Source organism: Pinus tabuliformis, chromosome 4_1, assembly GCF_031772625.1.
Source record: "Pinus tabuliformis cultivar Carrire ecotype Pingquan chromosome 4_1, CPIR1, whole genome shotgun sequence".
Lineage (NCBI taxonomy): Eukaryota > Viridiplantae > Streptophyta > Pinopsida > Pinales > Pinaceae > Pinus > Pinus tabuliformis.
Genome location: NC_142303.1, coordinates 417,542,878 through 417,687,056, shown reverse-complemented (window position 1 = coordinate 417,687,056; position 144,179 = coordinate 417,542,878). Strand labels below are relative to the sequence as shown.

The window sequence follows — 144,179 nt, the reverse complement described above, 5'->3', positions numbered from 1 at the left end:
GGAAAATACGCGAAGAAGATTTCATGGATCTCTGTGTACAGGTAGCAGTCTAATCACTCTTCTTTTTTCAATCGCGAGTTCTTGTTCTCCTACGCCACGAACTTGTAAATCCTCCTATCCAACCAACCTTCAATTTCCTTCTTAGTTGGATTCCAATGATACAACATCATACATCTCTATGCAGATTTCGGTCCCAGAAAAGGAACCATTTGTTGGCTTGAGGGGGTCTAACCCAGGTTCAAAGTTAATTAGCCAAACAAATCCCTATAATAATGGCCCTTTCGACATCAGCCCACGGTGCGCGGATTGAAGTCTCACTCGAAGCAGTATGGGGGGATGTTGGAACAAGGTTCTGAACCCTGGAGATGTCTGAGGGGCCGATTTAGTTCAACTGTGCTTACCTTCATGCAGGTCACTTTTCACACTGTCCTAACCTATGAGACCTTCGCGATCTGTTAGGATTACCTTTCACGTAGCCTTAACTAGGGGCTAAGATGCTTTCTCTCTACTAGGGCAACGATCTGCACTATTTCCCCAAGTTACACCACATATCTTACTTATCTTCTTACAATTGTTATTTAACTTCACGTAAACAGATACCTTGTCTCACCTTTAATTAATAAACACAGTTATATATGTTCGCGCACCATATAGACAACAAAAATGCAATTTATACCCAATATATTTGATACAGAAAACAGGAAATAAATACACAGAATTACTGTAAAACTTTTCTTTATTAATGCTTCAACAATTACAGACTTGACTCGTCCTGTGCACTCAGTTGCAGGGGTCTGCGCACTCAGCTGCAGACTACTAGGCCTTTGAGCACTCAGATGCAAAGCCTTCTCCTACTATATGACCCAAAGACTCGACTCTACACTTCAGACAAGACTCAATTCTTCATCATTCTTTTATTCTCTATTTTCTCTTTACAACTTAGAGCCTCGCTCTATTTATACAATCCCATGCTCCGCGGACCATGGGTAGATCTCTAAAGCCGACATTACATTACAAAATTGAGGGCAGACAAGTCTATGACTCATTTACAACTTCACGCTTCGTGCCCAAAAAATCCAGAGTCTTTACATCGGATTTACACTTTTTAGCCAAAATCTAGGCTTTAAGCCCCAAAACTTCCCTTGGGGGATCCCACACCAAATAGGGCGCAAGCTAGAGGCCACGGGCCCACTGGCACTTCGACCTTGGTTACGTGCAAATTGTTGACAAGGTTAATCCTCTCTGTGGATAGAGACGATCCCTCTAGCCCAATGAGTGGGTCTAGCAACTAAAGTGACAATCAATTAGACATCTTCCTAGGTTATAATTGAAAAGTGGAACAAGAGAGATGGCCTACATTATTCTAATGCTATTCCGGTTTCTCTTGTTGAGGATCTTGAACCGCTTGTGTCACGGACTTGTTCCTGCTTCTCTCAGTGTTTATGTACCTGCACAAGTGATGAAGATACAACAAATCAGGCCAAAACCAATAGAAAATCTAATAACAACCTACTTAATTGATCAAGGAATGTCAAGCTAATAAACACATGAACATGTATATTTTGGGAAGATGAACCAACAGTTGTATATTATTTAAGAAATAAAGGAGAATCTTACAACCATAGCCTTGATGTTGAAAGGATATCCTTGAGTGGTAATCCAAGTCCAAGCCAAGAAACTCTCCAAGCACTCCTTCTCCAAGTCTAATGAATAGCCTTTAGGCACAATCTTAGCATAAGGGTGCAAATAGAGATAGACCAACCATTTGGCAATGGGATAAGAGGAATGTATAAGCTGGGAGAGGAAGTTAGAACTTCTCCAAAGATAGGATTAGGCCCACATATCAAGGAGGTATCTCAGAGGGATGAGACCAAGAGGTCAAATTAGGAGGATTTGACTTCATCTATGTGAAACCACCTCCATCTCGCTACTCTGGAAGCTTCTAGATCATGGAGCTTCTCATTCTCTTTGGGAAAATCACCTTTCTGAGACCATTGCGCATATGGAAGGGAACAGAGCGATGCCATCGCTGGCCAAACATGGTGCAACATGAGACCATTGTTGTTTTAAGCCTCATAAGAGCGATGACTCTCATTTTAGGGTTTAAAGAGCTATTTCTTCAGGGAAAGCTCAAGACATTTTCCAAGCAAAGATAAAGAAGGGATTTGAGTGGTATACATGGATGAGTATACTATATAATGGTCTTGTTTCGGGCACTTCGGGGTATGTCACAAGGAAGTGCAGGAGATGTGACAAAATAATGTGTAACGGATGCCCCCTTAAGCATGAAGGAAGAATGAGGAGTGATGGCTGAGATGCTTTACAAATCAAGGACACATATACATACACATATCTAAGATCAAGACATGAATCCACGGCATGGAAACATCCATCCGGATGATGAAGACAATATGAAAAGATCCATGGCATGGGCACATCCATCTAGATAACAAGGATAATCATAAATATAAAGTCCCATGGTATGGTCACAACCATCTGTATAGTAGAAACATGTGTACAATCATGAATGACTTATAAATCCATGCAACATGAGTCATAACAGGCAAGACTTAGGGTCTTGCACTCTATCCTGACCTGATCAATGTACGAATCCTAACATGTGAATAAACGTGTTGAAGTCGAACACACTAGAAAACGACCTGATTATTGGCCAATGATGTAGATCGTTAATAGGTACGAGATAGACCACCAATAATGAAAATATCTCTCAAGGTACAATAGTACAATCCGTGAATGTGATAATGAAGTTGGAGTTGGACACTTGTGGAGTCATCTGATTGAAAGCCAATGATGAAGACCTATCGTCGGATGTGAAGAACTGGCCATTAGGACATAACAACTATAAGGTACTGAAAGGGAGTTTCTAATTCATTTTCTTGGATAATGAACTTAAGTCCTCAGGAAGCGACTCGTCGAAGGAGGGCAATGATGAATCCCCCATCATCAACACAAAAAAAGGAATAAAGTGGAGTAATTTTCAAGACTATAACAATGACTCAAATGCTATATAGGTAAATAACTCCATATTGGACTTCTCTTGAACATTGATGACATGACTCTGGAGTATGGCAACATTTGACTCGATATAGGACTAAATGTCATGATGACATAATGGAGTAGTCAAATGAGAGGAAAAATGGGTCACTCAAGCCCGGGAGGATAAGTGACTGAGTGAGGATATCCAAAACCCAACACGAGAGTAGAAGAGGGTCATGCTCAAGAGTGACATGTTGCCTATACAAAGAATGTCTCATATTCATTTTTCTCCGCTATTTCTAGCAAATACCCCAATTATTTTTAATCACAAGCTTGAAGGGGGAAACATATGCTTGCCATGTAAGTTCATTCTTCGAATGAATCCATCCTAGTAAGTCTTACGAGCCCTAGCATGGAGAAGCTCGGTCTCATCATGGTGACGAGTCTTTCATCGTAAAGTTTTAACGAGTCTGACATAAGAATAACTCAGTATATTTTTCACATTTAGAGAGTTTGAAAAAGAGACGAAAAAGAAAACTCCATCATGTCCCTTTTCTTAATTTGTCCCTCAAACCCGAAAAGGTAGAAAAAATATCTGAGGGAACCTCTTGATCATGTCGACCAAGGTGTATCTTTTTCATAAATAGTCAATCTTAGCCCGACAAGGGGGTAAATGTATACTGAGGTGACATCAATTCATTTACTTTAACGAGTTCAAAAAACAAGTACTCAATAATATTTTTAGTTTTAGAGAGTCAGAAAAGAGTTGAAATATGACTCCAGGGGGGTTCCTTTTTCGTTTATTTAATGAGCCCAAAAAAGATATAAAATAAAACTCATGAGAATCGGTCAATAATGATCACTGTTCACTTTGAAGGTACCTGTAACTGTACAACCATCATTGATATCAAGAGAAAATATTAAAATATTACGAAAATATCGAAAAAAATGACTTGCAAAACTTATAAATAGGAAAAAGTAATTTTATTTTTTACCATTTTACCAAAGTGAGCTCTGAAAGTGCATTTTGTGCCCTAATTGTATTGATTTTCCAGTGGCCGCTACGGGAGATCCAGGGTACCATTTCAAAAACTGTCTGCAACAAGTAAGAGGCCCATCCCTGCTCTTGCATTTTATCACTTTTTTATGCATTTTAAATGGTGATATTTATTCTATAAGGGAGGATCTCAAATTTTCATGGTGCCAACGACCATTACGGGTATGGTCATTGGACCCGCGATGGTCCTGCTTGAGCCCAAAGGCTCGTGTGATACCATCACATTGTTTGTAAAAATAGGCACAATGGTGCCAAGGCAATTTTTAGGAAAGAAAACTCTCTTTTAAAGAAAAAAATAATGATTTTGATTCATGAAAAATGCATTAATAGGTGTTAAATGATGTTTTGCAGGAGATCATGGTCTTGGAGTGGAAAGAAAGAGGCCATGAGGCTAAAGAATTCCAAGAAGCTCAGGATCCTGAATGAATAAACTCTTTGAGGAATTGCGAGCTGCTAAAATTCTTTAGGACGACAGGGTGAAGGGCTCAGGTGGAATTGCTGCCCTATCTCATGAGTCTCTAGGATGTAGATCGAGAGATCTTCATCATAAAATGCCAAGAACTGGAACTTGAAGAGATGGATATCTACTTCATCACAGGATTTTCCCAACAAGGGGAAGCAGTCCAACTCTTTGGATCTCGCCAAGGAGGTGAAATTATAAGGACTCGAGTCTAAAGGCATTGTCCAGGTGCCGAGATGACCAACGAAGGTAAGGTGACGATATAAACAATCACCAACAACCTCGTCTTGAGAACAATTTTATTCACCATGGCACGTGTATTTGACATGCAAACCTTGCATGAGGCTTCAAAATATTAGTTCCAATATGCTATCGCATGTTTGACCCCCACCATCTTCAACTGGTGTGGAGGCCCTTTGGAAAACATGAAACGAAAACTAACCAAGGGGAAGGATGGAAACCTAAGGAAATTCGGGTCTGGTTCAATACTGGTGACCTTGTTTTTAGAGCGAGTGCCCCTATTATGGTATTAATGGGCAAAGGTACGAAATCCAGCCCCCCAAGATCCGAGACTCATGAGATGGAGTCATCTCATGTTTCGAGGAGGCACAAGTCAATATATGCATTATCCACCACAATTCTTCGCTTGGCTAGAATGCCAACTACTCGTGGTAGATGATTATGATTACGCTGGCACAGATTTTAGGTGGGATCTAGATCTACCTCTGTCACCAGGAGAACAGTGGACTGATGCAGGTAAAAACTTGTTTTATGGATTTTTTCAAGTTTTGTGATTTTTTGTAAAAGTGTAAACTGAGACTCAACTTATGATAAATGTGCAGATGTGGGACTAGAGAGACCACCAGGCATGTCGCCAATAGCACGACGAGATTCTCATCCGATAGTGGGTGCAGACTATGAAGAAGGGTTTGACGCCTTAGCTGAGATGGAGCGCAATTTGGAGGTAATAAATCGAGGAGTTCTAGTTTATGCCACTATTGATGATGTTCCACTGTGTTGGTAGAGGCACACAGTGGGAGTCTTTGTGAGATTATGTCGGCTGTTACGCCGAGTGATTAGAGCGGTCTTGTGCTATCATGAGCACCATGCAGGTTGATAGCCTATATAGTCTTTTACACATTTTGTAGGCTTTGAAAGCCAAGTGTCCCAGAACACTCTATTTTTTGATATTTTTATGTAAACACTCTGACAGACATGATATATATATATATATATATATATATATATATATATATATATATATATATATATATATATATATATATATATGCATGTTTAATTTCCTACTTATGTGTCCATAATATGATCAGTTTTATAAATGACGCAAATGCCTATAAAGGACAAAATTTTCCAGTGCATCTATTAATGTATTTAAATTACGTGGAATATGTTGATATGTAATGGAATCAAAATTTCTTTCCAGCAATCTAACATGTAGATACATACGCAATATTTATGGATTTCTCACTAAGTAATTATTGTTTAACTGTAACACAACGAGCTGTAAATCCAACTTGACAACTAAATCACTAATGCCAAGAGAAACTGCTTTTGACAAGAGTTCAATAAATGCACTATATTCAACAATATTATTGGTTGTTAGACCAAGGAATATACCTTGTAAGTTAATCAGCTCGCCATTAGGGTTATATAGTACCCATGTTGCGGAAGAAAGGTTCTATGTGCTATGACAAACACCATTAGCAAAACCAACGTAATGGCTTGACAACATCTGCAAACCGAGTGGAACACATGGTAAGCAGAAAAACGCATGTCTGCAAAACAAGCAAACATACCAAAAATAAAAAACGCTTTACAAGCTCTTGCAAGGATGAGGACACACACTGTGAGGAGACCTGCAAATCAAGGATGTATATACAAATACATATATGAGATCAAGACATGAATCCACGACATGGACGCAACCATCCGGATGATGAAGGCTATATGAAAATATCCATGTTTTGGGTGCAATCATCCAGATAACAAGGACCATCATAAATATAAAGTTCCATGATCACAACCCTCTGTATAGTAGACACATGTGTACAATCATGAATGACAAATAACTCCATGAATCCCAAGTCATAATAGACAACACTCAGGGTCTTGCACTCCATCCCGACCCGATCAATGTACGAATCCTAACATGCAAATAAATGTGTTGAAGTCGAACATGCTAGAAAACCACCTGATTACCGACCAATGATGTAGACCATTAACAGGTATGAGAGAAACCACTAATAATGACAATAGCTCTCAAGGTACAATAGTACAATCCATGAATGTGATAATGAAGCTGGAGGCGAACACTCGTGGAATCATCCGATTGAAATCCAATGATGAAGACCTGCTGTCGGATGCGAAGAACTGGCCATTAGGGTATGCCAACTCTAAGGTACTGAAAGGGATTTTCTAAGTCATCTTCTTGGATAATGAGCTAAAGTGGATAGGAAGCGACCCGTTAAAGGAGGGAAATGATGAATCCCCCATCATTGACATGAAACAAGGAATAAAGTGGAATAATTTTCAAGACTGTAACAACGACTCAAACAATGTAAAGGTAAATAACTGTAGATTAGACTTCTCTTGAACATTGGCGACATGACTCTGGAGTATGGTAGCATTTGACCTGACATAGGGCTAAAGGTCATGATAACAAAATGGAATAATCAAATGAGAGGCAAAATGGATCACCCAAACCCGAGAGGACAAGTGACTGAGTGAGGATATCCCAAACCCGACACGAGAGCAGAAGAGTGTCATGTTCAAGAGCGACATGCTTCCTACACAAAGAATGCCTCATTTTCATTTTTCCCCGCTATTTCTAGCGAGTACCCCAATTATTTTTAATCACAAGCTTGAAGGGGATAGCATATACTTGCCATGTAAGTTCATTCTTTGAATGAATCCATTCTAGTAAGTTTTATGAACCTTAGGAAGGAGAAGCTTGGTCTCATCATGGTGACGAGTCTTTCATCATAAAGGTTTAACGAGTCTGACGTAAGAATAACTCGATATCTTTTTCACATTTAGAGAGTTTTAAAAAGAGATGAAAAAGAAAACTCCATCATGTCCCTTTTCGTAATTTGTCCCTCGAACCCAAAAAGGTAGAAAACAATATCCCAGGGAATCTATTGACCATGTCAACTAAGGTGTACCTTTTTCACAAATAGTCAATCTCAACCTAAAAAAGGGGTAAACGTATACTGAGGTGATGTTGATTCATTTACTTTAACGAGTTCAAAACGACAAGTACTCAACAATCTTTTCAGTTTTAGAGAGTCAGAAAAGTGTTGAAATATGACTCCAGGGGGGTTCCTTTTTGTTTATTTAATGAGTCTGAAAAAGAGATATAATAAAACTCACAAGAATTAGTCAATAATGATCACTATTCACTTTGGAGGTACCTGTAACTACACACTCATCACTGATGTCAAGAGAAAATATTAAAATGTTAAGGAAATATCAACAAAAATGACTTGCAAAACTTACATATAGGCAAAAGTAATTTTATTTTTTTCCATTTTACCAAAGTGACCTCTGAAAGTGCATTTTGTGCCCTAATTCTCTTGATTTTCCTGTGGCCACTATGGGAGATCCAGGGTATTGTTTCACGAACTGTCTATAACAGGTAAGAGGCCCATCCCTCCTCTTGCATTTTATCACTTTTTTATGCATTTTAAATCGCGATTTTTATGCTACAAGGGATAATTTCAAATTTTTAGGGTGTCGACGACCATCATGGGTATGGTCATCAGACCCACGATGGTAGCACTTGAGCCCAAAGGCTCGGGTGATTCCATTGCATTGTTTGTAAAAATAATCACGATGGCATTGAGGCAGAGTTTTAGGAATTAAAACTCTCTTTTAAAGCAAAAATTATTTATTTTGATCCATAAAAAAGGCATTAATAGGTGTTAAATGATGTTTTGCAGGAGATCATGGTCTTGGATTGGAAAGAAAGAGGCCATGAGGCCGAAGACTTCCAAGCAGCTCAGGATGCTGAATGCATAAATGCTCTGAGGAATTGCGGGCTACTAAAATTCTTTAGGATTACAGGGTTAAAGGCTCAGGTAGAATTGTTGCCCTATCTGATTAGCCTCTGGGATGTAGATCGAGAGATCTTCATCATAAAAGGCCAATAACTGGAACTTGAGAAGATGGATATCTACTTCATCACGGGATTTCCTCTACGAGGGGAAGTTATCCAACTATTTGGATCTCGATAAGGAAATGAAAGTACAAGGACTCTAGTCCAGACGCATTGTCCAGGTGCCGAGATGACCAACGGAGGTAAGGTGAAGATAACAATAATCACCAAAAACCTCATCTTGAGAAAGATTTTGTTCACCATGGTGTGTGCATCCGGCATGCAAGCCTTGAATGAGGCTTCAAAGTCTAAGTTCCAATATGCTATTGCATGTTTGACCCCTACTGTCTTCAACTTGTGTGGAGGCCTTTTGGAAAACATGAAATGACAACTAACCAACCGAAAGCATGGACACCTGAAGTAATTCGAGTTCGGTTCAATATTGGTGACCTTATTTTTAGAGCGATTTCCCCTATTTTGGTATCAGTGGGCAGAGGTACCAAATCTTGCCCCTGCGATCCGAGACTCATGAAATGGAGTCACCCCATTCCTTGAGAAGGCACAGGTCAACATATGCATTATCCACCACAATTATTCGCTTGGATAGAACACCAACTACTCATGGTATATGATTATGCTTACGCTAGCATGGATTTCAGGTGGCATTCAGATCTACCTCTGCCACCAGGAGAACAATTGACCGATGCAGGCAAAAACCTGTTTTTTGGATTTTTTCAAGTTTTATGATTTTTTTGTAAAAGTGTAGACTGAGACTCAATATGTGATAAATGTGCGGATGTGGTACCAGAGATACCACCAGGCATGCCACTAATAGCACAACGAGCTTCTCATTCGATAGTGGGTGCGGACTACGAAGAAGGGCTGACCGCTTAGCTAGGTGGAGCACAATTTGGAGGCAATAACTCGAGGAGTTCTAGATTATGCCACTATTGATGAGGTTCCACTGCGTAGGCAGAGACACATAGTGGGATTCTCTACGAGAATGCATTGGCTATTAGGTCGAGTGATCAGAGCGGTCTCATGTTATCATGAGCATCGTGCACGCTGATAGCCTATCTAGTCTTTTACACATTTTGTAGACTTTGAAAGGCAAGTGTCCCAGAACGCTCTATTTTCTGATATTTTGATGTAAACACTTCGGCAAATGCGATATCTATATATATATATATATATATATATATATATATATATATATATATATATATCTGTTTTATTTCTGACTTATGTGTCCATAATATGATCAGTTTTATAAATGACGCAAATGCCTATAAAGGACAAAATTTGCCAATGCATCTGTTAATGTATTTAAATTACGTAGAATATGTTGATATGTAATGAAATCAAAATTTCTTTCTAGAAATCTAACACATAGATACATACTCAATATTTGTGGACTTATAACCGAGCAATGATTGTTTAACTGTAACACAATGAGTTGTAAGTCCAACTTGACAACTAAATCCCTAATGCCAAGAGAAACTGCTTCTGACAAGAGTTGAATAAATGCACTATATTCAACAATATTATTGGTTGTTCAACCAAGGCAGATACCTTGCAAGTTAATCAGCTTGCCATTAGGGTTATAGAGTACACACGCCGTGGAAGAAAGGTTTTGTGTGCTACGACAAGAACCATCAGCAAAACCAACGCAATGGCTTGGCGACATCTGAACACCGAGTGGAACACAAGGTAAGCATAAAAACACATGTCTACAAAGCAAGAAAACACACCAAAAATAAAAAACACACACTAATGAATTAACAGACTAATGTACAAAAGTTATTACACGAATTTCACACATAATACTTCTTCAGATACAACCCATTATGGGGCTATGACAATGCATTTCCCTCATAATCACATAGATCATAGGCACCTTTTTGTAAGACACATTTGATGATGTAGGTCCCATGCCACAGGGATTCGAACTTTCCTGCCCCTAATTTATCGTTGGCTTGATCGTAAAGAAGGACCAAATCGCCGTCAGCAAAAGTGTGAGAGATATGGTTTGGTCAAAATGAGCTTTGACTCGTTTCTTTTGAGCTTCGATGACCATCAAACAATGCGATGAGTCTCGTCAAGTCTCTTAGGATATAGTAGCCACTCCTCTTTCGGCAAGGTATTCAGAAGAAGTTCGATAACTAGTTTACTTGAGGGGATTTCACATTCAATTTGAAGAGTTGCCTCTAAACCATACAACAGTTGGAATGGAGTTAATCCATTAGCCATCTTAGCAAAATTTTTGTAAGCCCAAAGAGCTGAGAATAGCATCAAATGGCAATCCTTTTTTTCTTCCCAAATGTACACTGAAGCATAGTAATCAAAAATTTATTAACTGCCTCAACTTGGCCATTGGCTTGAGGACAATAAGGAGTTGAGCTATCATATCGAAGGCCCAGCTGAGCAGTGGACTCTGCCATCATGTGCCGATGAAAATGTGATCCATTATTAGTCACAATATCTTGTGGAACACCAAAACGTGATATGCCATGGTTAAAAAGGAACTGAGAAACAGTAATACCGTCAACATTGTATGTAGGCATCTCCTCGGCCCATTTAGTAAAATAGTCAACAATGACGATGATATAACCATTCCCCCTGGCCGAGTGAGGGTTACATGTCATGAACTTAATGCCCCATTTATCAAATGGACCAACGGTAATTACTAGGTGTAGGGATGCAGGTGGGGCATGCTACTTGCGGTTGAAAATATGGCATTCATGGCATTTTTGAACAGCTAGAATTCAATCTTTAAAGATAGAAGGCCATAAGTAATTGGCACGAAGGATTTTATGGGCAGTGGCATATCCAGACATATGAAAACCACAGGCACCAGAGTGGAAATCATTTAAGACCCATTCAACCTCTTCTAGGGTGAGACACCTGTGAAGAATAGAGTCCTCACTGACCTGATACAATGTATCACCAAGGATCCGATAGGGTTGGGATCGATGTCGAATGTAGTGTCGGTCATATCGGGACAATTCAGATTGGAAAGTTTGGGCTTGGAGATAAACGATAATATCACCATACCATGGGTCGAGAGTGATGATTGGAAATAGAGTTTCATCGGGTATTTGCTCAGTAAAATCAATGGAAGTGCTTGTAGACAGAAGAGCACAAATCAACTCAGGAAAGACGAGATATTTCTTTGATTTTGCAATAGTAAATTCCAAATCAAACTCCTGCAGGATACAAATCCATTTGGAGTATTTCCCTCCAATAAATGACGAGTCAATATATAGGTCATGGGGTTGCAATCAGAAATCATTGTGGTTTTCCATAAAAGGATATAGTGTCGAAATCTTTGGACAACATGGACTTCTAGCAAGGCAAGCTTCGACATGGGAATATCGAGACTCAGTATCAAGAAGATTTTGGCTTAAAGAATAAACCATGTGCTCGTTTCCATCGTCTTTGTCTTGAACTAACACCATAGCAATAGTGGTATCAGTTGCAACCAAGTATAGTAAGTAATCACGTCGATAATCGGGGGGATGTAGTAAAGGAACACTTATAAGTGTGTCTTTTAAAGCATTGAAGGATTTCTTGGTAACTTCATCCCAAATAAAAGGGATCCCCTTCTTAGGCAAATGAGTAAAACCATTGGCAAGCTCAACATAATTAGGGACGAATCGACAAATAAAATTAGCCTTTACCTACAGGCTCTGCAATTGTAGTAATGATGTAGGGGGGTTGAATTAACAATGGCCTCAACTTTCAAAGGATCAATCCAAATACCTTTGCGGGACACTACAAAGCCAAAGAGTTGGCCAAAATCAATGAAAAACACACACTTATGTGGATTGAGATGGATATTGTAATGCCAACATCATAAAAATATGGATCTTAAGTGATCCAGATGGTCATGATGCTTAGCAAAATGAGCTGGTAAGTCATCGAGGTATGGCTGAACAATGTGTCGAATGTCATGAAATGCATAAGACATTGCTGATTGAAAGGTAGTGCCAACATTATTTAAACCAAAAGGAAGCTTTTTGTAAGCGAAGTACCCTAGGGACAGATAAAGGTCTTTTTATGTTGATTAGCAGGTGAAATGTTAATCTGGTTATAGCCAGAAAAACAATCCATGAATGAGAAAATCTCACTACCAACGTATTCATCGATGATATGATCCATAAATGTTGTGCGATAATTTTCCTTAGGACATGTGCGATTGATATTGCGGTAATCAACACAGACACGGATCGTGCCTTGATTTTTGGAAACAGGGACGATATTGGACACCCAATCCGTCAATGGAATAGGATAAATAAAACCCACTTTTAAAATCTTCTCCACTTCTGCTTTGATAGCAACACCCTTTCGAGGGTGCACAGGGTGAAGCCCTTGTCGAACAAGATTAGCACCAGGACAAGTCAGAATCTCATGCACCACTATTGCTGGATCGATACCAAGAATTTTCTTGTATGACCAAGCGAAGACGTCTTAAAATTATTTAAAAAGTTGAGTATAAATCTTGATCTCATCTGGAGAACAGGAAACCCCAATGTGAATATTCTTGATAATTCAAGGTTCAATAGAAATGTCAAGAGGCATAGTAGCAATGATTTTCCATATTACCTCTGATGAGACTTCATGCACCAGAACGGGCACCTGAAGTGAAGACACGGGACAATGAGAAACAAATGCTTCAAGACAAGAAGGCAGCTCATCGAGTGTAGGAATAAATGAAGAATGATGATGTAGACCGTTCCATGGAGTTTTGTCCAGAGACATGACCTCAATGATACTCTTGTCGATGGTGAAAGTCTCATTCAAAGGATCTGGATAATCCCAAGAACCAAGCCAAGGAGATGGCACATATGTGTCTAGGTTCATACTAAAAACAATATGACTTTCTGAAGTGGCCATCGAAGCTAGAACAATTTATTTATAATTAAGATCCAATGGACTTGAGGGCATAGCATTGCCAAATGAATCTATCTGATCTGCGGTAGGGATAATCCAAGGATCCGTAGAGGCCGAGATCATATTGATTGAATGAAAATTCAGAGGTGGGAGAGTAAAAGTACCCATTAAAGCAGAGTCTTTGAAGAGCCCTACCCCCACACTCTCATAAGTAATCTCAGTATTTCCCACGTAAGGAACATTGTTGTTTGATGAACCACAAGAAAATAAGGACAATTGATCAATGATGAATATTTTTCCTTCATGAGGAAAACGGAGCACAGGAAGCAAAGAAGACACCACACAAAATATGGCTTGAGCCTAGCTTTGCCCGAGAAGAAGCTTGTAGTTGAGATTTGTGTCTACAACTTCTACTTCTAATTAAACAGTATTTCCTTCTAACATAATCAAAAATCTCGTGAGAATACCATATGGATGTGAACCTTTGCCGTCAAAGGATTCCAAGGTATTCCAAGACTGGTTAAGAGAAGGAGAGCCACTGGATTTCCAACACGAAAAAAACATGATGCAGGTGGAAGCACCTTCATCAATACCAGTTCGATAAATTGTCTTTCCTTTGATAAGAACCTATATTAGAAAAGAAATCTGATGAGGAAGATGAGGCATGTGGCTTTCAAGATTGAAGGTAATTAGACTCGAATCAGAAGGATCAATAGAACCTATAGTAGACAACAATCACTTTCACTGCGTTGGAAAAGATTGGAGAACCTCCAAGGCAAACATCGTCGAAGGTGCCTGAACTAAATCCTCAACAATATTGTAATGTTGCCTAGCTCCAACATTCATATTAAAAGATGATTTCCAAAGAACACCTTTAGGAGGTGGTCGAATTACATAATCATTGTTTGGGCACTTAATATGGAGCGGACTAGAACTAGACGGAGTAGAGGTAGAAGGAATATCGACAACTTCTTTCTCCACCGTTTTCTTAGGCGTGGTTTGATAGTCCTTAGTTTGAGTAGCGATCGAGATAGGTGATGAACCTTGCATCATGAAAACTTGGGAACCAGAGGAAGCAGATGACTAAGGTTGGTCTATCAACTGTTCCTGTTGAGATGGAAAGTGTTCTTTTAAGACAACTGGAGTCCCTTTCAACAAGCGATTAACTTCAGAATGTCGAGGACAATCCTTAGTGTAATGATCCTCCTCACAGATGAGGCAAGGATACTTTGGCTTTCTTTTAGAATCATCATCAACAGATGATTTATGAGTGCCCAGTTTTGGGACACCGACTTTAGCTTTACCTTTGCCCTTGCTCTTACCTTTAGAGGCCTTATCTGCTCCAGTGGACTGAACAACATGTACCTCAGAGGTTTTACCACGACTAGATGATTTCTTCAGGGAATTATTGGAACCAGTGTTCGAGATAGATTTCTGCTTCAAAGAAGCTTTCGTGGAAGTCTGAGACACATAACCAATCACACCATCCAAAGGTGGTACATCAGTAGACTTTGATGCTGTAAGATCCGACAATGGTCTCGGAGCATAAAGAAACATCTCATACAATGTGCCAAATTGCGAATAGACTAAGTCTAGATAATGGGCATGGGTGATAGCTTGCTCTTCAATAACACATCCACTCATAGCTATGTCCTGAGAAATCTTGCTAACAAATGATTTTGTAAACCATTATGTCAACAACTCATCAACAATATCAAACTTGATGAGGCGACGCCGATGTCTCCAACCATGGATATGATTGGAGATGTGGGTCGTAGTGTCCTTCTTAAGGGATGTAAGAAAATGAGTGCCAGTTTCATATCAAACCAGAAATTGGAAATGAGTGAGGAAAGCCATAGCGAGAGAGTTGAAGTCAGCATAGGTACCTCAAGGCAACTCGATATACCATTTAGCATCAACACTTGTGAGCGTTATCTGAAAGAGTTGAAGATGGATAAAATCATCGACATACGAATTAAAGGAGCACCAAAGGTGATATGTCATCACATGGGCTTGTAGATCCTCCTTAGCTTTTCCCTCGAATTTTGTGCAATCTCTCAGAATTTTCGTCAGAACTAGAGGTCAGTAGGGAAAAGGAATAATGGGACAATTAATGAGCCTCGAGACATCAGGCAACTCCAATGTAGCCAATAAAGGAAATTGCATGTTAACGACATGTAGGATCTTTGAGGAGAACCAAACTACGGAGTCCATCCTTGCTGGTAACGATTTTGGCCCCACAATGGAGGATTTTGTCCATACGAAACCTAATTTTGTCCCCATTGAGGGTTACCTTGACCAAAAGGTGGATTCGGTCCAGAGTAGGGTTGATATTGCTCTGCCATAGGCCATTGATAAGAATTGTATGTGGCATATGGGTTATAAGGTTACTGAACCTATTGACCCTAGACATAAGGAGATTGCCCCTGCTGCTGTAGGGGTTGACCTTGAGCTTGCAAAGGCTCACCTTAGTGATACGCATATAAAGCTTGCTACTTCCAAGGTTGACCTTGTTGCTGTAAAGGCTGAATTTGCTGCTGTAAAGGTTGACCTTGCTGCTGCAAAGGTTGGCCTTGCAAGGACAAAGGTTGAGTAGATTGTTTAACAAACTGAGTTTGTGGCTGCAAAGGTTGTTGCGACTGTGGAAAATATTACTCCTGTTGATGTAACAATTTCCCTTGCTGTTGTAATGCTTGGATTTGTTGTTGGAAAGTTTTCCCTTACTGCTGCGAAGGTTTCCCTTGTTGCTGCAAAGGTAATTGGAAAGTTCCTTGGGATATGCCCTGAGGGTATTGATAGTTCTTGAATTGAATCTGACCATATCCACCAGGAATAGTGGATTGACCAGGCTGGACATAAGCTCCTACTTGATGAATGTAATACAGATTAACCAAGGCTTATGAACCATATCAGACATAAGCCTATTGGAATGGAACTTGAGCCATATAAAGCTACTGACATTGGATGTTACCTGACCCAGGTGGACCAATAGGGTTAGGAATACTACCATAATAAGGTTTATTAACTCCAACCATGTGATTTTGTAATCCACTCACATTGGTTTTGCTTGAAATAAGAGGAGTATTTGGATCATCCCCGCTAGGTGGTGGCACACTCTGTCTACTCGATGGAGGGGTAGGAGGACTTATAGAGACTTGACCTGAAATAGTCGCCTGTATCAGAATAATTGGTTGAAACGACGAAACAAGTTGTGACATAATCGTAGGTTGAAGAGGAACTGAGGTGACTGCAGTTTGTATAGAAGTACGAGAGGTCATGTTCAGAATGAACGGACCAGATGTAGGCATAGCATTGGAAGACCAAATGGGGTTTTTATACAATGACAAGGCACTAGAAGTACCCGAAACTAACTGAGCCAAAGTGGTATAACCATGTGGCAACAAGGGTCCACTAATTTTAGGAAAAGTGAGAGACAAGACTCGTCCTGTATAAGGAAAGCCTTTTGGAGGAAACTCATACCCTTGTTCATCATCATTGTGAGGAGTATGGGTAGCAGAAACTTCCGAATGACTTGAAGAAGAGGTTGGGATTTCACCTTCTAACTCCATGGATGGAAACAACTGGTGCTGAAGAACCTAAGATGTATGAGGAGATAACTCCAAAGGAACTCCAGGCTGATTGTTAGGACTGTAAGGACGTTGAGGAGATAGAAACAACTGGTGATGAAGAACCTGAGATGTATGAGGAGATAACTCCAAAGGAACTCCAGGCTGATTGTTAGGATTGTAAGGACGTTGAGGAGATATGACAACAAAATCGAATAATGGATTCAATGGATGAATCACAAACGTTTGTGGACTCTCAGGAGTCTACCGGATTTTAGGGGTCTGAATAGGATTGTCTGGGGTCTCAGGATCAGATTCTTGAGGTGACCAGGAATCCGATGGAGGAGGACGAGAAGATGGGGGTTGAATACTTGGAATAATCCCAAGTTCAAAACCTTGATCTTCAAGTGACTTAGGAAGCTTTGGATGAACTCCTTGGGAGGACCCTTCAGTATCAGACAATGAAGGGGAACTATGAGATGAACTCAATGGTTCAGCCATGATGACTTCCTCTCAAAATAAAAAAAGGAAAGGAGATTCGTTTAGGGCTTGAACAATCATGAAATTAACAGGGAATTACTCAATATTGGTCCAAGTAGCAAATGCTTGGGTTCGACATGTTTATCATGGGTAGTTCTTTTTAGAAACAAAAACTTTGCCTTTTCATATTTTAAGAGTTGATAAAAGGATGAAAAGGTGACTCTGTTGGCATTATGATTCTGGTATGGCTCTATGTTACAGATGTTGTACTTGATGGCAACACCCTCAAGTGGCAATGCTCTGATTAGGCTCTCAAAATGTTGAAAATTAAGAAGTACGCAGGAGAATAGTTCAGAAGATGCGTACACGCAGGTACACCGTGAAGGGACTGCGGCCAGACACGCAGGTCACCCGTTCAAAAGGTGCGTACCCCCAGTTTCACTTACTTCAAGGCAGAGAAGCGCGTTCACGTGGGGTTTCCTATGCTTGGCCCGTGGTATTTAGCCCGCCGCTCTTGATTCTATGGTTTTGGCCCGTGGTATTGTTTTATATTATTATTATTATTGAGCCCCATGTTTTTGGGCCCCTGGTATTGGTTATCTATGGTATTGATCCATGATTTTAGGAGGAGCTTGCCTATATAAAGCAAAGGAGATCACTTGGCTAAGTATCTTTTGCAAATTGAATATCTTAAGATCTGAAATATTGGGTTATTGTTTTTAAAAGCTTGATCTATATGAAAGTGAAGTGGAAAGCGAATCTGTGAAGGGTGATCTCTCGAGCGCATGATCAGATCTGGGCATCCGACTAACTGTAGCACACTGGTGAACTGCCCATTCGGCCCTAATCAGAAGTACGCAGGTGATTAACGGTGCAAGTGCGTGGGTACGTAGAGCAGAAACAGGAGAGCTGCGTGGGTACGCAGAGCAAAAGAAGTAGAACTGCGTGGGTACACAGAGCAGAAGAAGGAGAACTGCGTGGGTACGTGGGTACGTAGAGCGACAAGGTTCAGGTGCGGACGCACAGTAAAAGTACGCGGCGCGATAGTATCTATGAGTGCATGGTTTCAGTAGCAGTACGCGGCGCGATAGCGTCTCTGGGTGCGTACCTACAGTAATAGTACGCATCGCGATTAAATAAGAAGTGCGTGGGTACGCGGTGTAGCAGAAGGCTCTTTGCAGGTATACGCAGAGAAGCAGAAGGTGAAGTGCGTAGCGACGCAGGCCAGAGAAAGAAAAACTGCGCATCTGTCTTAAGATCTTCTGTTGACTGAATTTTTCTGTTGATAAGGTGTTCTGGGTTTAGTTCTGTTATTGTTGATCTGGTTACTGCAGTTGACTGTGTAATTTACATGTACTTGATGATCATTTGATGTTTATGGATCCAGTTTGAAAATTTATGAAAAGAGGTCCTTGTAAGAAAAGAAGTAGGGGGTTGTAGCTCCCTTCCAGGAGAGACTGAAAACGAGAGAGAGTTGTAGCTCTCTGCAGGTTGCAGCCTGCGTACTGGTAAAGGACTGCACCAGTACAAAATCATTGTAAAAGGAGTTTCTAATTTGAAAGAAGATAGAGACATATTGCAGCAGGTGGTTTTCACCCACATTGGGTTTCCACCTTATATCTGGTGTTCTTTGGTGTGACTATCTGTTTTTCTTGTTCATGCTCATTATTTTATGGTACTGATATGCAAAAATAATTCAAAGTGTAAATAAGGAAGATTTGTTAAAAGAACTTGATAATACTGATTCACCCCCCCCTCTCAGTATTATTTCCAACAATTGGTATCAGAGCAGGTTCTTCGGAGAAGCTTGATCGCTTGAAGGAAGATCATTCATCATGAGCAACTACGAGAGGGAAGCGTCAATCAGGCCACCAATTTTTGATGGGACAAACTTCAATTATTGGAAGGTAAGAGTTACTGCCTATCTTCAATCTCTAGGTACAGAAGTTTGGGATATCATAGATACAGGCTACACTTTTCCTTCAGCTACTCCTACAGATACGACCGAAAAGAAGAAATATGAAACAAATGCTAAAGCAGTCAATACTTTGCTGGGATGCTTATCTCAAACAGAATTCATAAAGGTTATGCAATATAAATCCGCAAAAGAAATATGGGACAAGATTGTCTTGAGCTACGAAGGAGATGAACAGGTAAAGCGTGCTAAACTTCAAACCCTCAGGATTCAGTATGAGAATCTCAGGATGTATAATGATGAAAGTGTGGCTAACTATTTTCTTCGGGTAGATGAGATTGTTAATTGCATGAAAAACTTGGGTGAAGAAATAAAAGAGGCTATTGTGGTTGAAAAAGTTCTAAGATCATTGTCCCCCAAGTTTGAATCTAAAGTGTCTGCAATAGAAGAAAAGGAAAATCTACGAATTCTTACTATGTCTCAGCTACACGGAATTCTAACTGCTTATGAAATGAGAAAGGGAGGTCCATCAGACAGAAGAGAAGCGGCTTTCAAGGCTTCAGGCAAAGGAGATTATTATGAAGCAAGTCACGTGCCAGAAGAAGAAGAAGAAGAATCAAATTTTGTCAGAAATCTTCAAAGGGGTTCTGGAATGTTCAGAGGTAAGTTACCTTTTAAATGCTTTGCTTGTGGAAGAGTAGGTCATTATGCTGCAAAATGTCCTTATAAGGATAAAGGAAAGGAACCTGCTAGATGGAACAAGAAACAGAGTGCAAATAAGAAAAGCTACTACACTCATGAAGATAGTGATGGTCTATCAAATAGTGATGAAGATGAATGAGGTAATGACTATAAACTGTTAATGGCATTTGAAGATGATGATTATATGGATGCTATAGATGTGGATAGCCTTTATGAAGAAATTACTAGACTCAAGAGATGTATAGAAGAAAAGAATATGATCATTGATACTCTACAATTTCAAATTGATGAAAAGGAAAAACATCTTGAAAAATTAGAAGGTGAAATTGTTGGTCTTAGAAAAGAGATTGAGAAAACAAAAGCTATTAATCTTAAGTTTGTAAAAGGATCTGAAACTCTGGATGAGATCATCAATATACATCGTTCTCCTCTAAACAAGACAGGTCTGGGTTATAATGGAGAAACTTCTCAAGCATCCACCTCAAAGAGTTATCTTGATGCAGCAAGAAGGAATGAGCAAAAGCACAATGGAGATCACCAGGTAAAGCAGGGACCTATTACAAACAAAGACTATCAGGCAAATCAGGGGCAATCCGTCTTAAGGATGAACAAAAGCTACAACCAGCCATAGGTAAAATCCTCTCAATTTGCTTCCAGAATGAATGACAATAGAAATTACAATCGTTTGGCCGGAAGATTTGATAACCGCAGAAGTTTCTTCAATGGACAATGCTTTTCTTGCCATAATTTTGGTCACAAAGCAGCTCAATGTGTTGCATATAAAACGATCATGACTAGAGAAGCTCAAAAACAAAGAAGTATGACCGGGATTACAAAAAGGACCTATAACAACTTTTCGGTTCTTGAAAATGAAGTTGAATGTTCTATTTGCAATAATTTTGGTCATGAAGATTCTGAATGCAGGAGCAGGTTTCAGCAAACAAAGGAACAAGCCTCAAGCACCAAAACATGGAGAATAAAGGAACCACAAACAGAAAGATGTGGGATAGCATTTTATGCAGAGGGACAAGAAAATCTATGGTACATTGACAGTGGATGTTCGAAGCATATGACAGGTGATAAAGAAAAACTTGAATGATATTCTGCTCTAGAAAAAGGAAAGAAAGTTTCTTTTGGAAATGATACTCCTGCAACTATAAAAGGAAAAGGCACTGCTCAGTTAAAAGAAAAGGTCAAAGCTGGAAATGTTCTGTATGTTGATGGATTGAAGCATAATCTACTAAGTGTCAGCCAGATGTGTGATCAAAGAACCGAGGTGATATTCAGATCAAATGGATGTCTTGTTCGTGATCTTGATATAGGTAAAATAGTGATCAAAGGTAAAAGAACTCCAAACAATCTATACATATTTGAAGAAGGACAACAACAATGCTATCTGAGCAAGGATGATGAGCACTGGTTATGGCACCGGAGGTTGGGGCATCTAAGCTTTTCACAAATAAGGAAAGCATGAAAATATCAGGCAGTTCGTGGTCTTCCAGATATCAAAGTTCCAGACAACACCATATGCAAATCATGTCAGTTTGGAAAGCAAACCAGAACTACCTTTCCGGAGAAGGAAGGATCAGCTAGCATGCCTCTTGAGCTAGTACATACAGATACATGTGGTCCATTCAGGAAAAGGACACCTCGAGGAGAAGAATACTTGATATTATTCATTGACGATTTCTCCAGGTTTGTCTGGTTAGGACTTATGAAGCACAAAGATGAAGCATTTGAAAAATTCAAATCCTTCAAAGCCTTGGCTGAAAATGAATCAGGACACAAAATTAAGTGCCTCAGATCCGAGAGAGGTGGGGAGTTTACCTCAAATGAAATTTTCGATTTCTGTGAAGAACATGGGATAAGAAGAGAATTCTCTACAGCTAGAACTCCTCAGCAAAATGGAGTTGTGGAAAGAATGAATAGAACAGTCCAACAAATGGCTCGTGCTATGCTTGATGAGTCGGGAACTCCCGCAACTTTCTGGGGTGAAGCTGCACATGCTGCGGTTGTTATTCTCAACAAAACAAATGTCCGGATGAACAGCACTCAAACCCCTCATGAGCTCTGGTGTGGTGAGACTCCTTCGGTAAAGCACTTCAAAATCTTTGGGAGCAAATGTTATATTAAGAATACTGATGAGCAACTTGGCAAACTTGAACCTAGAGCAGATGAAGGCATTCTTCTTGGTTATTCTCCACATAGCAAAGCATACAAGTGCTACAATAAAAGACTTGGCAGAATTGTTGACAACATTGATGTAGTGGTTGATGAGAAGGGATACATTCCTAAGCAAGTACATCATGAAGACATCGAAGAAGATGAAGGCTACCCTCAAAGACAGAATGATGAAGAAGAAGAACCTCAAGAAGAACCAGAGGAGCATACAAGAATAGAAGAGAAGACTCCATCCAGATATGTTCAGAAGAATCATCCAGAATCTCAGATTGTGGGGCAGAAAGAAGCAGGTGTACAAACAAGAAGAACAATTGCAGAAGCTTCAAGCTATTTGGCATTACTCTCTTCCACTGAACCACAAAATGTGAAAGAGGCATGCAAAGATGAATGTTGGGTCAAAGCAATGGATGAAGAACTTGAGCAGATCGAAAAGAATAACACTTGGGAGTTGGTTCCTAGACCAAAAGATAAGAATGTTATAGGGACAAAATGGGTCTTCAAAAATAAATTGAATGAAAATGGAGAAGTACTTAGAAACAAGGCCAGACTTGTTTGTAAAGGGTATGCGCAGCAAGAAGGAATAGATTTTGAAGAAACCTTTGCTCCTGTTGCAAGACTTGAGGCCATCCGAATGTTCCTTGCTCTCTCAAGCTTTCAAAACTTTAAAGTATTTCAAATGGACGTGAAATCAGCCTTTCTGAATGGAGACTTGGAAGAAGTATACATTGAGCAGCCAGATGGGTTCATTCTTGGAAATGATCCAAATCTTGTATGCAGATTGAAAAAGGCTCTCTATGGTCTCAAACAAGCTCCAAGGGCTTGGTACTATCGTTTGGACAAATATCTTCATCAACAAGGTTTTTCAAAAGGATCAGCAGATAGCAATCTTTATATAAAAGTTGAAAATGACAAATTGCTAATACTTGTTGTGTATGTAGATGACATTATCTTTGCCAGCAATGAAGAAGATTTGAGTCAAAGCTTTGCCTTGGTGATGCAGAAAGAATTCGAAATGTCCTTGCTAGGAGAACTGACATATTTTCTTGGTTTGCAAATCCAACAAAAAGAAGGAGGGATCTTTTTGTCTCAAACCAAGTATCTCAAACAGATTTTGAAGAAATATGGCATGGAAGATGCAAAACTAGTATGTACACCCATGCTCACAGGATGTAGCCTCAGTGCAAACGATGAATCTGCAGCAATGCATCAACCAAACTACAGATCTATGATTGGAAGTTTACTTTATCTGACAGGTACCCGACCGGACATCATGCATGCAGTTGGAATAGTTGGAAGATTTCAGGCAAATCCGAAGGAGACTCATCTTCAGGCAGTGAAGAGAATTTTCAAATATCTTCAAGGGACTCAAAATTATGGCTTATGGTATCCTAGAGATACAAATCTCACACTTCATATACAGATGAAGATTGGGCCGGAAGCGTGGATGACAGGAAAAGCACAAGTGGTGGTGCGTTCTTTATGGGTTCCAGACTAGTATCTTGGTTCAGCAAGAAACAGATTTCGATTGCCTTGTCTACAGCCGAAGCGGAATATGTTGCTGCTGCATCTTGCTACACTCAACTCCTTTGGATGATGCAGACTTTGCAGGATTTTCAAATCACTTGTACACCACCTATCCCCATCTTATGTGATAACACAAGTGCAATCAGCATCTCAAAGAATCCTGTCATGCATTCAAAAACCAAGCACATACCAATCAAGTATCATTTTCTCCGGGAACAAGTGCTTGAACAGAAGGTCAAGTTGGAGTATGTTCCTTCTAAGGAGCAAGTTGCTGATATACTCACCAAACCATTGCCCAGGGAGACTTTTGAATACCTTAGGAAAAAGCTGGGGGTTGTTGATGCATCATCTTATTGTTGAAACTCTTCTGATTAATGGTTGTACGCATGGTTCATCTGGGGTATATGCGTACATGTGCTGGGTTGCGGATTGGTTGAAGATTGAATGGCACAGGTTCAGGGGGAGCATATAATGCATTGTTGACATTATGGAGGATGTACAGAAGGAGATCATGGATGCTGGTCTGATTATAGCTGCAATATGTCTCTATCTCTTTCATGGTCATTTATGGTGTTTGGTGGATTATGGTTCTTCTTTGCAGATCTGGTTCATATTCAGGGGGAGCATGTTCTTAGGGGGAGCATAACCCTTTGCCCTTGATGTCAAAGGGGGAGAATGAAGCTGAAGATTTTGAGGTTGCCATCAAGTCCAAAGGGGGAGATTGTTGGAATTATGATTCTGGTATGGCTCTATGTTACAGATGTTGTACTTGATGGCAACACCCTCAAGTGGCAATGCTTTGATCAGGCTCTCAAAATGTTGAAAATTAAGAAGTACGCAGGAGAATAGTTCAGAAGATGCGTACACGCAGGTACACTGTGAAGGGACCGCGGCCAGACACGCAGGTCACCCGTTCAGAAGGTGCGTACCCCCAGTTTCACTTACTTCAAGGCAGAGAAGCGCGTTCACGTGGGGTTTCCTATGCTTGGCCCGTGGTATTTAGCCTGCCGCTCTTGATTCTATGGTTTTGGCCCGTGGTATTGTTTTATATTATTATTATTATTGAGCCCCATGTTTTTGGGCCCCTGGTATTGGTTATCTATGGTATTGATCCATGATTTTAGGAGGAGCTTGCCTATATAAAGCAAAGGAGATCACTTGGCTAAGTATCTTTTGCAAATTGAATATCTTAAGATCTGAAATATTGGGTTATTGTTTTTAAAAGCTTGATCTATATGAAAGTGAAGTGGAAAGCGAATCTGTGAGGGGTGATCTCTCGAGCGCATGATCAGATCTGGGCATCCGACTAACTGTAGCACACTGGTGAACTGCCCATTCGGCCCTAATCAGAAGTACGCAGGTGATTAACGGTGCAAGTGCGTGGGTAAGCAGAGCAGAAACAGGAGAGTTGCGTGGGTACACAGAGCAAAAGAAGGAGAACTGCGTGGGTACACAGAGCAGAAGAAGAAGAACTGCATGGGTACGCAGAGCGACAGAGGTTTAGGTGCGAACGCACAGTAAAAGTACGTGGCGTGATAGTATCTATGAGTGCGTGGTTTCAGTAGCAGTACGCGGCGCGATAGCGTCTCTGGGTGCGTACCTACAGTAACAGTACGCAGCGCGATTGAATAAGCAGTGCGTGGGTACACGGTGCAACAGAAGGCTCTCTGCAGGTATACGCAGAGAAGCAGAAGGTGAAGTGCGTAGCGACGCAGGCCAGAGAAAGAAAAACTGCGTATCTGTCTTAAGATCTTCTGTTGACTGAATTTTTCTGTTGATAAGGTGTTTTGGGTTTAGTTCTGTTATTGTTGATCTGGTTACTGCAGTTGACTGTGTAATTTACATGTACTTGATGATCATTTGATGTTTATGGATCCAGTTTAAAAATTTATGAAAAGAGGTCCTTTTAAGAAAAGAAGTAGGGGGTTGTAGCTCCCTTCTAGGAGAGACTGAAAACGAGAGAGAGTTGTAGCTCTCTGCAGGTTGCAGCCTGCGTACTGGTAAAAGACTGCACCAGTACAAAATCATTGTAAAAGGAGTTTCTAATTTGAAAGAAGATAGAGACATATTGCAGCAGGTGGTTTTCACCCACATTGGGTTTCCACCTTATATCTAGTGTTCTTTGGTGTGACTATCTGTTTTTCTTGTTCATGCTCATTATTTTATGGTACTGATATGCAAAAATAATTCAAAGTGTAAATAAGGAAGATTTGTTAAAAGAACTTGATAATACTGATTCACCCCCCCTCTCAGTATTATTTCCAACAGACTCTAGTCACTTTCGATGGTTCAGAGAGCTTGAAATGACAAGTTGCTTGATGATATTTTAAAATTTAAAGAGTCAGAAAAAATCAAAATGACTGCTTAGGTGAATCTAGGTAAAAGGAGTACCAAGTAACCATAAACTGCAATATACACCTCAAAAAATAAATTTACCAAGGACTTGAGGTACGTGTAGGCAATCTCCTCAAATGTTGTGTTTGATGTATTACGTTTACAGTGTGACATACTCAGATTCCTATGGATAAAATTTTGCAACCTATGGGGGTCTCCCTTTATATGCACGATGGTACGAGGAGCAAAATTTCGTGCTAGTGCTGCCTAATTTTGAAGTGAATGACAACTGCTAAGTTTCAAAGATGCTAGAACATGTCTGTAGCCTAGACCATTAAGTATGAATGTTAATGTTTCAAATTATCCTTAGATTGATTGATATATTTTAAATTTGAACTTGGAATTGTGTTTCAATATCAAGGCCTTAACAATGTTACCTACTCCTAAAATGCATACTAGATGATGAAATGAAATCCTTCAATCTGATGAAATCTATCTATGTAGGGAAGAAGATCACTCAAATCATGTATCAAACCAAATGCAAAAGTGCATACACAACAATCTTCAAATGCTAAATGCAACAATATGAAATATAATATTTCATATGATAAGCAAATGCAATTCCAAAACAAACCTTAAAACAAAACTACCTTAAGATATAATGATGAGATTTTCTCTTTTTCAAAATGCAACCAACGTAATCTAGTGAAAAAGTAAAAGAGAATGCAAGCAATCCAAAAAATACAAAAATCTATTTCACATTAATAATTTGAATGCAATCCAAAAATGCTTTGAAAACTATGAAAAGATAAACACTTTCACTTTCATTTTCCAAAACACAAAACTTCAAAGCAAACACTTCCTTTTGATTCAAATGAGACAATCAATTTGTAATCTATTGTTTGTCAAACTGAACTTGAGTGATTTTCACAATATCTACTAATGAAAACAACTTAAGACATGAGAAACAAAAGAGATGTGCAGAGGATGTCTGAACACACAAAAGACTCTTCAAATCAGATAATTGATCTTTGTTCTCCGATGAGAGGACCAACAAGTAGACAAAGGTTTACCTAGAATACCTAGAAACCTTAAAAGGCTAATCAAACTCCAAGCACACTCAAACCAAGTTAATAAGAGATTGCAATCAAAGAACAAAAGAGTGAATGAAGATCACACTGGTAAATCACTGGGAGAAGGAAAACATAACTGAAAATGAGAAGACAAACCCTAAATTTCTTAATATTTTGCAATCATCGCACCTGTTAAGAGGAAAGTAGTGATCATCACTACTGTAATCAACCAACCTATGATATCATCGCGATTGTCAGGGATAAAACTGCCATGGTCAAGAAAAACAAAGAAGAAACTCAAAATTTTCAAGAATAGCTCAAATCAACAACCTTCAAGCATTTACTAGAGAGTGACACTAACTACATACAAGAAATGAAGTCTAAAAATGAATGGTTGATCAAACTCATCAAAAGACAAGGTGAAGACAGGGAAGGAAAGGGTGATAGCATCCCCAATGGAGTCGCCATTTTGTTGACAAGGTTAATCCTCATTGCAGACAGAGAAGATCCCTCTAGCCCAATGGGTGGGTCTAGCAACTGAAGTGACAATGAACCAGACATCTTCCTATGTTATAATTGAAAAGTGAAACGAGGGAGATGGCCTACCTTGTTCTAATGTTATTCCAGTTTCCCTTGTTGAGGATCTTGAAACGATTATGTCACGAACTTGTTTCTACTTCTCTCAGTGTTTATGTACCTGCACAAGTGATCAAGAGACAACAAAGCATGCAAAAGCCAATACAAAATCCAATAAAAACCTATTTAACTAATCAACGAATGTCAAGCTAATAAACAAATGAACATGTATATTTTGGGGAGATGAAATATTAGTTGTATATTATTTAGGAAATAAAGGGGAAGCTTACAACCATAGCCTTGATGTTGAAAGGATCTTCTTGAGTGGTAATCCAAGTCCAAGCCAGAAGCTCTCCAAGAACTCCTTCTCCAAGTCTAATGACTAGCCTTTAGGCACAAGCTTAGCATAAGGTGCAAATAGACATAGACCAACCATTTGGGAATGGGAGAAGAGGAATTTATAGGTTGGGAGTGGGAGTTATGACTTCTCCAAAGATAGGATTAGGCCCACATTTCAAGGAGGTAGCTCACAGGGATGAGACCAAGAGGTCAAATTAGGAGGATTAGACCTCATCTATGTGAAACCACCTCCAGCTCGCCACTCTGGAAGCCTATGGATCATGAAGCTTCTCATCCTCTTTGGGAAATTTACCTTTTTGAGACCATTGCAGGTATGCAAGGGAACAAAGCGATGCCATCGCTGGCCAAACATGGTGCAACAAGCGGCCATTGCTGTTTTAAGCCTCATAAGAGCGGTGACTCTCATTTTAGGGTTTTAAGGGCTATTTTTTTAGGGAAAGCTCCAGACATTTTCCAAGCAAAGATAAATGAGGGATCTGAGTGGTATACATGGATGAGTATATTATATAATGGTCATGTTTCAGGAACTTGGGGGTATGTCACAGGGAAGTGTAAGAGGCGTGAAAATCTACTATGTAGCACAAAGCCATGTGGCCATGGGCTCGGCCACATGCCAACCCCCTGCTTTGATACCTTCGTTGATGGTTCTGGTAATGAATATGGGACCTGGGGCTATGGTTATCTGCCCAACCCATCAGCTTACCACCTCGCTGTTGGTTACATGATATGTCATAACACCTAGGGATGGGGCCATGTGCCTGCCCTGCCTCACTCTATTTCCACTATGCTCATATGATATATAATATAATAGGGGGCTAAGGCCAATTGGGTGAGCTTGCCAACCCGCCCCTCACCCAAACCATAGAACCATATTAATATAAATAAACATGGCCCACTATGTATAAACGAGAAACACGGTTGGAAAAATGGTAAGGATCTTGTTTTGTAATGGTGAGGTCATGGGGTCAAACCCCATCGAGGTAAGTCGACCCATAACAAATATTGGCACAAATTATGAGGGCCATGTGGTGCCCTCCCATTAGGCCATGTGGCGCCTCCCAATTGGTCAACCACAAAACTCACCAACTAATGAAATCTTGCCAAATCACCCTATACGACTTGCCACATGTCAAGACGTGATTGGCATGTCTGAACACCATACCTGCTCAGTCATCCTACTAACGTTATCTCCATGTCATTTTATGTCCTGCCCAATGAGAAACCTAGTCAACCTTGCAAGTTGACTTTTTGGTTGTTTTCCAAAAACTTCAGAACCAGATAACTTTCACATACGGTGTCAGATTGAGGTGATTCAAGCACCATTGGAATCAGAATGATGAGATCTACGATTTGGAACTAGTTTTGAGCAATTTTGAGCACTGTTTTTTGAGCATATTTTTTTATCCCCTTGGATCATTCCTCCCCATTAGAAGCTTTTGGACCACCAAAATTATGTTTTTACACAACAATTAAGTTGGGTTAAAACTCCCTCACTTCCTCATTCTCAATCCACTTGATTTACCTGGATTGGTACCTTTGCGCCCCACTTGAAGATACTCCATAATACCTCTGCATGAAGTCTTGATTCTCGTGTCAAGAATTGAGTCTTCCTAAAACTCATCTAAATATTCAGGAGAAAAATATTCAATAGATGGAATATGAACATTATCTTTATGATCATAAATCATTAGAGGCTCATACAATCTTAAGTTTTCCACATTCATAACAGAATAAATTTGCATGTAAGGTGGAAAATCTAATTGGAAATCTTTATTACCAATCTTCTACAAAATTTTGAAAGGAATTGAGCTTTTTACCTTCACATTGAAGTCTTTCCTTGTTGATATACAACCAAACATGATCTCCCACTTGGAAATCATGATAAGCTCGATGCTTTTGATGCCTTTATTTGTAATTTTCTTTGCTTTTCTCAAGCTGCTGTTGTACTCTTTGATGCACTACCCAAATTTGTTCAATGAAATTCTTGGCTTTGTCCAGATCATTATGTCCATCTATTGCAATATCTTTACCAAAGATAAAATCCTAAGGAGACTTTGGAAAATAAACCAAACAAGATTCAAATGGATATACTTGTGTACATGAGTGCTTGGCATGATTGTAGGCATGTTGGATGTAATGAAAATGCTCATCCCAAATTTTAGGATGCTTACCATAAAATCCATGAAGGAGATGCATTTTTTACAATATGTAATAAATTAAACTCTCAAATTCCCATACAAATCAACTCAGCAACAAGCCAGAATAACATAAAAATGCCAAAGAAAACACTTTTGCATATAAGTGATTTATTCATAGCATCACTTTTACAAAATACCTAGCTGTGGGATTATGAAATATGTGGAATACAAAAGAAATTCAATATTTAACTAGACAAATAGTCCTACCATTTCTTACCCAACTAGGTTAGGGAAGTTTCTTTCTAAATTTCACTTTATTCTAGAGCTGCTTCAAGGATGGGTACAATGTGCTACCACTTTCATCTGACTTTTCTTCCACAGGTGATTTCAAAACCGGTTTTTCCTTCTTTAGACAAAGATGTGGTTGCAGCTTACAACATTTTTTGAACCAATTCCCAATTATATTACAATGAGTACAAACATTTTTGTGAGCATTTCTTGGCAAAAATATCTTTGAACTTGGAAGAGGATATTCCTTCCTGATCTCAATTCTAATCGACACATTCACTTGCTCAACCATTGTTTTCCTTTTTTGGCACTTGGCTACATAATGGTTAGGTGCATGATAAAACGCACAAGGAAACACATTCAACACAATTTTATTCAAATCTCCTTAGAGTCATAGAAGGATTTTGAATAATCAAGACATTTATACCTTTTATGATTGTCCTTTGGATTATGCATCTGCGAGGATAACTTGATTGACGAGGAGAACTTGAATTATTTCTTCTTTTGAACAATCATCTCTCTTTGGATATGTTTTTCCATTACCGTCATCATCATGATATGATACTCCTTTAACTTGCATGATTTATTTCTTCACAAATTTCACACTTGAAGAATTCCATGGTTTTGCAGTTTTGTAGCATTCTCCAACTTCTTCTCGAACATATCCTAATCCTTCATACCGAGGTTTTTTTCTCACCTCAATAGGATTAATGATACCATGACTATGAATTCCAAGACCCTTACTATTGTATCCCATTTTGGTCAACAATTTCATACCAATACCCTTGGTATTTTTCTCAAATGATGAAAAAGAAGCATTATCATTGTTAAGAGAATGAATTAAACATGAAGTATCTTTTACCTCCTTTCTTGCTTGTGACTCTTAGAACTCTTCTTGAAGCTTAGCCATCTCTTCCCTCTTCTCTTTCGTTAAAAAAGTGGTAGATGAAGATTAAAAAAAAACCACTCTTGTGATTTAATATATAAGTAATGTTCTTCAATTGACAAAGGGTACAGACATCAAATATCCCATGACAACAAACTTTTCAAGTCTTGGGAGAAGCTTCGGTACCTAAACATGCCCTAGTTTTCTCTTCAATGACATTCTGCAACATCAGGCGCAACTTCTTCTTCTCATCCCCTATTGCTTCAAGAAATCTTCTTAGTTCCATGTTATCCACTTGAAGAGAGGAATTCATATCTTCCAATTCTAGGAGCTTTGCATGTAGAAATGTTTTTCCCATGCTTGCAATATGGTCAGAACCCACTCTAATACCAGTGATCTGAAATTCAATCATCCTCTGATAGTTTGCAAGTTTTGAAGATTTTAGGTCTTCAAAAGTTAGCTTAGTTCATTGAAATATTGTTCAACTATGAATAGTTAATTTTAAATGGAATTTAAGATGAAATAAAATCATATGAAATCCAACATGGTAAAAATGAAGATGAGAACAACCAAGTGATAACGAAGTTCATCTAGTGTGGACTATGTCTCCACATCCTGCACCAATGGCTAGGTCACTTTATTGATATTAGCAAAGAAAAGAGTACATTAAAAATATTTGAATCATAGAGTAAACCTCCTTATGGAGTGGCATTGTTTCTCCTTCAGAGAACTCTCACTCATAGGTTGACTCCCTTTAGCAAAGAAATGATGGCACCGAAAGAAAAGGAATATCTCATTGAATGTGGCAACTGACCCTCGTACTCATTTTGAGATCAAAAAGCACAAAATTTAATTGCTCCATAATGAAGTGTTGAAATGGTCTTTCTCCACAATCATACTGAGAATAGACTAAAAAATTGGCTACTCTAATGAAGAAACAGATGTTGCAGATGCATCTGGAACACCCAAAAACCCTATGTAGGCTCTTCTTGGGCTCAAAAGGGTTTAAACAAGGCCAAGATAGGCCTCCTTGTTCCTTTCTTTGTTATTTTTCCTGCAAATTCACCAAAACTAGCAAAACTGGCAACACTTTCCTCCTTTGGCGCATTTGTAAGGCGGCAAATTTGCATGGGTGTGGTGGAAATTCCACCGAAAATCAAGAAATTTGTATAACAATTTATTGGGAGGTGTGGCCCCAACTTCCTCATTTGATTTCAATCATATGGAGGTTCATATGGATAGGGGCACGGGCTAGAGGCCACATGCCGGCCGACACTCCGCCCTTGGTCATGTGCAAAGACATGTGGTAGTGGGCTAGGCCACGTAATGAGTATGGGACTTGGGGCCAGGGCTAACTGCCCAGTTCCTCCACTTCCACCTCATCGTTTGTTACATGATATGGCATAAGACCCAGGGATGGGGTCACGTGCCCACCTTGTCCTACTTTGTTTCCACTGCGTTCATATGATATACAATATAACAGAGGGACAGGGTCAGTCAAGCGATCCCATCGACCCGTGCCCCCCAGACCATAGAACCATATTAATATAAATAAAAATGGTCTACTATGTGTAAACGAGCAACACGGTTGGCTAAATGGTAAGGCTCTTGGTTGTTGCGGTTAGGTCATGGGGTCAAACCCCATTGAGGCCATTCAGCCTATAAATATTTTGGCACAAATTCTAAGGGCCATGTGGCACCCTCCCATTGGTCCATTTGGTGCCCCCAATTGATCAACCACAAAACTCACCAACTAATGAAAACTCACCAAATTGGCCTGTACAACCTGCCATGTGTCAACACATAATTGGCCCATCTGACCATCGTACCTATCCAATTAGCTTGATGACATCAACACCACGTCGCTATACATCCTGCCTAGTCAACAACCCAGTGAACCCTGCAAGTTGACTTTTTAATTGTTTGCCAAAAACTTAAAAATGTGATAACTTTCACATACAGTGTCATATTGAGGTGATTCAAGCATTGTTGGAACCATAACGACGAGATCTATGATTTGGAACTAGTTTCAAGAAATTTTGAGCACTTTTATTTTTGAGCATAATTTTTATCCCCTTGGATCAGTAGAGGCAATTTCAATTCCATGGAACACTTGTATCAACAATTCATGATGCCCTAGGACTAACACATTTTTGTGGTATGTAGAATCCCAATATTGAAGTTTAATATTGTATGATTAGTTGAATATACCATGCACGTTTTTTAAATAATCCCTTCATATAATTGACATTAATCCATCTCTTACAACCCTTCAAATAAAAGGTAAATATGAATGCCCAGTTTGTGCCCCTAAGATGAATCTCATTGTTCAAAAAGTTTAGGAAATGAGGTATTTGATGAGTATAGGCACTTCCTCTCTAAGAACCATAGGTGTCATACCACTGAAAAAACATATTTTCATTGGGAAAGAATATAATAGATTAAAACCGCAAAGAATGACACCTCACCTATGGAAGTTGGAATATAACAAAAATCTTCAAGGTACATAATTTGTTTATGTATCATATATGTAATGTCTTGAAATTCTATTTTTATTGAATTTATTTTACCATATTTGATAATTATTATTGCGATTTCTTATATGCTTCATCAAGGCTGTGAAGGTATTAATAATGGGCTTCCATGATGAGTGAAAAATGATCCCACTCAATTAATGAGGTTTCCCTACTATGAGGACCTAACAATAACTCATTTTTTTGATATAGTGCATATCGAGAAGAATATGATAGAAATGTTATGGCGAATCATAAATGGTAGGAGGGATAAAGAAAAAATCATGAAACTTTGTAATGACGTTTAGGAAGCCAATCATGCAATGCAAAGTGGGATTCGATCAAATAGCAATGGATTCTGAAATAAACTTCCATGGTTATTCACAGAGAAGCAAAACAATGATGTAAAAGAGGTCATTCAAAGAATTAAATTTCCCACAAGCTTTTCTTCAAACATAAATAATATCTTAACAAAGAAAGGTGAATTTGGTGGGGTAAAAACACATGATTGGCATACCTTCATTAAGGTAATTATTTTGGTATATATTTCTATATTGGTATATATAAATCTTTATGGTTTTTTTTTATACTTTGGATTAAACAAATAATGATTTATTTTTATTGTTATAGTATGTTCTACCTCTATCTCTCCTAAACGACTTCGACAATAATGTCAAACAAGCTATATATGATCTTGGAAAATACATGAGGTAAGTAGAGATTTATATGTCGAGTGTTTTTTCAATTAATTGTTCAACTTAGTGAGATGTGTCTTATCTATAATGTAATATATTATGTTTTGTTGAAACATGTTATTTGTTTGCATCATTTGCTGATGGTTTTGATTGAAACAAATACATCAAGACGATATAAAGCATTGGAAAAGAGAAATTCCTCGACTAATGTGTGAAATGAAAAAATATCCATCTCCTACATTTTTCAATGCACAATAACTATACCTCATACACCAAGTCGAGGAGATTGAATTGCATGGACCTATACGCATAAGGTTAATGTGGATGGTGGAGACACACTTGAAACCATTGAAGGATTTGGTTAGACAAAAATCACGTCTTGAGGATTCCATGGTGGAGGGATATGTGGAATATTAATCCATGGTGTATATTATCTAGTATCTTCCTATATTAGCAGAAAATATGTGTGTGGACCACATTTGGCATGTGAACTCCATAAAAAATTTGAAGGGAAGCACTTGTTAGGGAAAGGTAGAATGGAGAAAGTGAGAAGTGATTAAATATTTAATGTGGAGATTTATAATACATATAACTTTTCATTTTTGTGTATATCATACTTATTTAATTTTTATTCTTTCATCATGGTATATAGTATTTATTGGTGAATTATGGTTTTCTAATACAATTGGTTGAGAGTGGGATGCACTACATATATACATTGCAAACAATCTTGATTGGATGAAGGTATGGATTGAAAGATGTATACAACATGATGGTAGGTTATCATGGGAAGGGGTGTCTACATTGGATATAGAATCTCATCATAAAGGAGATAACAATCTTATGTAGAGGGAAATTTATTTATCATATGGTTTAAAAGATAATATGGCAAGCACGCATTTTCACCCTTCAATATTTTATTAAGTTATTTTATAAATTATTAATGTGAACGCAAGTGTCTGTATGTGTATTTTTAGATACTTTCCAAGTTATATTAATATTATTATTAATTGACAATGTCTTTTTTATGTGTTTGGCATATTGTAGTTGAAACACCATAAGGCTATGTGGTACAATGGCCGTAAATTTTGCATCAAAATGTTGGCCAAAAAGAGGAAAAATTATGATTGTGGGATAACTACAATATTCTAAGTCACTAATGTTTCCTCTAATAGTGACAGAGGCCCAGAAGTCTCTAAAAATCAATACTATGAGTATTTGGATGACATACTTAAGTCTGACTTTAAATCTTTTGAATTAGGTTTCTTTGAAATCAAATGGTATAGGATAAAAGTGAATGAACGTGATCCTGATAGAACTGTTATTCAACATGATAAAAAAATTACCATGGTTAATACAAGGTCATTTGAGTCAGGAACAAATGGTTATGTTCTTCCATGCTAATGCAAACATCTATTTTCCTCATAGGTTTCAGGTAGAGGGGGTTGGTTATTTGTTGTTAGACATCATCCAAGAGGAAGGCCACTAAAGTATAATGTAGTATAATAAGATGATCATATCTTTTAGAAGAATATGATGTAGAGGAGCATGATGTAGCAAATATTTCAGATGAATAAATTGAAGAAGTTGAACCAAATTTAGGATACAATGAAGTTCTTGATGATATTGTTGATGAAGATATGCTTGCAAATGACATTGATGATGATGTTGATATCATCAATCCTTTCAACACGTTTTATAAAATGGGTGATAAAAATGTTGAGATGGATGAAAAAGAATATTAATGATATTGAAATGTTGAAATGTCCGAGGTATGTATCTATGTATTTCATATGAATTTTTCTCTCTAAATAATTTACTTATATGTTTTAATTACGAGGTATGGCACAAATTTGTCATGTTTAATACAAGGAATATTGAGCCAGGATCAGAGCCCTATGTTCTTCCAAGCCAATGTGAACATGTATTTTACTTAGAGGTTCTAGGTAGAGGAGGTTGGAAATATGTTGTTAAATATGATGCAAGAGGAAGACTAGTAAAATATAATGTAGAAAAAGAAGATGATATTGAAGAAGAAGATGATGTAGAGGAGCAACTAGTTCATGTCTCATATGAATACATCGAAGAAGTTCAAGGAGATGTTCAAGATAATTTTATGGATGAAGATGATATTGACAATGTACTATCAAATGAAGAAATGGAATAACTCAAAGAAAATGTAGAAGACAATGTTCCTCATGATAATATAGACAATGATATGATTGGAAATGCTAACATTGGTGATGATGTTGATATGACCAATCCTTTCCACATTTTTGAACTAGATGGTACAAATGTTGAGTTGGATGAAGGATAATATTAATGATATCGAAATGTTAAAATGTACAAGGTATGTTTTTATTTCTCAAGGAAATATTTAGGAAGATCGACCCAAAAGGATCACATCCTGTGAACTTATTACTAAAGCCTAATTTTGAGTGCATTGAGGAGAATTGACCACGTAACCTCCCAATGGAAAGGTAATTTAGCAACAAGAGCTCAATCAATTGAGCTAACCATCAGAGCTAAAAATGTACAAGGTATGTGTTTATGTATTTTTAGTTGATTTTCTCTCTTTCGTTTACCTTTAATTTTTGTTTTCTTAGTTTATAGCTATGCTTGATTGTTACTATATTTATTTCAGATATTTTATAGAAGAAAAATTGGGCATTAGGGAATTAAGAGTGATGTGATTTGGGGGGTGGGGGGATGGGCCATATGAGCTTCCACCTTCACGTAGTTGGCCTTGTTCAGTACAGAATATATTATTATTGAAACCAAGAGAAGCTCATTGAGGTTTACATCATCATATCCAATTTTAACTTTGTTTTGTTTAATATTTTTCAAGGTTTTCCATTTACGAATTGGTGGAAATCATGCTTTACTTAATCGACCCTACACAAAGTGAAATGTGAATGGGGCCAACATTGAATTTTTTTCAATGTGCTTGTATGCACTAAAATTTGACATGGTTATAATATATGCAATAGTTAATAGTATGACAGGGTTCAAATACTCAAATTATATTCACACAAATAATTCAACAATAAAACAACAAAATTATAACGTAAATTTCAAGGACATGAAATTATTTATTACTATTTAGTGTCCTTATCATGCTATGTATTTTTGTTATGTGATGGGTATGGATGTTTTTAATTAGTACTAGAAACATGCTTAGATTTTGTTCTTATTAGAAAATCTTAGTGAGTTAACCTAAGGAAGAAGGGGAAACAGATTTGGTTCTGCAAAGTTTCATTTAAAATTCTAGTTTCCATTTACATGAAAGGGAATGATGCCTTAATGAATTACACATAATTTATTATATTTCTCTTATGCTCCCACTTCCAATCTCTAAGGATATGAGTCCCCATGAAATTTACAAAAATGATCACTAGGAACTGAGTATCATTGATATCAATCTTATTATTACCAGTGGTGGGCCTACCCATAAAGATCAATCCACCACATAAAATTTACCAATTAGTGGAAATTATGCTTTAATTTGAGCTCTCATAGAGTGACATGTGAATTGGGCCAGTGATGAAATATTTTTAGTTTGTGATTGTATGCACTAAAATTTGACATGGTTATAGTAGGCATATGCGTTGATGATATGGGAGGGTATCAAGACTCAGATATGACTCACACAAATAATTTGACAATAAAACGATAAAATTATAACATAAATGTCAAGGAGATGAAATTATCAATCTAAAATGTCCATGTTATTGGGTCCTTACCATGTTATATCTAGAGACTTATTCTTAGTTCATAATTAACCTAGTCACGGTGGCTCTATCCCTCGTGGATGTGAATTCTACCATACAATGATCATATTTGTTGGTTCAACGAATTATCGATGATTATTGATCCTAAAAATAAATTATTAGCACTAGAGGTTGTTATCTACTTACCTAGATTAGGATTAAGGACCCAAGACTCATTTTTCATACCCAAGGCCGTGAAATGAGAAAGTCCTTGAACTAATGCATGGGTCATCTTTAGGGTAGGTTCTTTGTCTGGCTTTGAGTGGCATACAAGCACGATGACTAGGTTAGGGGATAAATTACAACCTTGATCACTAATTTAACATCTTGAGCTCAACCCATCCATTTCCCATTAGTAGTATCCTTGGTTGAATGAACCATAAGAGAGGTGTCCTAAGAATATCTTATCAGTGTTGGCTAAATGGTTCATCGATTCTTGTGGACAATCCATGAGCAGAGAGTGATAATTTTCAAATGATTAGTATCCTTTGTAATAAGGGCCTATGTGACAAAAGTATTGGTTTGCTAATATAATTATGCTAATATAATTCTACCATATAATCCAATACACAATACAATAACACCATCATCATACATTTAAGTCATAAAAGAGAACAAGTAATATGATATGGACATCATCATATCATAGAGAACATTCTAGAAATTTAAACACATAAGCGAACATAATATTGATACCATTATACAAAATAATTAAGTATGAATCCAATACATAAATAAGTGAAAATGATGTCTAGATCATCATATGTAAACACAAGTCAAAACAATTTCCATATTATCATGAGTCAATAAATGTCATTGTAACAAGGTAAGGTGATGTCCATGTCATCATTTAATAAACAATGTAAAAAGAAGTAATAAATAAAACTAGCATACTTTCCTCTCATCCACGTCATGATGATTATCATCATCCTCATTCTTATGATGTTCCTCCATAGCCTAATCATCGTCATCTTTTGGATCCTCATCATCATCATCATCACCATCATCAATAGAAGCACTAACACTAGGCTTTCTATCAACAATTTTATCCATATGTTAGTCCCATGATAATGTCCTCATCTAGTTAGGATCGTCCTCATTCTCATCCTTGGAGCTTATCTCCCAAATAAATAAACAATAGTATAATTTAAAACATTAGTATGAAGTTCATTGAATATACTTAGATTGCTTATTGATATATGAAAAACAATTAAAATTATGCCATGGGAAAAAAGTAATCAAGACTTTGGGAGTAAAATGGAAATAACATTAATTTTCTTGGGAATAATACAAAGGTACATCAACAATTCAATTTTCTTTAGCAAAAATTGTATAAGTACTAGGGCAGATTTGCAAAAGAATTGGGAGTCACTAGAAAGTTGTATTATAGTCTGAAGCACAAACAAAATAAAACACAACCAAACCAAGAGAATAATAAATAATAGGTTTCCTACTATACATCATATATTCGGATTTCCTTTAAAACAACATAATATGTTTCATAAAAATGAGACTATGAGAGTGGCAAGTGTCTTGTAAGATAAATTCCTACAAATAAATGTAATGATGAGTATTGTAGCAAATTTAACTATTTGAATTTTATGTTTTATAAGTCATTAAATAGAGGAATTTATAGTAACCTTTTGGACACTTATATGGTAAAAATACAATTACTTGTAAAGTTTCAATAATAGTTAAATAATACTTATAGAAATCATAGTGATTATGATTGATGGGAACTAGTGTTATATGTGCGTCTAGGACTCTCACTCACAATTAAGCTCAGTATACTATTATGTGTGATTATATATGTTTAAATTATACATACATACATACATACATATACATATCTCTCTCTCTCTCTCTATATATATATATATATATATATATATATATAGATATATCTATATATATATATATATATATATATATATATATATATATATATATATATATATGTTTTATAGCTCCACTACATGCCATTTGGACAATTCCAATAGATTAGTCCATGGTAGCTCCTTAAAACCATTGAGATAGTACTGTTGAGACCATGGAGTGAGGAGAGGCACATGAGCAAGGATGCATGCATGAGTGAGGCAATGCTATTGAGACCACTAAGTGAGGAGGGATGAGTGAGGCAATTTTGTTTAGATCATTGAGTGAGGAAGTGTTGTTGAGACCACATTAATTATTTTTACGCATTAATAAAAAAATATGATCTAGTGTTTACACATTAATTATTTTTGCTTCAATGGAAGGGACTATAAGAGAAATATTTTGACACCCACAACCTACTGGTATTGTAAATCTTTGAAGTGATGCAATCTATTTTTGCATAATCTAGGGTTATGGCTCAAATACCCATGGTATCTGGCCAACCATTGTTTCGAAATCCACTTTGTGTGAAGCATGGATTTCACAGTGTAGTACCCTTAATGTATAAAGATGAAACATCTCTCTTTCTGGCATCAACATCCAAATAATTAGAATCCTCCTTCTTCTTCTTTGCTGAAATTTTGAAAGATATTTTATATGCCTTGAAATATATTTTCGATGCCCACTGAAATTTTATGATTTGGGTACACAATTTATCTCAAGGTACACAATTTATCTCAGCCCTCTTCATTTAAAATGTCCTAGGGGATGTTTTATCTCATTATATGGTGTGAATGAGGGTAAAATTCTCACTAGATTGGTGACCATTGAGGTATTGGAATTAGGAGCAATGTAAACTTTGAAATGGGAACTCTGGCAAAAAAACCCAAAAAAACATGAAAAATAGTGCTAAAAACAAAAAGTATGTATACTGGAACAATGGTTTTTTTTTAGGGTCAATTTTCAACATTTAAAAAAAATAGCAGTAAAACCAAACTTTTTTTGTGCAAAAAGGAGTGGTTTTTGTGGAAAAATACACACTAATATTTTTGGTAGAATAACATTTTTTTCTCCTAGGTATAATTTCAACATTTTTTAGTAATGATGATAAAGATAAAATAATGGGATCTGAAACACATTAAAATTCTATCAGTTTTCATCCATCTTGTTAAACATATAATAACATGACAGTAAATATCGCTAAAATTCTAATTGTTTTCAACCATAACATTAAAGATACAAAAAAATTTGGAAAATTTTCAACCATAAATTTAAAAAACCATGACATTATGAACAAATTACATGACTAATTAAACAAAATGTCATTACTTGTAAATTGAATGAAACATAAATTATATCTCCAAGTTATTATTGCATTGTAGATATTCTAAACAATAAAAATCATCATAATTAAAACATATAATCCAACAGACATAAAAATGACTCATAACTTCGTTTAACACCATATGGAAATCAAAATTTTTATTTCAAGATACGATGTAAACATCAGTTATATAAACTGTCTCAGACAACTATTGAACATCACTCATATTTTCTTGCACACCATCAGAATTCACATCTTCAGATGAATTACTGGATGGAGATGAAGATGTTCCATATTGTTCACTTTCTTCAATTAGTGCCAAATCTGAGTCCACATGCATGCCCACCATTTCAAATTTCAAAATTCTTCTCGATCTACAACTGGTTTCAAGAGACTCCCATCTCAACACTATTCCTTCTGGTAGCAACCTCTTCAGAATTTCTATCATCTTCAAGCGAAGAGTTCCTCTATTTTTTAAATTGAAGTCATAAACAAGTATGTCAACACCCTCCAATTTTAAGGGGCTTGTGCGACGACGATTTATATTTGTACCCTTTCTTTTCTCTTACCGCCAATTGTTTTATCAACTACCATATCTGGCTTATACACACCATTGAAGGGGTTTGTATTTGTGGCATACCAATGTACTTCAACACCTGCAACATCTTCATTTTATGTAATGCCCTTTATAACCTTAGCAACCCAGAATGGATAGCCATTGGGATCTCCATCTGCTAGCACTACAATCATGAAACCCTCCTTAATATCATGTACTGAACCTTGTAAAGGTCTTCCATGGCCTCACATTGTGCACACGATCTTTTGGAACCAATATACATTTCTCTTTCCTCTACTTGTGAAGAATTAATAATACCTTGAGATTGTTGCTGTTCAAGAATGTTTCTTTCCTCATGTTCATTTAACACATTTTGTGGCCAAATAAATGGATTTTTCAAAGGTATATCTTCATTTATTGTTCTTGAAATGACATCACTTTGATTATTGAAAAATACTCCCGCCAATTTGAATCAACAATATCAAAGTACTCATATGTATATCTAATACATTTTTAATTTCTTCTAAGCATTCAGAATAATTTATATCTTTATTCTGTCTGCGTGCATTATGAACTTCAGCAACTGATTGTAATAACAATATATTTGATGTAAATATTAGATGATCTGGAATGAACTTCAAAAATTCCAAACCTGATGACGATGCCCATTCTGCAGTAGTTGATTACTTCTTGCCCCATATTAGTGTTTTCCCATCAATTTTTTTGATACGAAATTGATGTTGGAAGATAACGTCATTAATTTGTTCAATGCATTTATCTTTACCATGCGATCCCAGAATAAACCTTCGCATGTCAACAGTTTCTTCCAACACATCATATTAATGTGTATCACTTTTTCCCTTTTTATGGCAAAGAAGTTTTATAAAAATAAATGGAGTTGGAATGTTTACTCTTAAATTTACAAAATCATCAAGAATTAGGTGGTGGTAAAAGAAGACAGAACATGTCAATTTAAATTCAATTTCATGTCATATTTTTTCTAAAATTTAATATATATTTTTTACCTAATTTATTCATTTTCTTTAAAAGATATTCATTAATATTTTACATAAATTTTTAAGTAGTGACAAAACCGCGACCCCCCATTTCTCTATTGATTTATGCTTTTTAATTCCAATTTCTTTAAGAGATCTGTTGTAAACATTCTAAAGATTGCTAAACAAATTTAAAAATAAAAATTAAGCATATTTTTTAATTATTATTAAAATACTAGTAAAAATGATAATCGTTTTGTATATATAAAACCGCGACCCAAGAAACTATCCTTTCAAGTTTATAAAATCAATTTTTTTTAATAGAAATTTGAAAATAACATATAACAAAATGTTAAAATTATTTTTTGAAATTTTTTAAAATATATTTTAAATTTTTTATAATAACATATTTTATATTATTCAAAATATAATATATAAAATTATTTGTTTATAAATTTTAATTCTATTTTTATATATATTTTTAAAGAGTTTTAGCATTTCATTCAACTTTACATATTTAAACCTGCATATTTAAAAAAGTTATTTATATTTTGTGAGTGATTAACCATAGCTTTTACCAATATTTACTATGAGTTGACTTATTTACAAATTTAGTATTTTCTTTTTATAACATTATTTATATTTTCTGAACCCATTAAATAGGTTCACTATAGCTTTTACCAAAATTTATTTTCAGTTAGCTTTGTTACAAATTTAGCATTTATTTTTTATAATTAACAAGTATGAAACTCAACTCATTTAATTGATATTTTTATATTCATTTTTTTTATCTTTTTCATTTGAATACTTTTTTGCTTTTTCCATATAATGAGACACATTAACATGCTTTTACCTGTGTATGATCTCTTAATACATTCAATTAATGATGGCAAGCTCCCAACTTTCTTCTTGCCCAATGTGACTAAAAAATGATTGAACATCTGATCAATATGGTCATGAGTGTGCCCAACAAGAAGGAAACCAACCTTTACCTTCTGAAAAATTCTCAATTTAACAAGCATGTTTAGGCATCCAAAAACAATTTGATTTCTGTTTTCATGACAAGCGTTGTCCAATTGTGGATACAAAACTTCAGGAATATTACCAGACCAATGAGAAAGCACATCATGTATTATTATTATTGTTAGATTTGCATCATTATGAATATATGGAGCTGTGAAGTATACCCTTGGTAACATTTTCCCATTGAAGACTGTTGGTATCAAATTATGACTATCCATTCCACTTAAAATTCTCTTTTGACTATCATTTTTTACCATTTAACCATCATATTTCAGCTATAATCCTTAGAAACTAAATGATATGATGTAATTATCATTATTTTTAGCGTGGAATTAATTTTTGAAATTATTATGTTAAAAATGACATTTTTCATAAGATTACCACAAGTTGTGACTTCCTGTAAATGCTCCATGGTTTGACATGTGGCACAACAAGTGAGCGAATTTGAAGACTATGGACATGAAGTAAAATGTACATGGATGGTGGATCACCTATCCACTTTTAGTTTTGAAGAAAATGTGTGTCCAGTCAACGCTGGTCAAACCCAGCCACTTTAGCAAGTTTTCCAGATTTTGTGAAGAGAATAATTTCTATTTTGAAGCTTTTTGCATTAATGAAGGAACTAATTCAATTTTGACCTTCTTGGATGTAATTAATAGAATTCTGTTAGGATAATAGGGAGGAGGACTAACTTCTTTCGTTATAAGGATTTATTATAAATAACCTATGAAAGAAGACTATTAGAGAGAGCTAGATTGTGAACGTATGAAAAGACAGTTTGTGTATTTTTGATTCCAGACTTAATACATACTTCATCAAAAAGTTTATGTCTCAAGATCTAGTAGCTACACTCTTTTGAATCATTTTATAATGTGCTTGTGAAGTGTTGAAGGGCCCTCATCACTACGCTGGTACACTCTGTTTTTATTAAGTTTTCTTACTAGCTGCATATTTGAATTCAGAAATTAGAAGTTATTTTATGTGCAGAAGTAAAGGCTATGATTATTAAAGTTATCAATTGAAAGGCTTGCATTTGTTGTGAAAAGAACCTTGTAAAAGGATTCAACCAATTCTGATCTTGAAATTGATATACATGCTTGTTGTCATACAATTTCCATACTTGCTTATTGGTTTTGATTTTGAAGATAGTTCTAGTTTTATTTGCAAGTGATTCAGATAGTAGTTGTTAAATTTTTAATTTGATAGGTGATTCTTGTAAAATATTCAACTGTTATTGGGTTGCAACTTTACTCATCTTATTCACTGTCTGATTTAATTGGCTATTGAAATTACTTTGGATTGTTATGATTGAAAAAAATTCTATTGAGCAATATTCTTGTAAGGGAATGTAGGATTTTAATCAGTCATCATTACTCTGTTTCTGTTACTTAGGCAATTAGAATTTCATAAGATTGTTTTATTGATGCTTGAGTGATTGAAAAGACAATGAACGATTTCTTGTAAGGGAGCACTTTTAATTTCATTCACTAGGCTGTCATTAGAACCTTAGATCCTTCTAGATCTATATACTTTAGGTGAGCACCTCTAAGTGTACTTTCTTGGGTTGATAAAGGAATTAAGAGCTTAACTTACCTTAGTAAGTAAAGACCAAACAAAGACCATACAACTGACCAAGTGATACTGAATAAAATTTTCCTCTTGTAAGGTGTGCGAACAAAATGTGGTAGAAGTGTTTTCTTCTAGTCCATACCATCAATTATCAAACCCAAATATTTGTTTGGATTATCATAACACTTCTTTCGATGCTTGTACAACTTTTTCCTTTCACTTGTTTGTTGTTAGTGATGCTCTTGATGTGATTTGACAATGGAATCTACACAACATAAAAGAAAGTCATTAAGAAATATGTTTTCATAGTTGATGACTATACAATTTTAAAATTTAAATTTATGAATGCTTACCTCTTTCTGACCCTTCACATTTATCCCTTTTTTATTTAAGAAGAGCACATGTATTGCAAATCCCCATCCTTGCCTTCTTAGGATTACGTACATTGTTGAATTATTTCTTCACAAAATATTGATATGTAATAAATTGACCATGTTCCTCAGCACCTTCTGCATATTCTTTGTATAAGTTTTACATTTCTCATTTTGAGAAATTATCTGGAATATGTATTGTATCTCTATTTGGCATACACTCTCCATGCTTGAAAAGAAATCTTTCATCCATGACATCGCAGTATTTGATAATGGCCCAAACTTCGTTCATGATGTACTTCTGAATAAAATGTGGGAGCCTTTTCCAAATTTTCTTAGATTCTTGACATACAAAAATTACCCATTGAATGAAAAATTTTAAAAGGCTTTATACAGATAAATGAAGACCCAATATGATAATCATAACCTGACAATGTAGATTGCATGCACCTCACTAAATATGAATTTTGCATGCTTTTATTCATTGACAAATATCTCTTCCTTTTCTCTAATGCAAAGTAAAATCCATATGTTTCAAGCAATATTTTTGAAAACATTCACTTGAAATGAGAGCATTGATAGAAATTCTTCTCGTTATATATTCTTCTCTGCCCCTTGTATAACTAGAACATATTGGATTGATACGAAAAGGTCTTCTCCTACTCCTTGATACAATATTTCCTGGAAACATCTCCATCGTTGGATCATCATTTGTATAAGAGTTTTCACCATCATTACGACGAATGTTCTCCTCACTATGATCTTCAGTGCTACTCTCATAGTCCTTAGAATTAGGGCTAAATGGAAAATTTGACTCTATGTTTATTAGATATTCTTCATCATGTGCATTGTTAGTGCTACTCTCATAGTCCATAGGATTAGGACTGCATCGAAAACGTGACTCTTTGCTTGCTGAAAATTTTGCATCCTACCCTTCATCACTACTACTCTCATAGTCCTTAGGATTAGGACTAAGTGCTTCATCTTGTCCTTCGTCACTACTACTCTCATAGTCCTTAGGATTAGGACTAGGTGGAAATTGTGACTCTCGATTTATTGGAAATTCTTCATCCCGGCCTTCATCACTGTATCTCTCATAGTCCATGGGATTAGGAATAAGTGGAAACCACGATTCTTTATTTATTTGAAATTTTTTATCATGCTCTTCATCACTGCTGCTCTCATAGTCCATAGAATTAGGACTAAGTGGACACCATGGCACTCTATTCATTTGAAATGATTCATCATGTTCTTCATCATTATGTTCTCATAGTCCATAGGATTAGGACTAAGTGGACACCATGACACTCTATTCATTTGAAATTATTCATCACTGCTGCTCTCATAGTCCATAGGATTAGGACTAAGTGAACACTATGACACTCTATTCATTTGAAATTCTTCATCATGCTCTTCATCACTGCTTCTCTCATATTCCATAGGATTAGGACTAAGTGGACAACGTGACACTCTATTCATTTGAAATTCTTCATCATGCTGTTCATCACTGCAACTCTCATACTCCATAGGATTGGGACCAAGTGGAAACCATGACTCTTTATTTATTTGAAAATCTTCATCATGCTCTTCATCACTGCTACTCTCATAGTCCATAGGATTAGGACTAGGTGAAAATCGTGACTTTTTATTTATTTGAAATTATTCATCCTGTCTTTCATCAGTGTTGCTCTCATAGTCCTTAGGATTATTCTTAAGTGGAAGATTTGACTCTCTATTCATAGTGGAAGAATTTTCGTTATATTCATCAATATGAATAGAGTTGTTACATGACAAAGATGTTGATACTTCACAAAGCAAAACTTCACTATTAGAAGAATCCATGCCTTCCAAACAGAAGAGGTTGAATGATACAAATGCACTCTCTCCTAATGATAATATATATTTCAAAGAATGAAAATTTCCATCCAAAGTTTCCCTCCAAAAAATTTCGCCGAAATTTTTCCCTCCATAAATTTTGTTTCATGTATTTTCCTCCATAATTTTCTTCTACAATTTATTGGAAAATTTTAATTAAATTTTTCTTATGAAATAAATCTTTTAAACTAAATCTTTAAATTAAAATTGTAAAGTAAATATTTTACTTGAATTATTTTTTTACGTAAACTGTATAATATTTACTAGACAATTGAATGTTATTTATTTATTTATATATTCTAAAACAAATTAATCCCACATTCACTGTTTTGTAAAACAATTCTGTAATGTTCGCTTTATCATAATTTACTATATCACCATAACAAGAATAATATGTTAAAGTCTTTATAAAATGATCCAGATTTAAACAGGAACGCAATAAAATACAGAGATAACCGTAAAGACAAATATGCAGCAGAAATAATGCTTCATTTCATTACAGTAAAATACTGAAATATGCTTACAAATAGAAATGGAAATAATCCAGCTAGGGCGATGGTAGCTTATGTATGAGAAGAGATGTGTCGGCTACATGCCTCTGAACTGTTCTCCAAAAACTATGTTACAATGAGGCTTGAGGGCCTATTTATTGTTGAGAAACAATGGAAAACCCTTCACGTTCCAAAACCTAACCCTAGAAGATGAAACGCCAAATTGTGGGCCCCATTTTTGGGTAAGTTGGTACATCAACTTCCCGGGGTCGCGAATTGGTCGTACTATCTCCGTTTGACGCGCATGATAGCCCGTTGGAAAGATCTCCCCGAGGACTACGACATAAAAGACGATTTTTAGATAGAAAAATCGCTGGCGTGGATTTCCCAAAAAACGTCGTTTAGGGCCTCAAAACGGCTCCAGAAGTTTTGGACCCGAAAAACTGCTAGAAATAGTAAACTGTGCTATAATTAAGGAAACAGAAAAACTGAAAGAGACAGTTGTGGGGGTCCAAATGGGATAGGTGGGTGGCCACCAACATCCACCTGGATCATTCCTCCCCCCTTAGGAAGCAATGGTCCCCATTGCGTTGAGTTCCTCCCTGAGATGAGGAAGCTTCTGTAGAGTTGGGTCTCTGGTGATCTGTTCTGCAATCTCTGATGTGTCCAGAAATGGTGGGGAGCATGGTCGGCGACGGTCCACATTGAACACTCAGTGCAAGCAAAGGAATTGAGGAATGTTGTGCTTCAAAGCATTGTTTCTCGTAGCCTTGTTACTGGTGTAAGGACCATGTTGAAGTGGTCTAAGTTTTTGATGGGTTCTGGTAAGGCGCTCCCTCTGCAAATGTAACCAAACTTTGTCGCCCACCTGAAACTTGTGTGACACCCCTCCGGGTAAGGAGAAGTTGTTCCTGTGTTCTGTCAAGACTGTATCCCTCTGTTGCTGCTGCTGTGTCGAGGAACCCTTCGCGGGGGTCATGGATATAGCAACGATCTTCCCCTTACTTTGGGAGTGAACCAGACAGAAAATTAGTTTCCTAGTCTGTGAGATGAGCTTGCTGCCTCTCTTAGCAGTGATCAAAGAGGTGGCGGTAGGTGGGGCTACCTCCGGTATCCTGTATAATGAATTATCAAAAGAAATGATGACAGCGCGAGGCCTTGACTCATACACAGCATGTCGCCTCCACAAGTATGGATGGCCTAATAGTACATCACAAACATCCAGAGGTGTAACATCACACAATACCTCGTCTGTGAAGGGATTGATGCTGTAGGGAAGGCGGCACTGCTGGCGAACTTTGAGATCTCGTCCTTCGTGAAGCCAACCGATACTATACGGTTGTGGGTGTGGTGTAGTTGGTAGGCCCAACCGCTTCACGACCTATGCTGAAATGAGGTTCTTTTGGCTGCCACTGTCGACAATGAATTGCAGCGGCGAACCCTTCACCCACATCTGTGAGTGGAAAAGATGTTCCCCCTCCTCTAGATCTTCGGGCTCATTTTTCTGGTTCTTGGCAGTAGCAACAGTGGCGCTGGGATCCGCATCAATGATCTCTTTCCCTTTGTCATTCCCCTTGTCGGGTTCTGACTCAGAGTCGGAACATGCATCTGATTCAGAAGCCTTCAACTCGGCCACCAGCGACTGCGTGGTCCGACACTCACTTGTGTTATGAGTGGGACTCTTGTGGAACTCACACCACTTTCCTGTGTCCTTCTTCAGCTTCGTGGTGTTGTTCTTTTCTTGCAGCTTCGACGAGTTGTCTTGGGTCACCCCACCTTGGATTTGTCCTTTGGGCTTTGGATTTGCATATCCAAAGTCTCGCTTCTTCTGTTTGAACTTTTGCTCGATTTTGACAGCGTATCGGTATGCTGTGCCAAGTGAGGAGATGTTCAAGAACTCCATCTCTTCCTGGATGTATCTGTGTAGGCAGCCACGGTATTTGAGTACCAGATGCAACTCAGAATCTTTGATACCCAATTGTGTGTGAAGGGTATGAAAAATGTTTGTGAACTCCGACACATCTTGGTCTCATCCCTGCTGCAGTGTGGTCCATTTGATGTATTTCTCCTCATATCTTTTGACAGGGTAGTACTACTCCTTGATGGCATCGCGGAAGTCATTCCAAGTGGGTGCGACTGAAAACAGTGAGCCTGTACTTTCATCCTTCTGTTCGCAGTAGGTTTCCCACCAGTCCTTGACGTGGGGGCCTGCTTTGAGAAGAGCGAAAACAATCTTTTCCCGACTTGAAAATTCATGAACAGAAAAATACCCATCGAGCAGATTTAACCATTTATCTATGGAATCTGCGTCTATTTGACCCTCGAAGATGGGGATTTCAAAATTAACTTGTACCTTAAACGGTGTGGCATTTCCAGAGTAGCTGTTGGAAGCCGATGCGTTGCCTCTAGGTAGCCGCTGAAGGATTTGGGCAAAGCTATCCATCATCGCGTTCCTTTGTCGCTCGAGGGCTTCTTCGAGCAAGATTTTGATAGGATCTCCTTCCCCCTCGTTTTTCTTCTCATCCGCCATGGGAGGTCGTCGAGATTTGCGAGGCTGGTCTTGCAAATGTTCGACCAGTTCCAGACCTAACTCCTTATATCCCGACCTCGTTGGGGACATGCAAAGAAAAATAGAGAAAAAGCATACCGCTCTGATACCACTGATCCAGATTTAAACAGGAACGCAATAAAATACAGAGATAACCGTAAAGAAAATATGCAGCGGAAATAATGCTTCATTTCATTACTGTAAAATACTGAAATATGCTTACAAATAGAAATGGAAATAACCTAGCTAGGGCGATGGTAGCTTATCTCTAAGAAGAGATGTGTCGGCTACATGCCTCTGAACTATTCTCCAAAAACTGTGTTACAATGAGGCTTGAAGGCCTATTTATTGTTGAGAAATAATGGAAAATCCTTCACGTTCCAAAACCTAACCCTAGAAGATGAAACGCCAAATTGTGGGCCCCGTTTTTGGGTAAGTTGGTACTTCCCGGGGTCGCGAATTTGTCGTATTATCTCTGTTTGATGCGCATGATAGCCCATTGGAAAGATCTCTCCGAGGACTACGACGGAAAAGACAATTTTTAGACAGAAAAATCGCTGGCGTGGATTTCCCAAAAAACGTCATTTAGGGCCTCAAAACGGCTCCGAAAGTTTAGGACCCGAAAAACTGCTAGAAATAGTAAACTGCACTATAATTAAGGAAACATAGAAACTGAAAGAGACAGTTGTGGGGGTCCAAATGGGATAGGTGGGTGGCCACCAACATCCACCTGGATCATAAAAACAAATAAATCTTGCATTCACCTACGGTAAAACAATTCCGTAATGTTGATATCATAGTTCCCTATATCCCCATAACAAAATTTACATGTTAAAGTTTTTTATAAAAACAAATTAGTTCCACATTAACCACGCAGTAAAACAATTCTGTAATTTCCGCTATAATCTAAATTTCATTATCACTATTCTTCACATCACATCAAGTTTTTTCAAGATTTGTTAAAAGTCCTGGAGTGAATTTGTGGAGCAGCTACATTACTATCAACAACATATTCAATGAAAGATTATCACATTTGAAAGGTTAATTTCTCTTTTGCTGTGTAAAAGTTTTAAAATTCAATAGGTTTAAATATTTTGTTTTTAGAAATTAAAAATTTAGATGAGACAGATTTACCCCCTACGTTCGAAGTGGGCATGGTGGGCCTGATCGTGCTCCTCGATGGCCCAACGGGCCCATGGGGTAGGGGCGGGGGCGCTTGGGAGGGGGATGCATGGTTGGGGCCGCCGAGGTGGGGTGGCAGGGGGATGCATTTTTAATTATTTATTTTTATTTTTATTTTTTTTAGATGGTTGTGTTTTACAAAATTATTTATCATTTATCGTTTTGTTTGTTAATTTAAGTTTTTTTTTTTTTTGTAAGTTAATGATTTATATATGTGTATTTTTTTGCTGGAAAATGGCATCAAAGAATATTTCTGTGAATGTTTCTGGACCAAAGATTGCTAAAATTAAAGGTGGATCCTCAAAAATCACTGTTGAATGAACCAAACCTGAGCTAATAGCTACAAATATATCAAGTTCCTCAAATGATAAGAAGATGATTTCATACTGGAAGAAATCAAAAGAAGTGGGACTTCCAGAAAATGTATGGTATGTGAAAGAAAGAGAAGGCGAAGGTGTGCAAATATATCTATATGTTGATATCCCTAACGATAGTGGAATTTATGAGGTGCTCGGAAAGGTCATAGACATGTGTTTGGTTTCAGACGCTGAAGTTCTTTATATACTTACAAAACCGCCCAAGTCACATGATAAGATTAAATATTAGTTAACATATTCATTGTATGACACGAGAGAGGTATCTACAAAGTTGTCTAAACAAATCGTAAATGATATTGCAAAAGATATCGTAAGTATTATTATTTATATTTGTGTTTTGTGTTATTGTAACTGTCTCATTATATTTTTATAACTTAGTTTTCATTGACATATTATATTTTTTTTTATAGAAATTTGTTGAAAGTCTTTCAATTATGTTGGGAGGCATTCATTTCATAGAGAAATATCTTATGAATGCTGTTAACAGTTTCTACTCAGGATCAGAAGAAGATATGGAAAACAAGAAAAAAGTAGTAATTCATGATGCTACAAAACTACATCCAAGGGATAAAAAAAAATGCCTCTAGTAGATAAATCTAGCAAAGGTAGACATGTTACTTTTGAAGATGAGGAAGTTGAAACTCACACTGAAGAATAAGTTGTCGTTACTGAGGATGACATTAGAAGTGATGTTAGAAAGGAGAAGAGCCACAAAAGACAAAAAGTAACAATGCCCAGGAATGTCTCTATTCTAGTTAATGATGAGAATGTTAGGAGGAAGAAAAGTAAAGTTGAACATTCTCAAGTAGTCATTACCAACAGTGAAGATCCTAGTGAAACTTCAAAAGAAAGAAGGGAAATCATTACACCAGGAGTTGATTTAGAGGACGACATTATTAAAACAAAACAAAATGCCATTCGACTTGACAAAGAGAAACTTGATTGAGAGTAGTCGTACATTTCATCTTAATGTGAGACAAATCTATAAGGAAAGTGAAGGACAATGTAAATATCAAATCAGAAAGCCGCACCATCGGAATGTTCACAACTTGAAGACATTGATGAGGTACAATCCATATGCTCATGTGGTTAATTATGTGTTTCTTATTGATCCAGTTCAAGTTCCCTATAAAGAAGCATTTTATAAGTCAAATTGTTTTGAGTACAATTATTATGTGATTGGGGGGAACCATTATGTATAAGTTCAAAGGCAATTGATGGATGAATATCCCAATAACCCATGTTTTGAAACAATGAAATGTATCATTTATGCTGGTTTATCAGATACAAAAGAAAAGTTATTGGCATGGGATCATAATTTAGATAATGAATATAGGATGTCTATGAATTTCATCCAAAGGGTTAGATTTATTCATAGTGAATTTGAAGAAAAATGTGGTGGGGATAAGATAAATATTACTGTAGATTTCCGAAAGGAATGTTGTATGGATATAGGCTATCAAATTGAGGAGAAAATCAATTTAAAAGGAGGCATAGTAAATACTCAAATATTCAGAGGTATTGATAACATTTTCCAGTTAGCATTTAGAGCTGGATATATATGGGAATTAATTAATGATATTTTTAGCATGTGGGAGAACATTGGAATTAAAAACTAGAAGGTCAAAAAATCAAAACCATTGATATGTAGCAATAGTAAATCAGGTCCTGAAATGAAGCAGTTTCCGGATGATGTGACTATCACACGTTGGAGAGCAATGCAAGGAGTGAAGGATGAAAAAATTGTCAAAGCAATATTATGTTGTGTGAGGTCAGGGGAATTATCATATGAGGAAACGCCTAAAGAATTTCAAAAGTAAGTTTGTTGAATTATTTTTACTTATTTCGAGATTATAATTTTCTTTTTAATATAACATAATGTACTTGGTAGTATTTTTTATACATATCATTATATTCACTTTTTTTACTTTATCTATTCAGTCACAAAGTTATCATGAAAATAAAAGAACAAATGGTTAAATTGTTGAATGAATATAGTTGGGAGGATGTTGTATGCAACTATCTAGATTCAAGTTCCACATCAACACAAAAATATTTTTATCTTGCATTTGAAAAGGTATGTTGATTTATACATTCATTTTTATTCATCTGTATACTATTTTTATTTTATAACTTATACATATATTTGTTTATTTTATTAAAGATGAGGAAGCATGCAAATGGAGCACTAGATAGTTTCATAATATTTATTGAAAAAATTAAGATTGAAAGACTGATGAAGCAGCATCTTAATCATGTTGAACTTGATCCAACTCTTACTCATTTCATTTGGAATGGACTTGTGTTGTACTATGTAACAACCCCCCCATTTATATATAGTAATAGCTAATATTAGACATATAAATGGGGACCCTTTTAAATTTTTAGTCTTTTAAAAATAAATCCTAACTCTAAGAAACTGCCTTGAAAACTCTTAGAAGACAACCCAAGGATCCTTATCGCAAATCACATTTCACATTTTTTCATGTAAACACCTTTAAGTAAATCCTGAACTGCGATATGCGATCAAACCTCCCACTGCGATATTACGATCAAAACGCCTTGAGAATTCACAATCGCACTTCGCAGAAATTGCAAATAAATAAGCCATGCCATTGTGTCATCCTTTAACGATTTGCGAAATGCGATATTGCGATATTTGTAATCGCACTTTGCAGAAATCGAAAATAAATAAGCCATGCCATTGTGTCATCCTTTAATGATTTACGAAATGCGATATTGCGATATTCGTAATCACATTTTGCATTATAAATAGGCAACGCTATATTACATCATTTAAAATTTGCGATGTGTGAATAAAGCATCAAGCATGGGAAGTAATTGTGTTAATGAACAGTTTGACAGGGTAATTAATGTTTAGCAACTCGAGAAGAAGTAACGATGTTTCAAGTTATGGCTAGTTAACACTGAATATCTCATTTGAAATCCTCCCATGATTCAAAGTCATTTCAGAGAGCTTTCAGCCTTAATGACCCTATATCGTCTGCACTGATATACCTATTCCATTTCAGGCAAGCTTCAAAATACATGTCATTGTGGAAGGTGATGCAAAAACAGAAAAAGCAGAGCATGACGGAGTTCGAGCTATCAGAAATGTCTCCTATATTCTCTGATACGATCTGTAGCGCCGATGGGGGAGAAACAACATGGGAGGTCGTATACACCAAGTTTGAGGATGAGATTCCCAAAGTTATTGTCGTAAAGGCAACAACTGACACAATAAAACCTTCGGGAGTCCAATTCAAAGATTTTGCCTGTTCTTTCCTTCACAGAATAGGAGCAAGAGCAAAAGTAATCCCATATACTAATATGGTTAGGTGGCTGGTGGAAAACCTCACTATTGAAGACAGGCAATTCAGAAACTTGAGAATGGAAGTCATGGGGTCATTCAAAGCTAAAGACCAGAAGCAAATGTACCATATACTTGACCCTCAAGACATGTATGACAGCTCATACCTCACCAACTTTGCAAAGAAAAATGAAGAACCTTTCAAGATGATCTATGGCTAGAGGGCACTGGAGAACAAGTTCAAATTTGATAAAATAGGTATGTATCCTATAGCCTCTTTGGCTAACCCCTACAACTATGGATCTCCTATGTTATGCAAGTTATATAGATTACCTAATAATGCTAATTTTTCCATAGAATGGATTCCTTTTATTGATGCCTGTGTCAATTCCCACATTATGTGTTGGGCCACTATCCTATCTGATAACCTAGCCACATCACCGAGTATCTCAGAAGAGATCCTCCTCTGCAAAAAAACCTTCCTCCATTCTATTTCAGTGTCTACATCATGGATGCCATCTGTTTCTACAGTAAATTTCCAATCATGGGTTGGAAATGGACCTTACGGGACCCCTACCTTATCCACCTCAACCATAAACATATTTGGGAATCCCATTACATACCTCATTTTTATAAAATATGGCATGCCATTATTTTTCCATTGCATCAATTAAATTTTAATAAGAAAGCCCCTAGGTTTTCCAAAGAAGTTGCTATAGACCTTCTAGTAGTGGGCAAGTATTTTGTTGAAGAATGTTTGACATACATTAGGGTTTTTGGCAGTACAATGGACTTGCATGTCCTCCTTTTGTGTCTTTGATAAATTATTAGCAAGAGAAATAGCCCACCAGACTGTGGGAAAAGGCTTGACCAAAGTCCTAAAAGAAAGCAAGAAGTCATTATGGCCATCTTTTCCTATTCGATGTGGTTCCTTTTCATTAGCAAATTTTAACCATGCAATGAAAGAGTCAGTAAGCCTAGAAAGCCTCAGGCTCCATACTTTGCCAAAAAGGAAATTCGATCCAAACAAAATAGCACATAACATTACTACTACAGCAAATATCAAGCCTTATAATCGTGAGGCTAATAATTCTGAACACCTTTTACAGTCAGTTGAATCCTTCAAACAAGCGTTCGAGTGGGCAAGGGAAAATCTGAGTCCTGAAGATTTCGAAAGCTTTTAGGAGTTCAGAAACAAAATGCTTGCAATAATTCCACTACATTTGTTAAAAATCAAGGACAAGCTTACACCTAGTGTTATTGTCAATAGTGAAGGACCTAATTCTCACATAAAGTCTCAAATGGATACAGGGAAAACACTAGATACAGGGAGGGCCCAAGATACTGAGAATACAGCCAAATACAGTCGAAAGTCAACTGAAATACAGGGTAAGAGAAGCACAACTAGAGATATCGGTTCTGAGATCAAAAGTAGCAGTTTGGAATAGGAGTGGGATCAATTCAATAAAATACTACAAAACACTCCCAAGATGCTAGATACCTAGGAAACCATGAAGTATCAAACTCCTCTGCATATTCAAAAAAAGATAGAGTCTGAAACAATAGATGAGCAAGAGATAATGTCTCAGCAGACTGAAACCATTCCCGCTTTTCCCACATCGAAACTTGTCTTAAAGGTGACTGAAATCCCTCCTCTAGATGTGTTTTACAACCCGTTGCACAAGGTTGCAGTAAGAAGATAGGGGAAAATAAGGACGGTAGAGACACCCAAAATTCCACCTGGGAATGAACCGATGGACATAGTTTGGAAGGATATTCCTTCCAATCCAGCCAAAAACTTGACCATACTGTCACAGTTTTCAGGGGCATATGAAACTGCCATCATGGAAAAGGCTACCGAGATATCTATTTTGTTGAAGGAAAAGGAAGAGAATATTGCATAGCTCAAGAAACAATTCAAAATAGAGAAGGTAAGTGTGAACAGGCAGGCCATTGAGTAGCTAGCCCAATTGCAACAGAACATGGAGGTGCTGAAGATAAGCCATGAAGCAGACATATTGGCCAAAAACATGCAACACTAAGACTTGCAGCAAGCCATGGAAAATATAAGGATGTTCCTATTGTCAAGGAATTCAACAAATAAGTGCTAGAGCTAAATTCTCTCCTATTAAAACAACAAGAACAATTTTTCCAAAAGATGTCACATAGCGCTCCTTATCTGATCACCAATGACGAACTAATGGATAAGGTGATTGACTAAAGAACTGAATTCACTGATCTAAACACAAGAATCTCAGAATTCATCGAGTGGCAAGAAACATAAGAGGGAAGAATAGCTAATCTGCCTGAGATCGAGGAGACACATAAGGACATTCTATTCACGGATTGGGATGCAAAGATCAAACAAGTAAAATTAGCAATGGCAAGAGAAGTCAAGGTGTCGAAGAACATAGTAAAGGTGGTAAACCACACTTTGTATGCCACCAACCTAGTGAAGTAAGGCAACCCGAAAGAACTACTCGATTTAAATGACTTGCATAAAATATGGAAGGAAAGTGTGGAAATCCAAAGGGAAGCAATCACAAAGATAGAAAAGACTGATTTGGAGGCGTATTGGCAATACCTTGTCAAGCCACATAGCCAAATAATGTCCCTTAACTTCTCACTCCATTCAACTCAGCTGGTGCTTCCACCTCTCATAGATGTTATTTTCACAGGACAGGTTAGAACATAGTTTGGGGCACCTCCTCAAGTCAAGCCGATGGCTGATATATTTGATTTAAAAGACAAGCTGGTAGACATAAAATCATTATCATAGCCTCTTCTCATCAAGTCACTTTTATATTTGGAGTTAGTTAACTAGTTAGGAGGAAGGTTGTTTCAAACCTCCTTAAATTTTTGTATAATCTATTTTTGAATATTAGTTAGAATATTATTTATACCCTTCTCATGCATTTAGAGAAGGATAGAATTTTATCAAAAACATTTGCAAAGAATGCACTTTTGTAAGTTTGTGAAGGCTTTGGTGAAATTATGGAACATGATCATTTCTTTTAAATATCGGTCTACTTTCCTTCGTTGATGGTCTATTTTATACTTGGAAGATAATTTTATCTGGAGAAAGAAGTCGATCTATGTCATTAGTCAAATGAGTAGAACTTCACATATATGGTACTGCTATCTTGTATGATTAGTTCTGTTTATGTTCAATTAGTGATAACACTTTATTTTCATGAATTGTATATGAGATATGTTTTTTCTATTAAGCGTTAATTGCACTACTGTATGATGCCTAACTGGAATTGTTTATTTTCATATATAAATCATCATATATATGAGATATAGTTTATACATTTATTTTACTAACTATTTAGTCAAAGAAATTATCTTTATATGTTATCACCTCTGTTTTATGCGTGATTGATCTTTATTATCACATGTCAAACATATATCTTTTTAGATCGCATATCACACTGAAATACCCGGGTTTATATTAGATTAAGTTAGCTAGAGATTTGATGATAGAATAGGTCATTTAGTTATCATTATCCTATTTGTAGTCGCTTGAAAACCACACACTCTCATTTTAAAACCCACACTAGGAAACTGGTCCCATCATCTCCAGTCCGAGCCACCACTTTAAATGGAAAAGGAGCTGTCTTAAGGTTTGGACCGGGTGGTTATCCCCCATGTTAGAGTAGTAGAAATCTGAGGCTTCAACATTTTGGCACAAGAAGGAGGGCCATCTGACTATGAATGGCATATAAACCTAAATATCAATCGAAAAACATTCATAAGAGTCAAAACCCCTCCATAGCTTCTACACCTTATAGATCTCGCTCAAAATCTCTAGATTAGAAATCTGAAGTTCTAGAAACATCTCCCTCATCTTCTGAAGTAGGAAGAAAACCACCTTCTCCATATTACACTCCCGAGTCTCCTGAAGTTCACCTATCGATACATAAATTGGAACATATATCCATTTATGCCGATAAACCAGAGAGGCCCAAAGCTTCTGAAGAAAGTGTTAGTTCCTTATTACGAGAAACTGGTGTATTAACTAGATTGCAAAGTGAAAGGCTTGGAATAACTCCTTTTGAGTTTCCCATCCCTCCACGACATAGGAAAGTTATTACATCAAGATCTGAATCAGATACCAACGAGATCACATCACCCTTCCATCCATTCACTTCTACTCAATCCACTTCTTCTCAACAATCCATTTCTCCAACTAGTACTGCTACTAGTAGTACTAACCCATTAGTAAGTTCTTCACCATATATACCTACTTCTGGACCAACCTTCCTATCTTCCCAGTCTCCGACTCAAGTTATGGCCAATCAACCCACTCAACCTTGCACTAATCTTGGTGATGTTCTGGTTGCTAATCCAAATGCTCTCCCGACAAACCCATAAAAATGGTTTCCTAAGTACATTCCTAATGATGGTATTCCTACTGAAGAACATCTTCATAAATTTCTGCTAGCCATGAATCTCAATGGAGTTTCACATGAATATGTTGTAATCAGACTCTTTCCTTATACCTTCCAAGGATCCACTGGATCCTAGAATTTTTCCCATTCAGTAGGCTCAATAAGGGACTAGGACACTTTTCGAGAGGTATTTCTTGCAAAATTTGGTGATGTCAAGACCATAGCATCCTTAATCAATGATATTTCTAATTTTAAAAGAAACTTCAGATGAAAGGATCAAAGAATTCAACTCTAGATTTAACAAGCTAATAAACAAAATCCCAGCTGCCTCAAAATCTGTAGTCGATGTACAAATAGAATGGTATATGTTATCACAAAAATAGGACCCCGATAGGCTGCTGATCGGACTATCTCAATGTAACTATTTCAAACCAATCTTTTATCTAAGGCTTAGCCTCCTCAGCTTGAGACAACTCTCTCAAAGGGTCAATGATTTTGATTAAAGAATAAGATAGATGGCTAACTCTATGGTTTGTGATTGTATATGTTTATAGGTTGAAAGAAGAAGGCTGGCTACCATTGGGCTATGGAGTCAAAGTATGTTTGAGTACCACAGCAAGATCAGCTTAACATGAAGTCAGGGCATAGAGAGTTTTTATATATCAACAAAACAAAGATACAATGCAAGGAAACACAGTTTATAAATACATGAAGGAAGTTAGAGCATCATTGATGAGTTCTAAGTAACATGTATTCATACCACTACAAGTAAGTGAAAGAGGAAAGCCATGAGACAATAGGAAATTAAAAACTCTCTTTGAATCCCAAGTAGTGAAGCCAAAACACTCTACCTAGCATGGAAGTCAAGGAATTATAGAATTCAAGTGTAGAAATGCAAATATAAAACAGTGAAACACAGTTAGTTTATCTATGAAGGAAGTCAGAGCATCATTGATGAATTCTGAGTATCATAAGTAAACACCACTGCAATGTAAGTATTGAAAGATGCCATCAAAACAAGAACATACAAGAACTCTTCATGAATCTTGAGTTGTCTAAGTAGAAATTCTGCATTAGGTTAAAAATATACACAATCTGCACATAGAGCAGCAGCTGAGCCAAAAAGTCTCCAACCCTTTTGCTAATTCAACCTCTTGCTTCATATATAGAATTTACAATATGTATTCCCTCATCCCTCATCAAGAGAACTCGAATTTACTATGAGTGACACCTATTCTAACCATAAAACAAACTATTAAATAAAAATGACAGCTAACTAGCAGTCCTAGAGTCCTAATACAATTAGAAGTACAACTCCTTGTTATGATTACAACAACCTTATCTAAACATTGAAAGCATTCTTTGATAGCTACAACCTCATGAAGTCGAATTTCATGAAGCCTCCCACGTTGTCACCTTACTGCTGATGATAAACCCTAGAAATTAGGGAACATGTTTCCCTGTTTTTAGGTTTAGGATCCTTGAAAATTGGCACGTGGAATAGAGCCTTTATCTTCTCATCCATAACATAAAGGAGGTTTTTGTAGTCCATTCTATCTAGAAAAAAAACCTCTCTTGGTTTTTTAAAACACTTCTCCAGCTGTCCAGAATCTGTCCTTGAAAAACACGTGTAAAATAGGAAAAAATTGTTCTCTGAAATTAGGGTTTCAAAGAAAGCTTAGTATCTCCCAATTGATAACACTTATGAAGAAATTGAGATATTTTATTGTAGCTGGATAGTTGATGAAGAGAAACCTCCTTCAAAATTCCAAAATACCTTTTCCTATGACCAGAAACCGAGCTTGAAAAAGACTGTTAAAACCATAAGACAAAGCTTGACTTTCAGCAGTTTCGTAGCGCAAGTTTAACCATAAATTTCTCCAACATCAGAACGAATTTGAAGAAACTGAAGCAATTTTTTGTAGTTCATTATGTTAGGAAGAAAAGACTCTTTCAGTTTTCAAAATTGAGTTCTCATTTTCTTAGGAACCCTTCCGGAAGTTGACTAGTAAAAGCAGAAAACTGAGTCTTTTATGATGAAACTGGCTTTTTCAGGGGTTTCGTAGCGCGCTACGAAAAATCCTAGGCAATTTTTTAGTGCATGAAAACCTTGACACAAGTTTGACACATGGAAATTTATGTGTGATGTAGGACCAGTGATAGGCAAAAGCAAAGTATTGACCCTATTTAACAACACCAACAAGACTCCCCTCTAGGTCTTAGACTCTAAGTCAAACCATGGAAAGACTAGACCAAGACTAACACCAATCCTTTGGAATCAAACTGATGTTCAAAATTTAGGAATTTTTTCTTAAGTGATAACAGTACATATCCTCCCTTCCTTCTAATATCGCGATTTTTGTAGATAGAGCCAATAAGGCTACCTTTGTAGAAAACATGAAGGAATCTATGTCTGTGGAAAGAAGAATTATTGCTTTAGAAAAGAGCCTGTCACAGACATACAAAAATAAGTTAAAAAAGGTAACATTCAAAGATGATTCGAAAAATAAAGCTTCAAAGGATCCTTTCGATCTTGAAGGCCTTAAGAAAGTGTTAAAAACCATTTCAATGAAATGGTCGAAATCAAGAAGCAGGTCACAGAGTCTTCTACTCCCAAGAAACCTTTTCGCTCATTTAAAATAAACCATTCTTTTGCATTGCAACCATCGAATATTATTTCAAATGATAAATCAGATCAAGAAGCATAAGAAGACTCACCAACTGAAGAGGAAGCCGAAATGGAAGAAGAAGTTGAATTAAATGGAATGTGGGATTTCATTATACTAGCTAAAGAGGAAGCACAAGCTATGCCAGTAACTACAAGAAGTAAAAACTATCCTGATATGTCTATAAAAAATCAGAGATAGAAAACCACTACTCCTGTAAAGGAGAAAACTGTAACTAAGAAGTCTAAGACTAGTCAAACTGGACCTATTCCACTAGATCCCCCAAATTCTTCCAAAATATTAGTAATATCAGATACAGTGGAATATAACATAGTCAAAGATATGAAAAAGACCAGAGAAAAAATTTCATTACATGAGCTGACTAAACTCAAAAAACAACAAAAAATTCTATTAAGAGAGTTAAAAGCAGTTCCTGTATCCCCTCTACCATCTGTGGTAGTTACTCAAGCTGCCTACGATATGGAAATACCTCCCTCATCTTCAAATAAAGTAAATCCCCAGATTTAGTTTTAATAGGTGATAGGTATATTTCTCATACACCTCCATTCCTCCTTACTTATGAGATTTTCAATAGAAATGTCCATAATTTCCTTGTTGATTTAGGAGCCTCTTCAAATATTATGCTAAGGACTGTGTGTACTAAATTGAACATTACGCCTAAAAAATCTATAGTTACATAGTTCAATTGGACAGGACAAAAGTAGAGGTTCTTGGAGAAATATCATCAGTTTCAATTAGGCTTTCCTCTAATCCAAAAGTTCCACACATAATCAATATTCCAGTGGTTGATATCCCTGAATTTTATGGTTTAATTCTAAGTAGGGATTGGTCTGAAAAGTTGCACGAATACTTCACAACTGATTGGTCTCACATGTGGTTGCCACACAATGGTAAACCAAACCAAATCAAAGTAGACTGAGAGAAGTTCATGAAAAACATAGCCACTTATCTCGAGGGAAGAAATGAACTTGTTTCTCTCACCCATAATATCATTGGAAATTACTCAGTTGAGTCATTTTTGGGGTATTTTAATGCCCAAAGATATTCTTTTCTAGATAATGCCTTAGTGTCTCAAATATAATTTTTTTCACAAATAGATGCTTCCAAGTGTGTAAATATAGTCAATAAAATTTTAGATAATTCATTTTTTTGGACTCTCTATTTTGATGGTTCCAAATCTGAAGATGGTGCAGGGACTGGATATATTTTAATCAACCCGCAAGGAGAGAAAACGATGTTAGCCTATAGACTTGAATTTCAATGCACTAACAATACTGCGTAATATGAAGCATTGATTCAAGGGCTGTATAAATCCATTGGCCTTAATTTCAAGTATTTGCAAGTATATGGAGATTCTAAAATAGTCATTAAACATGTAAGAAACACAATTCATTGTGTGTCTGGGCACCTTAAACATTATCAATCTATAGCCCAGAATATTACTTCTCATTTCACTGCTTTTAACATCTCTTCTATTCCCAGATTGCAAAACTCAAGTGCTGGTTTACTTGCTAATGTGGCATCCAAGCTTATACCTTAAGAAGAGTTTAGTCCAGATAGATTTTCTATAGAATTAGTTTTTAGGCCATCCATTCCTGATAATGTAACAAATTGGAGAATTTTTGATAATGATGCTGATATAATCAATTTCCTTACATCAGAAGGATCTTATGAAGAACAAATCATAGATGAACATGAGCATGACTTGCAAATCAACCATAAACAAGATCAAAACCCGATCCCAAAGTCTGTAGTTAAGATGGAAGATCTCTATGATTTAAAGGACATAGTTAAGAAAATTACCAACTCCAAAACTCAGAGTTCTACTCTAAGATTTGAAGTAGTAAACCTAGGTTCAACTGAAAAACCTCAAAATGTCAACCTAGGTCTTGGTTTGCCATCTAAAGAAAGAATATCATTCATGAAGTTGTTAAAAACATATAAAGGTCTCTTTGCCTTGGATTACGCAGATCTCAAGACCTATGATACCTTTGTAGTTAAACATACTATACCAATGACTTCTAATGAAAATCTAGTTCAACAGAAGCTTAGGAAAATTCACCCAAACCTTGAAAGTCAAATCAAATATGAATTTAACAAGCTTATGAAAGCAAAAATAATCTTTGCTGTTAGATACTCAAAGTGGGTATCAAATATGGTCCCTGTAAGGAAAAAGAACAGTGATATTAGGATTTGTATTGATTTTAGAAACTTGAATAGAGCTTGTCAAAGGGATAACTTTCCTTTGCCTACCATGGAGCAAATATTGCAATCAGTTGCAGGTTCTGAACTAATGTATTTTCTAGATGGATTTTCAGGATACAATCAAGTTCTTGTACATCCAGATGAGAGATTGAAGACAACATTCACGACCAAGTGGGGGACATATGCTTATCAAAATATGCCTTTCAGACTCATTAATGCAGGTGCTACATTTCAACATGCTATGGATATTGCTTTCAAAGGTCTGATTAATAAATCTATTGATATTTACCTAGATCACATTACAATCTATTCTAAGGATAAAAAAAATCATTTAAATGACCTAAAACACACTTTTCAAAGATGCAAGAAATATGGAATTTCTTTAAATCCCAAAAATCATATTTTTCTTTACCAGAAGGAAAAATCCTTGGATTTATAGTGTCCAAGAAAGCGATTTATATTGATCCTGATAGAGTCCAAGAAATTGAAAATATTCCTCTCCCTGTTGGCTTATAGGGGCCTGACCCAAGTTCAGAGTTAAGTTAGCCAAACAAATCCCGGTACTACTGGCCCTTTCGGCAATAGTTCGCAGAGCGTGGACTAAGGTCTCACTCGAAGTAGTATGGAAGGGTTCTAGAACCAAGTTTTCACACCTTGGAGATGTCTGATGAGTTCAAGTGGTCCATAGTTTGACCTTGCGCGAAAGTCGCTTCACACACTTTCCCATACCTTGCAGCTTGATATACTACCTTTGCGCAGCCCTACTTAGGGGCTGAATGCTGTGCTTCTGCGTTATTACCCAAGCATTTATTGGTATTACAATTCTAGTTACTTATCTTTGCCTACTTGAGTGCTTTAAGTATACTTAACAATATAAACCATTCGTACAGGTGCGCGCAGTAAATAAACAATGTACTTGAAAATTATATCAAACATGCATTAATCCAAGAATAGATACACATGATTATGATAAAAATTCTCTTTATTAATTCCTTCCTTGGTTACAGACTCGACTTCGCCCTGCGCACTCAGCTGCAGGGGTCCGCGCACTCAGTTGCAGACTACTAGGCCTCTGCACACTCAGTTGCCGAGCCTTCTCCTACTCTATGACCCAAAGACACACTTTAGTTCCTTAGACTCTCTTCCTATCTCTCCTTCTCTCTTATTTTACACTTAGAGACTCGCTCTATTTATAAAATCCCATGGTCCACAGACCATGGGTAGGTCTATCCCACCGACATTACATTACAAAGCTAGGGTGGACAACCCTATGACTCTGTCATACTTTCGCACCCCGTGCCCGCAATTCGTGGAGCTTTACAATAAGATTTGGTCAAAACTTGGGCTTTGAGCCCCAAAACATGCCTTGGGGGGATTCCATGCCCAACACTCCCACATAATAAAAATACCATGCAATCATTCTTAGGCCAAATTAATTTTGTAAGAAGATTTGTTCCATATTTTTCACAAATTGTCCTACCCCTTTAAGCAATGATAAGAAATAACACAATTTTCAAATGGGGTAAAGATGAAAGAAAGTCATTTGAGTTGATAAAAAAATCCATTATCAATGCTCCTTCTTTAACAACTCCTGAATTTCTCAAACCTTTTGTGTTATACACTTTTTCATCTGATACATCATAAGCAACAATTTTAACACAACTAAATGACCAAAATATAGAGGCACCCATCTCTTTTTTAAGTTCCAACTTGCAAGGTGTTGAGTTAAACTATTCAGCTGTTGAGAAACAAGCTTTTGCTGTTTTTAAAACATTGAAACATTTCAGACATTTTCTTCTCAAAACACATACAAAGAAAGTTGTACCTTACCCTGTAGTAAGGCAATTATTGATTCAAAGAGAAGTAGTGGAGAAAAGAGCCAATTGGCTTATTGCGCTTCAAGAATACGAAGTAGAAATCTAACCAACTAAAATTGTTAGGGGCCAAGGTTTTTGCAGGATGTTAAATGGAGCTTCCCACTTATCAGCAAAAGAAGACCAAGGTAATGAAGTGCAAATATCATAGGTAAGCCTCAATAATGCAAAATGATTTGAAGTTTTATTTAAAGAATGGATATGCTCCTATGCATATCAATTATAAAACAAAGTGTGCTTTAAGTTTAAAATCAAATTAATATGAATTAATTGATGATGTATTGTTTAGAAAAAACTATGATTCTATATTATTAAGATTCCTGGAAAAACCTAATGTTGAAAAGGTCATGTAGGAATTACATGATGGACCAGCTGGAGGTCATTTCGGAGGAAACACCACAGCTCACAAAATCCTGCATGCAGGTTATTATTGGCCAACAATATTCAATGATGCACATGAATATGCAAGAAAATTCAAAACTTGACAAACTGTAGCTGGAAGAGAAAAGAAACCAACATTCCCTTTACATCCAGTTAATATCCAACAACCATTTGAACAACAGGGATTAAATATAATTGGTGAGATTGTTCCTAACTCTTCCAAGCAACAAAAATACATCCTTACAACTACTGATTATTTCAAAAAATGGGCAGAAGCTATCCCATTAAAGATAGCTAATACATAAAATATTACAGATTTCATTGACCAGTACATAATTAGCAGGTTTGGCTTACCCACAACCTTAATGTTTGACAATGCATCTTATTTCTCTGGAAATACAATGGTAGAATTTTCTTTAAAGTGAGGTTTCAAATTAAAGTATTCAACTAACTATTATCGACAAGGTAATGGATTAATAGAATCAACAAACAAAAACCTTATCAGAATCATCAAGAGGGCTATAGACCAAAATCATAGGAATTGGCACAAAGCGTTGACATTTTCTCTTTGCATAGACAAAATTAAACAGAAAGCCTCCATCAGTTCTTCTCCTTTTACTTTAGTTTATGGAAAATAAGTTTTTCTCCCCACAAACATAACAGTCCAATCTCTCACCCTAGTGCAATTGATTAATGAAAACCCTTCCTCTTCTCTTCAAGAAAGACAATTCCAAATTCTTAAGCTTGAAGAAGAAAGAGAGAAGGCTAAAGCAACCCACTTCCATCATCAACAATTAGTCAAAGCCTCTTTTGATACAACCTCTTCCAGTTATAAAACTTTTGAATTAGGTGATCTGGCTTTGAAATGGGACAAAGCACACGAGGAAAAGGTAAACATACCAAATTCCAAAGACTATGGCTTGGCCCTTTCCAAATCATTGAGAAAATTGGTCGATCAACATTTATTTTACATGACTTGTCAGGTAGGATAGATTCCTTGCCCGTTAATGGGAAAATTTTGAAAAAATACTTTTCCTAGAAGATAACTCTTCTTATTTTGTAACATATTGCCTTTAAGATTGTTAGGAAAATAAATGTTAAGTAGTATTTACTTTTGGCTTTTCAAAATAAAATCTCTGATAATTTTTTTGATTTTTTGCTTCTATAAGTAGGAAAAGATAAAGAAATAATTAGGATATTTGTGTATCAAAATAAACCTGATTTCTTTGGAAATACTTGACCTTGATAAAACATTTATTCTATGAACAAGCTCTTATCTTTATAAAGTATAGATGTTTTGTTATCAGTCAAGAAAAGAGTCTTTAACCTAGTAAGGACTTTCTACAGATAAGTATCTCAAAACTCTATCATTATCATCCAAAACTCTTAAAAGGGCCAATTATTAACCCCATATGATAAAATTTTCCTTTTTCAAAGTGTAACTCTAAAATATGCAAAACTTAGAATATAATAAGTCTAATTACGGGCTTGTTTACCATGATCATAGGGGAATAATTAAACTAGTATTACCAAAACTGCATACCAAAATAGGGTAATAGCCAATGATATAATAAATCAAAGGACAAGGGGTCTCATCAAGAGCCAATTTGTTCAATTTAGTTACAACCAGTGAATGTCATTGTCATTATTAGGTTACCAAGCCTAGACAATGTATTTTAAGGAACTTAAAAAGAAAGATTATATAAAAAAGATAAAAGGACAAGATCCAAATGAGATTGAAAGCAAGTGAATATCATTTTGAATTTTGAAAATTGCTTCATATGGGACAACGAACCACTGTTGGTTAAAATCTAACCCTATCAAGGCTATAAACGGTTGCTGACAGCAGAGGCTCTATCTAAGTAAACAATAAAAACTAATCCATGGAAAACACCTGCTATATCTCTTTAAATCTTAATATTGACTCATGCAAACATTTTATATTTTTATCGCTACAAGATCAAAGTATTTGAATAACAACTTGCGTAAGTGATTATGATTTCAGAGAAATGTTGTTTAGTTTATAACTCATGTAATTATTATTCCTATAACTCTTCTAATTTTGAAAGTTCTAGAAATTTCAGAAAAAGCATCAGAGATAATTGGTTCTCCCAAGTGAATCGCCAATTGTTGTACTATGTAACAACCCCTCTCCATTTATATATAGTAATAGCTAATATTAGACATATAAATAGGGACACTTTTAAATTTTTTGTCTTTGAAAAATAAATCCTAACTCTAAGAAATTGCCTTGAAAACTCTTAGAAAACAACCCAAGTTTAGGATCCTTATCGCAAATCACATTTCACATTTTTTCATGTAAACACCTTTAAGTAAATCCCGAATTGCGATATGCGATCAAACCTCCTGTTGTGATATTTCGATCAGAACGCCCTGAGAATTTGCAATCGTACTTCGCAGAAATCACAAATAAATAAGCCATGCCATTGTGTCATCCTTTAACGATTTGAGAAATGCGATATTGCGATATTCGCAATTGCACTTCGTAGAAATCACAAATAAATAAGCCATGCCATTGTGTCATCCTTTAGTGATTTATGAAATGTGATATTTGCAATCGCATTTCGCATTATAAACAGAAAATGCTATATTACATCGTTTAAAAGTTGTGATGCACAAATAAAGCACCAAGCGTGGGAAGTAATTGTGTTAATGAATGGTTTGACAGGGTAATTAATGTTTAGCATCCCGAGGAGAAGTAATGATGTTTCAAGTTATGGCTAGTTAATGCTGAATATCTCATTTGAAAAACTCCCATGATTCAAAGTCACTTCAGAGAGCTTTCAACCTTAATTGCCCTATATCATTTGCGCTGATATATCTCTTCCATTTCAGGCAAGCTTCAAAAGACATGTCATTGCGGAAGGTTATGTAAAAAAAGAAAAAGCAGAGCATTACGAAGTCTAAGCTATCATAAATGTCTTCTATATTCTCTGATACGGTCTGCAATGCTGATGGGGGAGCAACAACATGGGAGGTCATATACAATAGGCTTGAGGATGAGCGTCCCAAAGTTACTATCATAAAGGAAACAACCGACTCAATAAAACCTTCGGGAGTCCAATTCAAAGATGTTGCATGTTCTTTCCTTCATAGAATAGGAGCAAGAGCGAAAATACTCCCATATACTGATATGGTTAGGTGGGTGGTGGAAAACCTCACTATTAAGGACAAGAAATTCAGAAATTTGAGAATGGAACTCATGGGGTTATTCAAAGCTGAAGACCTAAAGAAAATGTACCATATACCTGACCCTCAAGACATATATGACAGCTCATACCTCGCCAATTTTGCAAAGAAAAATGAAGAACCCTTCAAGATGATCCAGGGTTAGAGGGTATTGGAGAAAAAGTTCAAATTTGATTAAAAGAGTATGTATCCTATAGCCTCTTTGGCTAACCCCTACAACTATGCAGCTGCTATGTTATGAAGGCTATACGGATTAACTAATAATGCTAATTTTTCCATGGAATGGATTCCTTTGGTTGATGCCTGTGTCAATTCCCACATTATGAATTGGGTCACTATCCTATCTGATAACCTAGCCACTGTCATCATCGAGTATCGTCAGAAGAGATCCTCCTCTGCAGAAAACCGTCCTCCATTCTATTTCAGTTCCTACATCATGGATGCCATCTGTTTATACACTAAATTTCCAATCATGGGTTGGAAATGGACCTTGCAGGACTCCTACCCTATCCACCTAAGCCATAAACAGATTTAGGAATCCCATTATATACCTCATTTTTATAAAATATGGCATGCTAATACTTATCCATTGCATCAATTAATTTTTAATAAGAAATTCCCTAGGTTTTCCAAAGAAGCCGCTACAGACCCTCTAGTAGTGGGCAAGTATTTTTTTGAAGAATTCTTTACATACATCAGGGTTTTTGGCTGCCGAAAAGGCAATTCAATCCATACAAAATATCACATAACATTACTACTACGGTAAAGATCAAGCCTTATAATAATGAGGCTAATAATTATGAAGACCTTTAACAGTCAACTGAATCCTTCAAACAAGCGTTCAAGTGGGCAAGGGAAAATCTGAGTCCTGACAATTTTGAAACCTTTCAAGAGTTCAGAAACAAAAGGCTTGAAATAATTCCACTGCATTTGTTAAAAATTGAGGACAAGCCTACACCCATTGTGACTGTTGTTGAGTCTTGAAAATGTCATTCATTTCCATTACACTTTCACTATTATGTCCATTATATCACCTCCATTTCACCTCCATTTCACTACTATGTCACGACATTCATCCCACTTTCATTATCATTGGGTCACATTTATGTTTTTCCAAACTTTAGTAATTCTAAGCCTTTTAAGTGAATTTGTGGTTAAAAATTAGAAAATAATGTGCATATGCTTATACCTAACAAATGGGTTGAGATTGTTGACATGTGTAGGTTGACAGGAGGCTTCTAGAAGACCTTTATGTGACACTCTAAGGCCAAATTCGAATTTGAGTGGAAAGAATCATGGGATCATGAGGATATGTGTCACATCTCCTAATTGTATTGTAACTCTAAGAAGACATGTGTCTTATCAGTTCCTATTCTGATTAGGACTCTAGAGGTAGAGGGAGAGATTCATGGACTCTCATTAATGAGATGGCTTCTCATCGTTTTGTATAAATAGGAGATCTCTCTCTTCATTTGTTAGCTTGTTAGTCTTTTAGCTTGTGAGTTCTTTAGCTTGGAGTTTGTAGTTCTTCCTTGATGGCTTTTGAAAGCTTTGGAGAACTTTGTTGTACTTTGTAATTTTGAAGAATTTGAATAAAGCTTTGATGTTCTTAACATGGAAGGAGATGTGAAGTAGATGTCATGGAGCATATTAGAATGTAAGGTAGAGTAATTTCATTTTGTAAATTTTGCTTTGATTTCATTATGTCATTTGATTGCTTTCAAGTTTGATAGATTAGATTTTTCATTCATGCAATTTTAATTCATGCAAGTGTTTTCAACCAATTGATTGTAGATTAGTAATGCACATAGCTTTTTAATGACTAATGACATGATGGAATCATCTTGTCCTTATGCTGATTTATTTTCTGAGTTCTAATTCCAACATTGTTATTTCTTTCAGTTTTGTTTTGCTCATTTACATTCATGCAAATTTAGATATCATATTACTCCATTTGTTTATGATTACCTTCCTATAGCCAAGTGACTCAAATAGCGAGGAATCAGAATATTATTTTATGTAGTATGATTTAGTTTCATTTTATGCAATTTCATTTCATGCAATTTAGATATCATATTACTCCATTTGTTTATGATTACCTTCCTATAGCTAAGCGACTCAAATAGTGAGGAATCATAATATTATTTGATGTAATACGATTTAGTTTACTTTTCTGCAAGTTAGTGATTAGATTACTCATGTCATTTTCGGTTACCTCCTATAGCCAGAGCGAGTCGAATGGTGAGGGGTTGAATTATGAATGCGTAGTTTGATCTTAGTTTCATTTTATGCAATTTAGATATCAGATTACTCAATTTATTTATGATTGCCTCCTATAGCCAGAGCGAGTCGAAAGGTGAGGGGTCAGAATATGGGTTGATGTAATATGATTTAGTTTACTTTGCTTACAGTTTTTGAATTGCTTTAAGTTCAGTTTTTTTTTTATACAACAACAATGATACTGGGTTTCATAGTCACTAGCTCATTGTTTGGTTGTTGCATTCTATTTTGATTGAAGTAGCTACATATTTACACTTTTGTTTAAGTACTAATTCCATCAATAACATGTTTTAATATCTTATGAAGTGCTAAGTTTTGGAAGTTACCATTAGGAACATATACCTTGTCTTGAAATCTCTATCCATACTTGTCCTTTAAAAGTGTTCTTAAGACCTTAGAATAGTATTTCCATTTGCATTAGACACTTTAGGAAACCAACAAGAACAAAACCCCCAAAACAACATAAACTATAAAACAACGAAGTAAGAAAAAGGTTAACTAAGCACATATGGTGCACCACACTTCATCAGTTTACGATACCCGGATTGATAATTTATGTAGAGCAATTTAAGACGTTAAATTGACTAGACATTTTGGCGTCGTTGCCGGGGAAGTGTAATTAAGAGACCTTGTTTCTTACATCTGAATTTTTTTTTTAATAATTCTTGAGTATCCTCTCCTCCTGCACTTCGTGTGATCTGGAGGATCAGAAAAAGGATTGTTAAGTAAAAAAAAAAATTAATTAATAATTCTTGAGTATGCTCTCCTTCTGCACTTTGTGTGATCTGGAGGATAAAAAAAATGATTGTTATGTAAAAAAAAAAAAAGAAAAAAAAAGGAGACAAAATAAACTTCATCATTTCAATTGATTCAATTAAAAATAAAAATAAAAAATAAAAAATAAAAAAATGAAACCCAACTGCTTTGATAGGTTTAGTTGTCCAAGATTTACCGGTTATGGTCTACAGTGGTCCTTAAAACACTGTATCCTGTTTTAATAAGGTTTTGCAACTTAGCTGCGGAAAGTGCCCTGATTCCGCAGCTAATTGAGAATTTCGCAGCGGTTTCAAGGTTTAGCAGGTTACAAATGTCCAATGAAAAAACCGACCACATGGGCATCTCCAGAATTGTCCCGACATGGATCCTATCCTAGTCACCCAGCTCAGAACAATGAAAAACCAGCCTAAGACCTCAGTCAAAGTCCTGATTTTAACATGTTTTTCTTGAAGCCTTTGCTCTCTGAAATTGAAAATCATTAATCCTTATTATAAAAATTTACAATTTCAGAGAAAAAAAAGAAGAAAAATAATCTATGGCTATCTTGAATCCTAGCTTTCACTGTGGCCTCAGTAGAAAAATATGCATCCATGTTCAAGCCTTGGCCCTGAAACAAGCCTGCAAGAACATTTGTTTAAAAAAAAATAAAAAAAATTCATTGTTTTGTTTAATGAAATGTATATGTATATTTTTAATTTTTGAAAATATAACATATAATTTTATTAACAAAACAATTAAAAAAAAAAAAAAAACTCCATGAAAACCACGTAGGGCTAAGAGCATAAAAGTTTTTTTTGCAAATGAAATAAAATGTAACAGGTGATTGCATTTGGAGTATCAACGATAAGTGAAGGATCGGAACCATGAAATGAATCTATGGTGAATTGATGCTTTATCTTCAGTATCAATTTCAACAAATCTGTAATACAAAGTCTATTCCATTACCGCTGAGCTCAATGGTGGAATTTCAAAATGCAGATCAAAATTACTTAAACATGTGTGTTGATTTAGATAAATCTGACGGATAGATGCTATCACCAAGTGCATATAATCAAAGAAAATCTCCATGTGATAGGCTATCACAACTGTGACTGCTCATAATGCTTCTGTAAGAATTTTCCAAAACGCTCAAGAACCTGCAAATTCAAACACAACAATTTAGAAAAAAAAAGCAGAACAGAGAAAAACGTCTAACTTTGAATGCATTATTTTCCCAAACGGAGGCAAATTTGAAGAAAATAAAACATGGGTTTTTTTCGCCAGCTGGGTCAGTTAGATAACCCAGAAACGGTTTGAAGAGATTCGTGGCGGTTTGGGAGAAATTTGCAGTTCTTTGGAGCGCATTTTTGACTTCCGCGTGAAAAAAACAAAATTTCAATTAAATAAACAGGCTGTGATGTAATTTGGTGTGCCTGAGGAAGAGAAATCTAATTAGGAATAAACTATGTGCTGGTATTCAAGCTTAATTACATGTCTTTAATGTCTGATAGTCCCATGCAACACGTCACTGTGCTCAGTTTCACGACCCACAACAAAGATGTGTCCAAAAAAAATTTATATGGCAGTTGTGTTTGTTGTCGATGAAATATACAGCCAAAGTAAAGGGAAGAATTGGAAAATAAAACCATTTAAATAACTTTGTTATATTTTATGCGAATTCATGGACCGAGGAATTCGTGTCACTAGCATCTGATTTCCATAGATTATATACAGGACTGCTGTAGAATGTTTTTTTGCCCATTTTGATAACCATGTTCATAGTCAAGGAGCAAGTTGTTCTGCGTCATAAAATTTTATCTTGTACAATTTTGAGTATTCTTCATGCTGTAATATGATTTAAACTTGTTAGTATATAACCATCTGGAAAAAGACGGCAAGTTATTGGAAAAAGCTGTAATGACTATTGCCTGTTATTTTATTTGTGACTAGAAAAGAAAACGTTACAATTCCAAGGCAGCATGTTTTTACACTTGAAATTAATTTCTGACTATCTATGTTGAAAGAGACAGAATGGACCTTAATAATTCCAAGGAAGCATATCATTACACAGTTTTTGTAACAAAAAAAAAAACTTTCAAAACTGATGGTTGACTGTTTCAGCTACTTTCCGTAGCTGGTTCAACTTTTCGCCGCTGTTTTGTTAAACTCTAGGTTGCAGGTGTCATCAAGCAAAACAAGCCACATGGGTAGCTGGGGGAAGTCAGTACATGGATGATGTCCTATTCATTTGATCCAATTCGATGAAAAAGACCACGGTCAAAAGGAAGTCAAGTTGAGTGTTATCACTAAGTCGCCACACTAAGTCACTGCATGTCAAGAAAAAAAAATAATAATTTTGAATCAATGAAATGAATAAGTTATTTGCTCACTTTTCTGAAGGTATTGATTAATTTTGGATTGATGATGAAAAATGAATGGCTAACTTTGTATCCAATATTTTTAGCTACAGAACCGTGCACATTCCGCAATTGTTCTCTAATTCCGCAGCTAGAAAAACCTCATTGTTCAAATCAGCCTATCTTTCTCATACAAAATTAGATTTTGATGATTTAAGTATTGTTGGAAAGATCTCAACAAGATCTACACAATGAGAAATCTATCATTAGAGTTTGAAATGGAAAATAATGAAATAAATTGCTGAAAAGAAGCAACATTCAACTTTAGGAACCAATTCCAAAGCAGGTATAAATTCTTTTGATTTTTCCTTTGAAGACTTGTTTCATTAATACAAATTCTTAGTTTTGTGTGTAAATATCATAATTAGAGAGATTGATCACCTCTCTCTTTTGATAATCTTACATTCCATTGCAGAAGAAGTATTAGTTTTTGCAGGTTCTAGGAGGAAGGACAAATGACTACAAGAGAATGGTGTCTCTCTAAGAGACCAATTTGTTTCATAATGATCAACAACAAAGAGGAAATATGCTGATGCAAAATCAGATCCAAACACTTGAAAAAATTTCAGATACTATTTTCTCCATCACATCCATCCATCACATCCATACTTCATAATAAACCATTCATCTCATGTTCCTCCATATTTTCCATTTACATTCACATACACTTTCCATCTCTTTTTGTCTATTCATAACCCATAAATAAAAGCAAGAGGCTCATTCACATGCTTATTTCCCATTGTCATTGCTTCTCTCCATTGCCATTTTCCATTTTCATTTTCCATTCCTTGTCATTTTCATTCCGCAAATAAGCCCTGCTTCAATGCAAAATATTGAGTCCATAGTCATTTGAGTCTAAGTTCTTTGTAAAAACACCTTGAGGCTCGTATGCCTTAATGGCAAGTCCTCATGCTGACAAACAATGGGAATACATTAATGTCCCTTGTTCATAGGATCTTCTAAGTGACTCGACATTGGAAAAATCATTCGTACCTAGCAAGATGTGTTTGGGCATCTTGACTCTCATTGTCATCAATGGTGAGAGTTCTCGTGTTGACTAGTGGCATCCATTAATGGTCACTAAGTCAGCAATTTCCTACTATGTTCGACATCAAAACATCTTTTCACATAGTAGGAATTGTGCCAATGAGTTTTGAAGACATGAAGACTATTATTTCCAGCATTTTGGAGAAGACTTAACAAGTTTTAGTAGAAGCAATAAAAAGTCATCTTATCTCTTTATCCATGACTCCTCTTGTTCAGCCACTTGAAGAAGAATATGATCAGAAATTTTCAGCCACTACACATACAACTCATCCATTCCAAAGGGTAAGTGAAGGTACGTCATTTTCTAACTTTTGACCATAGAATTCCATAAAAAGTTAGAATGATAATTGTTGGAAAAACATTTCTCTTCCTCATTTCATAAAATTGCCAATACCATCAGTTAGGGGGGGGAATACATTCATATTCATATCTTGCTATGTCCATATCATATTCAGGAGCCCACATACTTCCAACATATATTAATTATTACATTGCTATTATGAGCATACAATGGATTTTGAAAAAGTGCTTAAAGGATAAATTGGATACAAACAAAATCATGGTTGTCACACAAGAACCAACCATCATGCAATCCAATAAAGATATACTCTGCAACAATAATCAAAATATCATTATGCAAAGTTCAAAGATCAAAATAGAAGGCAACAACAACAAAAAAAATGGTTGTAACACAAGAACCAACCATGTTGCAATTCAAGTAAAACACTTTGCAGAAATATGAAGTTATCAAATGATATCATGCAAGGTTAAGCCAAAGCTCAAGGATCAAAAGAGTTAATGTAATATATATTGCATGAGGACATGCAGTAGCTTCAGTTGGGGGGTATGTTGAGTCTTGAAAATGTCATTCATTTCCATTACACTTTCACTATTATGTCCATTATATCACCTCCATTTCACCTCCATTTCACTACTATGTCACCACATTCAACCCACTTTCATTATCATTGGGCCACATTTATGTTTTTCCAATATTTATTAATTATAAGCCTTTTAAGTGAATTTGTGGTTAAAAATTAGAAAATAATGTGCATATGCTTATACCTAACAAATGGGTTGAGATTGTTGACATGTGTAGGTTGAAAGGAGGCTTCTAGAAGACCCTTATGTGGCACTCTAAGGCCAAATTCGAATTTGAGTGGAAAGAATCATGGGATCATGAGGATATGTGTCACATCTCCTAATTGTATTGTAACTCTAAGAAGACATGTGTCTTATCAGTTCCTATTTTGATTAGGACTCTAGAGGTAGAGGGAGAGATTCATGGACTCTCATTAATGAGATGGCTTCTCATCTTTTTGTATAAATAGGAGATCTCTCTCCTTCATTTGTTAGCTTGTTAGTCTTTTAGCTTGTGAGTTCTTTAGCTTGGAGTTTGTAGTTCTTCCTTGATGGCTTTTGAAAGCTTTGGAGAACTTTGTTGTACTTTGTAATTTTGAAGAATTTGAATAAAGCTTTGATGTTCTTAACATGGAAGGAGATGTGAAGTAGATGTCATGGAGCATATTAGAATGTAAGGTAGAGTAGATTTCATTTTGTAAATTTTGCTTTGATTTCATTATGTCATTTGATTGCTTTCAAGTTTGATAGATTAGATTTTTCATTCATGCAATTTTAATTCATGCAAGTGTGTTCAACCAGTTGATTGTAGATTAGTAATGCACATAGCTTTTTAATGACTAATGACATGATGGAATCATATTGTCCTTCTGCTGATTTATTTTCTGAGTTCCAATTCCAGCATTGTTATTTCTTTCAGTTTTGTTTTGCTCATTTACTTTCATGCAAATTTAGATATCATATTATTCCATTTGTTTATGATTACCTTCCTATATCCAAGCGACTCAAATAGTGAGGAATCAGAATATTATTTGATGTAGTATGATTTAGTTTCATTTTATGCAATTTCATTTCATGCAATTTAGGTATCATATTACTTCATTTGTTTATGATTACCTTCCTATAGCCAAGTGACTCAAATAGTGAGGAATCAGAATATTATTTGATGTAATATGATTTAGTTTACTTTTCTGCAAGTTAGTGATTAGATTACTCATGTCATTTTCGGTTACCTCCTATAGCCAGAGCGAGTCGAATGGTGAGGGATTGAAGTATGAATGCGTAGTTTGATTTTAGTTTAGGGGTGATTTTAGGGGCGAATGTTCGCCCTTTGGCGAAATTAAGGGGTTTTAAATTTTTAGTGGGCGATTATTTTGTATCATAGCCCACTCTTACAAATCACCTCAAATAGCCCACTTTCTTTTAAGGGAGAGGGTAAAAAAGGTAAATTTAGCCCTTGAAATTAGGAGTTACAACCTTCCATTCGCCCATTTTCAAGAATAGGTTTTATTTAAGTGAATCCATTCGCCCATTTTCAAGAATAGGTTTTATTTAAGTGAATCCTATGGGCCAAAGGCTCAAATACCATATTTATAAAAGAGGTACATGGTAAATTAATAAAAATATAAATAAATGAGAAGTATAGTAAATAAATAAAAAAAAAATTATATTTACTCCATAAGTCACCTTATATACATGCAAGGGTGTAAACAAATAAAATTATAAGTAAAGTGGAGGTATGGTAAATAAATAAAACGTTTTTTTATACTTACTCAAAAGTTATGGTAAATAAATAAAAATATAAATAAACTAGACGCATGGTAAATAAATAAAACCTTTTTATATTTAGTCCATAACCCTCGTTCTATTTATGAAGGCTCAAGAAAGAGGTTTTATTTAAGTGAATCCTATGGGCCAAATACCATATTTGTAAAAGAGGTATGGTAAATTAATAAAAATATAAATAAACGAGAGGTATGGTAAACAAATAAAACATTTTTTATATTTACTCCATAAGTCACCTTATATTTACGAACACTCAAAAAATGCGTTATATTTAGGTGAAACCTATGGGCAAAATACTATGGGACAAATACCATGGACTAGATTGTTATTAATACCATGAAAAAAACATTATTAACCCTAATATTAGTATTAATAAAAATAAAAATGGCACATGGTATTGACCCATGGTATTCACCAAAATGGCACATGGTATTGACCCATGGTATTCACCTGGAATGTAGCCTATTTAAATAGGGGAATTAAACCAGCATAGATCCATCTTTACTCTGGATCTACTAACCCCCGAAAGGTATCAAATATCGATAATTTTGATTTCAAAAGATATTTTAAAGAAATGCAATGATTTCATTTGTGTATTCAATAAACACAAGATTTTATAATTGAGTAAAATATTCGCCATGCGTGGTGAGAGATTCGCCAAAAAATTATATATACATATCATATTATTGATAAAATTGCCTTCCATTTTTCCTATATACCATGGAGATTCGCCCATTTATTATACATGTAAATTTAGGGGGCCTTCTTAAAATTTTCCCTGTTTTAGTTTCATTTTATGCAATTTCATTTTATGTAATTTAGATATCAGATTACTCAATTTGTTTATGATTGCCTCCTATAGCCAGAGCGAGTCGAAAGTTGAGGGGTCAAAATATGGGTTGATGTAATATGATTTAGTTTAATTTGCTTACAATTTTTGAATTTCTTTAAGTTCAGTTTTATTTTTATATAACAGCAAGGATACTGGGTCTCATAGTCACTAGCTCATTGTTTGGTTGTTGCATTCTATTTTGATTGAAGTAGCTGCATATTTACACTTTTGTTTAAGTACTAATTCCATCAATAACATGTTTTAAGATCTTTTGAAGTGCTAAGTTTTGGAAGTTACCATTAGGGACATAGGCCTTATCTTGAAATCTCTATCCATACTTGTCCTTTAAAAGTGTTCTTAAGACCTTAGAATAGGATTTCCATTTGCATTAGACACTTTAGGAAACCAACAAGAACAAAACCCCTAAAACAACATAAACTATAAAACAACGAAGTAAGAAAAAGGTTAACTAAGCACATATGGTGCACCACACTTCATCAGTTTACGATACTTGGATTGATAATTTATGTAGAGAAATTTAAGACGTTAAATTGACTAGACAACTGTCAATAGCGAGGGAACTAATTATCGCATAGAGTCTCAAATGGATACAGGGAAAACACTGGATACAGGGAGGGCCCAAGACACCGAGAATACAGCCGAATCTAGCAGAAGGTCAACCAAAAGCAGGGTATGAGCAACCCACCTAGAGATATCGGTTCTGATATCAAGTAGAAGTTTGGAACAAAAGTTGAATCAATTGAATAAAAAACTACAAAACACTCCCAAGATGTCAGATACCCAGGAAACCATGGAGTATCAAACTCCTCTGCATATTCATAAAAATACAGAGTCTAAAACGATCAATGAGCAAGCGACTACATTTCAGTAGATTGAAATCATTCCTGCTTTGTCCACATCGAAAATTGCCTTAAAGGTGACTGAAATCCCTCCTCTAGATGTGTTCTACAGCACAAGGTTGTAATAAGAAGATAGAGGAAAATAAGGAGGGTAGAGACACACAAAATCCCACCTGGGAATGAATCGGTGGACATAGTATGGAAGGACATTCCTTCCAATCTAGCCAAAAACTTGACCAAACTGTCATAGTTTATAGGGGCATATGCAAATGCCACCATGGATAAGGATACCGAGATATCTATTTTTTTGAAAGAAAGGAAGAGAATATTGCATAGCTCGAGCAACAAATCGAAATAGAGAAGGCAAGTGTGAACAGGCAAGCCGCTGAGCAACTAGCCCAATTGCAACAGAACATGTAGGTGTTGAAGATAAGCCATGAAGCAGACATATCGGCCAAAAACATGCAACTCCAAGACTTGCAGAAAGCCATGGAAAAATATAAGGATGTTCTTATTGTTGACGAATTCATCAAAGAGGGCTAGAGCTAAATTTTCTCCTATTAAAACAACAAGAACAATTTTGCCAAAATATGTCACATATCGCTCCTTATCTGATCACCAGTGACCAACTAATGGATAAGAGAATTGACCAAAGAAATGAATTCACTGATCTGAACACAAGAATCTCGGAATTCATTGAGTGACAAGAAACATAAGAGGGAAGAAGATCTAATCTACCTGAGATCGAGGAGACACATAAGCACATTCTATTCACATATTAGGATGCAAGGATCAAACAAGCTGAATTAGCAGTGGCAAGAGCAGCTGGGGTGTTGAAGAACATAGTAAAGGCGGTAAACCACACTTTGTATGCCACCAACCTAGTGAAGGAAGGCAACCCAAAAGAATTGCCCGATTTAAATGACTTGCATAAAAGCTGGAGGGAAAGAGCGGAAATCCAAAGGGAAGCAATCACAAATATAGCAAAGACTATCTGGGAGGCATATTGAAAATACCTTGTCAAGCCACACAGCTAAATCAGGACCCTTAACTGCTCACTCCATTCAACTTAGTGGATGTTACCACTTTTCACAAATGCCATTTTCGCAGGACAGGTCAGAACACAGTTTGGGGCACCTCCTTAAGTCAAACTAATGGCCAATATATGTGATTTAAAATACAAGCTGGTAGACAGCAAATCAGTATCATATCTTCTGCTCATCAAGTCACTTTTATTTTTGGAGTTAGTTGGCTAGTTGGGAGGAAGGTTGTTTGAAAGCTCCTCAATTTTTTGTATAATCTATTTTTGAACATTAGTTAGAATAGTATTTATACCCTTCTCATGCATTTAGAGAAGGGTCCAAAATTTTATCAAAAACATTTGCAAAGAATGAACTTTTGTAAGTTTGTGAATGCTTTGGTGAAATTATGGAACATGATCTTTTTTTCTTATATCAGACTACTTTCCTTTGTTGATGCACTATTGTATACTTAGAAGATAATTTGATCTAGAGAAAGAAGTCGATCTATGGCATTAGTCAAATGAGAAGAACTTCACATTTATGGTACTTCTATATTGTATGATTAGTTCTCTCTGTTTAATTAGTGATAACACTTTAGTTTCATTAATTGTATATGAGATATGTTCTTTTTGTTAAGCATTAGTTGCACTACTATATGATGCTTGGCTGAAGTTGATTATTTTCATATATAAATAATCAGATATATACGATATAGTTTGTACATTTCTTTGACTAACTATTTGGTCAAAGAAATTATCTTCATATGTTATCACCTTTGTTTTATGCATGATTGATATTTATTATCACATGTCAAACATACATATTTTTAGATTGCATATCACACATAAATACCTGGGTTTATATTAGATTAAGTTAGCTAGATATTTGCATGATAGAATATGTCATTTGGTTATCATTATCCTATTTGCAGTCACTTGAAAACCACCCACTCTCATTTTAAAACCCACACTGGGAAACTGGTCTCATCATCCCTAGTCAGAGCCACCACTTTAAACAAAAAAGGAGTTGTCTTAAGGTCCTGAATGGGTGGTTATCCCCCATATTGGAGCAACATAAATCTGAGGCTTCAACAACTTGACACTATTAAATATCAAGTAATACAAGGCGACTATGAAGACATTGCTAAACTCATACCTAAAATGGATTATTCCCTAGTTATTATAGATATTCCCCATGGTTTCAATATCCCAAACATTGACTATGATAGTGATCGTTATAATTATCAAGCTCTTAGTCAAGTGGTTGCGGTATTTGTAGAAGTCACATCATCACCGTTATGGAGATTTGTGGCATTTCATTCAGACACATAATTGGAAATGTTATTGTCAGCTTCAAGGGGAAAACAAACTCAAGGATGGAGCTTACATAATAAGACGTTGAAAATGTATGTTTGATTAATGTTTAAAAATTCATTTATGTACAAGGTAATTGAACTTTTACTATTTCATGTTATAGGGAAAAGTCAAATCTCATTAACCGTGAATATCAGCCATTTATAAATGATTGTGAGTTCATCCATATTGGTAGTTGGCAAAAGATGATAGCGTAGATGCAAAGAGTCATAGCCAAGTACTAGTTTATAATTTTGTTGTGAAAAATTAACATACGAAGACAAAGAAGCAAAAGGAGAGATAGTTAACATTGATAAAAAACCACAGTCATTGATTAACTATCTTATAGACATATGTTCAAATGAAGGAGATTGGGTTCTAGATTTATTTTTTGGCTCAGATAAGTTTTATTATATAGAATTGAATTTAAATATATTCTTTCTTAATTTATATGTCATTATAATAATTTACGTCATTATTTCTTTTGTGCTTGATAATTAGGTACAACACTAACATGTTGCCTACATAAAGGAAGAAATTGCATTGCAATTGAAAAAGATCCAGTACGATGCAAATGTATTTAGCAAAGAATTAATGCTCTTCAATTTATTTCAAATGCAATGTAAGAAATTGGGTTGAAGAAGGGGGATTTTAGTGAAATACGTGTGGAAAAAAAGGAAAAGGAACCTCAACCACCATTACATAGAATGATTGGAAAGGCATACTATTGGGTGCAGGAAGTGCGCTTGAGCAAACTCCTCAACACTTAATTTTCAACCCGAGGGTTTCGTAAACTTAGAGACGAAGCACAGGCAATGCCAGAAATGGTATGAAATTTTCCTATCTCTAATCCTACTTCTTAAAGGAAATGCTTTGCAGAATCAGACAGAAAACAATCGGAAAGGTAATTGACACCAAAGCAACTCTAGTGCTGGAATGTAAAAGACAATTTGCATGTAAATCAAGTAAAGAAATTCCACACAATGGAAACAATCTTAAATGTTGTAATGAAATGCTATGTTCATCTTTATATGGATGGCTAACTGTCTGATAAGTGGGCCCCTGTAGAATTCTGTCTTCCTTCTGATCTTCCTTCCACACAAACAACCTGTCCTTGCACTGTTACAATCTTCTTGCACTAGTGTAGGTACAGTATCTCTATGAAAAGTATATATGACCTTCCTTACTGAAGACTTATGTCTTAGTGAAGGTGATCTAAGCCTAAGGGATTAGAGCACTCCGTTTCTATGACAAGAGACCAGATCTTGCACCGAAGCAGAGCTTCCTTCACCTAGTTTCCAAATTACTTTCGAAAGGATTGAAAGATGTGTTGGAAAAGAATTGCAATTGCAAATGAAATTCTGAAGTAAATTGTTTGTGAAAAAGGAAATGTTTCAATTCATTAAACCTTGCAAAGGAAATAAAATTCGTGAAATAAAAGCACTTCAAAAGAATCAAACAGTAGTCTAAGTGTTTTGCATGTGTTAACTAACTTTAGTAATCCATTCAAAGATTCTTATGTTCTTTACAAGTATAATATGTTTATGATAATTATATGCAACTACTTCGAGATCCTCTTAAAGATGTACTTTTAATATTGAACACAATTACTAAGTTAATGATTCATTCACTTGCGTAGTAACTGGAAATAATATGCAAAGAAGTGATTCACTGTTCGCTGCAAAAGAATGATTAAACCAAAGTGCAAACAACAACATGCACTAGTGTAGGAAAGATTTCCTTGCATGATATGATAAAAAATGAGTTAAAACAAAGATTGAGAGTAAAGGAAATGCAAGAAAGATATTTCAAAAAACAAAGTAAACACCGCTAACTCTCAAACCACGGATCTGTTTCACACGTTAGCTAAAAAATATATTTAAATTAGAATTGGAAAGCTAAAGATTAAAACTATAACATCACATAGCTGCAAACAAAATATCCACACCTTCTTTCTAAATAACGAAAGCAAGAGGGGTAAATGAGTTGGGTTGGCTGGGCCCTAGCCAACCAGCTCGTTCCCCTTTGAAGGAATGAAAAAGCTCAACACTTCAAATATACATCAAAGATAAACTAGACGTTGTGTATGCAAATCATGGCAGTTCTCTTATATTACTTGATTCGACAAATTTACATAACAGAGCAATCGAGCTCCAGAGCTAAGGCGATAAACATAGTACATAAAAAAAAAATTACAATTGATGGTTCACTGACTAGCCTCCTGCTACCTAAATCTATATTTTATATATCCTTTTGGATCTCGCTATTTTCACTAATTACAGACATTTCTTGTTCAGGCCTTTCAGCCGAACAGACTTAGAAACCGAAATTACAAACTTGGCCAGCAATTATAATACACATGAATCTCACTTGGTCGTAACCTAACTTTGGAAAATATTCCCTGATTGTGCGCCACCTGTTATCCTACTTCAGTTCATCAGCAGCTAAACTCAGAGTCAAGGATTGAGACTTGCCCTCATGGAAGATTTGGCTTCTCGGAAATCTCAGACAGTGTTCGTGGCGGTGCAGGAATCTAGCTGCACTAGTTATACTCATTCATAATTAATACTAATTTCCATGATTACTCTAGTAAATTAATATGAGTTACAGGAGATATGTAAATAGGCATGAAATCCATATAAAATGATTAATAAAATGTTGTAATAAATCTTAATATAAAATATGAGCATGTGCAGGAATGGGTAACTATCTTGTACTAGTGCAGGAAAGGAGGGTATTTTATCAAGATAAAACAAATGTTAATTTTGATGGAAATGGGGTAGAAAATAGGGAAATTTAGGATACCAACACATACATTGGGAGATTCACAGACATCATAGATCCATTAGAAGAGGAAAACAAGCAAAATGAAGCAGAAAATATTGTGGGAGCAGATAATGATGAAACTCTTGAGGATGAAGAGTTTGGATTACGTGATATTGTTGATTAAATTTAAGTTATGCTTGGAAATCAAACTCTTTTTTTGTAACTATTAATTAGTTATACTTGTAATGTTTCTTACTTTGACAATTTATGAGAATAATAAGCATTCAATTAATGTTTTTATGTGTTCAATATTTGTATTATTTTATTTTTGCTTTAATTTTTATGTGAATCATTATTTTTTGAAAAAAACAGTAATTATTATTATTTTTTGACATGAAATTTAAAAAAAAAAAAAAAAAAAACTATTATTTAACCATTTTTGGTTAAATTTTTCTATAAAAATTATGATTTTGACATATCATTTCTAGCAAACAATTATCAAAATGTGTAATTTTTTAGTTATATTTATGATAAAAATGGTTATTTTTATGTCAATTGTTAAAAATTATTGTTTTTTAGAGACAATTATTTGATGTGCATTGAAAAATTAATTAACGATATATAAATATGTAGAATATCGAAACTTTAAAATGTCGACCTTGTTCTTTAACTATGCAAAAAAAATAAAAACCTCACTACAAAAAAATAATAAAAATAAATAAAAACAAGGAAATATGAAGAAGAAGACCACTTCAAAAATTGTTAAATTTAGAAAATAATTATTCTCATTTAATACATTAGAAAATTTAAAGTAAAAAAATAGGTCTTTTAAAAAAATGGCCTGATGCAGAATCAACACTTTCTAAACTCAACATGCAAATCACTAACATTTGTTTTTTTTGATATCTAGCTGAATTGGCAATGATGGTGGTATCGGACTCAGGTTACAAAGGGTCAAATCCCACCGGCTGCCACTATAACAACTAGGAGGAACCGCCCAGCCTGCAAGGAACGGCCCCTCAAGGTAAGACAAGACTTGAACCCATGACCTGCACAGCGGCAACAACGACTTAGTAGACCGTTCGTTGACCACGAGACCAAACCCCTGCAGCCCAAATCACTAACATTCTAAAAACTAATGTACATAAAAATATAAAATGTCAAAAACTATGCTAAGAAAAAACATATGTGTATTCCGCATCACCACTTTTCATAATCGGATCACTTTTTTGCTACCTCTATGAAATGAGTAATCGTATTAGTTCCCGTTTCATTGTTTACATAGAGTAGGGTTCAAGGGACGGGTGATATTGACGAGGTTGTTCCTTACTACATTACATGCTTAGCCAATCATGATCGGCATTACCTTGGTCATGGTATCTGTGGTATTGAAGGAACTAATATGAGTGGAATTATTAATCCTGTGTCACGTATTGGTAGGATTCATTTCCTTTGTGTGTGAATCAACTTCATAACAATGGAAGCATGGATTTCTTCAAAGCTCCAAGTCACCCAAAGGTTGATTAAGTATGTTGACCAATAAGCCATGGAATCACTTGGGAAGTAAGATTAGTCTTGATCCCATGAAATTAACATTCACTTTAGCAAGATGAGTGGAACTCCACCTTGGCAATATCAATTAAAGAAGAAGTCATAGGATACCTGGGAGATTTTCAATACACTACATATAAATAATAGTTAAGGTGAAAGAATTCACAAAGGAAACATATCCATGGCCTTAAGAAATACACTTAAACTTTCGTTTATTTTCAAACTAAGGAAAAAACCATCATGGGGATTGGGAAGATCATTTCCTAATGTTTATAAGCCATTTCCAACCTTGAAAAATGATGAATGGAAATAATTGTTAGCTTCCCCTAAGATTATTGGTTGTGGAAGCATTTTGGGAAACTTTGATAATGCTAGAAATAACAATGTTACAGGTAAGATTATTTTGCTTGAAAGGTAAATATGCATTAAAAAAATGGGTTTTAAAATGCCAAAATATTAGTATATGTTGCTTCTAAGCATGCTCCATGCAATCCATATAATTGAAAGCTTCCAGGGAGTGCTTGTCATTCACATGTCTTGGAATTTTAATATCTCTTAATTCAAACAAGTTAGCGACACATGATAATAACTCAAAGTGTGATTCTAGATGTAAAGGAAATGGATGTAACACTTTAGTTTTTGTAGATGTAGTTATTGCATAACTTATTTCTCAATTATAAACTCATGATATTTCACCTCTAATAATGTTGAAAAAGAAAGAATCACATTTATATGTTGTTTAAGATTTACAATAGTAAGTTAAGTTCTACACGGCTTTTGGCAAGTGATATATATATATATATGTGTGTGTGTGTGTGTGTGTGTGTGTGTGTGTGTGATAGGGGGAATCCTTGAGGAAACTATGGTATTTTTATGAGTATTAGTTCAACAATATGCAGAGGAATTGCATAAGAAAATTTTAGTAAAGTCTCTTAAGATCCTTCCAGTAAGGCTTACAAAAATAGTCTAATGACACATCAATTATCTATGTTTAATGTTAAGTTTTGGGAATCAATACTTATTTAAAGTCAATTGATAGGCCTAGTTAAGATGACATAACAATTACTCTTTTTTCCTCAGTATTTATATCACTTTGGGCAATGATTTTCCTTCATAACAAGAAACAAATATTAGAAATGTTGATCAATAGACTTATTGCAAAGGGAGATAATATGATGAAAATGTAAAGAAAAGTAGGAAAGTTTCTCACTCCATTGTTTTGGTGAAGATCCATTAACATTACATATTAAGGACATGGATCTAGCCACAAATTTTCGTGTGTCAATTTTGCTTCAAGTTTCTTAAATTCTTACAACTAATCAAAATTAACAACAATTATCAAAATTTGAAACATTTCTCCATTACCTTTTCAAAAGGACAAGATTGTTGCTTTATCTAAATCTATCACAAAATCTCATGTTTTTACTCAATATTCACACTTTTATTTTTGTGAATTCTCACAAGTCATAATATTCATAGGAGGGAGTAGTCATTGATATGTATTAGAATGCTTCCTTTAAAGTTTGTTCTCAAAAAAGACAAGGAACATGTGTCAAATTGAAGTGTTATTGTCATATATTCCTAAATTTTGTTATTTTCCAACTCTATCTAGGTCAATTCTAAAATCATTTTGTTAGAATATTTAAGTTTCACAACATGTTTTGGTGAAGGTGGATAAACAAAAAACACACTTTATTCGTGTTATTCTTTAGTATATTTAGGTAATTTTCCTAATGGTTATTTTTAGGCTTGTATCAATCCTAATAAATAAATATATATCAAACAAAGAGATAAATTTTAGCCCCTTCTATGGAAACTTATGAACCCGTAATCAGATTTGAAATGCACCTTTAAGAAATATAACAACAATGAAATTCACCGCTTATAGTATTCTTTAGATGTCAAATCATTTAAAAAGTTTCCCTATGTCCAATCCCTTAGCAATTTTCCCTTTTACTTATGTCTAATCAAGAAGATGTAAATGGTTGTGAATAGAAAAGCATAAGGAACATATATAGTTGAAATTCAAATTTGAAACCAAGACAAGGTGTGGACATCTAGAAACTTCATATATAATATTAAGATGAAGTACAAGTGCATACCATAGCCTCTTCTCAAGGCTAGTACAAAAATTCAAACTATCTAAAAATACATAGCTAGGGAAAACCATCAAATCCTAGCTCAACCAAAAAGATCCAAGTGCTAGAATCTTTCCAACACAACCTCCAGGGCCATGCATCATCCTATTTTCTTCTTCTTCAAAAATCCACTCTAGGGTTTTCTCTCAAAGCCTCAATATCCAAGGGATATACCCTAACCATAGAACTCCAAAATATCCAAAAAACTCCAAGAATATTTAGAAACCATGGTGTCTCTCTCTCGGGAGACAATACATATTCAACTGAACACTTTAGAGAGAGAGAGAACACCATCTTCTTTTAGTCACATCTCATCACAAGAATGAATAAATGTTATTGAATGAATTTATTATGGAAAGCCTATCTCCTTCCTCCATTTATATGAGATGTAATGGAACCCAATATAATATGTAGGTCTAGTTATTGTATTAGTTATATAATTAGAAACATCATGTACCATATTATGAAAACATATTTTTGATGAGAAAAAATATTGAGATGAAGTATTTTGTGTATATGATTAATGAATGAATGTTATATGTTAATGAATGATTTCTATATGTTTCTCTATGTAAAAAACCACCTATGTTTATTTATGACTTTTTTTTTCTAGTGTTTATGAATGGATCTTAATGTGTTTCTTTCAACTATTTTCTAGTATATATATTGCGTACTGAGGAATTAAGAGTGATATGAGTGGGGTGGGGGGGATATGGGCTATAAGAGCTTCCACCTTCACGTGGTTGGCCTCGTTCAATAGAGAATAAATTAGGATTTGGATAATATTGGAGCAAACCTCCCTCAATCCACCAAATCAACAATAAAGTCAATGTTAACTTCACTATTGCTCAATCAAATCGAGGAAGGTTTGCTACACTATTAGACTACTCACATAAATTATTCTAAAAACCAAGAGGATTTCATTAAAGTATTCGTGCACTCAAGTCTTTTTAATTATTATTTAGTCATAAAAATGTTTGTTAAATTATTTTATTATTTTGTTGATTCTTTAGGTATTGGTTAAATTAGTAGAACAACTACTAGAGGAGATCTCAAGATGTACTTCCACCTCTAGAACCTAGTCTTCCTCCAGAGAAGCCACCTAAGGGAGCATCATTAATGGATTCTATTATGACTCTTTCTGGTTTGGCAGAGGCACGGGTAATTTGCTATTTTAGTTTTATCTTATGGGTTTTAGAAATTTATGAGATATACTAGGAGTTGAATTCTTTTTCACATGTATGTATGGTATGTATATCGTAATTCATTTTACTAAATCAACTCTTATATCACCTTATGCCTCTTTATTTATATTTGGTAATCCAATCTTAATGAAGTCCCCCTTGACCTAGAGGAGAGTCAATGAAAATTAAGAGAGAGAGAGAGAGAGAGAGAGAGAGAGAGAGTGACCAAGGTGATTATGTGTAGCCCCTCTAAGTTTCTTATAGGCCAGTACCAATATTTTGGATTTTAATCTAAACGTGCTAGTTCTTGAGGTAAAGAAATCAACATGAAAATGTGTGCATAAAGGGTGGAACTCCATCTTGACTACGGTATAATCTATAATATTTTGAATAAACAACTATGCCATAATGAGCTAGGGCACTCCCACTAGGACTATATTCACCTCTAGAACTATATGAAAGGGGTCAATAAGTTAGGAATTCCAATAAAATGACATCAACCATAGATATGTTCCATCACCATGTAAACCATCATGGAACCATTTCAAGAAGGATACCTCATACCAAATATTCCACCATATGGTTGAAACACATCAAGGTACTATTGGTGCTCTGCAAGTAATGTATCACTGGTCAAAAATTGTGTTCCTACTAGGCTCTATGGGCATAAGTAAATATTTTTGCACTATCCGCTCTTCTCTAGAAGTCACAAGGCTAACCATTGAGGTAGCCTCTGCATTTGTCCAATGATAAATCAATGTGATGAAAAGGTTTCTTATGCAACTGAACCATGAGAAAAAACACAAATGTCACCTCACGCAATATGAGGGGTAACACTTAGAATGAGGAGGTTTATGGTTCTTAGCACTAAAATATTAAAAATTCCTATTTGAAAATATTACTAATCACTTATGCTTTCGCACCGTGTATAATGAATCTCTTGAGTTCACCATCTCCATATATGTATTTTGATTTCCTTTTACTATCCATGTATCCTAGAGTGTAATAATGAAATTTCTGACCATACATTTTTTTTTCTGATATAATGCTCTTCTGATGGGATGGCATAACCTTTGTTGTTCATTTAGTGTTCCATAAATACATGTATTAATAAATTCCTATTCTCCTCTTTATTGGCAAAGAAGTCTTTGAACCTTTTTACATTTTTTGGAATGGAGATGATGTAAGAGACAAGGTTTATTATCCATGACATTCACCTTGTGTCAAAATTAAATGTTGAATTTAGTGTGACATTCTAGATGTTGTTGGTAATGTATTTTTTAGATAAGTTAGTTTCAAAACATTCAACTATATTCAATAGTTGAAATCCACTGTCAAATTTTCATTATACCTTAAGATCCATTTCGTGTACAATATGTTTCTACCTAATTTAAATACTCTTTCTAAACATGATTAAATTAAACTTAAATACCAACGATTAGATATGAAGAGGTTTAGCAAATCAAAACTGCATCATGGGATACAATTTTGTTATACCTAGTTTCCACCATGGAAAAACTGCTATTTTCTCTAAGTCCTTTCATACAATTGAGTTGACATGTTTTAGGGAGTAAAACTAAGTTTTACTTGTACTCAAACATTGGTTCCTTATAGTCTCCTACTTGAGTTCCCTAAAATTTGAAGATTTACATCCTTGAGATCTTATTTTGCGTTGTCAAAATACACATTGATTTTTTTATATTGTATGTATTTATTGTGTCCTAAAGTTGTGAATGGTGATGTTTCAAACTATGCATAATATATCCACATAAATATGGATCTACGAAGCATAAACTATTTTTTATCTTCATAATCTGAATTCTAAAATAAACAAGCAATTGATTTTTCAAATAATATACATGCACATATTTTCTTCATGAGTAGAGGTTCGTTTTTGATTCCATGAAAGGCATGCCTTGAACAAATGGAAATTCATGAAAGAACAAGTTAAATGAATTTTTTGCATTGATTTTTGATATTTCACTATCTCAATGCTTGTAGTTCTTCATGGTGCTATCAAGTCTTGTGGTTGGTTCAAGATATGTTTTGTTTATTTATATTACATAATTACACCAACACGAAATATTTCCATGCAAGTAGTGTGAGAAGATGATGCACATGGGAGGGATCCTGAGATTTTTACGAGACATTTAAATGGAGAGGGAAAGGAAAAAAGGAGAGGGAGCTATGTTAGGGTTAAGTAATTTGGGAAGAAGACTACAAACTAGTCAAGACAACATTCAATACCTTCTCTGCAACAAATTTGCACAACCTTCTTCGATTTGTCAGCATTACAATTTTTTCTGTTGTTGGAAAGTTAAGGATGAAAATTAGAGATGCATGTATTTCCTTGGAAACAATAGCAAAGAGTACGAACATTTTTCCAATGTAAAATGTTTTGTATAATATGTGTTAATTGAAACTACAGTCACTTCTGGGTAAAGAAAATAATCTTTCCTTAATATGCGGGAGGCATTTTATCATTTTAATACATAAATACTTGGGGAAATTTTAGTTATGCTATGGGATCTTTCTCAAAATGGATATAGGGAGCCTAGATGGAACATGTCCTTGTATAATATATTCAAAACAAAATCCCATACTTTGAGATTTATAACATTTTACACTCTGGAAATCAAATCAGGAAGAGTTTTCCACTTCGAATTTCCATGATAATCACTATGAAGTTGGACTATATTTCGAAAGGAAAAATCCTACATCCATCGTCCCACTATCCATGCAAAAATTACGACTCTAACTATAGCTAGAGAAAGCTAATTCAAAGATTAAAAGTCCATTCATTGGGAAGGTTTATTAGTTGGTGGCCATTGGTCCTTGGAATAAACATCCATGTTTCCTTCGTTATAAAAAAAATAAAGAAAATAAGCATCTTATTCCAGTGAATAACTAAAAATTGTGACTAGTTGCGTAAATCTTATGTTGTTGTGATAATATTCTTTATGATCTTATGGTTTTAAAATAAATGTGCTCTTAAATCCATCCTATATAGCCCGATTGCAAGGGGAATGTTTTCTTTGAAAGAACAAACTGGTCCAAATTGAACGGGGAAATTGTTTTCTAATATTTAAGAATGGCAGCGTGAGGAAATCGACGCATGTTGAGGCAGCGTGGGGAAACAATGAGCCACCTCTATTCGTTTCCTTATGTGGACACGCTTTAGATTTTGGTCATTTTTTCTAAAATATAGAATGTTGGTTTATGTTTTCAGTGGTAGCTTGCTCATCCATGTGGCAATGTTTCTCTTGTAGCAGATTTATTTTCAAAATTTAATTGTTTGATAAACTTAAGTTGCAAGTTGCGGAGATTTGAAAACCAATTGGAAAATTTTCTTCTAAATTATTATATGTCACAGAAAATGCGAAATTTTTTGTTGATTTGAACCCATCTTCAGAAATATGTGCATCAGAATTAGATACTAATAGCGTTTTCAGCTTGTGAGAGGTCGTTTTGTTGCTCGTCGCCAAAGCAGAAGGCACTAAGACAGAAGCCACATTCTACAAGGTTCTACAGTTGAAGAGCTACCAAAGGGAGAAGTTTACCACCTGCGTGGTAACGGGGTTGTTGGAGCTCGAGTACCATGTGGAGTCGAAAAGAAATGTTGAAGCGAGATAAGCTGAACTTTAAAAACATGTCTATATTTTTAGATATTTTTGATTCTAATAATGACGATTTTCTCATGTTGGCATTTGGAATTAGCATGGGTAGTATGTTCAAGTCACAAGAAATTTCAGAAAAATGTAGTTTTGTTGATGACCACCAGAATCAAGAGGCACAATATTTTGTGAAAAATACTGAGATTGAAGACACACAAGTTGATCTTTAGGAAGGGTGTGAAGAGGAACAAAGTGTTGAAGATCAATTGGACGAGCTACATGAAGCTAATTGCAAAGACGTGGTAAAAGAAGACAAAGTTGTAGAGAATTTAAATTTAAATTGTGATGATCTCATTAATATTTCTGTGTGTGTAGACATTACATCAATGAATGATGAAGACATCATAGCTGACTTTCAGATGGTTGACACTAGAAATAGTGATAGGGAAAATTATCTTATCTAGCCTGTCATAATCTTGAGAAGGGAGAGAATAAAAATTCAAGCTTTCCATCACTAGGGAAGAAATGAGGTGGAGAGATATCACTACCTCATGGCGAGGAAAGAAAAGATGAAGCCTCGACTCAAGATGAACAAGTATGGGCTCTGCTACAAGAAGACAAAAATGAAAACCTCTGTTACCAAGTTGTTTCATGTTTTAATTGTAAGCTTAGCTGAGACTAAGACCAAAAGGCATATGTTATTGTTCAGTACCCTTTCTCCATTAAGGGGGAGTGTTGGAATTAATGGAGAAAGCTAAACTTATATTACTGTTATGATGATGATAGGATTGAGACTCTAATATTAGATCTTAGATCCTACTATCTAGGGAGTGGTTGAAACCACCGTGATTGTGAGAAAGCCTATATGTACTAGGCTATTCTTCGATTGAAATGTGTGTGTATTGTGTGTAGTGCTTGGGCACTCTCCAGGTATCTCACCTGGAGAGCCACTTAATTAATAAAATATCGATTTTTATCACTCAAATGGTAGAGTGGCTCACTTCACATCTAATATGGTTGACATGAACTTCAACAATAATATAATATGTCATGTCCTACAAATCTGCAGGTTTTTCCTTGAGGGAGGGTAAGAGAGGGATAATGTCTAACTCCTTGTCGCCTTGAGAATTTTCTCAAGTTTGTTGAGTTAGAATAAAGCTATGTTACATATAGTTTTTAATTTTGGTCATAATTTCCCTAACCACGACCCTTTGATAAATGTCCCTATCAATTGTCTATAGGAGCATATGATCTCGAATCAACATTTTTCTCCCATATCCTTTTTGTTCTACATATTTTCCTTCACCATTTTGGAAATCATATCTTTAACTAACCATTGGTTTCCCACCACTACCTTGAATAATCAACGTTAAACCCTTGTGTTCTTTAGGTTTGCCTAAAAGAAAACAAAAGGTCCTTCCTAGTTATAATTTCCTCTAAAACCCCTTTTCTCAACTCCTCTCAAATCCTCAACTTTCACCCATACAAGAGATGAATGCCAGATCTTGTAGATTGCATGGATTGTTGGGTTTATTTTCTTTCGTTTGTCTTAAGCCACCTTTTTCTCTACTCTTAGTTGTTGCCCTTGAAGTTTCTTGGGGGAAAGGGTTTACTCTTATTTGAGATCACAATCAAAATCCAATACGCCAAGGAAACCAATCATCTTGTAATGTATCCATGAAACATCCTCATTGAGAGTCTAATATGATTTTAAAAGAAGGTGTTAACAATTTCTAATTTTCCATATTACCTTACAATTGAAAGTTGTTCTTATTTGATTAGAAATGCTACATTTTTGGGATGTCAATTTTGTCAAGCATACACCTAATCTTAGATGTGTTAATTACCTCTATTTGTTGTGCATTGACCATCAACATCAACCATCAGACCCAACCATGAAGCAATGCCAATGATTCAAAACATTATTGATAAGAGATCTTGATGTCAAGCATCTGACATGACCATGATTGATCCCATAATAACACTCTCGTCTTCATTAGGTAGGAATGTGTAGTAACATGACCAACATAGTTTAACTTTTGAAATCCTATAATATTCATTAAGATTTGGCATTATGACTCATCACTAGATTCAAAATTGGTAGGAAGTTGGCTTTTTTGATAAGGATTTGAACCATCATGCATTATGACATCCCCTTTCATAACTACCGAAACCATTGTAACATTTTTTTTTATCTAAAATATGAGAAATGTAAGACTAGGAACTATTCTAGGTAGAATATACTCATGATAATTTACGTGTTTGATGACATTAGAGCTCATTGTAATTAGATTTGGCTACACAACCCTTATAGGATTGTGGTGCACATAGTTTCCACTGTATCCATTCTTATAGTCTATTCTATCTCTTTTATAGTGGATATTTCATGTGTAACATATTAATAAAAATAATTGTATAGTGTAGGTAGGAACATCTTGTATTTTCTATGTGTTGTGAGCATGTTTGCAATCCTCTTGTATAATTTCACACATAATAACTAGGAATACTTTCAAGGGTTCTTTTTTTTTTTCAGTTGAGCCACTCCTGAGAGCTGACATCAACATATATGATTATGTTCTCTATCACACATACTTGTAATTTTTACCATTAGTTTTGGATATAGTGGGTGTCTTCCAATGCCATTGGCTCTATAGGGTTAGTTATTTCATGATAGGATTTAAGAGACTGATTGAGCCCTTATAGCCCATACCTTTGGTTCTATAGTTGAATTCTTGAGCTAGTATTAGAGACTAATTCTCAACCTTCTTCTTTAACACCTTTTGCTACCATGTTGTAATGGTTTCTTGCCCTTTATATAAGATATTTTTCTTCATTAAATTCATTTTTAAAATGGTGCTTTGCATTTTGACTCACTAATAGTAGGTTCTTTAGGCATGGTATTTGTAACACATCATGCCCACATTTTTTCAACTCCATTAGACATCCTTATTAGGGTTGTTTCTGGTCTTTTGACTACGCATACATAATCATGTCCTAAATAATTTTACTTTCCATGTTTTTCATTATTATCTTATGAGTCAAACCACACCCTTTTGCATATTATGTTTATTTTGGCCATGGAATTTATATACTAGGCCACATAGATGTATTTTAGCGGCTAATGAAGTAATAAAAAGCATGTAATCTCTTTTATTCTTAAATATCACTATTATTATCAATCTCTTTTTTGACATAATTTCTTGAGGCTTTTAATGAGAAAATGCACACTTTTTTGTTTCTTACAATCCCCCTCATAGTGATCGAGTTTTCGAGAATAGTAGCACTCATTGCTATTACCTAAGTTGAAATGGCCTATTATTTAATATTCATTCTTGAAATTTCTTTATATTCACTTCTCCTACCTCTCTTTTGGCTAAACAACAATTTTTATTTGCATGTAACTTGTCTTATAACATAAATGCATGAGAATATTCGGTTTAGAGAAACTATCATCACAACAGGAAGAGGATGCACTTTCCAAAGGCATGGAATCACTTTAGTAGTCTCTGGTTGACACTATTTCAGGAGGTTCATTGGGTGCATTGAATGTCGCCAACTATATGGGGAAAATAGAAATGGAAATGGGAATGCTTGGGATGCTTGAGAGCTTTGTACAACAAGTTATTTATCATACTTCTCTTAGCAGGAAGTTGTATATTTACCTACAAGTTTTTTAAATTCCCATATAGGACACAAAAATATCCTTATTTATTAACATGAGAATGCTAGAAATCTAGCACATGAACATGAGAATACTAGAATAAAAACTAGTCCACTGAATGGAGTGAATGATAAGAAAATATTAAAGGAAATTATTATGGCTTACAATAATACTTCTATTACAAGGAATATAAGGCTAGAGTATGCTTCCATATTAGGATTAATTCTATAATTTTATGAGAAAACTTCCCCACGAAACTCTTACCTGAATTCATTGATTGGTTTATAAATCAATGGAAATGGGTTCTAATTTAAGGCACTTTGTAGAAAAAAATGAGATTTAATGCTAACATTTGCATTAAAGGATTTATCTTCCTATGGAATCATCCTTCTTCCCCTTTGGTGGAGTCCTAGTTCATCTTATTCTTTAGATTATTATCTTGGACGAATATATCATAGCTTAGGATTACCATATCAAGCCTACCAAAAAGTTCATATGAATATAATACTAATAATATAATTTTAAGGTCACGTCTTAGAAGCTCAAAACAAGGCAAAAATCAATGAAGACAAGGTCGTGTACATTGTGGAGAACATTAATGTTGCAGGTGGAGAACATTGGGCAAATTTTTTTGTCTGAGCCGTATTTAAATTGAATTGCTAATTGGTTTTGGCTGACGAAAACTCTATTTCTGTTTTTTGTTTTATGCTATGGTGACAACAATCGAGATGAATTTATGGTCCATGGAATGGGGAATTTTGGCAATCGTGAACCACCAGCAGATTCACCTGAAGATCCACAACGATATGGATGTTGTCATTGGGTGGGGTGTCCCCTTAACAGAGCGAGACACTAGAAAAATTCCCTACCTGCAAGTTGTGGTCAAATAAACCCTACATCTCCATATGGAAATTCCCCTGCTTGTGCCTCACATGCTCGACGGGTACGGCATCCTGACCGAGACCAAAATCCTGGTGACTGCCTGGTTTCTGGCGAACAATCCTGAGTTGTGGGACAAACCCAAGGAATTTATCCCCACGAGGTTTCTGGGAGAGGAGAAGATTGAAGCTAGTGGGAACGACTTCATATTATTTACATTTGGCATTGGAAGGAGGCGCTGCCCTGGAATTATCTTGCTTTTCCAATCCTAGCTCTAGTGCTTGGAAGGCTGGTTCAAAAATTTGAGCTTCTGTCCCCCATGGGAAATCCAAGGTGGATGTAATAGAAAAAGGAGGTCAATTCAGCCTGCAAATTATCAACCACTCTATTTTTGTTGCCAAACCCATAGACTGAACCTCAGACAATGATGAAAAAACATAGAATTACATCCAAGTCTGGAGCAGTTTGGAAGAATATTTACGTTGGGGCCAACCCAAAATGAATGTAAGAATAATATTCTCAGCGAAATGATGTTAACTAATCTTTCAGGATATTGTACATTATTAGTTTATAATTAGTTTAGTTATCTTTGTTTAAAGTTAGAAAAACTACCAGTCAGTCGGTTTGTATAAATGTAGAATGATTTCAAATTAATGATGTAACGATTCGTTTTGGATTTTAATGGGCCTGTGGTAGTGGTATCAAAGCGACGAAGTTTAGGCATCAGATTAATGATCCATTCGACCTATACAGTTGAACTCCATCAGCATGTCATTGACGTGTGACTGTGTGATGTGGATGGTGTAGCAGAATAAAAATTAGTGTGTGGGTTGACAGCACGTTGAGTGGTTTACGTTGTCCCTACTGGTGGTATTTGAAACCCACTTGCGTTCCCCCTAATCAATTAGATCGGTTGATTAATTGATCGACCGTTTTCTTGAAACCATCCTCGAGGACCACTTGTCTCGCTAAAGTTCAACGATTCTTGTGCCACCATGTATCGTTGGATCTGTCAGGGTCGATCCAGACCATTGATTGGATTTGGCATGTGCGGCCATCTCATTTTCTACCCCCACTGATCTCAGGCCTTGGTACAGTTGTGAAGTTCGTTATATGTCGTAAATTTTAACATTTGTTTCGCTATCAATTAATCTCCGAAAAATTGTTGACCGGCGAAAATTTCTTTGTCCTTAATTAAATTTGGTTGGATTTTGTTAATATTTGTTAAATAATTATATTTTGTGAAGTATTTTCCACGAGACCATCGATCGAATATCAGGGTACTTTCCGTTTTTTTTTTACATATGGTGACATATTCTTCATACAAAATTTTGGAGTTCATCAACATTCTTAAGAGTTTTTGTTTTTGTTTTTTTTATTTCATGACATCCATAATTTCTCTGGTTGGAGTTGTTCTTTCTGGGAAACAAAATTACCCATAAGGGATAAGAAAATTCAAGAGTGTATTGATTTTTAATGATTTGTGGCAAGATGTTTTCCAAGGGAATAAAGAGAGATGATAAATAAATTGCACCAAAACCTCTAGATGATGACAAACAATGTGCCATCTGGAAAGTCAAGAACAATAAAGCCTATGTTATGATTACAACATCAGTATTAGAAGAGGTAATTAGATATATTCATAAGAAAACATATGCAACATTAGACATTTTAAAGGAACTCTATGATTAACATTCAAAATTAGAGATTATTCAGTTGTTATTGAAGATATTTAATTTGGAGATGAAGAAAAATGATCCAATGAGATTTTCTTATGGAAAAAGGTTATTTTCCATGATATAAAAGCCACAAGTGTTAAAGTAGACTTATAATTAATTGCCTTCATCAAGGCCTTACACCATGCATACTCTCACTAGTTGGAATCTCTCCAAGATAGTGGACAATTAAGGGACATTACTTTTCATAAATTAGTGAATAAAATTGCAGAAAGAGAAAATGATTTTGGGAAAAATGAGTCTGTTTCTAATTCAAATATAGAAACCTTGTGCCATGTACAAAAGGAACATAAATCACAAGGTGAATCTTCCAGAGGTGGCAAGAATCCTAGAGGTCGAGGTAGAAGGAAATTTATAGGCAGGGTGGGAAACAATAACAAAAATCAAGGTGATAGACAATAAAATGACTAGACATAGAATAATTTTCAATCTAATAAACCAAATATCAAATGTTATAGATGTGGAAAAATTGGTCATAGTTCAGTTAATTGCAGGGTTCCTTGGGACAAGATTAATAATGAAAATAAAAAGCCAATAGTGACAAGACATAGCAACCACCTTCTCGCAAAAGTAAAATAGGTGAATCGGATCAATATATAGTTGCTCTCTGCAATTTCAACATTGATAATGTTTTTAATATTGCATTTTCTTCATGAGAGGACAGTTGGATTTTAGATTCAGGTGCTACCTGTCATATAACATTATAGAAATATTTTTTTGGAAGTTTCAATGATAATGTTGATGTTGTTGTATATTTCACTGATAAATCTGAAGTTAAACCATCAAGAATTGGATCAATTATATTAAATATTCCACATTTAGCAGATTATGTATTAAATGATGTTCTTTATATATCACAATTTTAGAGGAACTTAATGTCTCTCATTCATATCGAACAACAAGGACATTCAATCCATATTTTTGATGGAATTATTGAAATTCATAGAGAAAGTGGTAATTTAGTAATTATGATTGGTGTTGAAGAAGGCACACTATTGAAATTAAATAGTCATTCATCTACTACACAACTTGATACAAATTCAACTCTATGAGTGCAACTGAATAATCTTTTGCCTTCTAGTTTATTATGGCATGCAAGATTTGGTCACATCTGAAATTATAACCACATTACAATTATGAAAGAGCAAGGCATTAAAGGTCTCCCCACTATTCTAAGAAGGCCCACAACATGTGATTCTTGAATTCTAGGGAAACATTGTAAACAACAATTTCATAGTTGAAAGAATAACTTCGGCGTAAATCACATGTAGACAAACATTTCATAATTTGCAGAAATTGTAAACAACAATTTCATAATTTTGTTTCTAGATCTTCCAGAAAATTAGGTCTCATACATTCATATTTATGTGGACCTATGCTTGTACCAACTGCCAATGGAAATAAATATATACTCACCTTTATTGATGACTATTCGACAATGTGTCGGGTTTATATTTTGAAGGAAAAGCCAACAATTTTTTATATGTTTATAACCTTTTATGTTATGGTTAAAAATGAAATTCAAGAGAATATTGGTACATTACAGACAGATAATGGATGTGAATATACTTCGAAAGTTTTTGAACAATATTTAAGAGGTAATGGAATACAAACCCAAACTACTATTCCATATAATTCACAATAAAACAATGTTGCAGAAAGAATGAATATGACTTTTATTAACATGGTTAGATCACTGATGCTTTTCAAAAATGTCAAATCAATGTTTTGAGGAGAAGCAATACTCTGTGTAGCATACATTAAAAATAGATGTCCTTCTTCTATCATCAACAACAAATCACCATATGAACTTTGGTACAACAGGTTACCAATAGTTCAACATTTTAAAGTTTTTGGATCTACTTGTTATGCACTTATTCCTAAGCATCAAAGAAACAAATTAAATTCTAGAAGTCGAAAGTGTATTTTTCTTGGTTATTCCAGTACTTCAAAAGCATACAGATTATATGATGAAGAAAACATAAATTTATTCTTTCTAGAGATGTCATTTTTTTAGAATCTGCAAAATATTTCTCCACTGTTGATCGACAACTTGCTCATTTAGAGAAATTTGCATCCAAGAAATTTTATTTTGAATCTGAAAATACAGTTCCACATATTGAAGGGGGGGTTCCCATTCATGATCAATCTGTGGGTTTTTCATCTTTAATTCATGAATACATTTATGTTGAGGAACATTTAGAGGACAATGTTATTTTTGCAGAGTCAGAAAGTGTTCCTGAAGAACCTATACTTCAGGATGAACATCCCTCACAACTACTTCAACAATCTTTAAGAAGATCCACTCGTATTCGCAAATTTCCACACAAATATGATGATTAGGAGACATGAGATTTCTCTTTTGGTAATTCTCATGATTATGAATATAATCATTCCATAATTAGTGAACCTATTTGTTTTGAAGAAGCTACTAATTGTGATGAATGAAAGGATGAAATGAAGAAAGAATACGATGCCCTTATAAAAAATGACACATGGAGGTTATTGGATCCTTCTACTAGCATCAAACCTATTGGTTGTAAATGGGTATACAAAGTCAAGTATAAAGGAGATGGTTTCCTTGAAAAATATAAGGCCAGACTTGTAGCTAAAGGTTATTCTCAGAAGGAATATGTTGATTATACAAAGAACTTTGCTCCTACAACAAAATGGAGCACAATTAGAACTCATTTTTCTCTTGCAACACAAAAGGGATGAAATATACATCATATGGATGTGAAAAGAAAAAAATGAATGGAGATTTGAAAGAGCATGTCTACATGTTTCAACTTGAGGGTTTTTTGTCAAAGGCAAAGAAAATAAGGTATGCAAATTGGTCAAAGAATTATATGGACTGAAATCACTACAACAAAACCAACAATTTACACCAGATTGAGCACTAGATTTTAGTGCATTTTTTTTTTTATAATTGAGATGAGCAACCTGGCACTAAATCCGACTATATTTTACAATTTTTAAAGTGTCCTTTTTGGAACCTGATTTTGCATTGCATCATTTTTTACACCAGATTATGCATCATTGTTTGCATCAAATTTTGAACCAAGATTTGCATTTGATTTTATGACAGGGTTTGCTTATACTTTTGTGCCATTTTTTGCATCTATTTTTCATCATCTTTTCCTTCCTATTTTGTGTCATTCTTTGCTTCCATTTTTGCGCCATATTTTGCATCCCATTTACCATATTTTTTGGCATCCATTTTCTGTCAAGTTTTGCATCTAGTCTTACACTATATTTTGCTTCTAATTTTGTACCTAGTTTTGCACTATCTTTTGTGCCTACCTTCACACCATGTGATGAATTTAATTTAGTACCAAATTTTGCATCCTTTTTTGTGCCCAATTTTGAATCTTTTTTAGACCTTTTTTTACATCCATTTTACGTTTGATTTGTCTCCCTTTCTCACATCCCATTTTGCACCATATTTTGCATGATTTGTTGCATCCAATTTTCCATTGTTTTTAACAACATTTCTTGCATCCAATTTTATATCATTTTGAGCATCCAAATTTGCATATATATTTGGATCTTATGTTAAGCCATGTATTGTGTCCAAATTTGCATTCCATTTTGTGTCTACTATTACATTCAGTTTAGAGCCATTTTTTACATCCATTTTTGCATATGTTTTTGCACCAAGTTTTGCGTCACTTTTTGCATACCACATTACCTCCAATTTTGAGCTATTTTTATGCCCATTTTTGCACTATTTTTTGTGTCTACTTATGTTTCCAATGTTCCACCATTATTTACATCCACTTTCTTATCCAATTTTGTATTCTTTTTGGTGTCTAATTTGACATCATTTTCGCCATCCAAATTTGCATAATTTTTCTACCTCATTTTGTTTCCACATTTGCACCTCATGTGTGTCTAAGTTTGAGTTTGAACTTGCATATGATTATGCATCATTTTTGGCATCCAATATGGCATCCTTAGTTTCAACATTTATTAGCCCCATTATGCATCTTGTTTTATGTACTTTATTACATCTTTTGTTTCCTTTTTTTGTGCCTAAGTTTGCATCCCAAATTTACAATAGTGACTTATAATGATGGACCTTTCATGACCCTCACTATTGATGCATATATATGGCTACATTCATTAATCATCACCATTTCATATATAAAAAATGAATTTCTATGATGACCCTTTAATGACCCTCACTATTGATACATATATATGGATGGACAGTGATCATCTCCATTCCCCATGAATAATAAGGCATGATGGAATCGAAACACCAACCACCTACTTGTAAAGAAGGTGTTATTCCATTGAGCTAGCACCCTTAAAAGAATTAGACTTTGAAACTTTATAATTCTAAATTCTAAAACTTTAATTAAATTATAAAATAATCAAATCATAAGGGAAACTACAGATACTAAACAACAATTATAAATTTATACGCGATGCAAATTCCAACAGAATCCAATTAAAGTATCTATGCACTAGGATCTCATAAATTGTCAATAGAAAATTTATTAATTGCGTAAAGCAGTTGATATACCAATTGAACACAATATATCAAAGTTGCAACCAACATCTTGACCACCCCTCCCAACCCCCCTCTCCCCCCCCCAACTATTATTGTCATAATTAAGCTTCTAACATAAGTTCACATTATTCTTCTTCTTAAGCTTCCTCCAACCATTTCACAAACGGATCCAGTGGCTTCACAGAGGTTTTCCCGAAATGCCGAAAATCACATCAGCTCTTATTTTCACCTTGACAAAACTCAAACTATAAGAACAATATTACCTTTATGAAATCCCAAAAAGTTTCTTAATCAAGCATTTCAATTCTCATTCTAATAGAGTTCAAAAATCTCTAAATCATACAATTAGAATTGTCTAAACCTAAATTTATTTCATTTCCTCATAACAAAAAGGTAAAAAAAAAAGAATAAAAAATGTTAGGCCGTTAATACCTTCCCTTGGGTTACTGCCTTTGCAAAACCACATCAAAATAGTATCTTTAGAAAGAACTTCCTTGTCATGGAGAGATCTCACAATTTCAAGAAACAATTTCATGAGTATAGAATCATCATGACATTGAATTTGAGTATTTAACATTACTTCCAATTGTAGTTTTGCAATTGTACATTGTCAAGGAGTTTTTTCCATCTCTTAACTTGATAATTCAACAATGTAGAGAATCATTTTAGTAAAATATGTAAGCTTCATATAGTTCCCAAAAAACCCATGTACAAAACTTCTAATAACTGAACTGTTAAGACTTGAAATAAAATAACTAGAAAACTAATGAATTCCAAATGCCAACCAAAAAACAAACGATGTTGTCATTTTACGTGAAAAAGGAAAATATCCATGTCAAATGGATAACCATCACTAGAAATATTGCACACAAAATTTGATAAGTGCATTATAGTAACCCTGTGGGTTATCTCAATAGGTTTGAATCGACCAACTTTAAGGGAGATAGGTCATGGGTTCAAGTCCCGTAGAGTCCCTCTGGGTTAGGAGTACAACGTATACACCAGAAACATTTACTATTGTTTCCATTCATAGGAATTTGAGGAATCCCATCAAGGATTTCCCCAAGTAAATTTTCCATGGGGAAAGTGCATTCTCGATGGAAAACCGTGGATACAAACATTGCATGCATAACTAATCCCCACATACTACATACAAACAATGTAATTGTAAGATAATAATTCCCTCAAACCAAAGGAGATAGCCCTTGACATTAAATACATGCTCCGATTCCTAAGTTTGATCCTTGTCGTACCTTTGATGGAAAATGGAATTAAGATCCAATCTAGCATAAGCATGAGAAAATTATTGACTCATGAATTCCAAGTGAGATAAAATGAAAACACATTAACGAAAGACTTTAAAAAATGTATCATATGTTATAAAATCCATTGTAACCATATTTATGACCAAGAAAACACACACACACTCTTTACATTGAATGAAACCTTGATGGAAACACGAGTTGAAGGATTCAATACTGCATTTGTATACATTCTCTAATTACTTTCTAAGAAAATATCTATTGAATTGATAGTTTGATAAAAATATTTATATATACATGAATAAAACAAAACAAATATGTGCAAGGAGCAAAAACATGATATCCAGAGCAAGAAAAAAAGTATCCACAATTGCAATAGATTTTAACAAATGTTTTCTATGAAATTGAAACATTCTATTTTCTCATGCATATCAATGAAAAGATCAAAGTGTGTAACAAAACATGATTCTTAAAAGTAGAAAAATGCAAGCCATGGGGATGACCCTTAAAATAGTTATCCATAGACCATTTTCCCATTAGATTCTAATATTTACCCAAATTTGAAAAAATATTAAACACTTAACAAGAAGAAAATAGTTATCAAAATTTAGAAAATATCCATAAAATTGTTAATGATATGATGAGGCATAACACATATTGTAAAAACAAAAGATTGTACACGTTCATAAAAGATTAAATACTAACTTGATGCAAGGCAAAATTTGAATTTTGTTGTTGGTTTTTGCCAAACCACTACAGCGCCCATAATAACATCCCATAAGATACACACTACTTCAATATTAGGTAACTTTGACTCTTTATGGTGCTGCTTTATAGAGTCAATGACTTCTAAAATATCAACATTCTCTGTAATCAAAGTTGTTAATGCACTCTTCGTGTCCTTCAATTTCACATCAAACATTTTATTTTCATTATATTTGACAAGAGAATCCAAACCCTCCTTACTGCCACAAAAAAAGTTAAAAATACCTATGTTAGTAACAATCAACAACAAAAACATGTGACTTTAAGTAGATAGTTTGGTTCCAACAAAAAAGTATTCCCACTTGAAGTGTTCTGCAAAATATTCAGTGGTTTACTTATGTATTGAGAACAAATCAAGAATATTATCTTCCATGTTCCCTCACTTTAGCAATGATATGAGATCATCAAGACTGTTTTCAACAAGATACTCCTTGAAAAAATTTATGATGAATGAAAGTACAATCCCCTTGGAAACAATGTTTTCTTTGAGAAATGGTTTCTGGTGAAAGCCCAGATAATTTCTGAAAGAGTGAGTGTAGTAAAAATTTCAAATTTTTTCTTTTCGTTGTCCTCAAAAAGCTCAAGGGACTATTAAAAAATTCGCATAACATTTTTAGGATTCTTAATGAGGAAAGGCCTCCTATGAATTTTCTTCTGTATATTTAGAACATATGGCAAGATATTCTACATTGCAGGTTCACAATTCAAAAAAACAAAAGGATGTTGATCCCCTTCTTCAGATTTTATGGTACTTGATTGTGTGTGACCTCTAATGAAGACCACCTATAAATGAACATCAACTTTAATAGCGTACTATAATTTTACAAAAAAATACTTTATTGAACAACTAATAGCTAAATTGATGATCAATTATAGTCCAATATCAAACCATGTAGATTTAGTGTCAGACATATATATTTCAAATGTAAGAATATAATTCAAGATTGAGGTAAAAATGTCTCAACATGCCTCTTTTGAGAAAGGAGGGCTGAGGAACATGGACATCATGGCATGCCACAAATCAAAGCCTCTACATGTGATAAACTAACCTAAAACCCTCCCCATCAAACCTATATTGTAAATTATCTTGACCCTAGTTTAAGGGCCACATTTCGAACACTTTAAATTTTTTTATGGAAACAACCTACACCAATTCAACTCTAAATATGAACATGCAGAGGAAACTCATACTCTTCTTTGAAGAACAAAATAATGACTCCAAGGCAAAAAACCTATCCCTTCCATCATTAAAAACAATAGAACCCTTGGTTTCCCTTGGCTACAATCATTGGTTTGGGTAAATTTGAGACCTTCAAGTTTCATGCACATAAGAGTAGAAGCACAATGTAGAATTAAAATTTTGAACAAGAACATAAACATGATATTATGTTTAGCATTCTGGAGAAAGTAACACACATAAAACTTTTGAAAAGCATAGGGAAGAAGAAATATGCTTAACAGTAATTCCATCCTTAAAAGAAAAAGTAAAAGAGTTAATCATTATTCACTTACATTACAAGACCATAGGAAAATATCAACACAACATTATTCATTATAAACAATGTAGAATAAAACAAGAGTGCATGCAAATATAAGGATGTACCTTGCCCTTTCAATGTTTGTGAATTATACCAAAGTAGAGCTGTGTCTTTTCTTTTCTTCCTGGAGTTCATTTTCTAGGTCCTTACATTCCCTCTCAAGAGCACATGCCTAGCTTTGAATTCTTAATACCAACCTCTTACATGCAGCGACTTTGACCACTTTAACTCTTTCAAACCTGTTGCATATTGACAAAACGTAAGTTTATTTTGTCCAAATTACATCAAAAAAAATTGATAAGCTTGCCAACACACACAAAAGACGTCGACAATTGCAGTTACAGATTCCTATTCTCTTGAAATCTAACAAGTTAGAACTATTTAAATCACCTACATGTTTCATAAGCACTAAATCTAAGTTGCATAGAAACATATGCACATGCAAATACTAATACACCAGATTTATTAAAACTCAAGATTTGGATAAAGGGAAATTTTACACACAACAAACATATACAACAACAAAAAAAATCAAGTTAATATCTAGATACACAAAAACAATATTAAAAACATGTGTCCACACTTACTTAAAACATAGAAAATTGAAATTTTCAAATGTGTTTCACTACAAATCCCTATTACAAAATTTAGAAATGTAGACTGATATGAAAGGCTTAGATTTGTCTATTTTAGGATGAGCGAAGGGTTGTTTTATAAGGAAAAATTAGGATTTAGGTACCCATACATTGGATTTTTGAAATTTTATTTTATATTTTATGTTACATTTTGAAAAAAGCTTTTAAGGATCTGACCGCTAGATGATTTTACCTAGGAACATATCTCAATTGGATCTCCAATACTTCCAAACCTTAAACATATCTTGAGTGGATTCGAACATGCAGAAACATAGATCCCATAACTATGGTCAAAATCTTATTAGATTTTAAGGATTAAATAAGCAAATATATATCCTTCCTCATATTTTTGTTAATGGTCATTATGTTAAAAATTTGAAGGCATTTCCTCCTCAACAGGTTCTGCATATTCCTACAGTTGTCTTTAAAAACACTACAAAATACCTTGGTTCTGTAAAGAGATTAAATTCATCTTTGATACTAAAAGGGCGATTGAATAGGAAATTCGTTCAAACATTTAACACGCAACCCAAGTCACAAATATCTTATTGTTTTCACAATGTTTGAGGTTGGGATGATGGAATAAATGGAATTGAATGACTCCTAAAAACCCATGCACAATATGCAAATGCTGAGATGACCCCAAAAACAAGAAAAAGAAAAAAAGCCAAAAGGATCAGCCCTTTGAAATTTTACATTTCCTATTTTTTTGACATGCAAGCTTTGCTTACTGTAATGTTGTCACTAAACAGAGAATAATTAAACCACTAGAACCCCAAATTGAATCCCATAATATAAAACCAATGTTTTGGGCTGCAACATATATAGAAAATTTAGATCCAATGCAATACAAAAAAATAGGAAAAATGTGCATATTGTCCAATCATCAATGTCCATTATCAAAACTAAAGATACATGCTCAGAATATCCCTGGATCTGCCCAAAACATCTATGAAATCTACCAAGAACAACCCCAAAATATATCCAAAATATCCCTGTAATTTTCCCTAAACATCATGGAGATGGACAACACGTCTTGATAAATTCCCCAGTTGTTCAAGGACATTTCCTAGGATTCCCCATGTCCCCAAAGTGATGAAACATTAGTTATGGGATTTTTTTTGATGGGACAGGTCCTAACACATCCTAGTTGAAAATAATGTAACCATAATAATCTAAAAATTGCATTCTTACATAAAACTCAAAAGGAGTAACATCCCTATTTTGTAGCACGACATCACCAATTTGTGGAAATAAAAAGATTAATCAACCTTATGGCATTCCAAATACTTCTTCCAAATCAAATCCTCAAACCACATTAAAAAAAAATAACTTTTGCAGTGAAGGGGAGAGAAAAGAGAGCATTGAAGTCAACAATAACCTATAAGACTAGTTCAATTAGGGTTTAGAATTCTTAGAGGATAAAAATTCTTAGAGAAACACATCTCTCAGAGCTACATTGCATGCTTCCTCTCGCTTAGGTGAAACTATATTTTATCCAAAAATGGAAATTTTTCCCAAATCAAATGGTTTTAGGTGTAGCATCCCATTATGTGGCACAACCTTGAGTGACCCATCCTACTATCCCCTAGAGTGACCCATTTCCTAGTGAAGGTGATCGAAAAAAACATATTAAACTCAATAATAACCCAAATACATAAGATTCTAGTAGGATAACAGTTGAGATTTTTCTTTTTTTGGTTGGAAGTTCTTAAAAACACACCCCCAAGGAGTTACATTATATACTTTCATACCCTGAGGATCTACACTATATATTTCCTTTAGCTTAGGGGAAATAAAATCTAATCCAAAAGTTGCAATCTCACCCAAACCAAATGGAGGAACATTCCCATATATGGCACGATATTATCATTTCCACAAAAAATAAAGCCTATTCAATCTTATGACATTCTAAATAATCATCCCTAATGTTAATAGGGTTTGGTTTGATGGTAACGTGGGTATATTTCATATCCTTTATCGAGGTTCAAATCCTTTAGAGAGATGTTCACTGAAATAGGAATAGATTCTGAGATACAACTAAAATAGATAAAGAGATCTTCCTTGAATATTATAAGCAAGCTACACTATATTGTAATATTATGAAGTGGACTATTTCAAGTGAATGTAAAAGTCTTAGGTGGCTTTGGTGAAATAGATACCCTGCCCTTGGCGAATTTACCAAAATGGATAGCAAGGCATACATATTTTTAGCTAAATAGATTTAAAAAATTAATGTGTAAATGTTATACTTGATCCTTATAACAGATTGAAAATTTCTGATGAGAAACAGGTTGAGTATTTGGGCTTTTTGAACACTTCTTCATTAGCATTAAATGTGAAGGTTCACTGCACAAGGTGGAACCCTACCATGGTAGACTCACAAATGTTGGAGTAGATTTTGTTTTAGGTATCAAAGTATTAATGGATTATTTCCATATGGACCTACTCCACCAGCCACAGTGAGAAATTGATCTAAAAACCAAGATGAACATGAATTCACTCTTAAAGGGCTTGAAAGACTCAAAAAACGTCCAAACCTTTGAAGAAGGGCCACATTGGTTCCACAACTTACTTGTACTATATGAAGGCAAATCCTTGTCAACAAACTTATACTTTAGGGCTCTCCAACTTATAACACAATCTATCAGGATATGTGTGCAAAACATCCAACAGACAAGGGCATGGAACCATACAACCAAAATGGTAAGGATGTCTAACTAAAAATTAAAACCCAACCTGAAAGATATTACCTAAACATCATCACTAATGTTGGATCCAATGCAATTACCCAAGCAACCAATAATAAGTCCAATATAGAATCATATTAAATAGAAAGAACAAATCCTGACCTCAAAAAAGGTATCATCATATCTTGAGAAGTCAATATTTGAGGATTCAATTCTCTGGGAAAAACGTTATTGCAAATAATAAATGCCTTTTCGCTGGGGCTACAATTTTCTTAGTTTTAGTTTCACTGATCATGATAATAATGTGTACCATTTCCATTTAACAAATATTTTTTTATTTGATTACAATGTGCAACTAACTTCCCCATTTGTTGAAGGTGACATGAAGCATTACAAAGATGTGAAGTTTAATTTAAACAACAAGATGTTGGGCAGGTGACTTGTAGAAGGATTGAAATTCTTCCTTTCACCAATAGAATTATCCAAGGACAAAGACAAGAAGATAATTTCTAAAACATATACTTTGACATCTATGCTCATAGGTGTCAGCAGTTAGAACTGTATTTGCTTATAAATACTACTAAGTTCTGTTGAGTAGAGGTTGTTTTGACCTTTGATATATTGTTTCCAATGTTGGGTGATTGTATTATAACATATTTATAAACTCTCAAATTCTTTTTACATAGGAATGGCCATTCTTGGGTGGAGAAATAGATTTAATGTCAAAGCCTTTATACAATGAGTATGAAATTTTGTAGTTTCTGGTGATCTATGCATGCTTTATTGTATGTAATGGAAAACAAGTTATGTTGTAGCTTTAGTATTTCATATATTCTTTCTTTCTATTATTGAAAGCATTAATTGTTTCATTCCACGAAAAGAAACAAGTTTTTTGTATATGTAGTGCTTTTCTTAAGGCAATTTAGTTGGTTCCAATGTAAATAATGCATGTTTCTTTGTTGTCGCTTTCTTGTCCAATCATCATTTGCTATTGTCAAAGAATAAAATATTGTTGTTTTTTAACAGTCTGAAGTTGATCATCAACAAGATTGGGACAACAACATTCTAACCAAGGAGGAAAATGAGGCTAGACAACAAGGAAAAATAGAGGTTGTTATTAAGCGAGAGATGGCATTGGCCTAAGCATTTTGTCATCATGTATGTGCTTAAATGCTGCTTGAAATTGCTAATATGCCAAATTCAACAATCTTTTTGACATATTTTGGTAAATCTTGCATGTTTACAGCTATGGAAGAATCCTCCAAAATCAGTATAGACCAAGTTGATGGAGATTGATCTCAAGAAGCCTCACTGGGGATGGAGTTGGTTAGATCACCGGATGGCAACGAGACCATGGGACAACCACGGGATGACCATGAATGAAACTTCTAACATGAAATTTCAAACTATAGGTGAGATTGGACAAAAGAGTTCACATATAGAGTTAAAGCAACATAATGCAGAATTGGCCAACATTGGTTGCATAATATCTAATCCATTTACTCCCCTTTCAAAATCCTCCATACCAAAAAAGATGTCATTGATGAGAACAAAAAAAAGAGTGATGACAATTTTTGAGGTCAGAAAGACCAAGGCGCAACTCTCGTAATGGTGTAGTAGGTACATCTTCTATGAGAGACGATGATAACCTTATGAGCTCTCCTAGAATTCCCAACTACATGGCATCTACAAAGTTTTCCAAAGAAAAGGTAAGATCACTGAGTACTCCAAAATAACGGCCAGGGACTCCTACCACAGAGCCTATTTCATATAGAAGGAAAATGTTGTCTTTTCCTTTGTGAAAGGCCAATTCAGACCCATACAAGTCCACTAAAGGCTCCATGTTTCCTCATACAAGTCTCAATTTGAAAGGGCTTTCAAGACCATCGAAATCAAAGAAGTTTGTCAATTATTTAAAAGATATTAGTATTGAATCAAACAATTCCTCTTTGACTTGGGGTCGTAGAAAACCTTTTAGATAAGTATTTATGTAGGTACATGATGCAACTACTATAATATGGATTGACGTAGATGACATAGTAAAGGAGATATTTTTTTTATTTTTATTTTTTAGAATTACGAAAGGTTGCTCTAGTGGGATGAGCTTGGAAGTTTGGATTAGTATCCTCTTTACATCGCACTAACTTGGGCATCATTGTTTTTATTTGGGTTCACTTTTATCTCTACAAATGGAAGATCTGTCTCAGGAGGTTTGATACATATTCAATTTCAATATATCTCTACGGTTCAACTTGGTTATGTTTGTTCATGGCTCGCACTTAATAAATCTATCACTTGTTATATTTGTGTGAATTGAGCTTATTTATTGCATCGCATGGATGGCACCATGGTATGGTCTTTATATATCACATTGTTATGAACCATCTCACAAAAATATAGAAAATATAGATCAACGACTTCAAAATTAGCCTCTTCAACGGGGAAACCTCATTTACATTACAAAAATGAACAATTCTTGGATGATACAAATGACTAAAACTCCTTTCTATATATAGGAGTTTAAGGGGTCACAATATAATAAAAGCTGACATAACAATAATAATATAAGTGCACAACAATAACAATAGAGGGATTCTATGGGGCACACTAATAACAATATGGGGACATTAGGGGCACGATAATAACAATAAGGGCTACAATGAAAATAGTAATGGGGGAATCACTAGTAATATAGGGATCTAAAATGCCCCTCTCCTTCAAAAAAATTTTGTTCTCAACACTTGAGTAGTTATGGATGCTTCTGTATAAAATTCTCATCCTCCCATGTGGAATCTTCAGTGAGTAAGTTCTTCCACTTGATGAGATACTCTGAAATTGATCGATTTCGTAGCTATCGAGTTCTTATTTCTGTGACTGCTTCAAGTTCCAATATGATTTTTCCTTCCTGGTCAAGCTCTATCAATATTGTTTGAACTAGGAGCTTGTCACCTATAACCTTATTTAAACATGAAACCTGGAAAATTGGGTGCACTTAGGAAGCTGCAAGAAGCTCCAATATGTATGCCATAGTACCAAACTTTTGCAACACCTTGTATGGACCATAATACTTTGGTGATAATTTATTATCCTTATTAGCTTGCTTTAGGGACATTTGTTTATATGGTTATAGCCGTAGGAATACCCAATCACCTACATCAAAACATATTTCACTGCAATGTTGATCTGCCTGTTGTTTCATTATATTCTGCGCCAAAGTGAGGTTATCCTTTAAGAGTTGGAGAACTTGTTTCTGATGCTCGATGTGATCTTCCACTGCATGAACCTTAGAATTTTCTCTTAAATATGATGTGATGTATGGTGGATGACATCCATAAAGTGCCATAAATGGGGTCATATTTGTTGTAGTATAGAAGGAAGTGGTATACCACCATTCAGCCAGAGGCAACCATTTGACCCATTGTGCCTGTTTATCAAAGACAAAGCAACGAAGATATCCTTCCAAACATTTGTTTACTATATGAATTTCCCCATCAAATTGAGGATGATAAGATGAGCTATGAGCTAATTGAGTACAGAGGCAAGAAAATAATCCTTTCCAAAAATTTCCACCAAAAATGTGATATCTATCACTTACAATAATCTTTTGGTTTCCATGTAGCTTCTGAATTGTTTCCATAAATGCAGTAGAAACTGTACTGGCATTAAATGGATGAGATAATGCACAAAAATGTGCATACTTGGTAAGTCTTTCAACTACCACCATGATGACACTCTTTCCTTCGGACTTGGGTAAACCTATGATAAAATCCATTGAAACCTCCTCCCAATGTTGGATTGGAATGGATAAAGGTTGTAATAGACATGAGGTCTTAATTGTTTCGACTTTATTTTGTTGGAAAACCAAATATTCTTCCACAAATTTTTAATATATGGTATAAGGCCATCCCAAAAAAATCCTTCTTAACCCTGTGGTAAGTTTTTAAAAATCTGAGTGCCCTCCTAAGGGAGAACTGTGAAATTCCATAAGAATATTTTGTTTGATTTGGGAATTCTTGCATAGGTATAAGCAATCTTTGTACCATAATGAATAATTTTTCTAGCTAAATGTATCAGATGTATTGGGATCTTGTTGTAACTTTTGAATGAGTGCCCACACTTCTTCGTTATTCTTCCATTCATCCCTTGCTTCATTTACCCAATCTGGTTGGATAATAGAAATGGCGCAAAGAAATGCTTCCACATTCTCATCCTTTCTTGAGAGTCCATTTGCCACAACATTTTGCTTCCCTTTTTTGTAGATGATTTCAAAGTCATAACCCAACATCTTTGTGACCCATTTTTTCTGCTCTTCTAAAGATAATCTTTGTTCTAAAAAGTATTTAAGACTATCATGATCCGTTTTTACCTTGAAGTGTATTCCCATTAGGTAGGGCCACCATTTCTTAAGTGTATGTAGTATTGCCAACATTTCCTTCTCATAAATAACTTTGTTTAAATACTTTCCTTTGATTGGACGACTTTAGAAAGAAATGGGTCTTTCTTCTTGCATTAAAACAACACCAATTCCATTTCTTGAGGCATCACATTCCACAATAAATGTTTTTGTGAAGTTTGGCATAGCTAAGGCCGATGCTTGGCACATTGCCTCTTTAAGATGTTCAAAGGCCTTTGTTACTTCTAGAGTACATGAAAATTAATCTTTCTTCAATAATATTGTTAGAGGTGCTTCTATTCTCCCATATTTCTTAACAAACTTACGATAATACCCTGTCAACCTAAGAAATCCTCGCAGATGCTTTATGGATGTGGGAATTTTCCATTCCTTAAGGGATTTAATTTTGCTAGGGTCTACCTTAACACCTTCATTAGATACCATATGACCCACCTCTTGTACTCCAAAGAAACATTTGGAGCTTTTTTCATATAATTGTTTCTCCTCCAATAGTTTGAGCACCCTGTCAACATGTTGAACATGATCCTTCCAGTACTTGCTGTAGATTAGTATATCATAAAACAAGACCAACACAAATTTTCTAAGGGTTTGAAAATGGAATTCATCAAACCTTGAAATGTAGAAGGTGCGTTGGTAAGGCCAAAAGACATGACCAAAAATTCATAATGACCGTCATGAGTTCTAAATGTTATTTTAGGAATGTCTTAAGTCTTCATTATGATTTGATGATATCCTGAATGAAGATCCAACTTGGTGAAGTAAATTGATGCATGCAATTCATCCAATAATTAATAAATGACAGGAATGGGAAATTTATCTTTAATAGTGAGCTTGTTGAGCTCCCTATAATATGGACACATGTGCCATGATCCATCCATCTTGTGTACCAATACTACTAGATCAGAGAAAGAACTTTGACTAGGTTTAATTATACTAGCGTCTAGCATTTCTGCAACCATACATTCAATTTCACTCTTTTGGGCATAGGGATATCTGTAAGGCTTGATGTTTGGAGGAACAGTTCCCGGAATCAAATGAATAGAATGATAATGATCACGAATAGGTGGGAGGCCTTTAGGAGTATCAAATAACTTGGAAGGACTGTCCAAGACTTTTTGGAGATATGGAGAAATAGATGATTTCGATGTGGGAAACTCTAGAGAACATAATTGTGAAATTACGCCTCATTGTTATTTATTTAGAAGATTTGTCATTCTATTAGAGATGATTATATTTCCCAGTTTCCCTGTGATACTCCTTAATTCAACTTCCTTTCCTTTCAAACAAAATTTCATGATAAATTCTTGAAAATTAAAAGCTATTGTACCCAAGGATTGTAGCCATCAAACTCCTAGTACAACATCACCACCACCCATTAAAATGGAAAGAAATGGACTATTCAATACATATTCTCCCATTAATAGCTTGATATTATGTCACTTTCTAGAGTAATTTATGGTTCCTCCACTTGCAACCATCACTTGACACTCTGGTGCTGGATATAGGAAGCAATTCAATTCCTTGGCAATCTTACAATGAATAAAATTATGGGTACTACCCGAATCAATCAACACTATTACCTTTTTCTTCTTGATATTTCCTTCTATCTTGATAGTTTGAGGAGTGGTAATTCCAGCCAATGCATTACAAGATATGTTTGGATTCATTTCTTCTTTCTCTAGGGTTTGTTCTGGGTGTATATCCTCTTCTTTTGATATTTCTTGTTCCTTTTCTTCCTCCTCTTCAAAATCTATGTAAAATAATTTCTTCTCAGCACACTTATGACCTTTAGTGTATTTGATATCACAACTGTAACAAAGCCCTTTTCATCTTTTTTCTTCCAATTTTTGTGGTGTCAACCTTGTAAGTTTTGAAAAGCTATGGGAAACAACACTTCCATATTTATAGTTGCAAGTGGTAGGCTTCCTAGTTTCCATAATTTTTCTTTCCATTTTTCTTGCCAACCTGAATGCCTTGTCCAATGAATTAGGTTCCCAAAGGCGAACCTCATGTTGGATGTTATCCTTTAAATTCCCTATGAACACATCAATCCTATGCTCCTCTGGAATATCTTCTACCCTTATATTAAATTTTTGGAAGTCCTCAATGTGCTCCATCATTGAACCCTTTTGTTTGAGATTTATCAATTCGCTTAAAAAGGTGTTTCTTTTGGTATCCTCATAAAGTGCTATCATTTCTTCCGTAAAAATTGCCCAAGTGACAATTTGTTTATGAGAGCAAAGCCATTAATACCACACAAACTGATTTGGTTCCAAATATAAAGTTTCAATGCATACCTTTTGTGTGTTTTGAACATTATGGAGATAAAAATATTGCTTTATCTGTGGTATCCATGTTACAGGATCCTTTCCATCAAACTTCCTCATATTATCTTTGGAACATGGTGGGTCTTCGATCCAATGTTATATTCTATGAAACCATGATTAACATTTCTTTTGTTCTCATCATGAGTTTCCTTTACTACCCTTTCACCATTAGTAAACATTTATTATTGCAACTTTGTCAAATCTGTCTTCAAATCTTCCATTTTTCCTTCCATCTTAGCTTCCACATCATTCATCTTAGCTTCCAAACCATCCATAGTAGCTTCCACATCATTCATCTTAGCTTCCATGCATTTCTTTAAACCATCCATCTTATCTTGCACGTCATCCATCTTAGATTCCACGCCTTTCTTTAAACCATCCATATTACCTTCTTTACTTTTTGTGAGAGCGAATTTTGTTGCACTTGGTCTCATAACTTTGATATATCATATTGCATTTCTTCCTCTTCTTCATGAGTCATGCTAGAGCTTTCAGGTTACTTACTAGGTGTTTCCATTTTCTTTCTTCATGTCATGAATTAATGATAATTATGCTTCACTATTCCCTTTGAATTCCTTCAAAGTAATTTTTCAAACCAACTTATGAAAAATTTAAAAAAAAACTACACACATTTTTTCACTTTGTAGGAGCTTGATATTGAATCTAATGTATCTCTGAAATTTTGAATCTCCAATGTCTGAAATTGCGAACCGTGGCATCCATCTAAGTTCTATTTCCAATGCCATCGACCAGATCAAGATTTGATTCTCCAAGAAAGAGTTATGCCCAATCTCCCAAGATGGCTTGATTAAACACTTTTTTAGTAGAGTGAATTTGTATGAAGTGTCATGTGTCATTGTTTCAACCTGCGGATCTAAAAACGGTGTATAGAAAACTACAATCCATATTCTTTCTATAAGTTCTTAATAAATTTCAATCTGATACTCAGAGATAAAGTTATGAGGATTTTCCCAAGGTCACCTATTTGGGATGTAATTTGGGAACCTGCAAAAAGCCTAATTTCCTTAGATCATATCTCTGAACATATAGCAAGACAATATCTGAAATTCATACCTGAGGATAATTGGGATGTAGGATCAAATGGGTTTTGTTTTGAGCTTCTGAACAGTGCAGAAAAAAATTATAGTGCAAATGCCATGATGACCTGTTTGGAGCAGCGAAACCCTAGAATCCAAAGCTCTAATACCAAATGTTATGAGCCAGCTTACAAAAAGATAGAAAAGATAGATCAATGACTTCAAAATCAGTGTCTTCGAGGGGGAAACCTCCATTACATTACACAAATGAAAAATTATTAGATGATACAAATGACTAAACCTCCTTTCTATGTATAGGAGTCTAAGGGGTCACAATACAATCAAAGCCGACATAACAATAATAATATATGGGCACAACAATAACAATAGTGGGCTTCTATGGGGCACACTAATAACAATATGGGGAAAATGGGGGCACAATAATAACAATAAGGGCTACAATGAAAATAGTAATGGGGGAATCCCTAGTATTATAGGGACCTAACACACATCGATGGCACATTAATATGATCTCATAGCATCACATGGATGGTACAGTGATATAGTCTCTATACATCGCATCGCGTGGCATCTCAGAACAGAACTTCGCTTGGCATTTTATTTCAGAACTTTGCTTAGCACATAATATCGTCTTCGCATTGCTATATATATATATATATATATATATATATATATATATATATATATATATATATATATCTATTGATGACACTACCTCAGAAAGATTCACAATTGGCTCTCGGCTATGGCATACAGTAATGATTCTTGTCAGTGATCTAAGTAACTATGTGATGAATAGTCTGGAATGGTATCCCTGCGATGGATATAATATCTGTGGTCTATCCAATGAATGGTGTCGAAATTATGATCTCTGAGATCGGTATAATATATCTCTGCAACATGCGTGGTTCAGTTCCTCTGCGATTCATATGATATGGCCCTATGGTTTTGCAATGGTATCTCTATGTTATATGAATGGTTGATTCCAATCATTCTTTGGCACAATCCACCATTATACATGGTTGCAATATGATCAGTACTGTATCACTCAGTAATAGGGTTGTATGTTCAGCATTATTGGCATCATTAGTATCCCAATTATATATATGGAAACATTGTAGTTCTGTGGTGGCATTTATATGGTGAAACCCCTATTAACTGTATGATGAAATTTTGATATTAGTTGCATTATCCATGTAACTTGTTCACAAACAAAGTTGTGAACAAGTCTTACGAAATTTGTACTTTGATCCTCTCTATTGGACTTTCGATGAAATCTTATGGAAGAAGAAGAATTTTGGGTTTCCCCCTTGTGGGGTTTTGCCTTGGTCTCCAACCAAATCTTGGTGTCTCTATGTGTACTTACTTTTCTTTTGATGTTATTTCCATTGCATTATTGATGATATTGTTCTTTCTACATAATTTCATTTGATATGATAATGTTATGGGGTGAATAAATATGTAATGCAATTATTAAAGCAAAGAACAATTTTAGCCCTAAGAAATTTAACATGGTCTCAAAGGTGGGCTAAAGAAAAGTCATGAATATCACTCCTATGAAGACATCAGTGATGGAAGCAAGTAAAGATGGCAAAGACTTAAAATAATCCTAGGGTTTGAAGGAAACCATAGGCACCCTTGTTAGGGCTTGGTGGATAGCGTAAGATTAGAATTTGAAATAAACCTCTCAAGTATGGCTTGGAGATAATGAAGGCATGAAGAATTGAAACCCCTAGCTCTCTTCTGTCGATTGACGGGAAAATAAGATGAAGAGAACAACAAAGTCAAACGAAGTGGAAGCAGAGATAATTTATTCCACTACAAAAATCTCACTCTTCATTTTACACGATTCCATAATTGGAGCTTCCTGTGATGCATATCCTAGTAAGTGTAATCACACCAAACCTTTTTGGGTATGTGATGAGCCCCAAAAATGGATAATTATTTGGGCTCATTCAACCTCCTAATTCGACTTAATCCACCATTCTCATTAGTTTATTGCATGTTTTTTATTATATTTATGCTAATAGGGTGAATTGGGTTAGTCATTATGCCAACAAGTCTAATGTGTGCTTTGTGTAGCCTTTTTGGTCAATTTGGAGACAAAGTCAAAGGTTGAAATGAGCACTTGGCAGCCAAATTCGTGGAGAGTATTTTTAGGAAGGTGTTCCCTTCATTTATGGGCCCTTACCTCGAATTCTCCACCATCAGCTTGGAGTTCAAGGGCCACCAAATCAATTAACACAAGGGCAGCCAAGCAAGTCAAGTAGGACTGCTGTTAACTACAAGTTTTGGGCAGTCGAGTCCCTAAAGTTTAGGAGGACTGTTGGGGTCCTCAATTTGTATAAATAAGAAGGCTTAGGGCCTCATTTTGGTTAGCTAGTGGTTAGTAATTTTTTAGCCAATGGTTAGTCATTTTGTAGGCAGAAGTTAGCTAGTTTGTATTTCGATTTTTAGGCAATAGATTAGCTTTGCTTTCAGCTCATTTTCAAGTTTTCCTTGTGGACAGTTTCAATGTAACTGTTCTTTTCTTGCTCAATAAAGATGAATCCAGCTTTGCACCAGCTCTAAATCTCTCTTAGGAGGCTGTAGCTCTTGGGGTTGGGCCCATCTCAAGCGCCCAATACCTCTTTGTTTACTTTCATGTGTCTTTGCTGCATTCTTAGAATAAAATCTGCTATTTAGATTTAAATATTGTGTTGTTATTTAGGTTGCTTTTGATGATTAAAAAGGTTCTTCATGTTCAGATTTACTTGATAGGTTAATCACAAGGAATATATTCAGAAAAAGGCTACCAAGTACTTTGGATCTCACCTCCCCTTCAGTGGAATCATGAGCTGGGACCAATGTAACCTTGCTGCCCACAAAAACACATTCTTTGCTTCACCATGCAATTAATAGTGTTGGATTCTTAGTTGTCGAACTTGATATCAGTTTTGATTGCATGCTTCAGTTTATGATTGCTTAGTTTCATATTCATTTCACGTATTTCCTTGCAAATAAACTTCTGTTCATTTCCTTTTGTTGTTAGGTCAGATTAGAGTGAAGTAACTAGGTCATAGGTTTTATAAGTGTTTGTTTGTTTAGTTTGAAAAACCACTTGCAGAGTACCTGTTATCCTTCCTTACCTGCCCATACTCCATCCAACCTACCTGCTTCACCCTTCACTCAGAACCCTTACCTTACATTTGCCTCATTCGCTTACTTTGCCATGATTCTCATATTCTTGTGCAACATCGTTTCATCCCTCCTTGAATAGATCTCACCATCTACGCCACTCCTCAACTCCATCCTCCAAGTCTTGAACTCCCCTACACCCTTATTTCACCTCCATACTAATTCCTCCACCTTTTTTTCCTCCATCCATGCTTCAAAACCCCATTTCTGAACATCATGTAGACAAATTACAGAACATCCTATAGAAATCCTAAACATCCTGTAGAACCCTTGTAGACTTCCTGTAGAAGCTCATGAATGAGGTTTCTTGATAGCCAAACTCTCTGAAACTCTCTGGAAGGGTGTTGGGGACTCCTTAGACCCTCTCTGAACTTTCCCGACCTCTTCCAAGCATTTCTCCTCCTTCATCCACCTCTACATAGTCAAAAATAGTTAAAAGCACATGCATGATAATTCCAACAACTTAATCAAAAATACAAAAAGATGTTTTCTTCAGATAGAGGTAGTCTAGACACATGTATTTTACCTTCATAGAAGTAATGGCATCTCTTTCAGTAGTTTGCATGCTCTCCTCTGTGTCAGTAGGACTAGCTGGTAGAATTAGGGTTTGCTAGGGTTTGCGTTTCTTTTTTGCTTTCAGTTTCTTTTTGCAATTAGATTAGCTTCCTTCGAGTTAGCTTTCATCCATCAATTAAAAAGCTTCTTCTAAGAGCTCATAGAAGTTGGCTTAAGCTCCTAGTGGACTTGTGCCAGCTGACCAAGTGACAGTTGCGGCAAGAGCTAGTACTTGTGCATACAACACCGTCGCTTCCAAGTTTGTTACGAACTACCGGGTTGATAAAGTTAAAGAAGGGAGTTCCAGGAGTTGTAGCATTATTGCTACAATACTGGAGCCCACCAATATGGAAAACTTGCAACATTGTGATATGGAATAAACAAACATTTTATCCAAGGATGTGGTGCTTGCTGAATTGATTTCAATGGGTTTTGAATTCAATGTTGCATTGGAAGCATTAGAAGTTGTTGGGAAATTAGTAAGTGATGCCATAGATTTCATTTTTGTAGGAAATCCTGCTATTGCTAGGAGATATTGGAATAGTATGAAGAATCGTTAAAATATTTTGCCCAACATTAATTCTAGAGAAGAATGTGATGTCAAAAAAACAATCATGGCTCTCGTAGTGGTTTTTGCTCAACAAATCAATCTCTGATTACAGAGAAATTCAAACCCACTGGAAGACACAATGAGTCTGAATTAATGAACAACTGTGAAAGTTTAGTGTCCAGTTATGTAGCCAGAAATGGTATTAGGCAACTGCATTTGTTTAAGGATGAATTCCATGGCAACAGTTTACACAGTGATCCTTTACAAGACACACAACTAGATTGGGAATAGAAAGAAGAAACTCTTTTACAACAAAATTTTGACTATAAAGAATTGAAGTGTTTTTAGAAAGAGGCTTTGAAGGCATGGGCATGTCATCAAGGCTGCCTTGTTCTTGTAGCAACAAGATCAACCAAATCCCTTTTCTTCTAGCTTCCTGCATTATTGAATGTAAATTTGTAGTGGCAGTATCTCCATTAATTAGTGTTACACATGATGAATGCTTGAATATGGCAAGAAATATATTTTCTACTTCTTTCCTTGGTTCAGGGCAAGCTGACAAAAGAATTGAGGATAGATTTGTGGCAGGCATGAATGGAATTATATATTTATGTCCATATACACTTCTATGAGAAATTGGGTCATTATAGAAGCTTGCAGAAATTCGTGGTATTACACTTTTTGCTATTGACGGAGTTTATTGTGTGTCAAAATGGGGTCATGATTTTCAACTTGATTGGAAGTGATTTTCTACACTAAGAGAAAACTTCTAGGCAAGCAACATTGAGTCAGTAAAGCATCATATACTTATTTTGGCACTTACTGCTACAGCTACACATCATGTTCGAGAAGACATTATGAATTCTCTGGGAATGAAGCCAGACAAAAAAATTGTTCTGACATTGTTTTTAAGACCAAATTTGAGGTTCTCCATGCATCATAGCCAGACCACTTGTCCATAATATTATAAAGTGGATTTTAAAGATATTATCGATAGTTATACTCAATGAGGAGCCCCATCAAAGAATATCAAAGCATGAGTTGATTTTCAAAGAATTCTATAGACAGGAACTAGGAATTTGTAAGGGAAATTGATATTGATTTAGATGAAACATCCTCAAATGAATCAAATGGTGATGAAGAGGAGACTGATGATGATGATATCATTGCAAACACCTGTTTAATAAAATATGGAGGAGATACTTGTAAAGGTCACAATATGACAGTTGAATACCTTGCGGATGAGGCTGATGAGCATATAGTTGAAGACTTTGGTGTGACATTTGGTGAATTTGAAGGATCTTTTTTCAAAGAATACCACCATTTAGAACTAGAAAGTGGGTACTTTGAAACTGTATCAGGTGAGGAACACCCTATACTAGGATTGGGTCCAAGTATCATATACACACCCACAAGAAAAGAGACAAAAATGATAGCAAAATTTCTTAGCAAGTCTTGTGTGAAGGTTGCAACTTATCATGCAAAGTGGGATGTAAGATAGGTTGACATCTTCATTAATGATTGAAGAAGCTTCCCATTCAAAGGGAGAAACCATTGATGATATCCCAATACCTATTATTATCTACGATGGAAGATTATGGTTGCAAAATGAAGCAATGCTTATGGTTCAAAATGTGAAGGTGGGAGAAATTCCCATATGGTTTTTAGAAAGCCCTTTGGTATTAACATATTTTGACAAATGGATTGCCTGCACAAAGGTTAGGGTCTATCAGATCTTCTCTATGGTAAAAGGTGTGATGTCAGGGATTCCTCCATCAAAATATAGCAACCAACACGGACCCTAAGGTGCACAAAGATGAAGAATTAAGAAGATCATTGTCTATGAGTGTTGATATGGAGGTCTGGGACAAATTATAGGTAGTAGATCAAGAAGTCAAAATGAAACTATATGATTATATATACATGTGCAATAGTATTTGGAGCAAGGACAACCTAACCCACAAGTTTGTTGACAATTTGTTGGAGTTGATCCATAGTTATTATTGATGTTATTGAATGATCTAGATTTTAAATAGGAACGCAACAAATTACAGAGATAACCATAAACACGGATATGCAGTGGAAATAATACTTCATTTCATTAATGTAAAATACTGAAATATGCTTACAAACAATAATGGAAATAAACTAGCTAGGGCAATGGTAGCTTATCTCTGAGAAGAGATGTGGCGGCTACATGCCTCTAAACTGTGTTACAATGACGTTCAAAGGCCTATTTATTGTTGAGAAATAATGTAAAACCCTTCACATCCCAAAAAATAACCCTAGAAGATGAAATGCCAAATTGTGGGCCTTGTTTGGGTAAATTGGTACATCAATTTCCTGGGGTCATAACTTTGGCATATGATCTCCCTTTGATGCGTACAATAGCTCATTAGAAAGATCTATCCGAGAATTACAACTTTGGGAAGGGCAACATCGGTCCATGGACCCATGTTGCCCCCATATTTCCCAAAAAACATCATTTAGGGCCTCAAAACGACTTCGGAAGTTTAGGACCCAAAAAACTGCTAAATAGTAAATTGTGCTACAATTACAGAAATTGAAAATCTGAAAGAGACAATTGTGGGGGTCCAAGCGGGATAGGTGGGTGGCCACCAACATCCACCTGGATCATTCCTCCCCCCTTAGGAAGCAATGGTCCCCATTGCGTTGAGTTCCTCCCTGAGATGAGGAAGCTTTTGCTGATCTGGGTCTCTGGTGAGTAGTTCTGCAATCTTTGATGTGTCTAGAAATGGTGGGAAGCATGGTTGACGATGGTCCGCATTAAACACTCGGTGCAAGCGAAGGAATGGAGGAATGTTTTGCTTCAAAGCATTGTTTCCTGCAGCCTTGTATTGGTGTAAGGACCATGTTGGAGTGGTTTGAGTTTCTGATGGGTTCTTGTAAGGCGTTGTTTTTGCAGATGCAACTAGACTTTGTTGCCCACTTGAAACTTGTGTGGTACCCCTATGGGTGAGGAGAAGTTGTTCCTGTGTTCTGTCATGACCGTATCCCTTTGCTGCTACTACTGCATGGAGGAACCCTTCGTGGGGGTCATGGATGTAGCAACGATCTTCCCCTTACTTTTGGAGCGAACCAGACAGAAAATAAATTTCCTAGTCTGTGAGATGAGGTTGCTGCCTTTCTTAGTAGAGATCAAAGAGGTGGCAGTAGGTGGGGCTACCTCCAGTATCCTGTAGAATGAATTATCCAAAGAAATAATGATAGCGTGAGGCCTTGACTCATACACAACATGTCACCTCCACAAGTATGGGTTGCCTAATAGTACATCACAAACATCCAAAGGTGTAACATCACACAATACCTCGTCTGTGAAGGGCTTGATGCTATAGGGAAGGCGGCACTACTGGCAAACTTTGAGATCTCGTCCTTCATGAAGCCACTCAATACTGTACCGTTGTGGGTGTGGTGTAGTCGGTGGGCCCAACCACTTCACAACCTCTATTGAAATGAGGTTCTTTTGGCTGCCACTGTCGACAATGAATTGCAACAACGAACCCTTCACCCACATCTGTGAGTGGAAAATACGCTCCCCTTCCTCTGGATTTTCCGGCTCTTTTTTCTAGATCTTGGTGGTGGCAACAGTGGCGCTGGGATTTGCATCAATGATCTGCTTCCCTTTGCCATTCCCCTTGTCGGGTTCTGGCTCAGGGTCAAAACATGCATGTGATTCGGAAGCCTTCAACTCGGCCACCAGGGACTGCTTGGTCCGACACTCACTTGTGTTGTGAGTGGGGATCTTGTGGAACTCACACCACTTTCCTGTGTCCTTCTTTGACTTCGTGGTGTTGTTTTCTTCTTGCAGCTTTGACAGGTTGTCTTGGGTCACCCCGCCTTGGCTTTATCCTTTGGTCTTCGGATTTGTAGATCCAAAGTCTCGCTTCTTTTGTTTGGACTTTTGCTCGATTTTGACATCGTATCGGTATGCAGTGCCAAGCGAGGAGATGTTCAGGAGCTCCATCTCTTCCTATATGTATCTATGTAGGCAGCCGTGGTATTTGAGTACTAGACGCAGCTCAGAATATTTGATACCCAACTGTGTGCGAAGGGTATGAAAAATGTTTGTGAACTTTGGCACATCTTGGTCCCATTCCTGCCACAGTGTGGTCCATTTGATGTACTTGTCCTTGTAGCTTTTGACAGGGTAGTACTGCCCCTTGATGGCATCCCGGAATGAATCCCAAGTGGGTGCGGCTGAAAATAGTGAGCCTGTGCTTTCATCCTTCTACTTGCAGTAGGTTTCCCACTAGTCCTTGACGTGGGGGGCTGCTTTGAGAAGAGAAAAAATAATCTTTTCCCGACTCGAAAATTCATGAACAGAAAAATACCCATCTAGCAAATTTAACCATTTATCTACGGCATATGCATCTATTTAACCCTCAAAGATGGGGATTTCAAAATTAAATTGTACCTTAAACAGTGTGGCGTTTCCAGAGTAACTGTTGGAAGCCAATGCATCGACTCTGTGTAGCCACTGGAGGATCTGGGAAAAGTTGTCCATCATTTCGTTCCTTTGCCGCTCGAGGGCTTCCTCGAGCAAGATTTTGATATGATCTCCTACCCCCTCATCTTTCTTTTCATCTGCCATGGGAGGCCGTCGGGATTTGCGAGGCTGGTCTTGCAAAGGTTCGACCAGTTCAAGCCCTAACTCCTTATATCCCAACCTCATTGGGGACATGAAAAGAAAAACAGAGAAAAAGCAGACCGCACTGATACCACTGATCCGGATTTTAAATAGGAACGCAACAAATTATAGAGGTAACCATAAACATAGATATGCAGCAGAAATAATACTTCATTTCATTAATGTAAATACTGAAATATGCTTACAAATAGTAATGGAAATAAACCAGCTAGGGCGATGGTAGCTTATCTCTGAGAAGAGATGTGGCGGCTACATGCCTCTGAACTGTGTTACAATGAGGCTCGAAGGCCTATTTATTGTTGAGAAATAATGTAAAACCCTTCACATCCCAAAACCTAACCCTAGAAGATGAAACGCCAAATTGTGGGCCCCGTTTGGGTAAATTGGTACATCAATTTCCCGGGGCCGTAACTTTGGCATACGATCTCCGTTTGACATGTACAATAGCTCGTTAGAAAGATATATTTGAGCACTACAACTTTGGGAAGGGAAAAATTAGTTCATGGAGCCATGTTGCCCCCATATTTCCCAAAAAGCGTCGTTTAGGGCCTCAAAATGGCTCCGGAAGTTCAAGACCTGAAAACTGCTAAAAATAGTAAATTGTGCTATAATTAAGAAAACTGAAAATCTAAAAGAGACAGTCGTGGGGGTCCAAGTGGGATAGGTGGGTGGCCACCAACATCTACCTGGAGCAGATCAAGAAGTAAAAATGAAAATATATGATTATATATACATGTGCGATAGTATTTGGAGCAAGGACAACCTAGCCCACAAGTTTGTTGACAATTTGTTGGAGTTGACCCATAATTATTCTTGATGTTATTGAACAAGTAAAGTGAGATTAGATTTTCAATACAAAATACAAACTGGTAGGAACAGGGCCGACTTGGGAAAGTATAAAAATTAGTATGGTTTGAAGGGACTGATCCCTTTGAAAAGTCTTAAATGTGGCAATGAAAACTGAGCAGCTCATTCTAGAACCCCTTTGGGCATCCATCATAGGAAACTAGTGTAGGATGCAATACTTCAGAATAATTTTTGTAGCACTAATGTGAAAACCTATATGGTGACATGGGGTTGGAGTTGACTTGTCAAATCCCACTGGTCTAATTTGAGATTAGTTACTACATTTTTTGAAGGAAGGGACAACCCTTTCAGTGTCCACTTTGGAGCTTCTCCCGAGTGATGCCTTGTATGCTTTGGAGTACAATGCCCACGTTAAGGGATAGGATTTGATGTTTAGTTCGCACTGAAGGGCCTTTAGAGGCTGGATGGTGCACCAAAATTGTTGGAAATAATACTGAGAGGGGGGGTGAATCAGTATTATCAAGATCTTTTAACAAATCTTCCTTATTTATACTTTGAATTATTTTTGCATATCAGTACCATAAAATAATGAGCATGAACAAAAAGACAGATAGTCACACCAAAGAACACAAGATGTAAGGTGGAAACCCAATATGGGTGAAAACCACCTGCTGCAATATGTCTCTATCTTCTTTCAAATTAGAAACTCCTTTTACAATGGTTTTGTACTGGTGCAGTCCTTTACCAGTATGCAGGCTACAACTTGCAGAGAGCTACAACTCTCTCTCGTTTTCCAGTCTCTCCTGGAAGGGAGCTACAACCCCCTACTTCTTTTCTTACAAGGATCACTTTTCATAAATTTTCAAACTGGATCCATAAACATCAAGTACATGTAAAATACACAGTCAACTGCAGCAACCAGATCAACAGTAACAGAACTAAACCTAGAACACCTTATCAATAGAAAAATTCAGTCAACAGAAGATTTTAAGATAGATACGCAATTTTTCTTTTTCTGGCCAGCGTCGCTACACACTTCACCTTCTGCTTCCCTGCGTATACCCACAGAAAACCTTCTGCTGCACCGCGTGCCCACGCACTGCTTCAATCACGCTGCGTACTGTTACAGTAGGTACGCACCCTAGATACACTATCGCGCCGCGTACTGTTACAGTAGGTACGCACTCAGATACACTATCGCGCCGCGTACATTTACTGTGCGTACGCACCTGAACCTCTGTCGCACTGCGTACCCATGCAGCTCTCCTTCTTCTGCTCTGCGTACCCACGCAGCTCTCCTGTTTCGCCTTTGCGTACCCACGCACTTGCACCGTTAATCACCTGCATACTTCTGATTAGGTCCGAATTGGCAGTTCACCAGTGTGCCACAGTTAGTCAGATGTCCAGATATGATCATGCGCTCGAGAGATCACCCTTCTCAGATTCGCTTTCATCTAGATCAAGCTTTTAAGCAATAACCCCATATTTCAGATCTTAAGATATTCAATTTACAAAAGATGCTTAGCCAAGTGATCTCCTTTGCTTTATATAGGCAAGCTCCTCCTCAAATCATGGATCAATACCATAGATAACCAATACCAGGGGCCCAAAAACATGGGGCTCAATAATAATACTAATATAAAACAATACCACGGGCCAAAACCGTAGAATCAAGAGCGGCGGGCTAAATACCACGGGCCAAACATAGGAAACCCCACGTGAATGCGCTTCTCTGCCTTGAAGTAAGTGAAACTGGGGGTACGCACCCTCTGAACGGGTGAACTGCGTGTCTGGCCGCGGTTCCTTCATGGTGTACCTGCGTGTACGCATATGCTGAACTATTCTCCTGCGTACTTCTTGATTTTCAACATTTTGAGAGCCTGATCAGGGCATTGCCACTTGAGGGTGTTTCCATCAAGTACAACATCTGTAACATAGAGCCATATCAGAATCATAATGCCAACAATCTCCCCCTTTGGACTTGATGGCAACCTCAAAATCTTCAGCTTCATTCTCCCCCTTTGACATCAAGGGCAAAGGGTTATGCTCCCCCTAAGAGCATGCTCCTCCTGAATAGGAACCAGATCTGCAAAGAAGAATCATAATCCACCAAACACCATAAATGATCATGAAAGAGATAGAGACATATTGCAGCTATAATCAGATCAGTATCAATGATCTCCTTCTGTACATCCTCCATAATGCCAACAATGCATTATATGCTCCCCCTGAACCTGTGCCATTCGATTCGCAATCCAGCACATGTAACCATTAGACGAGATTCAACAAGATGATGCATCAACAACCCCCAACTTTTGCCTGAGGTATTCAAAAGTCTCCCTGGGCAATGGTTTGGTGAGAATATCAGCAACTTGTTCCTTAGAAGGAACATACTCCAACTTGACCTTCTGTTCAAGCACTTGTTCTCGGAGAAAATGATATTTGATTGGTATGTGCTTGGTCTTTGAATGCATGACTGGGTTCTTTGAAATGCTGATTGCAATTGTGTTATCACATAAGATGGAGATAGGTGGTGTACAAGTGATTTGAAAGTCCTGCAAGGTCTGCATCATCCAAAGGAGTTGAGTGCAGCAAGATGCAGCAGCAACATCTTCTGCTTCAGCTGTAGACAAGGCAATCGAACTTTGTTTCTTGCTGAACCAAGATACCAATCTGGAGCCCATAAAGAACGCACCACCACTTGTGCTCTTTCTGTCATCCACGCTTCTGGCCCAATCTGCATCTGTATAAGCATGAAGTGTGAGATCTGTATCTCTAGGATACCATAAGCCATAATTTTGAGTCCCTTGAAGATATTTGAAAATTCTCTTCACTGCCTGAAGATGAGTTTCCTTCGGATTTGCCTGAAATCTTCCAACTATTCCAACTGCATGCATGATGTCCGGTCGGGTACCTGTCAAATAAAGTAAGCTTCCAATCATAGATCTGTAGGTTGGTTGATGCACTGCTGCAGATTCATCATTTGCACTGAGGCTACATCCTGTGACCATGGGTGTGCATACTGGTTTTGCATCTTCCATCCCATATTTCTTCAAAATCTGTTTGAGATACTTGGTTTGAGACAAAAAGATCCCTCCTTCCTTTTGTTGGATTTGCAAACCAAGAAAATATGTCAGTTCTCCCAGCAAGGACATTTCGAATTCTTTCTGCATTACCAAGGCAAAGTTTTGACTCACAGCTTCTTCATTGCTGCCAAAGATAATGTCATCTACATATACAACAAGTATTAGCAATTTGTCATTTTCAACTTTTATATAAAGATTGCTATCTGCTGATCCTTTTGAAAAACCTTGTTGATGAAGATATTTGTCCAACCGATAGTACCAAGCCCTTGGAGCTTGTTTGAGACCATAGAGAGCCTTTTTCAATCTGCATACAAGATTTGGATCATTTCCAAGAATGAACCCATCTGGCTGCTCAATGTATACTTCTTCTTCCAAGTCTCCATTCAGAAAGGCTGATTTCACGTCCATTTGAAATACTTTGAAGTTTTGAAAGCTTGAGAGAGCAAGGAACATTCGGATGGCCTCAAGTCTTGCAACAGGAGCAAAGGTTTCTTCAAAGTCTATGCCTTCTTGCTGCGCATACCCTTTACAAACAAGTCTGGCCTTGTTTCTAATTACTTCTCCATTTTCATTCAATTTGTTTTTGAAGACCCATTTTGTTCTGATAACATTCTTATTCTTTGGTCTAGGAACCAGCTCCCAAGTGTTGTTCTTTTCGATCTGCTCAAGTTCTTCATCCATTGCTTTCACCCAACATTCATCTTTGCATGCCTCTTTCACATTTTGTGGTTCAGTGGAGGAGAGTAATGCCAAATAGCTTGAAGCTTCTGCAACTGTTCTTCTTGTTTGTACTCCTGCTTCTTTCTGTCCCACAATATGAGATTCTGGATGATTCTTCTGAACATATCTGGATGGAGTCTTCTCTTCTATTCTTGTCTGTTCCTCTGGTTCTTCTTGAGGTTCTTCTTCTTCATCATTCTGTCTTTGAGGGTAGCCTTCATCTTCTTCGATATCTTCATGATGTACTTGCCTAGGAATGTATCCCTTCTCATCAACCACTACATCAATGCTGTCAATGATTCTACCAAGTCTTTTATTGTAGCATTTGTATGCTTTGCTATGTGGAGAATAACCAAGAAGAATGCCTTCATCTGCTCTAGGTTCAAGTTTGCCAAGTTGCTCATCAGTATTCTTAATATAACATTTGCTCCCAAAGATTTTGAAGTGCTTTACTGAAGGAGTCTCACCACACCAGAGCTCATGAGGAGTTTGAGTGTTGTTCACCCGGACATTTGTTTTGTTGAGAATAACAACCGCAGCATGTGCAGCTTCACCCCAGAAAGTTGCGGGAGTTCCCGACTCATCAAGCATAGCACGGGCCATTTGTTGGACTGTTCTGTTCATTCTTTCCACAACTCCATTTTGCTGAGGAGTTCTAGCTGTAGAGAATTCTCTTCTTATCCCATGTTCTTCACAGAAATCGAAAAATTCATTTGAGGTAAACTCCCCACCTCTGTCGGATCTGAGGCACTTAATTTTGTGTCCTGATTCGTTTTCAACCAAGGCTTTGAAGGATTTGAATTTTTCGAATGCTTCATCTTTGTGCTTCATAAGTCCTAACCAGACAAACCTGGAGAAATCGTCAATGAATAATATCAAGTATTCTTCTCCTCGAGGTGTTCTTTTCCTGAATGGTCCACATGTATCTGTATGTACTAGCTCAAGAGGCATGCTAGCTGATCCTTCCTTCTCTGGAAAGTTGGTTCTGGTTTGCTTTCCAAACTGACATGATTTGCATATGGTGTTGTCTGGAATTTTGATATCTGGAAGATCGCGAACTGCCTGATATTTGCATGCTTTCCTTATTTGTGAAAAGCTTAGATGCCCCAACCCCCGATGCCATAACCAGTGCTCATCATCCTTGCTCAGATAGCATTGTTGTTGTCCTTCTTCAAATATGTATAGATTATTTGGAGTTCTTTTACCTTTGATCATTGTTTTACCTGTATCAAGATCACGAACAAGACATCCATTTGATCTGAATATCACTTCGGTTCTTTGATCACACATCTGGCTGACACTTAGAAGATTATGCTTCAATCCATCAACATACAAAACATTTCCAGCCTTGACCTTTTCTTTTAACTGAGCAATGCCTTTTCCTTTTATGGTTGCAGGAGTATCGTTTCCAAAAGAAACTTTCTTTCCTTTTTCTAGAGCAGAATATGACTCAAGTTTTTCTTTATCACCTGTCATATGCTTCGAACATCCACTGTCAATGTACTGTAGATTTTCCTGTCCTTCTGCATAAAATGCTATCCCACATCTTTCTGTTTGTGGTTCCTTTATTCTCCATGTTTTGGTGCTTGAGGCTTGCTCCTTTGTCTGCTGAAACCTGCTCCTGCATTCAGAATCTTTGTGACCAAAGTTATTGCAAATAGAACATTCAACTTCATTTTCAAGAGCTGAAAAGTTGTTATAGGTCCTTTTTGTAATCCCGGTCATACTTCTTTGTTTTTGAGCTTCTCTAGTCATGATTGTTTTATATGCAACACATTGAGCTGCTTTGTGACCAAAGTTATGGCAGGAGAAACATTGTCCATTGAAGAAACTTCTGCGGTTATCAAATCTACCGACCAAATGATTGTAATTTCTATTGTCATCCATTCTTGAACCAAATTGAGAAGATTTTACCTGTGGCTGGTTGTAGCTTTTGTTCACCTTTAAGACGGATTGCCCCTGATAGTCTCTGTTTGCAATTCGTCCCTGTTTTACCTGATGGTCTCCATTGTGCTTTTGCTCATTCCTTCTTGCTGCATCAAGACAACTTTTTGAGGTGGATGCTTGAGAAGTTTCTCCATTATAGCCCAGACCTGTCCTGTTTAGTGGAGAACGTTGTACATTGATAATCTCATCCAAAGTTTCAGATCCTTTGACAAACTTAAGATTAATAGCTTTTGTTTTCTCAATCTCTTTTCTAAGACCAACAATTTCACCTTCTAATTTTTCAAGATGTTTTTCCTTTTCATCAATTTGAAATTATAGAGTATCAATGATCATATTCTTTTCTTCTATACATCTCTTGAATTTAGTAATTTCTTCATAAAGGCTATCCACATCTATAGCATCCATATAATCATCATCTTCAAATGCCATTAACAGTTTATAGTCATTATCTCGTTCATCTTCATCACTATTTGATAGACCATCACTATCTTCATGAGTGTAGTAGCTTTTCTTATTTGCACTCTGTTTCTTGTTCCATCTAGCAGGTTCCTTTCCTTTATCCTTATAAGGACATTTTGCAGCATAATGACCTACTCTTCCACAAGCAAAGCATTTAAAAGATAACTTACCTCTGAACCTTCCAGAACCCCTTTGAAGATTTCTGACAAAATTTGATTCTTCTTCTTCTTCTTCTGGCACATGACTTGCTTCATAATAATATCCTTTGCCTGAAGCCTTGAAAGCAGCTTCTCTTCTATCTGATGGACCTCCCTTTCTCATTTCATAAGCAGTTAGAATTCCGTGTAGCTGAGACATAGTAAGAATTCGTAGATTTTCCTTTTCTTCTATTGCAGACACTTTAGATTCAAACTTGGGGGACAATGATCTTAGAACTTTTTCAACCACAATAGCCTCTTTTATTTCTTCACCCAAGTTTTTCATGCAATTAACAATCTCATCTACCCGAAGAAAATAGTTAGCCACACTTTCATCATTATACATCCTGAGATTCTCATACTGAATCCTGAGAGTTTGAAGTTTAGCACGCTTTACCTGTTCATCTCCTTCGTAGCTCAAGAAAATCTTGTCCCATATTTCTTTTGCGGATTTATATTGCATAACCTTTACGAATTCTGTTTGAGATAAGCATCCCAGCAAGGTATTGACTGCTTTAGCATTTGTTTCATATTTCTTCTTTTCGGCCGCATCTGTAGGAGTAGCTGAAGGAAAAGTGTAGCCTGTATCTATGATATCCCAAACTTCTGTACCAAGAGATTGAAGATAGGCAGTAACTCTTACCTTCCAATAATTGAAGTTTGTCCCATCAAAAATTGGTGGCCTGATTGATGCTTCCCTCTCGTAGTTGCTCATGATGAAAGATCTTCCTTCAAGCGATCAAGCTTCTCTGAAGGACCTGCTCTGATACCAATTGTTGGAAATAATACTGAGAGGGGGGGGTGAATCAGTATTATCAAGATCTTTTAACAAATCTTCCTTATTTATACTTTAAATTATTTTTGCATATCAGTACCATAAAATAATGAGCATGAACAAAAACACAGATAGTCACACCAAAGAACACAAGATGTAAGGTGGAAACCCAATATGGGTGAAAACCACTTGCTGCAATATGTCTCTATCTTCTTTCAAATTAGAAACTCCTTTTACAATGGTTTTGTACTGGTGCAGTCCTTTACCAGTACGCAGGCTGCAACTTGCAGAGAGCTACAACTCTCTCTCGTTTTCCAGTCTCTCCTGGAAGGGAGCTACAACCCCCTACTTCTTTTCTTACAAGGATCACTTTTCATAAATTTTCAAACTGGATCCATAAACATCAAGTACATGTAAAATACACAGTCAACTGCAGCAACCAGATCAACAGTAACAGAACTAAACCCAGAACACCTTATCAACAGAAAAATTCAGTCAACAGAAGATTTTAAGATAGATACGCAGTTTTTCTTTTTCTGGCCAGCATCGCTACGCACTTCACCTTCTGCTGCACCGCGTGCCCATGCACTGCTTCAATCACGCTGCGTACTGTTACAGTAGGTACGCACCCTAGATACACTATCGCGCCGCGTACTGTTACAGTAGGTACGCACTCAGATACACTATCGCGTCGCGTACATTTACTGTGCGTACGCACCTGAACCTCTGTCGCACTGCGTACCCACGCAGTTCTCCTTCTTCTGCTCTGCGTACCCACGCAGCTCTCCTGTTTCGCCTCTGCGTACCCACACACTTGCACCGTTAATCACCTGCGTACTTCTGATTAGGGCTGAATTGGCAGTTCACCAGTGTGCCACAGTTAGTCAGATGTCCAGATATGATCATGCGCTCGAGAGATCACCCTTCTCAGATTCGCTTTCATCTAGATCAAGCTTTTAAGCAATAACCCCATATTTCAGATCTTAAGATATTCAATTTACAAAAGATGCTTAGCCAAGTGATCTCCTTTGCTTTATATAGGCAAGCTCCTCCTAAAATCATGGATCAATACCATAGATAACCAATACCAGGGGCCCAAAACCATGGGGCTCAATAATAATAATAATATAAAACAATACCACGGGCCAAAACCATAGAATCAAGAGCGGCGGGCTAAATACCACGGGCCAAACATAGGAAACCCCACGTGAACGCGCTTCTCTGCCTTGAAGTAAGTGAAACTGGGGGTACGCACCCTCTGAACGGGTGAACTACGTGTCTGGCCGCGGTCCCTTCACGGTGTACCTGCGTGTACGCATCTGCTAAATTGTTCTCCTGCGTACTTCTTGATTTTCAACATTTTGAGAGCCTGATCAGGGCATTGCCACTTAAGGGTGTTGCCATCAAGTACAACATCTGTAACATAGAGCCATATCATAATCCTAATGCCAACAAAAATCCCTTGTTCTGGACATGGAAGCACTTTCGTCTCCACCCCTTCAATCACTTATGGAGGTTGAAACTGAGGGCACTTTAGAACACTCCATTGGCTCAATTATGCTAAGGAAAACCATGCCAATGCAATAAGTGATTGTAATCCTGATTAATCAAGATGGATGAAAAGAGACAGTCATAGAATGTTGGAACAATGAAGTGATTTATAATTGGACACCTTTCATGATATTTAACTCAAAGGTTGAAGACATAGAGATTTCTTATTGAGCCATATAGCAGAGTTGCAGTATGGGCACTACAGTTACTCTATAGAGCATGGGAAGCCCCTTCTTGTTTATGAATATTTGAATAATGGAACTCTCCATGATATGTTACACTTGAATATAACTGCCGTAGATAGGAGTTGATGATGGAAAGAATGCCCATGTATCGAATGTAGACAAAAACTCAGATTCTGGATCAAGGCACTGGGGGAGTGCGCAGAGGATGAGGAGGAGGAGGACCTAGTAGAGGTCAAGGACAAGTTATTTGCTATAATTGCGGAGTGCCAAGACAGTACGCACGGGAGTGTACAAGCCAGACACAACTATCATGCTGGTACTGCATTCAGTTTGACGACGTGATAGAAGAATGCCCTATATTGATAGCTAAGATGCAAGAGAAGAAGGCGAAGCCTCAACAACCTACCCAAAATTTACAGATGATGAGTTCGATCCCTGCGAAGAGGATCCCAAAGTGAATATTGTGTTGTGAAGCAGAATGATGATTAGTCATGATAAAGGGAAACAACCTGAAGAAAGTGAATGGCTTCGTAAGGTTCTAGAAAAATAATTTGGGTTTGACCTGGATCACGCGAAGGAAATGTTCATGGAAGCAAAGAAAAGCTTCACTGAGGCCTCTACCTCAAGAAGTTAGGACACGCTATTTGAAGAGGTTGACCCCTCCATCATTATCACTTTATTGGAGACTTTTATTGATGCAAATTTACATGGTTTATATTGTTATATGAATGCAATTAACATTAAGTGTTTATGCGAAGATTATACTATTGCATGTTAAATTTATCCAACACTTAAGCAAGTCTGAGTAATACTAGGTTAAGAGTAATCACTAATGCATGTAAGTAGTTAATTTACCTATTCAGGGCCCACAAAAGCTAGTCATAGACCTTCGCGGAGGTCTAGAGTCTGATTAAAGGAAGTTATATCGATAAGCCTTGAAGGATTATCGATCTGTGCGAAGGAAGATTTAGGGCACAAACGACATCACACTAATCTTTGTGTGCGGAAACTTGGTTCCAGCATCCCCCCACACTTCTTCGGGTGAGACTTCAGTCTGCGCTCTATGGATTGATGCCAAAAGGGCTAGTAGTGTAGGGATTTGTTTGGTACAACTTACTCTAAACTTGGGCTGCTTCTTTGACATGTTTCTCATTGTACTTATACTCCTATTCACCTCAGATTTAAATACACATTTGTTTTTCAAATGTGTTGAGATCTTCATCAATATATACACTTCTGTGAAGGTCGAATTCTTCATCTTTGAGGTCGACTTGATCATGGTAAGGCCGAACCAATCTTGGAGAGGTATAATAGATTATACATCAGTTACATGATTATAATTTTCCAAATAATTTCTTTAAATGTACACCTAGAATCATGATGATCCTAGAAGCATTTTAATTAATGGTTGACCTAATGACAAAATGTAATAAGCATGAAACCCATACCAAAAATATTTTTTCTTTCTTATTTACATCATATGAAATTAATGAAGATCGAACCTAGTTACTTTTCCAGGACTCCCTCTTAACCTGGGAGGTATTTATAATGACTCAACAAGTCCATCTCAGATTGAAATATTCTCATAATAAGGGATCCAGATTGATAAGAATCACTCATCATAGCCAACATTGTCATATTACCCAAGGCCTTAACAGGTACACTCTATATCTCACAATATTAGAGCATAATGGCTGGAGGGATTTCATAGGAAACCATACCACCTCATCACAATACATCACCTAGGATACCTGGAATAATCGTACCACTGAACCATTCTTATACAATTCCATGTGACTTAGGATCTTCATCCTAATCCATCACATTACATGAATCCAGAATTCATGTCCAAGATGCTTATCCAATCCAACATTCTCCTTATCCATGTCCATGTGCTTGACTTAGGACATCAGTCCTAATCGATCATAGTAACTGATGCAAGAAGAACCACACAAGTAATCATTCTCCCTATCTGTGATGCATGCACTAGACTTATGGTTGTTAGTATTGGCCTAGTACATGACACAGGGAGAACCATGGTCCAACCATACTCAGTCAGGGAGGATATCCCTATTCACCTTTTAATCAGAGAATAGATCTTTCTCCTATTCAGGGAGACTCCTTTTACTCCCTCACAAACCTAGAGGAGATTCTTGACTTCACAGTCACAATTCCTCTTACTTGTCTTTCATAAAAGAACATGTCTCCCTCTTTCCACCACATCTCATAGCATACTTCCTTTCATGGTATTATGAATTATGGATCCATCTTCTCACGACAGATTCTAGGTCATCCATATTGCACATCACTTTTTGTCTTGGCTTTCTCAATGAAGGCTTTCTATTGGGCCTTCCCAAACTTCAAGCTAATCATGGAATCCCCATGAATGTGATATTCCTTCTTGACCTTCAATTTATCTTCTCACACTGCTATTTTCCAATCCCAAGATGAGCACATATTGATCTTCATATTTGCTAGATATCAGAGATTGAGATCCTCCCAATATTCTTCAATTAGTTCATCCACATAATTGAACTTGCCTCAGTTGTCATCATGAATACTTGTAACATTCTTGTAGGTAGAAAAACAACATGCTAACCAAATAACCAATAATAGAGGTTAAAAACAAATTTATCTCAGGTGATGACCTTCTCAACAAGGCATCAACTATTCATATACCATCTCCACATGAGTCTACCTTTATGCATCAGAGTGCCCAAGGATCCAACTTGATTACCAAGTTACCATTTTCTTTTGGAGATCATGTTAGATGTTGAACATTTAGATTCTAACGAGAAAATATCAATATTCCATTCTTTCTAGAGTAAGTCAACTTCATTTTTCTAGGCATCATAAACTTTTATTGCAAGATTTATATAAGTCCTATACAAAAGTTATCTTTAAATATGCATTATTGTGCTTTCTTTCAATCATCTAGCTATTAGACCTTAAATGATTCAACAGCTCATTTTAAAAGAGAAATGGATCTCTATCCTTGTGAAACTACAACCTAACCACCTGCACCTTATCATCCTTATGTGTCACAATTCTTCCCTAAGAACATCCAAAGTGATGGTTCTTTATAGGATCTTGAGGACCCCCCTTAGCAAAAATTACTATCTCTAACATAAGGTTAGACAGTGAAGGGATGATACTTATGCAAGTTGATCTCAAATTTTTCATTTCTGAAAGACGAGATGATTTAACTAGGCAGACTCTAGACACTCTACTACCAAATGATGCCATACTAAATAAAAAAATACAATAATGAAAGCTTACTCCTTTAATGAAATTTATTATAGGGTCTTTATAGTTCCCTCCATCCATCATGCTCACCAAAGAAAAATATTTTATTTTCTTATCCTTCTCATTTTGTTCCTTCATGGTGTGCTTTCGTTAGTCACCCCAAGCAAAACGTAGAAGCACAAGAGCATAATGACCTGTCTTTTTAATGTAGGGATTTCATGGAATCTTAGAGGTGAGTTCCTAGGGTTTCCAAGTACAAACCTTTTAGGGACTTGTTGTCATACCTTCATTTAATTTCATCCTTGCTATATACCCTAGACTACCTACAAACCATAGAAATCAAGATTTAGAGTTTTTGTAAGGGAACAAGTAGATTAGGGTAAGGGTTTCTATGTGACTAGGGTTTCTAAATACCAACTAGGATTTACAAATCCTTGTTACCAACAACCTTCAACAAGATGAAGACTACAAAACCCTAGAATCAAATATGTGACAAAAACCCTAATACAATTCTTGTTAGACCCTATATGCATAAAAATAATTATATGTACCTCAAGGAATACATACTTTTGTCCTCCATGGTCACAAGAATATGCTACAAATTCCTTCTGCTTGTTCTCACAGGACATAGTCACTTCCATTGTTGTCATGATCTTTCTTATTGATACCAAGATGCTAAAGCCAATCTTTGAATTCCAATTATCTTTAGAATTCCAAGCAGGATTACTTTTTCAAGAGACTATTTTCTACTCTTCCACTAAGTCTGGTTAGAGTTATCATGTAAGTGTTGAACATTTATTCAAAATATACTCCAAGTATAGATTATTTCTTGAAACAAACCTTGATTTATATATGTCAATATTCCCTTATTTTTGATGATAGGAATGAAGCTTACTCTGCAGTGTGAGGCCTCTAGTTAGGGATCACCATGGTTACTATAAAAGAACGTTGATGTTGCGGTCTTGTAACTTTTAGTAAGTTGTCTTACTTCAAATATTTGATTCCAAAGGAAATGAGGTCTTAGTATAGGACTATGGTCTTTAAATAGAGATTCTATATGTAAAAAATCCAACTCTTCTAGGCTCCTTCAGGAATTTTCTCTATTACATGTGGTATACCTTTCTCCATTTTGCGTACATCCATTGTACCACCATACCACTATACCACATCTTCAACTTTTGGACTTCTAAAACTTCTCTTCTGTAATTTCAGATTTCCGAAATACTGTTGTCTCTTCAGCCTACTTGTACAAAGAAATATACTTTAAAACCAAGCTCTAATTTGGTCCAAATTTTTCCTTCAATCATAATCATTGATCCAAACTTTCCCTACAAGATAGAGAATTTTCTTCACCAAAGTTGTACATAATTTATCTCCTTGACATGTAATCTCTCAAGTTTGTGCCCAAAATTCTTCTAGCTAGCTTTGCTAGCCTCCTCCTTAATTTGGCCTTTAAGAGAGAAGCCTATTGGCTTATTCAAGTTAAGTATGCTCAGATTCGTTTTTTAGTGCTTAGGTGCTTCAAACCAAATCAAGA

The 144,179-nt window shown here is 35.9% G+C and overlaps 3 pseudogenes; all 3 read left to right on the top strand.

Annotated features, from left to right (window-relative positions):
* The first annotated feature begins 57,319 nt into the window (after window positions 1-57,319).
* Window positions 57,320-100,188, top strand: LOC149176086 (trans-cinnamate 4-monooxygenase pseudogene; annotated as a pseudogene).
* An 84-nt stretch (window positions 100,189-100,272) lies between these two features.
* Window positions 100,273-114,901, top strand: LOC149176085 (protein IQ-DOMAIN 14-like; annotated as a pseudogene).
* Window positions 114,902-125,153: 10,252 nt separating this feature from the next.
* On the top strand, window positions 125,154-126,010 carry LOC149176084 (ATP-dependent DNA helicase Q-like SIM pseudogene; annotated as a pseudogene).
* The last annotated feature ends 18,169 nt before the right edge of the window (window positions 126,011-144,179 follow it).